The sequence below is a fragment of the Camelus bactrianus genome, chromosome 29 (assembly GCF_048773025.1).
Source record: "Camelus bactrianus isolate YW-2024 breed Bactrian camel chromosome 29, ASM4877302v1, whole genome shotgun sequence".
Lineage (NCBI taxonomy): Eukaryota > Metazoa > Chordata > Mammalia > Artiodactyla > Camelidae > Camelus > Camelus bactrianus.
Genome location: NC_133567.1, coordinates 2676329 through 2820137, shown reverse-complemented (window position 1 = coordinate 2820137; position 143809 = coordinate 2676329). Strand labels below are relative to the sequence as shown.

The 143809-nt window shown below is 47.4% G+C and overlaps 1 protein-coding gene and 1 long non-coding RNA gene across 2 annotated transcripts; one reads left to right on the top strand and one right to left on the bottom strand.

Annotated features, from left to right (window-relative positions):
• The first annotated feature begins 32782 nt into the window (after nucleotides 1-32782).
• Nucleotides 32783-118425, top strand: ST18 (ST18 C2H2C-type zinc finger transcription factor). Its single transcript, XM_010970701.3, has 22 exons — nucleotides 32783-32810; nucleotides 33487-33589; nucleotides 39771-39825; nucleotides 41920-41950; nucleotides 61697-61896; nucleotides 68473-69264; nucleotides 74808-74942; nucleotides 76398-76488; nucleotides 77458-77562; nucleotides 78462-78655; nucleotides 80836-81044; nucleotides 89230-89475; nucleotides 95637-95752; nucleotides 100496-100558; nucleotides 101280-101348; nucleotides 103869-103931; nucleotides 104035-104115; nucleotides 104974-105195; nucleotides 110567-110655; nucleotides 111754-111857; nucleotides 113677-113820; nucleotides 116009-118425. The coding sequence occupies exons 3-22, from the start codon at nucleotides 39771-39773 to the stop codon at nucleotides 116147-116149; spliced, it is 3150 nt and encodes a 1049-aa protein (XP_010969003.2). The 5' UTR covers nucleotides 32783-32810; nucleotides 33487-33589; the 3' UTR covers nucleotides 116150-118425.
• LOC123613038 (uncharacterized) lies at nucleotides 101935-104966 on the bottom strand. The gene is made up of 2 exons (XR_006720367.2): nucleotides 104604-104966; nucleotides 101935-104081 (listed from the first exon to the last, which is right to left on the bottom strand). It is a non-coding gene; the product is annotated as an uncharacterized LOC123613038 (long non-coding RNA).
• Nucleotides 118426-143809: the final 25384 nt, after the last annotated feature.

Genomic DNA, 143809 nt, shown 5'->3' with positions numbered 1-143809 from the left:
AATATCCCAGAAGGGCGAGTTCCCAGCGGCAGAAAGCAGGCCAGCGGCTACCTGGGCTTGGAGGAGGGGGCTGGCTGAGCGAGGAGGGGTCGGAATGGGGAGTGGCTGCCAACGGTTATGGCGTGTCTTTGGGGGCTGATGAAAACGCCCTAAAATTGTGGTAATGATTGCACGACTATGAATGCTCTAAACATCATTAAATTGTATACTTCAAAAGGGTAACGAATTTGGTGTATCATTTATATTTCAACAAAGCTGTTCTTTTAAAAATTTTTGATAATAGGGGATTGTTTATTTCAGTGCTCATCGTACCTGTTAAAGTCCTGAGATTGGTCAGGAGCCTGGTCTGTCAGCCAGGAATTCACGTTATCACTGCACTGTACAGACGACATCCCGGATGGTTCACTCAGGGACAGGCTGGTAACTCAGGAAGGCGTTCTCAAGAGTGGGTGTAAGTCCCATGCACTCCCAGCGTGGGGGTTTTCAGGTGGAACTTTCGCTGCTCCTCATGCATCCTTACGCTGGAGTATTCCCTTTAAACTGCACAATGAAATTTTGCACTAGGCCGTCAGATTCTTTACAATGTCAAATGTCCTGCAAAACATCGATGGACTGATAGCCTGCATGCTAGGCAGGACTGTACGTCTGAGTGAACACACCCCGTCGTCACATGGGAAGTGGAACGATTCTTAGAGTCAAGCTGTGAAGAGTCTCATGTTGTAAGGGCGAGGAGGGATAAACTAGGGGTTGGGGATTAACAGACACACATCATCGTATACGGAATAGACAAGCAACAAAGACCTAGCGTACAGCACAAGAAACTACATTCAATTTCTCGTAACAACCCATAATGGAAAAGAATCTGAAAAGAAAATGTATGTATGTATGTGTAAGTATAAGTGAAACTGACACCTGAAACTGACACTGGAAATCAAGTACATGTCAATAAAAAAATTAAAACCCTATATTGTACGCAATTCTAGCGAGCGGTAGACTGCTTTGTTTTGGTTCACAGAGACTTGGAGGACAGGACCGCAGCAGACCGGGGGACGCTGTCTGGTGCTTGTGCTGAAGGTCCCTTGGAGGGCGTGTGCTCGGAGGGAGGCTGGGGCCAGGGAAGGGGTGGGGGGCCCTCTCAGGAAACCGGGATGCAGAGAACGCTGGGGAAAGGGCCTCCAGCAGTCCCTGTCGGTCCTGCGGGAGGAGAACGCTCAGGGCCTTTCTCTCACTCCTCATCTGCGCAGAGAGCCTGGCACAGAGCCTGTGAGGTTTGTTGAGCGTCGAATGGATGGGAGGTTTTAATTCCTTTTTAAATTTTTTAGTAGCTTTTCTCTTCTACGGCAATACATTCTTATTACTGTCTTTCTCTTTTTCTGTGCTGGACACAGAGTGTAGCCTGCTCTTGTAAGAGGCTACTGCCATGGTGGTTTTCCTTTGAAAAACAGACAAACTTTCTCAGATGTTGCCACGGGGTTCAGCCCTACACACAAACCAACAAAAAGCTCAGCCTTCACTAAGTAGTTGCTTAAGAGGAAACTACGGCAAAGAGGGTTTGAAAAATCGTTTCCAGGCACATATTTGGAGGCAAGATGTTCCCCCTTGATTTTGCGTCCTTCCGTGCTCCCTAAAAGCACCCGCTTGTTTTTGGCAGTTTGGCAGTGGGCGGCTGCTCGTTCTGAAGGCCTGACTGGGTTTTCCGTCGTCATTTAGTTACCGAATGCCGGTAGGAGGGGAGGCAGAGCCCTGGGAGTCAGGGAGGAAAGTGGCAGCAATTCCCTGGTGAGCTCGGCGGCACAGCCTGCGGAGGGGAGTGCGGCCCGCGGCCAGCGTGACAGGGAAGGGACGGAAACGCCCGGGGATGCGGACTGGAGACCATTCTGTGCGGGAGCCCAGGGCCAAGAAAGCTCCGCGAAGCTCCACCCAGAAGTGTGGTCGCCTTTGTCATTTTAATTGGTCTGTGTTTGTGAAGTGGGGCCTCTATTTACTTATAGCTCCGGGCTCGTGTTTACCAAGCCTGGTGGAGGCCAAGTGACAGGGCTCTCGCAAGCTCCCCTGCTGTATCTTGAGGCACTTTTCTTTTTAGTATCTGTGCCGGGGTAATTCGCGAGCTTCTGTGAAGCCAGCGCAGGAGGGTACAAGGCCTACAGGGAGGAATTACACCTAATTACTCAAATAATTGCTAGGCTGTTGCCTTCTTAGTCACTGAAAATAATTTCCAGGTCCCTGGCTTTTATAGATAGTCTTCCAGAGGCAGGAGGACACGGCCCCCTTTTTAACTCAGCCCATTCAGTCACAAAATCAGAACACTCGAGCCTGCAAAATTAATAAGCACCGCTTCCATTACATATATTTTAGGTTGTTGTTGCCGTGGCGATAAAGTCAGGGACATTGAATCTCCTCTGTCGGGCCATTGTTATCATCCCTGGCCATCTGCTGCCGAGGAGTGATATTCCATCTCATTTGCATGATGACTGATATATGGGAGGTTTGGAAGGACATATGCCACAGCAATCATGTGATGAAAATTAAAGTGAAAGTTTTGGGCCCAGCGCCGAAAAAAATCTGGGTATGCGCACGAGGCTGTTGATGTGCAAATGCGAGTCCTGTCGAGGAGGTCTGAATAGGGAGGTGTGACGTAAGGAGGGGGCGCAGACGCAGGTGCTTATCTCTCTGCAGTCAAAGGCGCTGGATGGCATATCATGGGAACTACCTTTCAAAGAAACAGCTTTAGTGCGTCCGCGCAGCACACCCGGGAGGGGAGAGAGCGAAGTTTGGGAAACAAACAACAAAGTAAGTCGAAAACTTTGGAAGCGCCCAGTGCTTGCACCGCGCTGGGTGCTGCTCAGAATTTTAGTAAGTTTCCGTGTCTGAAGTCGCAATGTGTAGTTTCGTTTCTGGGAGGGGAAGGAAACTGGGAGCGCTGAAGGGTGAAGTTTGGAAGCATGTAGCTGGCTTTTCTGATGTTTATTTGAACTTCTGTGTCTGGTTTCTGCTGCGATATATCCTTGGTCCTATTTTACATGCTGTTTCTGTCTGTCTCTCTCTTTTTTTCTTTTTTTTGGTAAAAAAAGATTGTATCTTCGTTGATAAGGATTTCAGAACAAAATGTCTTGGTGCAACTGCATTTACACTGCATCAGTAACGCCTTTGTTCATATACATTTTTGAAACGAGCAAATTTGCAACGGAGAATATTTGATGTGCAATGATACTCAGTACACTTTTTTCCTCTGAGACAAAGTCAAGTGGAAATGATTTCTGAGATTACAAAATTTACCAGCGAGATCTCAAATCTGACATCTCACTGGGAGAGAAGAGATCTTTTTTTTTGGGGGGGGGGAGGGTGTGCTGTCAACATGACAATATCGGTTATTTTTAGAAATGAACAACCAATGTCAAAAAGATGTTTCATATATTCTTTTTGGAAAGTCAAAATTCTGGTCGTGGCTGCTACACATGAGGGAAAGAGTTTGTGGAAAGTCCCAAAGAAATTTAAAATGATAAGTGTGGTATTTATAATCTTGTCTTTTAAATATTTAGAGTTGACTAAGAGTGATTGCCTTAAAAACAATGCAGTTCAATTTTTGATAAATGCAGGTGCCACGAGACTCTTCAGAAAGTTAGAGTGATATTTTAAAAGGTGGAAGAATGAGAAAGACTTAATACTAGCCTTGAACAAAATTTTGCTGAAGGATAAGTGCAATGAAATATTACTAAAGATACAGAAAATTTCAAATATCTTGATGCACAGTCCTTTGCCTCATACTCCTTCATCCCAGCGAGGCATTTATTAAACATGTGGAGATGATGGACGTCTCCTAAAGGCGTGTAGTGGGCTTTTTTTTTTCAGTTTCAAAGAACAAAGCAGCTAATAGGCAAAGTGTGCAAAATAACTTACTCAGTTTTTTTTTTTTTTTTTTTTTTTTTACAGAGAGTGGCTTATTGTCAGAAAAGTTAAACCAACTCTTGTCTTATACCCTAATCAGCACCGCAAAATCCCCTAAACTCAAGGGGAAAAAATTGATGAAGAAATCTTGACTGTAACTGTGTAATCTATCTTTATGTTAGAGGGGAAAAAAAGTTCCCGGGAATGATCAGATTCACAGTCTAAAATAAAACTGATGTTAGACTTTCCCTAACTTTTTTTTCTCGCAAATATCATCTGCATATGATCCTACTTTGATGCGTGTAACCTAAGATCACCAGTGATCTCTCTTCTCCTTATTCTAAATATTCAGTTACTCAGTGGTGATTATTGTGGCCTTCTTGGCTTACTCTAATATTAGATTAATATGGATTTCTTGTACCAAATTAGCGGAAATCACTGTTGCACACAAGAGTGATTCACTGTTTTTTAGTTATATTTGTGTTATGGGAACAGCATCATTTTAAGCTTAAAAGCTTTTACATTTTAAATTTGGATATACTGTACCTTGGAGAGCATAAGGGAGTTGTATTTAAAACCTTTCAAAGTACATTGGAACTTTTATGGAGATTCTAATTTAGTTATGTTTAAAGGAGACTTTTTTTTTTTTTAAGAGTGGCCATTACTATTCTGCTACAACATCAGACAGTAGGATTTAAAGTTTCCTGGTTCTTCTTAAATTAGATGTTTTAAGTGCAAATTAACTAATAGAAATGCTAGGAGCTGTCCATGGTAGCATGCTCTTTAAAAAGTTAAGTGTTATAAAATGCAGATCTACATACTCTGTGTAATTGGCTTTATTACCATTTTTAAAGGTCAGGATTAAATTCTTATTAGATAAATTAACTTAGTGTATACAGCAGTTATTTGCAGATAATGTAACAATCTTAATCTTATAACTCAATTGCAAGACTTTAAACTTCCATAATGTTAATGAATGTTTCTGGTTGCAGCTTTAAAGTATTTATGAACACATTTTGATTTATGAAACAAAAATCACAAGCTATTAACTATGTAATTCTTTAGGTTGACATTAATATAAAAGCACAGTGCAAATAGTTTCCATGGTAGTCGGGCAATGCGAACAAACATCAAAAAACGTAACGTGTATGACTTTATTGCTCTTGAAATTAATTCCTGTCCTTATGTGACCTGCCGTGTCTGCTACAGAAATCCAAAAGATCATAATTGTTCGATATGAAATGCAAAAAGAATAGTTAAATTGAAAGTTTAACATCATGAGATTCAAAATCCCAAGCGGTATATAAACATTAAAAGAAACTTTGGACTGCTAATCCTAGGAAATGAGTTGTATGGATTGAATTCAACAAGGCTTCAGAAATGGTTCCATCTGCTGCCTAGCAGCTGGTGAAAGGATAAATTTAATTCATTAATTCATTTGGAAAAAAGGATCCAAGTAGTAAAGACTTCATCGCTCATAATGCATATAGGTGAAAACACAAACTGAAATCTGGTCCAATTGATCATCCTGGATAATGAGCTACATTTTGTCTTCTCTTTTTTGGTAAAGGTCTTAGTGATTGAGTCAATATGGTGTTGATTTTTATGACAATAACCAATCATTTCCAATCATTTCAGTGATTAAAAAAAAAAAACTCAGGGAAATGTAAAATAAGTCACGGTTTTTAATCGAGGGAACTTTAAGCATTAGAAATCATACACTTTTCTATTCTGTGTATGTGTTTATGGGTAGCTGTGTACCCAAGCACACAATGCATACACACCCAGCTCAGATATGTCTTGTCTGGGCTACTTATATTAAGTAGCAGCCTCCCATTTGTTGAAATAGCCGGACTTATTTAGCGCTCAAGATTAATATCAGCAAAGCGTATTTCAGACTCAAAATTCATGTTTGCTCAAAAGTTGCCAAGTTCCAAAGAACACTTGTTTTGTTTCCTCTTTCTGAGCTTCAAGCTAGTTTTTTCAGCCTCTGTTTTCACTCGTACGCTGCAGAGTTCTTCGAAAGGTAAAAAGTTGTCCTTGAGAAGTTGTCTTTTCACAAACGCTCTTCTGTGTGAGTCACTTGGAGGTAAAGCAAGGAAAAAAGATTCAGTTGGCTGGACTTAGTATCTTTATATAAAAATAAGAGATTTGATGCCCAGTTTCTCAAATTGTTTCACTTGAACCAACATGAGGAGGTCTCGGAAAAGTTAATGTTGTTGAACTCCCTTTAGCTTATGATTGTACTGGTGGATTTCATCATTTTTTTTTTTTTAATCTGCTGGCATTTCAATTTCAGCAAGGTTTCCCTGAGAAGTGGATAGTTCACCTTCTCGGGTGAGGTAAACGGGTCCTGGTTGCCAGTGAATTGATCGTGATGGAGATAACGTCCCTGACCTGCCCCAGTGGTCAGCGTACGTTGTAGCCGCTTTTTTGGATGGCGAGTTCATGAATGGTTTTGGACGTGTCTCTCTCTGTGGCCACAGCTCACCGTGGTGGGCTGGTTGGATTTGCTGGGAAGGCTCTGTCTGCGCCCTGTGGATGGGTTAAGAATCAGGGTTTATGCATTTACTTGTCCTCTTGCATTGTTTATACAGCTTTGGTTTAGTTTTGATCTTTTTTTTTCTTTTTTCTTTTTTTTTTTTTTTTTTTGCCTCTGAGGCTCTTCCACAGTGTCAGCTGCTGACTGATAGTAGGAAAAACGGCCTCGTGGTGTGAATGAAAGGGACCTAGCGGTTGGTAAACAGAGATAAGGAATAAATAGAGCACAGGCAAGAGGAGATAGTTCTGTGGGGGCCAGATTGCTGCCAGTCTGTTCAAGGGAGATGCAGAGTCTGTCCTTTTCCCAGATTAAATTAGTGTGCGAAATCTCCAGTGACCTCCTCCCCTTCTCCCCACACTCTTTAGCCAAGCCGAGCAGCCTCTGCTGTAAAGTATTCATTTTATCCAGGGACAAGCTGGACAATAGAACGCTCCCTGATACTTATGGACAGCTGTCGTCATTCATAGGGCTGTCAGCATTTCATTTTTCATAGGAGTTAAAAGGGTTTTTACCTTGTAACTGAAAGAGGGCATAAATGCAACTTTGCCAGTTCCGAGGAGGCCGCCTGGGCGGCGGGCGGGGGGAGGGTCGATGGTGGGGGGCGGGACTGGGGAGGGGGTGACTTGGGAGGAAGCAGAAACTGCAAAAGGAAGCAATTCTTTTTTGTTTGGCTAATATGATTAAACTAGGACAGACCTTCCATTTCAAACCTGGGTTCCTTGCAAAGGGAAAATATCTTTGGTTCCAAAAAGTTGCTTTTAAAAATTAAGGTCACTGGTGCAAACTTGCTCCTTCATGCCTGCCTGGTCTACCCTTGTTTGGGCTAAACATGCATGCATTTTATTACCTGCCAGGAACCACCCTTAAACAGCAAGCCTGTAAGATACCTCGGTAGTCTCATATTTTTTTCCCCCTTTTTTTTTTTTAGTGATTTACTGCAAATATATTCAGCATTTGACTGATTAAATAGACCTTCGGCAACCTTGAGGGTCACTGTGTAGAGTTTGTACATAGAAAATGCATCAGCCCACTGCACCCTGGCAGCTAATGAGATTGGTCGTTAAGTAAATGACACAAAGCCTACAAAAAAAGCTTAGCAGCTCACTAGAGTATCACAGGGTGTCCCTGCACACCACACCACGCCACAAACACTGGACTGCCCCAGCCCACCCTGCTTCATTCTACATCACTGCTTCCCTGATGTCAGCGTGAGAGGCAGAACAAAGACTGGGAGGCACGGTAAGTCAGCCCGGCAATTAAGCCCCAGGGAGAAAGTAGAACCAGTCTTCGCCTAACCGTGGCGATGCAAGCAAGTCCGATTCCCGACAAGTAGGTCAGGATGAAGCGGTTTTGCTGCCACTGGAAAGACTGCCTCAGGGATGCAGGCTCTCCTGTCGCTGCTACTGGTGTGCTGTTTGGCCATTTCATAAAAGTTTTTCCATTTCAAAGTAAAGTGTCCTCCAGAAGGCAGGTGAACTTGAGCTGGAGAGGTAGGCTATTTGCTGGAGGGATGGTGCTTTTGCAAGGGACTGCCATCCAGGTGTGTGTTCAGGTGGGAAAACTTTCAAATGCATGAGGCAACTCTGATGCTAGTGAACCCGACTGCCTTTGAGAGAGAATGGGTGACTGGGGCGTGCACGTGTGGAGGGAAGTTCACTCTGGTCAATATGAAATTGTCCCATCTGCTAGTGTGTATTTAATATTTGTGGGATAGCCATTTCCTGGGTCAGTGTCTTAGAAATCAATCCATCAAACACATCAAAACAAGGAGGTACGATCTCTCCCTCTTTTTCTTTTTTGGTGGGTTCCATTTCTCTTGAATCTGCAAATAAAATCATTGCTGTGAATCTGTAATGTTGAATCGGATTAGTGGTTATTTGCTGGCTGTACTTGGGGAAAAAATCAAAGCTATCAGACGCTGAGCAGTGCTGGCTTACTGTGTCCCTTGAAAAAAAAATGCATTTAGTATCGAAGTATAGCATTGCAGGATCCGTTAGAGAAATATGGCAACAGGAAGTTGCCAGAAAGTCTTCTTTGCTTTGCTGGAACGTCTGTCTGCTTTAGCCCGGCGCACTCAGAGAATGCTTAGTGCAGGAGAGAATGATATTGTTATAAGACTGTCAGGGAAATTAAATATTTTATTGTAAGAACTGTCAGCTACGTGGATTCTCAACGGTTTAACAAACTCTGACAATCTCACTGAAGACATTTTTAAAAGTACTGTTAAGTGTGGTGTTTTATAATAGACAGATTCATAATATCCGTGTCAGGATTCAATTTTTGAAGACACTGTCACTTAAGAAGAGAATGGCATGTCAACTGTTCATGAATGGAAATTCTCCATATTCCATAGAAGCCAGTTTGCAAACTTGCATTACTCGCCCTGAAACATTTTTATTTATAGAATAATGTGAAAATATTATGATACAGAATAAATTGCTTACTATTAGTATTCATGAGAGATTCGTACTAGAGGTCCATAAGATGGTCTGGGTGAGCAGAGGTCACAGACTTCTTTTTTTTTTTTTTTTTTGTCCTCAGAGTACTTTTCTCCTTCCAAATGTGTCCCCGACATTCATTTTATTTTTAGGAGTCATCTAAGACTATATGTGTATAGCAGAGAACACATATTACATATTACAAACTCTAAGTATTATTTTTACAGTAAACAGAATTTAGAAGGGAATAGATTTTGTGAAGAAAGTGGTAAAATTGTGTCTTGTCATTTCAAGTAAACTCTAGGTAGGGAAGAGAGACTTTCATTTTACTAAGCTCAGATTTTTCTGTTAAATAATCTCATCGCCAGGTCTTGGCAGTGGGAGAATTTGGCGGAAAGCAAGCTATCTGAACATGGCTGCACTGCTCCCTACCCATCTTAATTTAAGGCAGAGTTAGACAACTGGTTTACTCTTCCTGGCCTTCTGAACAACATGTGGCTCCCTTTCTGTACTGAACATTTTACATTTGAATCTCGTGGAGTATAATTTATTTTTCTGTGGTTGCTAGTGTTCATCGTGTTACTACGGGAGTGAGATAGATGTTTGATGACACGCAGTGCTTTTGGCTGGCTCTCCGCACTTTGCCCCGGTCCTCACCGGTGCAGCAGAGGGTGGGCACGCTTGGCCCAAATCGGTCAGGTGCCTCTCTCTGGATAAAACTGAGTGAGGTTACCTTCACAGAAACACACTTGTCAGTCTCCAAAACAAAATCGGGCTGTGTTGTAATTAAGAGAAAAGGGCACAGATCATTACTCTTGGTTGATATGAACTTGCTTTCATCATGACTGGTCTTGAATTTGAAATTAAAAAAAATTTTTTTAACTATGAAAAACCACGAAGAGAAGAGTTTTAACTTTCTTCTTCAAAGAAATTTGAGGAACTTGATTCCAGTTGACAGAAAGAAACTTTGTGTGACTGAACTTTTATTCAGGTTTGCTGATTTGAGAACTTAAGTATGACAAGGTCAAAGGATGGTGGCATTTGCTGTGGGTGATACGGGGAACTGACCCCAGCCCTAAAAACCCATCATCGAAGAAGACCTATAAAACGTTCCCTAGAGACAAGGCCATCGCTGTGAGGGCCACACGAGTGACACAAAGTGACAAGAGAATCTGCCACGTTCCCTGTTCGGGTTTGCATGTCGGAAGCCTGGTGCTTCCACTCCCCAGGCTTACCTGTGAGCTTGGATAGTTATTTACCTTTTCTGGGCCTCGGTGTCCTCGGTCTGTGAGATAGGGGCCAGGGTTGGTCAGTCTCGCCTCCTGACTGCTGTGGAAATTAAAGAAGATAACGTACCTGAAGTCTCTGGTTGGCGTTCAGTATTGAAAAAGCAGTCGAGTGTTGAACTTTCGCTTGGAGCTTGAGGCAGTGACCGCTTCCTGTCTGCCAGCTTCACTTGGGGACCCCGCCACACCTGCTTTCCCCGGTGCAGAGCTCTTTCTCGTGTTTTCACTTTCAGAGCCCTAAATTTTGTGAGATTCCTTGAAAGATTGTGAAAAGTCCATAGTACGTGGCTGTGTGCTTGTATCCAGTCCGAGGTAACAAGGTAAAAATACCGAATGTGTGTTGATGTATGTGATTCAACTGGCTGGTTGTGCACGGTTCTATTAACAGCGGTGAAAAGTGTATACTAGGGTTCTACTACAGTTCAATTTAAACTTTCTATAAGCACAAATACTCAATTTCATTTAATTTCAGAGTGGAATCTCCATAGCTTAAGTATTTAAATAAAGCAAAGGTCTTCATCTGCTGTTGTTTACTCCTCATCTTTTAAAATTGGTATCTTTATTTTTTGTCCCTTTGGGATTTATTTCATAAGGTTTTGGCTCAGATTATATTTTTTAATTGATACTTTGATTTGGTAACAAATGTTTTCTTCTTCAAGGACAGTCTGATTGGAAAATATTTTATTCTATTAACTATTTAAAGAAACTTGAACCTCGCTTATGGCTACATGCTTTATAATTCCACCCTAGTGAGCCCTAGGAGGTACCTGAATTTTTCTATAAGTATTTGAATATTATTTTGTCAAGTATAGAATCAAACTGATAAGCTTTTAAGTATGAATTTGTTACTTTTTTGCTTTAACTCTTTAGAGTCTGATGATAGCAATATTTGTGCCAAATAGGGTTTGACCTGTACATTTAATTTGCAACTTTGGGAGAATTTTGTTGCTAAGAAGAATTTCTGATCTTGTGTATCTTGTATCCACAGGTAAATTGCATTGACCCTCAAAAATGTGAACGCATTCAAAGACTTATTTCTACTGCTAAGTAGTATTAAGTATGACAGTGTAACACTTTTTGATCACAACATTTTAATTTCTTAGACTTCTATAGTGTAAATATAAAGATGTAGATATACGTACAGTATATGTTCTCCAAATACTCCTAAATGCTACATTGGCTGGTTCGGAAGAGTAAAATGTATCTTAATTGGTGTGCCGTTATGATGGAGAGTTGCACCTGGTGTTTCCATGAAAAAATATGTACATCATGATTTCATTAAAAATAAGTATACAAATATTTATGGTACATTTTCTCCACCTTTTCCAAAATTTTAAAATAACATAGATAGCTTAATTTCCTAAATTTTGTGTTTTTCTTCATGAAGAAAACATGGCTCAAGGCCAATGTCAATGTGTGTATAAATCTCACCCCATTGTATTTTTTCAGATGTATCATATATGTGTCCAATTCCTGTTTGAGTGAATTCATGCTTAGCATGAGACCAACTTCCTTACCTCTCCTTGCAGTGCTGTGCAGAACCAGACCGAAATGAAATGGTTAATTATTTAAATAGAATAAACAGTATTTTCCTTCCTGGCATGTAGATTAAGGAGAATAAGAAAACAAAAAATGAAAAATTTTGTTATTGAAAACCTAATTTTGCAAAGAATGGCCTCAGCCAGGAAGACGCGGCCACTGTTTGCTCTTTTGTTTCTGGAGTGTGTTTGTTGCGAATTGGCATGAAGGTATTTACCTCTTTTAAATTTTCTTCTTTCAAATATCAAACAATGGCAGGGAATTAGTCTTAACATTTCTATTCTGAAGGGTGAAAATGGGGTGAGGATGAGATCTGCTCATGAAGAAAATGAAATCAAGAAAAGAGTGAGGCTGACAATCTGACTACTCCAGAAAGGGGGCAAAAATGAGAGGCTACACGCCATTATGTACACAGCCCTGGTCTTTTTTGTGTGTGAAATATACCAGTGTCTACCAAAAGGGTTAAAGAAAATGCATTCTGTTGCATCTGCTGACTAAATCCCTTACTTTAGTAGAAATTCAAATTTTGTAAAGATTATTCGTTTTATTGATGCATATAATTATAATCACAAGCCATCTGCTGATTTGGCAGGCATGGTTAAAATTCTCCAACTCTCATAACCTTTCAAGTACAGTGCCCCTGGGACTCTATTTCACTTTTATATTTTGGAAAACATGTAGGGACAAATAAGGACGGTCATCTGCAGAATGTCAGGCCCGGGGAAGAGGGAGAATGGAGATGGGGTGCCGGGTGGTTATTTTTTAATAATAGAGGAAGTTCTGTTTTCCTTTCTTTTTTTTTTTTTTTTTCCGCTTCTGACTTCATGAAGGATTATCCTAGTTTCCATGATGTGTTTGGGAATTTTTTCCCCTAGGGATTAAAGCTCTAACATTTTACTCCTGAAAGGCAGGTTCTAGGTCTCAGCAAAACAAGCAAATAAAAAAAACCTTCCAAATATTGCTTACAGTGGTTTTCGCAGGTACATTGAATATATTTCAGCCAGACTTTTTGAACTAATAGGATATTCCGCTGATTTTACTTTTCTGAAATGCTCCCATTTGCTTGAATAGCCTCCCAGGCATGGAGTTCAGATTCTAGAACAGTGTGTGCACTTCGGTGTGGACCTTTGGTTTGAAGGAACCGTTGCCGAGTATTTTCGCAGGAAGCCACTTGCTGACCAGCCTTCCCGAGGCAGGAATCTTCTGGTGACCCTGCTTTGCTCCATGAACTTCTGGAGTTTGGTGATGTCCCTTGCCTGCATCACTTACCTCCTTGGGAGTGTTTCACACTCGGTCAACCAGGGAGCCCCAGGGGTCAGGATTTGTGGATCAGGGTCAGTATATAGGCCGCATCAGAGCAGACTGCGGGGGGGCTGAGGGGGACGGGCAGGAACACAGGCTGCCAGGCTTTGTCAAATAACGGAAGTGCACGCCCCTCCCCGCTCCTCTCCCTCCCTCCCCCACACTCGCACTCTCTCACACACACCTGTTTAATCATCAACCCGAAAACTATTTCTTAGGCTCGGCAAATAAGGAAAAAGATTTCGGGTACCAACATGGTGCATGTGAACGTTTTCACGACCATGATGGTGCATGTGACAATAATAATAAAATAATACTCCCTGACACCCCCCCAGTGCTCCCACTGCGCCCTGCCTGAAGCCCCTCCATGTGCCGTATGATTTAATAGTCGTGACATTTCCATCCAAACCCCTTTTTGTGGATAAAGCAACTGAAAATGAGAGGCGTGAAGGTGTTTTTCCTTAGGTCTCCAGCAGGATCGAGGCTTGAGCCCAAATCAGACGTTCTCTAAATCCATGCTCTTAATTTCTTTCTACGCTGTGTTGTCTCTGGGCACAGAGATCAGGAGGGGGAAACAATGTCAGCCACCAAGTGTCCAGTGACACTGGGTCCCCAGGACTCTGGGTTCTGCTGGTAGTCAAGGATCGGCAGGTGGTGGAATGAACCCGACTTGACAACTTGCTAACTTGCTGTGTCTTGATAACACTTGTCACCGTCGGGGTGGGCAAGGTGGCCACTGGAGTCCTTTTCATCCCCAGATTCTACGACTCTATGTACTTTTTATAATGAAAACATCCCCAGATTTGAGAAGGAGTTCACAGACAGCACAGGTCTTCAATATACCCCTCGCCAATAACCGTGGCACGGGAAGTAGCCTGTTGCAAGAACTGCGGGAGCCTCGGCGCCGATGATACACATCACTTCCAGGCTGGACATTCAGCCAAACAGCCGGGAGTCTTAGGCCTGCGCGCACCAGCACAGACACTTGGAAATGCCCGGTCACTGGACTCCTCCTCTGAGACTTTTGGTGTCAAGCAGAAGACTATTTTGTTTTCTACCATGATAATAATACGGCACTGACCTCGTGCCAGCCGCTATTCTGAGATCTCTGCAGCTATGAATTCTTTTAATTCTGACAACAGCCCCAATCAGAACAAAAGCCGGTCGGTGAGGTCTGCCAGGATCCTCTTTCCTAGATGAGGGGACTGTGCCCCGGGGGGACCTGCATCCACCTGCCCGGAATGGGGCTGTGGGTTGGAGCCTGGCTGACCCCATGGCTTCCGGGAGGCTGGGCTACACACCCTCTTTCTGTGGACTTGTGAAGATTTCACTATGCTGAAAAAAAATGTTTGAAACCATCGATGACGGCTTAAGACATGTTTAGACTCATTGTAGTCTCTTTTTTTTTTTCATTTTAGACCTTAATTAGGCAGTTGCTATGATAATACATAGTTTCCTTTAATTATTATAGAAGATTAACCCGAAAACGTTAAATCTTTTGCAAATACCATGCTGAAAATATACATACAGAGCAACAAGAGTCAGGTTAATGAGACTTGACAAAAATCATTTGGAATAGAGACTGTATTTAAAATAATTTTATTCTTCTCAGCAGCCAGCACAGAAACTCTGAACATGGTGAGAAATGCAAAAGTGTTAAGTTGCAGAAAGAATTGAAGAATGAAGAATTTCAGTCACAGTGGACCTCTTCCTAGGCAGATACCACACCAAGTTCACAAGAGATGAAAACATTTTATTCCAACTGGATATGATTTAAGATATTGTTTGTATTTTATCGTCTCCAAGAGAGGGAAGCAAAGAAATGTAAATATGAGTGCTAGAAGCTGCGAGCTGGTTGTGCAGGCTCCCAGCTGGCTGAGGAACAGTGACGTGTCTAAAAGGCACCGGAAGGAGAGAGAATGAATGTGAACCATGGGCTGCCCTCAACGGCTTTCTGAGCCGGCTGGAGGACGGGGGGCAGGCCGGTCCCTGCTCGTGCGCGGGCAGGCTGGTGCAGATCCACTAGGTCATGGCCACAGGCCGTCCCACTTGGCCCTGATGTGCATGGGGCCAGAGCACCTCCCCGGGACAGTCAGTTCTGCTTCCCTCTAAAAGATAAGGTGTGGCCTAAAGAATGGAATGACCCTCAGGGAAGCTTTCTTAGAAGAGACACTTGAACAGTCTTGAGTCCATCCACCCAACAAGCTTATGGACGCTCTCCCACGCTCCGGCAACGATGTCACGCGTGGAGAGCACAGACTTGACTGTTGTAGGGTATCACACCTTAGCAGGTGCCACAAGCAGTCACACAGCCACAGTAGAGGGGCCTGGGCTGTTCGCGGGGCAGACCCGGGGCACTGATCTGAAAGCTGGTCAAGCGTCCCACATGGGAGTCGTGTGCTGTGATGGCAGGGTGGGTGGTTAACCAGGGTAGGACACTCAGAGGGAAAGATGATGGAGGTACTGAATGTAGGACAGCCAGGTGGTGACGGTGAGCACACAGTGGATCCGTGGATCTGAGACCCAGGAGAAAGATCCAATACAGAGAGATGGACATTTGGGTGTGGCTCCCAAGGAGAATATGGGGGGGGGGAGGATCAAAATTAGGAACTCCGGGGCATCTCCGTGCTCAGTGGGAAGGTGGAAAGGGAAGCCAGCAAAGAAGGGATTCAGGGAAGGCTGAAGAAAGCCAGGATTTAGAGGAATCAAAGACATAAACGGCTCGCTCGGGAAATAACTGAAAATGCACCATGAGATGCACGGAATAGGGGGTCACTGGTGATCTTAGCCGGGAAAACTTGAGTAGACTCGGGGGCTGGGAGTCAGGTGGCCATGGGTTGTGCAGGAAAGGGATGGTGAGGAAAAAAAGGGAAACGGGGATTTCAAAGTGTTTGACCCTGAAGAATAGAGGTGGCCGTATATAGAGGAGAAATATGTTCACATACTGAAGAGAAGGAACCAGAGGGCATAAGAAGGCTGGGAAGTTTGAAGATATGGACGAAAAACAAACTAGACCACGCAGAAGCAGGTGTCATGGGGCCTGAGAGCCTGCGGTTAGAAAGGGGTGGGACCGCTTCCCCCACCAGAGCAAGGGGGAGGAGCGGAGGCAGGTGGGAGTATGCCTGTGCGTGTGAGGGTGACAGGGGCGGCGCGCCGGGACCATTCAGAGCAGAGAGCCCCAGAGTTTTCTGTAAAATTAGGCCGTGGATTCTACATCCACACTGTGTAGAATGGCTTCAAACTCCAAGTGCCCTTTAACGTGCTAGTCTCTTATTACTCACTACACTTACATCACTAGAAACAAGAAGTTCTACCTCCCTCCTGAACGCCGTGTGTAGTGGAGGCTGGTGTGGAGGCTCCGCAGGCTGACGAGGACCAGCTGGGCGCTGGGCCGTCCTGGGGGTGCAGACGGCGAGGCGGGTGGGGGCTGGTGGGGCGGGCGCGCGGAGCGGGCGAGGCGGGACAGGACTCGTGTCGCACGGCTGGGGCGATGGCTTTGGAGCCGAGCGCCTCTGCTCTTTCTCTCTCCTCTTTTGGTGCCTTCCCTTGATTTAGACCAGACACAGAACTTCAGCGGCCAGCCTTCTCCATCCTGACCGCCTTCGCCCCCGCCGAGGTCCACCTCCCCATCCCCGGGCGACCGCCACGGCCTGAAGCCCAGTTTCCCTGCCTTCCCTGCTCTGCCCACAGCTGCCATGGGCATCCCGTCACACTTCACGCAAAATACAAACTCCTCACTGCGGTCTCTGGGGCTCCGCCTGCCCTTTTTAAAAAAAAAAAAAAAAAAAACCAGCTCTATTGAGCTATAACTCACAGGCCGTACAATTCACCCATTTAGTGTTACAGCTCAGCAGCCTTTCTCATGTTCAGTTACGCGTCAGGTTTAGAACAGTTTCTGACTCCCCAGGGTTCGCCCTCCAGCGTTGGCTCCGCCCTGAGCTGTAGGCAACCACTGCCCCGCTCTAGGTTCCCATGGACGGGCCACTCCTGGACAGTTCGCACAGATGGGTTAGCATCCCACGTGGCTTTCTGCAACTTTTCTTTCACTTGGGCTAATATTTCCGGTTTTTTTAGTGGAAATACTGGGGACTGAACCCAGGACCTCATGCATGCTAAGCACGCGCTCTGCCACTGAGCTGTGCCCCCTGCCCGCCTAGAGTAGTATTTTCAAGGCTCATCCATGTTGTGTCATGTGTCAGGACTTCACTCCTTTTTATTGCTGAGCGACAGTCCATTGATTAGATAGACCACATTTTAATAATACGTTCATTAGTTTACGAACATCTGGGTTGTTTCCACTTCTCTGCTGTTACAAAACACAATGCTGTGAGCGTTCATGTACGTTTTTTGTGTGTAGACATATGTTCTTATTTCTCTTGAGTGATACTCAAGGGCTGGATTGCTGGAGTATATAGTAACTCTGTCTTAACCATCTGAGGCCCTGCCAGACTGGTTTCCAGCACAGCCGCACCATTTCGCAGGCCCACCAGCAGTGCAGGAGGGACCGAGCTCTTCGCGTCCTCGCCGACACTTGTTGCCATCTGTCTTTCTATTCCGGCCGTCCTGGTGGCTGCAAAGCGGTGTCTCACCATGGTTCTGATGTGTTTCCCCAGTGACTGAGCATGTTCAGACTCCTGTCAGGGGCTTATTGTCCACGTGTGTCTTCTTTGGGAAAATGTCCGTTCAAGTCCTTGGCCCATTTTACTTGATAACTTGTCTATTACTGAGTTGTGACCTTTTTGGTACGTTCTGGATGGAGGGCTCTGGCTGTCTTCACCCCAGACACACGGCTCTCGTGCTCTTCCTTAAATGAACAAGGATTGTCGTTACTTCAGTTTAAAACACCCCACTTCTTTTCACTGCCAGTATTTTTCCTTAGCACTTGTCACTGCTTGAAATTGCCTTGTACACGCGTCGTCTCCTTGGCTCCCACACTGGAATATAATATCCATGCTGTCCGTCACTGCCTCCCCGTCACCTGTCTTACGATGATGCGAGACTGTTGTCATTAAGCACATGGGCCTTGGAGCGAGAGCTCAGTTCCCAGTCCTGCCCCTCAAGGGCTCGGTGACTCTGGGCAAGTCCTTAACTTCTCTGTGCTTTTACCTCCTCATTCACAAGATGGGGAAAATCAGTAATCTCTGATTCTCACGGTGGTTGTGCAAGTTGAGTTAATACAGAACACATGTAAAGCCTTTACAACAGTGTCTATCACCAAGAAATTACAGAATGTATAAAGTCGGCACATATTTTTGAATGAATACTTACTGAATTTTCCTACTGGCTAGGCGTTCTCGTGAAGAAAACGGACGGTTAGATTTCCAAGGATGTGATCAGTCTCACCAGCACACGTCCTCACCGCGACCAGACGGGGTTGTTAACTGGGTGCCACCCACCTGCGGGCTTTGCTCGGGGCTGACCTCTTTGGGGACCGTGGGGTTTTACAGAGTTTCTGGTGTGCCCTGCCTTTGTCAGTGGCAGCCATCCATCGTCACAGCGCTAGAGGGAAGCTCTCTTATCCGACCTCGTTAACAGACGAAGACCTTGAAAACCAGGCAGGTTAAGCACAGTCCTGAGATCACACACCCGGCCAGTGTTGGCGTTAGGATCTAAATTCAGCTTGCTGCCGGCTCAGAGATAACGTGTGTCCTGTCACCAGTCTGCACCTGCTGCCCTGGCCCGGGGCTCGGGGTCTCCTGTCTGCACAAGCATTTCAGACCACGTGTCAGTGTCTTTCCCCACATACCGGTTTTATGGTTTTTTTGTTTTTTTTGTTTTTTTACCACATTTCAGCATCTCTGTTGTGTTAGCGCTCGTCGTGGACTTTCTAGACATCCTGTCTCATCTGTTTCCAGTCCAAGTGCAGCACAGAAGCCCCGTTCCTCGAGTGCCCGTCCATCGTGGGCCTTTCCAGGGTTTGCTCAGAGAAGACACAAGGCGTGTGTCTCCAGCTGCCGGGTCAGCCAGTGACACACGGCGGGCGAAGTGCTGGCATACCTCCTGGTCGTGAAGGCTGGCTCGCCTTCAGTCAGGAGTGAGAACTCCAGCTCCTTGGTAGTCGTGAGACTCGAATGAGAAAATGCTGCTGTGAAGTGCCCAGTCCGGGGCACGAGTCAGCACCGACCGAGGGACAGCGCAGGACTCCTGCCGGAAGCCTCCCCTAATTCCGCTGCCCCCGCCCGCCAGGGCGCTCAGAGCCCCCGCCTGCCGCCTCCTCCTCCCGCCACCTCCTCTGTCTGCTTGAGATCCGCCTGCCTCTCAGCGCATTCATTTATATTTTCGTGATATATCACACTAGGTTTCCTCCAGTACCTTTTAACTTTATGTCATGACATTTTCAGAACGGCCCCGTTTAGTTCCTTTAGGCACTTGCGACACGCGGGTCACTCTTCTATTTTTAACGCTTGATTGAATTGGCAGTGACAGGCTGTAGTTTGAATCCCCTCACCTTGAGTTAAAGTCTATAGTTTTATGTATTAAGGGTGTAGTAAGATTACATAAGCTTTTTGTCCATTTTAAATTTGTAAAGTTATCTTTAATTTGCAAAATTAATCTCAATTCACCAGTACACTGCTGCTAAGAGTGTTACTTTGCACACCTCCAGTTTTCAGACAGAGCGTTGATAATACAAGGATCTCCCTTAAGCGTTACGTTTGCTAGTCTTACAAGCTGACCTGGCTGTGCGTCTTCACCAGCATAACTTTCTACTACATGCGATGGATGCTTTCATGTTTAATCTCTAGATATTTGTTCCATTGTTTCCCTAAAATTCATATCCCGGAGGTAGTGCCTTGGTCACAGGTCCCTATGTTCTTAATCATTGGTCAATGGCCCTCATGCAGTCAACCCTGCCGCTGAGTTTCTGGACCACGCAGGAAGCGGAGAGGAGATTGTCCTGGCCCGGCAGGAGCTTCACCAAGAGGCGTGAGAGCACTATGCAGGGTGATGCGCAATGGGGGGTGGGGGTGTGATCAGAGCAGGCACAGCTTCCTCCGGGGAACACGGAACCGGACTGGGGAGGAAACTCATCCAGGTTCCTCGCAGCCAAAGTCTTGTTCTTCACACTGAAAACACGTGGTTCTTTTTCAGATTCCACACATGAGGGATCTCATACGGTATTTTTCTTTCTCTTTCTGGCTTACTTCACTTAGAATGATGATCTCCAGTACCGTCTGACTACTCTTACGTGGAATCTAAAATAAGAGGGGGAAAAAAAGAAAAAAGAAGATGCTAATGAACTTTCTGTTCACAAAACAGAAAGAAACAGACATAGAAAACAAACTTAATTTACCAGGGGGACAGGGGTGGGAAGGGATGAATTGGGAATTAGAGATTTGCAAATACTAACAACTATATATAAAATAGAGAAAAACAAGTTTCTTCTGTCACGCACAGGGAACTATATTCAAGATCTTGTAGTAAAATTATAATGAAAAAGAATATGAAAATGGATACATGCATGTATGTGTATGACTGAAACATGATGCTGTGCACCAGAAACTGACACATTGTAACTGACTATACCTCAATAAAAATAGATAAATAAAAAAATAAAATCTTTCAGAGTTAAGTTAAAAAAAAAAAAAGAAGGCACATTGTATAAATTACATCTTTAAAGGCAGAGATTTCATAGTTCTCCCAACACTTTCTAGAAAAATTTAATGTACCCCCCAAAATAGGTAGTCTGTTACCTCCGACAGAAAACTAAGGTCAAACTCCCTCAGTCACCTGCCACAGCTAATGAAACACTGGGATCTAGAGGGAACCCAACTGGCCGACAAAAACCGGTTAAGGTGACGGCCTGGAGCTGGATGAGCACAGGACAGAGGCTGATGCGAACTGTCCTGACCTCTGATGAGCCACAGGGCACGACTGTGAAGCCAGGTGCTCACGTGACCACAGGCTCTTGGCTAGTCTGATTCATTGTGGCTCTTACAAAGTGCCAAGGAGACAGACCATTTAGGGTCCTGAGACACAAAACAGTCTCAGCCCATGACAGCGACGTCCAGACTGACCAGACTTGCGGGATTTTGAGTTCTCCCCTGCCCACACTGGACACCCTGATGCTTGTGCTTCTGCGGAAGAGACTCATTAAGCCACCAGACTGTTCTCCCAAGGTCTCTCTCATACCGAGGAGTGAACTCGGGCACCTGCCTCCCCTCAAAGATCTGCACTTCACTGCCTCTTTGCTCTGTGTGACAGAGGAGCGCCCGCCCTCTCTCCAGGGCCCCACCTGTTTATAGAAACAGCTTCTCCCTTTCTCCGGGAGGATGGGTGCTTAATGAAGACTTGCGTGCTTAAGTGAATGAGTTCAGTAAATAATACTGTTCTATACAGAGAAGGCTGGTTACACTGGCATCAATGGCATTAATCAACCTCCTTATTTGTGACATTGTCTTCTTGTATTTAGATGAGATTGGTACTTTTAAATTGGCTTGGTTAAGTAAAACTCAGTGGGGTAGGACCAGGTAAGAGGCAGCAAGAAGATTCCTCAGAAATTGCTCCCATTTGGTCACCGCTGCCTCTTACACGCACGTTCGCCCAGCTTTGCTGGAGTGCTGTTTAAGGAGTTCGTGTTTCAGGGCTCTGCACAGCTTCTCCCGGCCTGAACAGGTCGCTGAGAAACCTCCTAACTTCTGCTCACGGGGTCGCTGTCAGTTGGAAGAACCATCCTCCGTCTCTTCACTAAAACACACTCCAGGGATGTTTCATTCTGTAATTTCTCTTACTACGAAGGGTTTGCACTCTCCTAGTCCTAAAATATGTATTTCAATGAACAATACTGCAAAATGCCCTTGGAAGAGCTTTGTCACTGAAGTATTTACTGGGACAGCAATGCCAGTATATTTTTAGCATTAGAATAAAAGGTGTTTTCATCCTTCAAGAAGTTTTCAGGATAATGTGTTCTGCAAAATAGCAGCGATGGCGAAAGAACACTGCCCATAGTGCGTGTGAGAAACTCGCTGTATCATTTAGAAATAAGTCAGAATTTACTAGGGCTGGAAAACATTGAACGTCTCAAGGAAATGTGCAGCCTCGCTTGACTTTGGAATTTGTTCTTATGATTTAATTTTTAATTAATTCGTTCTCTTATTTAAATGCCAGTTAAAATGCAGTGCAGTCTTAGATTTGTGATTTGTGAGCTTGCATTTGATAGTGGTACCTGTGTGAGGGAGAACATAATTGCTGTTTCTTTCTTGACATGAATGGCCTCATCTGAACGGAAGATCAAGTTCAATAAGCTATAAAGCGGTTCCCAGAATGTACTCCAGTGCTGAGCCAGAACATTCACTTTTTATTTGTTCCTTTCTATCGTGAAGTATTCAAAACAGAGCAAATAAATAGCTCTGGAATAGAGGGGACGTGCTTCTGTTCCATGGGGACGTGGAGGACTTCCACCTTTGGGACTGGAGTTCCTTAAAGCTTGTATTAGTCAATGTCTAAGGTGTGGGTCTCAAAGTGTGGCCCCCGGACTTCCGGTGCCTGCATCCCCTGGGAGCGTGTGGGAAAGGTCCTCTCGGGCCCCGCTCCAGACTCCCCTGCAGGTGGTTCTGGCTGGTGGGTGAGAACTGCTGCTCTGACACTTGGCTGTTCAAAGTGGTCCATGGAGCAGCCGGGGCCCCCGGACCCTCATTAGCAATGTGGGACCTCCGGGCGTGGGACTCGGCACCTGCATTTTAACACGGTACCCAGGTGACCCCGATGCATGTCAGCGTCCGAGAGCCACGAGCCACGGCTCAGTGCAGGGGCACACGGGGAGGGCGTCTGCTGCGCAGAAGTGTTTTGAAGGTTGTCAAAGTGGGATCTGAGGGTGCTGTACTGTTTGTGTGTCCCTCTCCATTCCTTCTGGAATGAAAAGGGGGGAGAGGTGCACAGACCTCTTGGCCATGATGTTCAAAAATACGTAAAGGCCCGTATTGTGAGATGGAGAGCTGAACCACTGTTTGGGTAGCAGAGCAATTAACTGGATGATAAATCACATGTGTGTACACATACATGTATGTATAGCCATATATGCACACCCCCACACACAGACATGTATACACACACGTATGTGCACACACACGTATATACACATATACGTATATACACACCACACATACATACACATGTATTTATATATACACACATATAAACATACATATATACATATATGTATATATACGTGTCACAATACACATGTATATACACATACAGATGTATACACACATATATGTATACATATATCACACATGCATACACATGTATGGACACATACACGCATGTACACGCATGTATATATACTGCACACACATATACACACATGCAATACACATCACACATACATGCACATGTATGTACATATATACACATGCACACACATATATACACATGCATATATGCATACATACATATCACACACATACATATGTACATACACACATACAGATACACACTATATTTACACATACATACATGTAAGCATTTATACATGCACAGACACTTATATCTACATACCCCATGATGACCTAGACATTTTAGGCGAAAGCATAGTTTTCAAGACTAATTTTTTTCGAAAACTCAACTTTCTGATTCACTTTTCATGTACAAATAAATCTAAGATACATTTTATGTCTTTCTAGCTTAGATTATTTTCTGTCCTTGAATTTAATTTTCTGGAAGGCAATTTTTTAGACAAACATTTTACCAGGAGAGGAGTTTGCAAACTCTGGAGCCTCCTCCCAGCCCGATGGAGTCGCCGTCACGCTGCTGACGGGTCAGCCAGACAAAGCTTTCCGCTGAGGCCGTCAAGTTTGTCTCTTTCAAGGACTTGGCATTTTACACCTTCAAGTGAAATCTGATTTGTAAGAGTATTTTTTAGGGTGGAAACACACAAAAATGAAGGGATTTTGAGAAAAAATCCTTTTGAAGCCTTTGCACAACAAACACCCCCGTATGTAAATAGGACTGTCACTCGCTGTTTGTCCACAGCGAGGGCCCAGATGAACCAGCGCAGTGCGCGCCGACAGGAACAGCTGACTCATTAGCGGAGAGCAGTGAAAGGTAATTAACCCTGGGAAAAGTGCAGCTGCCGTGCGGGCTGTGCCTTTCTGTAGGATCTGATTAGAAATTAGTGTTCAACCACTGATTCTTTTTTTTTTTTTTTTTTTTTTTCAAAAAGACTGTCATTGATAATTCACTTTCACTCTCAGGTGTGTCCCCAGAAAAGGTTCTCAAATGCACTTGTGTACAAAGGGACTCAAATCTAAACAGCGTTTTCTGCCGAGCAGACACCTGTTTTTCTCGTTGAGAGGGAGTTCTTTCAAATGAATCTTGTTTGGCTATTGAAGACGGATAGCGCCCAGCCCATACTCTGTCTGTCTGCAGATGACTTGAGAAGATTGTTTTATATGGTTAATAAGCTGTAGATAATTACCATTTAATTAAGTTTCTCTTTTTCTCTCCATTTTTCCCTCCAATGACGTTCCTTGTCAGTAGCAATGGAAATTCTCCAGTTCAAATCCAGTGGACGTTAGGGAAGGTGAGTGACGATTCTTTCAAAATAAACTTTCCTCCCTAGAGAGAAGGGTCCCTAACTTTCCAACGGCCTTCAGAAACGAGCATGTAAGGAACCTGGTTTTAGGGAACAACCAAAGAGGCCTGATTTTGTTCATGTCGCATCATCGTGGTAATCTGAACTAAAACGGCCTGTTCTTTTGAGAAGTTTGTGCACCTGTTCATCCTGATCTATGACTTCACACTCAGAGGAAGCGCATTAATAACCTAGCACAGGATTCACATACGTAACTAAAGAAAGTGGTAGACAGCGTAAATCGCCAGCCCGCAAGCTAAGTCCTAATTCCTGAAGCCTGCGTTACCTTATATGTGAAAGGAGTGTGACTGAATTAAGAATCTGGTGATGGGAGGTTAACCTGGATGAGCCAAGTAGGCTCAACCAGTCGTTCCCGTGGGCCGGAAGAGACAGGCAGAAAATGCGCTGGGGGACGTCCGCGGAGGAGCACTCGTCTCCACCGCTGGCTTTGAAGGGGAAGGAAGGAGGCCTGGGCCACGGAATGCAGCAGCCCCTCCATGCGGAGCACAGCTTCCACCCACAGCCACCAGGAGGACGGGGACCTCAGTCCTACGACGGTAAGGACCTGGAGTCTGTCAGCAGCCCAAACGAATTCCCCTCTGCAGCCTCCGGAAAGAGGCCCGGCTGGGCTTGGCTTCAGCCTGCTGGGACGGCCCCGACTTCATACCTCCGGGGCTGCGCGATGACGTATGCGTGTTGTTTTAAGCCACGGAAGCGTGTGGCATTTTGTTACAGCAGCAATAGGAAGCGAATATAGTAAATAAGCCAGCTGCCAGACGGGACGTATTTGACAGCTGACAGTATAAATCCTCTGCAGAATTCCCTGTGTTTGAGTCACGCCACAGACAAAGATTTCGGAGAGGCCCAGACTGATACATAGACTTTCGGAACTGGAGTGTGTTGATCCTGATGACAGCGATCACCGGCTCTGAGAGTTCTACCTTCTCCCTTCCCACACCAAAGACAAATGTCCACGTGACAGTTCCGTCAGCCTGGTGCGTGTGTCATTTGCGGTACCAACAAGCACACGCTGTGTTGGAGAGGTTAGTAAGTCTGGGTTTCCCTGAGCTTGGGGTGTCCATGGTGAGGTCCTTTTTGCAGAAAGAAAACTGCCCTGACCATTGCAGGTAGGTGGAGCCTGGCGCTCAGAACCAGAGGGCCGGCACCCAGAACCGGGGTCAGCGGCTAGGTACCGCGGGCAGGCTGACGTTCTCCCCGTCTTCGCTGCGAGGTGGGTAACGTCCCCCCAGAGGCACGTGGCGATGACTGAGGAAAGGGTGTGTGAGGGCACTCCCCAGGGCGTCTGTCACGAGAGAAGAGTTCAGTAAAGGTGAGCTACACTTACTTAGAAAATGCCTTTTACCATCTCGATAAAAAACAGTGGACTACTTGTGTCTTCCCTCATGGTTCCATTTTTATCTCCAATACAAAAGTCATCAGTGTGGAGCATGCAGACACACGTCATTTAAACTGAAACGTACGTGATTAATGCTGTCAAATTTGGGGTAGGAAACGTGAGGTCTAGAAACTGGAAACTGGACATCACTTAAATGAGTTAGAGGTCTTCATAAATTGTTTTCTTGCCAAATTTGGAAAAATAAGACTATCTCTGTTTTTACTTTACCTTTGGCCCTGATTCCCACAGAAGGACAGGTCTGAATCACACACTATAATTTTTCATATAAATTAGATAAAAGTAGGCATGGGGGAAGAATCTGACCGTAAAATCTGTTACACTCTCTGCTTGTTCTTCTTTGGATTTTGGGGGCTGACGTTTTTAACATAAAGGAAGACAAAACTGTAAATTCTCCTTAACTGGCAAAGCGATCAGACAGACAAAATCTAGAGTTTCCTGATGCTGTGCTGGGATGTCTTGTATTGAATATGCTTAATAAGATAATACCGCAGGCATCCTAGGAGGACTATTTTGGGCTTATTTTAATTCAATTCAGCAGTAACGTCCTGAGCTCCCCTCTGGCCCGACATTAGCTTGCAGGGACGGCCCAGGCTTCCGTGCACTTATCCCGGAGCAGGGGAGATCAGTGGGCTGAGCGTGACGTCAGGCAGGATGGAGGAGGGGTCGGGATACAGGATTCTGTGAGGTGCACGGGCGACAGATTGCGTTTCAGCAGACTTTGCAGTTCTGATGCCAAAGGGAGACATTCCTTTGAAAGTCACAAGAAAGATCAACACATTCTAAACATTTCACTTTAGCTAGCTAGTTTGACTCATCTGGTCTTCTTTGACCCTTGTGTGGCTATACCAAAATATGGCTTTAATGCATTGTTGAACCAAGCCAAGTAGAGTTTTGACTGTGTCTTTCCCTCTGGTCATTGGGGGCATTTATTTACATTATCCAAGGATCCTGGACCTCTCGGGACGAATTCCTCAGGATCCGTCATTTCCAGGAGTTTTTGCAGGCTCGTCTCGGCCTGCAGTGCCACGGGTCGCCCTGCCTCCTCCTTTCCACATCACATTGGGATCCACAGTTTGCTGTTTTGTGCCCATGAGGACCAGAGCTCGCTGGGTCTTTTAACGCCCACAGTCTAGCAGGGAGTTCCACAGACCAGTGCGCAATGAATGTGTATGGAGCCAGTAATAAGTAAAGTCTTTAGGAGAAAGGAACTCGTATTAAAAGAATTCATGTGAAACACCATCGTGAGAACAAACTCGTTCTGCAAAGACCCAGCGCCCTTTGGCCTCAGTGCTTAAGAGTCTTGTCATTTTGTCTGTAAGTTCCATTAGCTTCTCCCATTCCGTATTTACTAGTCGGACCATAAGGATAAACAACTTTATTCTTTTACCTTAATTCAATTTTACAGAATATGGTAAAGATTTTCATGAAAAACAAACAGTTCCTGTTGGGAAAAACAGCACACTTGTTGAAAATAATTCTAAAAAAAATCCTCTTTAAAATGGGAAAGGAAAACAGAAAATGTCTCAGGATAGCAACCATATTGTGTCACAATCTGTATAATCAAAAAGCTTAAACAGAGAAATTCCCTTTACATAATAAAAAGCCTCATTTTTAAATCAAGTGCTCTTTGAGCTTTATTAAACATGTTTTGACATTGTAAGGTTTAGTATAGATTTACGCAAAATAGCACCTTTAGTTGCAGCACAAGCCGTGAAGATAAGTGGTTAGTTTAATAAAACAGAGTTTCCATAGTTACCACGAGAGAACAGAGGATAACTTTTATTTCTTTGGAAGCCAGGAAGGGGCTTTAGAAAAAAGATGAAGCAAACAGACCCAAGCAGGTTCATTATACGGGGCTTTTGCCCCCGATTGGCTTTTTTAAAAGAGGAAGCTCTTGATATTACAGGAAATTTAAGCTTTCCCACTAAAATCAACAGCAGTGCACGCAGAAGCCTGCACACGCCCTTTCCCTGGGCGTTCCAGCTTAGGTGCTGGGTCGGAGGGAAAGCTGGCTCAATAAAGTTGCCTCTGTGAGACGCGTTTTTGCTCCTAGTGTTTTGTTAAGAAAGCGTGTCATAAACAAGTGGTTAAAGCCAGGCTGGAGGCAGCCACGGCTTGAGATGCTGCCCCCTCAGGTCTGACTGGGTCATTCCCGACCAGCGTCCTGTCAGGAGACCTAACTGGGCTGGGGGGTTGGGGATGGAGGCCCACGATGGTGAAGCCGTCCTTGCGCCAGCTTTGCGTTCTCCCAGCTTCATGCCGAGATGCGCCCTGGGTGGCCAAGGAGGTCACTGTCCTCCCACATCCTTGGCTGTGTCCGACCCAAGGAGCTCCTCCCAGTTGACCGTTGAGAAGTCAGATGACGTGCTTCCTGCCAGCTCACCTTCAGCCCGTGAGTCCCCAAAGCAGCCGTGATTAACAGGACTTTTACAAAGTTTCTGTGTAGTGACAAGGACAGTTTCAATCTTCTGTCATTTTTTTTTTTTGCATTAGCTATGATTACGCCTTTACCAGAAAAATGCATTTGTTTTAAAGGTAACAATACAGACTCGGAGAACAGCTTATGGTTCATCTATATTTATCAGCACTCACTGTACATTTGTGTCTTCATTACCAGGAAATATTAAGGGACATTGTGCCATCGATTCCTGTTTACAGTTTATTATGCAGAGATAGGAAACACTTAGCATGTAAAGTGAATGTAGAAATTACTCCTGGATGGAAACACGGACGTTTCCCACTCGTTGGCTCTTTCTCCTCCATCACCGGATCAGAGTGTAATTGTCAGTAATCAGGCCTGCTTGCTGCTGATAAAACCGCTCTGAATGCTAGCAGCCTTCTTTGTGTGATGACTCAATTATTCCAGAAGTGCCTCATCAAATCTGCCCCATCAGCTGGGCTAATAAATAAGGAGAAGAAACTGGCCCCCCAAAGCAAATTATAAATCCATTTGCGTTAACCATTTCGCTGGTCCATGATCTAGGCAGAAGTAAGCGCGGCCGATTCTGTTAAGCTTATTTGAGTATGTTTATAATGTTTACAGCACGCAACTTCTTCCCCCACAAGGTGTGGGAACGACCCGTCACAAATGGTATCTGAATGCAGTTATGTTAATTGCAGCGAGGCTGTAAGTATCTTTGAGGGCTGTTTTGTTCCTTAAATCAGGTGGAAGTTAAGTCCTCTTGCAGGAGAAATATGGGCCTTGCACAAGTCATTGGCATGGCTTCAGAGTTCCAAGAGAAGAGGCCTGGGTTTTATTTTCACAGGTAACAGAAGGATACACACAAATGCTAACACAAATACGAACGCCTGCCAGCACGAGCACAATTACTTCGTATCAATCACAGCAGAAACCAGAAGTTATTTGGATGCTCTGTAGGACTGCCGCAATTTGCAAAGCAAAAAACTGCATTTTCTAGAGAAGATCTGAGTTGCCATAGCACGTCCTGCACTGAGAGTTCCTTGAAAGGCTCTACAGGGCAGAGATTATTGCAGAAAGCCAGGCAAACCAGTAAAAGTCAATTAGACTCAGCGATGGAGGTTTTGTACGTTGACAAGTCTTGTTTTTATTCTTCTTTTGAAATGACAAACTCTGCTGCATAACAGGACATTTTGTTCAGATTCGACTTTCAGTGATTGCTCAGGAAGCACGAAGTACTCAAAATGGATCATGAAAAGCAACGTGGTTGCTAATATCAAAGAATTAGTCTTGTTGAATATGCAACGATTTACAATCCACCCCCACCCCACCCCAAGTAAGCAATATGGCTGCCCAACTTTGCAGTTGGGGCTGTTTTTTTTTCCCATCAGAATACTTCCAGTTTGGGTGCAGTCCCTTTTTCTGATCCCCCGTGATCAGGAGCCTAATTATGGGCTGATGGTAAAAGTACGGCTTGTGGCCAATAAACAGTATTTTTCTTCACCCGAAACAACTTAAAAGAAAGTCACGACTTCTCTTCATTTGTTCCAGCCAATAACGCGTATCCAGGAATATCAACGCGGAAAGCTGAGAACAAGAAAGTCATCTTCGATGGCCTAAATACAAAGTGGCAGTTGGCTAACGTAATTTTTATACATCGGTTTCTAAATATAGAATCTCTTGCTCTGATGGGAAAGCCTGTTCTGTAGCTCATTGACTAGAAATGTCAAAATAAGGGGTTTCAATTTTCATTGGAAATTTAATGGAGCAACATGGTAAATGGAAAACCAAACAATTCAACTGTCCGGGCAAAGGTATCATTAAGGTTTACACGAAATTTTGCTCCCACTTAAATTATGCTGATTAATATAAAAGTAAATCTGGAAACTTGGAACTGTAAAGGACTTGCCTTCCCATTAAAACAAAACAAAACAAAACAAAACAAAACAAAACAAAACAAAACCTCCCTTCATCATCGTTCCAACCAAGGAGCGACTGGGGGAGACGCTGCGGTCAGGAGAGGGGCTGAGAGGTTAAGTGGAGACCAGGCCCAGGGCCGCAGGGCGGGGTCGATGCGTGCCCCTCTCCCGCTTTCGCTGTCCTTGGCGGGAAACTAAACGCAGGAGCGGGGTTCAGAACTTGCGTTAACGTCCAGACTTCTGAGAGGAGCCCGCCCCGCGTTCGCGCCCCGACGGGGCCCATCGGGAAGCAGAGTCCAAAGCCAGCAGCGCCCCCGCAGGGCGGCAGGCGCTCTGATGCTTCGTGCTCAATTTACTTGCTCTCTCAGTGAATTTTTCACTTTGAGTTTAGTTTGGAGAATTTTTTTTTTACATTTTTATTGAGGTGTAGTTGACTTACAATGCTCATTTCAGGTGTACAGCAAAGTGACTCAGTCATACATGTACCTACATGTACATTCTTTCCTTTTCAGATTCCTTTCCATTATACGTTATCACTGAAATTGAATACAGTTCCCTGTCCTCTACAGTCGGTCCTCGTTTATTTTAGATATAGTAACGTGTGTCTGTTAATCCCCACCCTTTCCCCTTCGGTATTTTTTTAAAAAATTTGTTGGGGAGGGAGATTAGATTTATTTATTTATTTTTAGTGGAGGGACTGGGGATTGAACCCAGGACCTCGTGCATGCTAGGCATGCTGTCTACCACTGAGCTGTACCCTCCCTGGTTTGAAGAAACGTTTTCGAGAGTTTTTTGTTTTGAACCGCAAGTAACTCTAGAGTTCTCTGCTCTAGGGACACAATTGGCAGGTGCATGTTGTCACTTTAGGACCCCCCCCCAGTAAAATATAATCTTATATCCCCTCTTTTAAATCACATGGCGGGTTCATTACATTATTTCGTAGGTTTGAAGAACTCTCTTTTTCAGAAGCAAGTGCTCCCCGAGTAGGTGACTTGGCCCTCACTCCGGGCGTGCGGCGGAGCAGACAGGGCGCTCCGTGATAACCCTGTTTAACAAGTAAGACCGGGCCTGGCTTTGTGCACAGGCGTAAGGACCGCGTGTCCCGTCAGGTTTCCGACACTTGGCTGTCTCATAGTTTCACCTTTGAAGGTTGCTGTCGCACAAGAACGTGAGCTTTGACGGAAGAGCGTTCATCCTGGTGGGCTGGGGGTGGAGTTTGGTCAAGACCCCAAGTCTTAGGTTAACTGTCTTCCAGAAGGTGTATTTCCTCTGAATACTTTAGTAAGTACTTCAGTCTCAGAACGCGGCTTAGGATCAGCAAAGAGAGTGGAGCATGGCAATTAACAAGAAATGGGTTTGAGAAGGTGTCTCTTTGACACCATAAAAGGGACACACACAGAGCAGAGACGGAGCCGACTTCAGTGGAAGCTCCCTCTTGGCATCAGCAGAGAGCCTGCTTCCAAGGAGAGGGCGGGGAAGTTAGGCGTGATGGACGCAGGGGTGCGGAGCGTCTGGGGGTCCCTCCCCACCCCCGTTCGTGTTTTGGTGGGCTCGGGCTGCCCAGCACTTTGGTGTCAAATCAGATTTCTGAAGTTACATTTCGTCGGCGCCCTCTGTGGATCTCAGCTGCACTGCCTCAGCCCTGGTCCCCGGGGAGGGGGAGACAGCAGATGGGTCAGGGCAGAGGGCTGATGCCTGACAGCAAACGGCGGGGCTGTTGAGTGAAGCCGCCGCGTCGGGAAGCTACTTCTCCCCTGAGAACCAACTAACCACTGAAGAAAGTTGAAAATGAGCCCTTTGAGAAACGCTATTAAAAGTAGTAAAAAATTGCAGTTGTGCAGATGATGTGCCGCTGTGTGGTTATCCGGATGCTAATGAGTTTGACATTAGGGAACTCAGAGGGTTTACAGCTACTCCCTTATGCGATTCGGGTCTTTACTGGCAATCTTTGAGAAAATAAATGGAAAATGTATTGCTAATAAACACACAACACGATTGGGTGTAGACAAAAAGCCATTACTTTCAGGATTTAGAAAGAGCTCTGCCCACCAGTGTTTTCCGGGATCTTTTGTTTTAGGTTAGAGTGTGGCAGACAAAGGGGACAGGCAGGTGGACCGAGGGGGAAGGAGGGTAAGCCAAACGCATTTGCAGAGAAAGCCTTTTTCTTTCTCGCTGCCGTCAAAGGCAGACTCAGAACCCCCGAGTCCTGCACCACACTCCAGCCCTGACCTCACGGGCAGTAATCTGCTTTCTCCTCGAGAGTGTTATCCCCATTTTCTTTCCCCAGGAACTCCAGTGGCTGACTTGGGTTGGAGAAGCATCTGCTTAATGTCTGGTCAGAGCTTTCAAGGAACCCAGAAATTCATGCTGAGAAATCTGGGCACCCCAATCTACTGCAAAGGGTGAAAGACGGACGCGAGAACTCTCCTGCCAGGAAGGTTGGCGCCGCGTGTCCTACAGCACCGGAACTGCTGGCCAGAGCGCTCTGCGGGTGTGTTGACAGCGACGGTATATGCACAGTGCTTGTCTAACTGTCTGTCTGAGACTGAGTGTGTCGCACTGAATTTCAGAGTTTTCCCTCCAGGGCCAAATGGCCAGAGGACAGACTCCGTCCCACACCTGGGACAAAATAGAGGTGGTGCAGGCCTGTGTATTGTGTCTGAAAGCGAGGAGGTGACGTGCACGTGGTTTCCACGGAAAGCAGGTTAAAACATTGGCAAAGAACACTGGTAGCGTTTAAGGACAGCCTCACGCAGGAGATAATGACGCCCTCAGTCACCCGAAATAAGGACGCCTTTGGACGCTGTCCTCTGTGACTCCTTGAGTGCAGCTCATGCCAAACCTCGTCTGAGCTTTTTCTTCTGGTGGTTAAAGCAAAAAATGACAATCATGACCACTGAGAGTCCCTATTATCCAATTTTCCAGGTCAACTGAAGGCATGATATATATATAGTTTGGTAATACAGATAAAAATTAATTTGGCTCACCTTAAAAGATGTAAACATCTTTCTGCCATTAAGACGTTAGTATAAAATGTCTACTCAGCTCACACTGTAGCCCACCGGGTCACGGGTGACGGTTTAAGCTCATGTCTGTGCTTGTCACTGACCTTCCGTGTATTTGTCCTTTCTTACATGCTTTTGTTCTCTTATTTTTTATCTTCATAGAATGAATTGCAGGATTCCTCACTAAAGCGAGCAAAGACATTTCGTCATTCTGGCGGAGGAGGGAAAACCTCAGTGCACAAGTCACCTAGAGAAAGAGTGGGAGGTAAGGCAGCGTTTTTATTAAAAAGTAGAATATATTGAAATAAAAGACATCGGCCGCGGCGTCCGTGTACAAGTTCTCCTCCACAACAGTGCTGGCTTTCTGTGGATTCGCTTTGAAAGAAATGTACTGTCGATGCTCAGTGTAGAGCGGTGACTTGGCGGGAAGCACCATCGCTTTGATATTTTAAAATATTCAGCAGGCGAAGTCCTCTGGGCCCACAGCGCCTTTCACATGCTGATTGTGCGTGTACCATTTGTTCACACGTTTGCCCTCAAAGAAAGGTTCAGCATTTAAAATAGTTTTAAACATCCAATTTGAGTTCATTTGTATTAGAAATTAGTTAACGTAAGGATGAAGAGTGAATGAGTGAGGTTGTTTTTTAAGCATGTTTTTAAAAGCGCCGTAGATGGCGTCCAGAGTTAACGCCTACAAACAGAGTTGCGGTGCGTTGGGTTGTCCTTGGGAAAAATCCATCTAAAATAGCCTATCCCTGCACGAAGGAGCTTTTTTCTAACATTTATGTGTTTTGCAACACGTACACCTCAAAATAACAGCAAGAAAGAAAATTGTTAAGGCCCTTTTAGGGTGTCACTTACAATGAGTTGTCCTTAAGCAGGGCATATTAAAAAGGGTTTTAAAGCCTTCTAAAATGTGAAGCTGGCGATTGCCCCCTTAGGTTACAGAGCTGTGACTCAGAGCCGTGGCGCGGCGGTGGCTAATGGAAATCCCTGGCACGCGCTGTCTTCCTCAGGGAATAACTGACTATCTGCTGGAGTCGTTTGGCAAAAGGACACAGACATATGGCTTTGGTTCACGGTCACACTGCCAGTTGTGCAAAGTTAGAGGGTGAGGCTTTGGGAGCAGGGACAACCCAGCGATGAGAAACATCGAAACAGACCTGCCTCCTCCTAAGGCCACCCAGGCTCGTCGAGGTCCAAGATTTCTTCCATCGCCAGGCATTTCCACGCGACTCTAGAAACCCCCTTTGAAGATCACCTGCTCCGGGGGGGTGTGCATGCACCTGGGCCTTAGGAGTGGCCCTTTCCAGACAGCAGTGCCTGATCTGAAGTCACACTGGACCTGCTTCTCCCCTCAGGCGCGGTGTTCGCCAGGGCGGGAGGGGCTGGGGAAGAAGAGAGGGGGCCCAGACGTCAAGGGCACAGTCGTCCCACCCCTCAGCTCTCTGTGCAGAACCCAGAGCACCACGAACAGGAACAGAGAGTCAGAATCAGTGCCTGTGCCCTCCATAGAGGGTTCGGAGACTTTTCATTTCTCTTGGGATAAGGGACTCAGAAGGGGCTCGGCAAGTGCCTTCACACGTCATCAAGGACGCTGTGAAAACCCCGGGCTTTCTTTGCGGAGATGCTAGTTTGTGTTCTGACTTACTCTCCCTGTGTAATGAACAAACGTGTGATAGGAAGACCAGGAAGATGGCAGAGAGAGCTAAGCGCAGAGAGACATGGGCTCGAATGGCTCGTCTTCGCAGTCTTCCTGGCGAGTCGGCGAGTCGGCGAGTCGCGCGGCACCGCAGCTCGTCCGCCCGCCTTTCCCCCGGGTAACGGGGAGAGGTCTTCTGCTGCCGTTGTGGGCGGGTCCGAAAATGCGCTTCGGCAAAATGGTGCCACAGCCACGAGAAGAGAGGGCGCTGGGTGTGGGCCCTTTGCTCTCTGTCCGGCCGGGCTGCATCCCGAGGTGCTGGCGTCCTCTAGCTGTTCCATTTTCTCGGTTCAGCTTTTTCTAACTTCCTGGGTTTCTCACTGTCATTAAAAAAACAAAAACAAAAACCTTGATTTTTATAAAGGAAGCATCCACGAGGTTGGGGGGCTCCTCGTGGGGAGGACCCCGGGACCTCCTCTTGGCAGGCAGAGCTGAATTCCTCCCCCCAGGGCGGCGGGCATCCTAGGAGTGAAAGGACGGCTTGCGAGAGTCCTGTGGCACAGCAAACAAAACTCTCAGGAGAGCAACACGTGAGATCTTGTGAAAAGTGGGGGTCGCTGCGGTTGAAGGCACGTGGCGGGCCTCTCAAATTCAAAGTGGCCGCCGGCGTGAAACTGTGTGTATCTAGACAGCACTCAGATTAACTGGGTAAGGATTTTGAGGAAGTGTCCTCAGGACGTCATGATCACCATGGCTTTTTCGATTAATATTAAGAAACTCAAGGCTACTTACAAACATATATTGAGTACATCTGTGTTTAGAATTCGGCTGAAAGGAGAAATAAAACTTACACGTTACCAGGAGATTTGTTTTTTTCCCCAGTTCTTAAGAAATGATGACTATTTCCTTGGAGGTCATTTGGTTTTGTTTGTTTATTTGTTGGTTTAATTTAACCATTAGCTTAAAACAGGATTTTGAGTGAAAAGTAAAATCTCAGGGAATGAAATCTCCTCACGTACCAGTAATTTGCCTCCATGAATGAAAGCCAAACGGAGGTTATAAAATTGGTGTCCTGCTCCTTGAATCTCTCCTGCCCACGAGTTCGCAATCCCAGGCATCCGTCTTCAGCCCCAAAGAAGGGGCAGATCTGCGCATGGCGAGCACGCGGGAGCGAGCTCTGCTGATTGCCCCGATGTAAGCGCCTGGAGGAAAGGCGGGCACGCCCACGTGACTAGGGAGTCACTGTGCACACCCATGTGTAGGTGTGCAAATCCATGAAGATGCTAAATGGAAGCTTTCCACATTCGGCAAGTGCCAATGTGCCTTGTGGTCATTTCCCCTGCATTACCTGTCTGCTCACCTCCAGGGTGGGTTCTTGCATCTCCGGCCTCCAAGTTTTGTTTCTTTTCTTCTTTATTTTATGTTTCTTTTCCTCTTGCCATTTCTCCCTGTGTTCACGCCTCTCCCTGGAGAACTGCGGAAGAAAGTTTTTTCAAATTTTCCTTCGTGGCTTTATTGTGAAGTAGATACCAAAAAACCCCACTTTCCTTCCTTTCTGTACAAATATGATGCATAATATACCTATACTTACAGGCTAAGGGAACTTTTCTTAAAGTAGTTTCGGGAGAAATAAGAGCAGCGAACCTTGCCTTTAATATTTTGTCTCTATTGAGTAGGTTGTCAAGGCTGGGAGGCCCCCATTGTAGAATCTCAGAGAATCTCTTGTCTTGTTCCCATCCATAAGCGGTGGGACGCAGAGAAAGGCCCAGAGGCATCGGGACAAGGACAGATTTTTAGAAAATCCAAGCTCTGTTTTGAGAAAACAGATGATTCATCAAGTTTTACAAAATTAATTGCAGGCTTGTCGATAGCATTTAGGACGGAGACAGGAAAGATGACCAGTTCTCCTTCTCCAACAATAATAATAATAAAAACCTCGCAATGTTCCCAACAAGAAGTGACATTTTCAGGACTGCAGCCCTGTTAGGTCCGTGTCCGAGTGGCCCCAGAGTCGCGCGCCTCGTCTGTCACTGGGGGAGCTTGGACGTGCGGTCATCCCCTCCCACTGCACGTCTTGAATGAACCGTTACTGGAACGTGGCGCCACTGAATCTGAGTTTTGATTTTACAAAAACTGAGTCCACCTATACGCAGTTTATTAAAGTCCAGGAGAATAATCCATATAAAGAAAACTTAGAAATTTCTGCTCCACGTGTTAGGTTTTTGAGAACAAAGGCTTGTTCTCCAGTGAGATCTACCCGGAGAGAGCTTTCTCCTGAGCACTAAACTTCCGCCTCGCCCCCCTCCCCAATCCCCAGTCGGAAGCTCTTATGCTCTAGGTCTCTGGTGTTTTTCTTCCCAGAGGGTTGCAAGACAGGACCAGACACCGAACTTGGTCCCTTTTATTGTCCTTTGCGTGTGAACAGGAGGCAGGAGGTGAAACAGATGGGAGACACGTTAAGGCCTTGATGGCTCTCACTCCTACAACTTGGCCCACAAGTTAAATTTGGGCACAGAGCCTCGTGAGTGAGTTGCTGCTGCTTACAGGGATGAGGTAGGACGTTGACCCTATGCCAGCAAGAGGACGGGAGCCCCCCCCCAGATACAGTCATGAGGCCAGCGCTCCAAGCACAGTCTTGCAAGGGTCCATGAATATTTATGCATTCCTTCCAATGGCTTCAGTGGCATGGGGTGGTGGCAGAGCTGGTCCCGTCCTGGGACAGCAGAATTGCAAGACAGAATTAGCCCTGAAACTGCTTTAAAGGAGGTTATGTTTAAGCAGCTTTCTGAAACTTTTCTCCGTGCCTCCTGGCACTCTGCAGGCTGTGTTTCAGTTTTGGTAAAGAAACTCATGAGGGTTTAAGCCTCACCTGCATTTTGGTGGGCAGAGGGGCGTGATTTCAGAGCAGGTGGGAGGGCTGACATCGCCCACGTGCAGGATGACTGTACAGTCGTGTTGAGGTGAGGTTCCCCCCCAAACCCATGAGAGCGTCTCCTTCAGGAACAGCTGATGGTTTTCACCATGTGAACTCTCCAGTTCAGCTCTGTCCTAATTGCGTTACTCATTCCGCACACGGAGGGGAGTTTGCATGAGTTGAGGCAGTTTATATGCAGCAGAGACCCTCCCGGAAGAGGATTTCACAACCCAGGGCTCACTGTCCTGTGTAAACCAAGCCACTTTAATCCCAGGCGGTGTCGTGTGTCATAAATCCACGTGGTTTTAAAAGAAGGGAAATCTACAGAGGAAAAGAAGCAACATCTGTTTTATTGTTGTTTCCTCTTGTTGTGTAGTTTTAAAGTATTCATATCAATGAACCGTTTTATTTAGACTAAAGCAACTGCTGCTCGAGAAGGCAGCGGACACTTTTTGTTTGCTAATTTGAAAAACAGTTCAGTGATTGGTGTGTGGTGTTTATTATGAAATGATGACAAAAGAGTGCTGGTGGTTTTAATAGTTTTAGCTCACGAGAGCCGCCGTTAATTTCGTCTGTAGTGTTGCAGGTGAAAAAATGCACAATGGATAAATAGTCCGCACTGGTTTAACTGAACATAATATATAGTGTCTCCCGGAGTTGTTTGTCTCAATAGACTACAGTAATCAAAAGTAATGAACCTATTATGTGCAGGACCTTGGAGAGCGTCGGATGGCAGTAAAAGTGTGGCACATAAAAGGTTTATTAAAGGAAATTAAAGTCCATCATTGCCACACCTGCTCCCCTATTATAAGTCTATGGCAGGTCAGTGCCTTTCATCACAGCGCAGCCTCGCAGAGCAGAGCTGCGTCTCCCATCCCCGTCACAGCCGCATCCTGCATCCCGCCAGCCTCGGGGTTTAAGGACCGCAGCCCCGGAGAGCACCTTCTGCCTGCCTCTGATTTCCAACAGGCAAAACCACTTCTTTCCATTTAAGGATTCCTTCGGATAATGTGCAAAAGTGAATTAAACTCGGAGAGGATGAGACATTGCTAGTGAAATGGCTGGGTGTAGACAGGTCAGAATCTGTCGCCATGTGGACAAAAACAGCAGGCTTGTTAAGTCTTTGCATCCCTTTGATATTTACCTGACTATTGAAAATCATTAGTAACGATGTTTTGGGGAATTTGATACTGACACACACAGCACTCAAGTTTCACTTTCCTTATAGATTTGGAAGATTATAACTCCTATTTATTCTAGAATTGCATTAGTAAATGTATGCATTGTTTCAGGGGAGGGTTTGTTTCGGTTTTTTGTTTTTAATGGAGTCCTGGGGATCGAACCCAGGACCTCCCTGGCACACGCTAAGCACACGCTCCACCGCAGAGCCACACCCACCCCCCGCGTATGGCACTGCTGAGCAGCATTTCCAGCGGCATTTTGCAATGGGGGCATTTCAGGATTTTGCCCTCATGTTGCTTTTTCATACCAGAAATAATTTTTCCTGACTTAGAAAGAGGCATATATCAGAAAGCGTTAGAAATGCAAAGGAACCCGGCTTAGTCTGAAACTTTTGGGTTTGGCATTTGAGGTTCTGTCTCCTTCACAACCACCGTGGATCTGATGATCCTTCCTTCTAGCTTTGTAATGCCAGAAGGGTTTGACTCACTAGCAGACGCTTGCGGGCAAGGACACCTGCCCTTTTGTGCCCTTCTGCCTGGTTCCAGCCTCTGGAGGGCAGTCACAGCTCTCCCCACGGGGTCAGATGCTGCTCCAGAGCGTGGAACGCTGTTCCACTTTTCATCATGACCTTCAGAAGTTTAATGACATGCTTTCCCGTTTTGGTCAATGTCGAAGCAATGACCTCAGGACTTTGTGTTCACGTTACAGATGGATGCAGAAGCAGAAGATAAAACGCTACGCACCCGCTCTAAAGGAACCAAGGGTGAGTTAGCCAGCGGGTTCCACGACACCATGCCCACCACACCATGAAATGTGGGAGTTCCAATGCTCAGTCTCTGATGTGTCGTCAGAAAGATTACAACTTCCGCCTCAGGGCTTCCGTTTTTTAAATCAAGCCAGGACGCTGGATCAGGGCTTTGAGAGGCAGAGTGCCCTGAACCAGGAGTTAGAGGACGCGGAAAAGCCCAAACAGTGTAGGATGCTGACTATTACAGACTGCAGTCATGAGTGGATTTAAACATCCCGCAAAACAGCACACGGGGTCAGCAAGGAAAGAAGGCTTCCTGGAGACCTCAGATTACTGAAGTGACCTTTAATGGCCAAGGGAAAAGATCAAATTGTTAGCTTATTGCCAACGCAGGTTTTGATTTTTATGTGGTCTGGTTTAGTGGCTCCCAGTTTAAACTTAGTTCAAGTAAAATGATGATGTTTGTCTTTGGACTGTCCCTGCTGGGAATTCCCGGCAGCCCTGCGAAGTCATGTTCGAAAGGTTTAACTTGCCGGTTAGCCCTCTCTTTCTGTAACCAACAGATGGTGATGTAATATTGAAATATAAACAGGCCCTTGATGATCCAAACATCTGGAAAACAGGATTGACTGGCAATAATACCCCTTAAGGAAAATAACTTTTATTATAATTAGCTATATTTTTGTGACCCTTCATTCTAAACGGAAGACTGTGGGTTCGCCACGGCCTCTGGAAACAGGCTGCAGAGCTGCTCCCCACCCAGCCCTCCCCCGGGTCGGCCCTGCTGACCACGGGTCGGGGTCGGGCTGGGCAGCCGTCACGCAGTCATCTGGAAGCGCTCTGAGACTCACAGTTGAAAATGGCTAATCAAATGCCACGCTTTAGCTAGCTGTGTTTGTGGACGTAGTCAAGGTAAATAATTCCTGTTTCAGTGAAGTCCTCCCTCTTTTTTTTAAATGTCAGGATGCTTTTTGTTTTCAGTTAGAATACGACCATGTTATTATCCGTAGCCGTGATAACCAAAGCGCAGACTAGGGCTGCCCAAGGCGTAGGACTCCCCTCTGCCCAGACTGAAGTTTCACTGCGCGCGCTTTTCCAGGCCTGGTTTAAGTTACTTTAGAAGGAATTGCATCAGACATCCTAATATCTGGAATGCAGTATTTGTAAGCATAGAATTCTATTGCAGCAGACTTCTTCATGGAATATGAGTTTAAAAAAACCAGTTTTATCATTGTTTGGGAGAAGCTCATGTTTACTATAAACGTCGGCACTTTAGGGACCATATTTGGATTATTTAAATCTTTTGTTCTGGCTTCTGAAAGCACGTGACTCTGCCATACTTTCAACATGTGAATCTTTTAATTTGCTATTCTTTTGCGCTTTGAATCCTTTTGATACACACACACATACACCCTTAAGTAGAGCCCAAACATTTCAAGAAAGGAAGCAGCTGTTCCTCGTGCAGCATGAGTAATCCTAAAGCCACCTTATCCCGGTGCCATCATGTACTTGTAAACACGAACTTCCTTAGATCCTGTCATTTCCCTAAGAAAAATCAAAGCTCTTTTTTTCTATAAAGTTCTCATTTTTATTTAAAAAATTTTTAAAGTAAAGTTCTCATTTTTAAAAGCATGTTGAGATGGACATGGCTGAACGTTACCCTCCTCTTTCCATCGGAGTGAAATACATGGAACAGAATCTTTGGGCGTGTTTATTAAGAACACGTTGCCAGTTTTGTTTAAATACTTGTTTAATGTCAATTAAAACATAAACAGGATTCTTTTGAAAATTTTCCTAGAAACAAAATTTTCGATTTAAAAAATATTCCGAGTCCTTCGTGCTCCTGTAGTTTTTCAATAATCTCTAAAGACAGGTGTTTGGAAGCCCAGCCCATGACCGTAAGGCTGCAGGGTCAGCCAAGGTACCAACCCGGGATCCGTCCTCTTGTCTCCAGAACCAGAACCAGAGAAGATGAGCTGACCCCGAGGGCAGTTGGGCGGGGCCTTCGCTAGCCACGCACTGGCATTACCTCTAGGTGGGCAAAAGGCTTCTGTCATGCAGGTTTCAACACTGTAAACTGATTCTCCTTTTCTTTCTTTTTGCCAATAGTGCCAATGGAGTCTCTAATCCAGGAGCTGAGGTAAGGGTTTGCCCTGTGTTACCTTTTCTGATGTTGATTGGCTTTCATTATTAGAATGTTTTGTACTTTTCAAGCCCCGGAACCCTCATTTTACTACAGGGAATAATCCAACGGTCTTACTTCACGTAGCCTCTGTCTCTCCACCAAAGGAACAGGGGACGGGAGGAACTACTGATTATCGGCCCAAAACAATTCAGGCTAGTCTAGTATTTTGATAATAAGACGCAACAACATTTTCCTATAATGTGAGTCATTTCCCACCTCCTCCTGTGGGGGAAAACCAGTGCATGGATTGTCTCTGTGCTGGTGGAGGTCCAGGACTGGGCCTGATGAAGGAATAACCCAAGTCCTGAATTCTCCACTTTTCTTTTTAACAATCAGATAATTCTCTCGGATAGTCATGTGAATCTTTGAACGTAGACCTTTGAAGATGACGTGACTGATGGGATGTTGGGCGAATTCGGGCTTTTCCGCCTTAGATATTGTGACACGTGCCTCAGGCAATGCTCTGGAGATCCCACCTTCCTGGGTTTTGTGTAATAAAGTCCAAGTAGGTTTTCTCTCACAGAGTCTTTGCAAAGTATAGTTGCTGTTGTTGTTTTTAAGTACATGTTTATAAAGAAGCACATGCTGCCAACACGCTTTCTGTCCTGGCGCTAGTCTCTAGTGAAATTTGTCAGGAACAAGACGAGCCCTTTGTGTCTTTGGGACCCAGAAAGTCCCCAACTGGTGGTCTGCTCCACCTTCGGGGAAACAGTGTGGTCTCTGTGTGTTCCTCCGGGAAATGTCTGGTTCTCCTTGAAACTTACAACGCATGCACTGACGACGGACGTGGTTGCTCTTCCAGGCACCTGTGCTCTGTGGTTTCCCGGAGGAGGGCTGTCCTAGTACCTTCATTCTGCAGCTTTATGTTCACCACCTGGGTGGGACGGGGCCTGCCAGAACTGGGTGCAAGCTTTCCTGCGGACGCGCTCCTCCGTGGGAACGTGTCTGTAGAACATCCGTGGCCCCGCCCACGGCGTCGATCTTGTCATTGAGAATTTTGCACTTTGAACTACTTTTGTAAGAGTAGGACACACAGACGCTGAAACATCAGGATGGGGTTAAAAGGCCGAAGGGTCTGGCTCTCTTCAATTCTTGCTTATTAAACCTGCCCCGGCTAACATTGCTAGTCGTCTGGAGACTTGAGGTCCCTGCAGCATGATGGAGCTCGAGGCTCCGAGCGCCTGGGCGTGCGCCCTCCCGGGGGTGGGTTCCTGGGGCCCCTCACAGCAGAAGGACTGCCTGTGCTTTCAGTCGGAGGCTTTTCAGGGAGGCGGGGAAAGGCCTTTGGAGCGATGTGTCTTCAAGAATAACTTGAAAAACAAAAGAGAATTTTGAAGAAATGAGTTACGTTGTGTGCTTTGGCCTACGGAGAAATTTCCAACTCACAGGAGAAAAGGAATTAGCACAAAGAACTTTGTGAGGAAAAAATGTTGACTATAACCTTTCTGGAGAAATTGAAATGACTGTTTAAGCTCTTGATTAGCATCGATAATGACAATAAAACTGATATTTATTGAGAGCCAGGCACTCCGGAGCATCCTGGAGCAGCCTGTCTCACCAGCCCTTCAGGGGCGTTGCAGGGCAGGAGCTATGATATTCCAGCCCTCAGATGAAGAACGTGGGAATAAACAGTTGGTGTGAGCGGCCCAAGACTAAGCAACCTGCAAGAAAGCAGACTTCGGACCGCTCAGGCCAGCTCCTCAACCCCCGGGCTCGGCTTTCTCTCCTGCACGGTTAATGCTAAATCATCTAGAATATAAATCAAAAGGAAATGGTCCGTTGTCAATGTCCTCAGAGCTGGATTTTTAAAATTCTACATTTTAACCCTCTTTCAAGGGTTTATTTTTCAAGGCTTGATTTTCTGAAATTAAAAAAACTTTTTTTAAATTAAAAATAACATTTCCCATCTCTTAGTCTGTAAAAATTATCTTTTGTCAGATTTTCAGTTTCACCTAATTTGTCATTAGACCAACTCAGAAAGCTGGAGATAATTGCTGAGAACATACCGAAGCAAAACTAATTCACCGATTTTTCTTTAATAAGAACAAGTTTATTAAAAAAAAAAAGACTGATTATTGTTAATTTCATAATTGCTTATTTTCAACAGCGTGATCATGTGTAGGCTAAGTAGGTCCCAAGCTGGTTCTTACGCGGTTTAAGCTGACCCAGATATAGACCCTACTCACCATTCTATGTAAATCTTGGGGGAAAAGTTCTGATTCATAAGGAAGGTTGTATTTTTAGTATCTTTCTAATTTTGTCCAACTTTATCCATTTGCTACCATTGTGCCTCCAATTTATTCTGCAGCTTCTTGTGATCCAGATTCCAGGCTTTGTTGCGCGCCTCAATTCTGAGTCGCAAGAAATGTGGTGTATTTTCCCTAGTGTGAAAGTTATGGCTATTTTGTGGCGAACACTGGCAACTTTATTTAGTTCTTCTTTTTAGAATGCATTGGACATGTTATTGCTTCCAGAGCTGCTCCTTATAAAAATACTAATACAAATGAAGCTAATTTAAAAATACTGCATATTGTTCCTGACACTAATAAAAATTGATACTGACATTCTCATCTTCTTATTATACTTGATGTCAGCTCCCATCACCACCATTAAAAAAGCAATTTATAACCCCAGACCCACCTTTAATCACATGCCTTATTAGCATTTCCAGTCTTTCCTCCAGCACAGCTCAGGTTACAGGTGGTGCTGAGAAGGCTCTCGTGCGTCCGGCTGAATCATGGCCGCTGTATTGTCTCTGCTCTTGTCCTTTATCACTATTGTCCTTAATCTGGTGCTTCCGCCATTGCGCCTTACTGGTATCGGTAATCCCGTCTGGCTCTGGCAAAGGGCTTTACATCAGTCCAGCCCATTTCCTCTAATTAAGAAAATATTTTCTAGCCTCCGAAATGGCTTTCCTTTGTGATGACTTAGAGGCGCCAGTGAATTCAAGGCTCTTAAGTACATTAGCGTCAAGTCCTACTGTCCTTTGATGGTCTTATTGCTGCCTATTACTTGGCTTAAGTTTTGTAATAAAATTTTAATTTAGCTGTCTTATTTTATTTTATTTTATATACTTTGTTCCTTCATTCAAAACCTCTCATTTGGTGTTTCCTTGTAAGTTTTTAAGGTGTTAAGTATTTCATGAATTCTATAATCAATAAGCTATAGATTTAATAACAACATTCAATCGACATGTGAAAAAATTTTATGATTTACAGATTAGATGGCTTTCTCTTTTTTCTTTTGTCTTATTCCTTGCACTACAGTCTTTGTGTCAGTTAAGTACTTCACATTTAGTAGCTTTCTTTTTAATTTCTTTTCTGTTTTTCTTGAGATTAAAGTTTCCTTTCACTGTCATGACTTTGGGGGAACAAAGTATCTGTTGCACAGAGACTTCTGGAGGTGACAACTAAAGGAAAGAAAATGAACAGAAACTGATTTCTAGAATGAAGTGTCTCGTAAATCCATCACCCAGGTTAAAGGAAGTAAGTCGTTTTAATCACAAGGTTGGAGAAGAGAAGGAAGAAACCGTCTTCTTTCCTTTCATCGCTGTGATTTCCAAACGCAGGGCTCAGCCATGTTTGGATATTTAGTAACAGATCTACTATATTCACATTAGCAGCGTGTCCTTGTTAACGTGGCCAGACCTACAAATTAGAATCCAAGGATGTGACAGCTTAAAGAAAATCGTTTTCCTAAAACCACGTAGAGGGGAAGCGAGACTGATGAGCAAAGAAGGAGATGGTGAGAACTCAATTTAGAAGAGACGTTTCCAGCAAGGGGCTGCCTGAGGCATCGCTTTCGACCCGCCCCCATCCCCGTCCTCCTCACCGCCTCCGGGCAGAGGTTGAACCTTGACTCTGAGGACTGAGCAGTCCTTCCGGAGGGTTAGTTTGTTTACTGTATCGAACTTCCTGGGGTAAGAACGTGTCTTAAAATATCTCAAGGACGCTTTCAGCAAGAATGAAAATTTGAGAAGCCTGTGTCCCCTGAGAAGACCCCATTAACTGTGCCCATCAGTGTCTCGTTCTTGGAGTTAGCTGAGCCTGCTGCTGGGAGGGTCTTCAGTAGGTGTGTGAGGTGTGGAAACGGTGCCCAGGGTCCAACTGGATCCTTCAGCCCCACCCACAGGGCCCTCGGGGCAGGCGACGTTGTCCACATTCAGCTTGGGAGCCGGATCAGGGGCGTTAGTGCCTCACACATGCCCAGCCTTTGGCCACCGAGTGCCGTCTGTGGTCCGGTGCGCTCCCCGCGCCTGCCTCCCGGGCCCACAGCAGCCACTGCCTTGTCCTCCGTCACTGCAGGCCCCCGGGGTCCTTTTTTCCCAACAGACTCTCCTCTTCGGAGCAGTTTCAGGTTCATAACAAAACTGAGCAGAAAGGATAGAACTTCCCGTAGACCCGCAGCCCCACCCACGCCCAGCTGCCCCCACCAGCAACGTCCCCGCCAGACGGTGCGTCCGCCACAGCAATGACCCCGCGCAGCACCCCGCCTTGTCGTCCACAGTTTGGGGGGAATGTTTACGTAAACGCCATCAATAAATGTAGTAAGACACGACGGGGTACGTCAGACCTCTATCCATGGCCCTGCGGGGCGGGAAGAGACCCCTGTCCTTTCCTGGTGGGTTTTCTGTTCCCTGAATCGTGCGATTGTATCACCTGGAGGTGATACACATATCTGTGTGCCTGTTTTAAAGCACTTACGACTGAATTATAGCTGTTTTATTATTCCTCCATCCATCTGTCCACCCATTCAAAAGAAAGCAGACCCCTGCCTTTAAGTTTAGAGTTTGGTTGGGGAGACATTGAAAAAAGAACAAAAAACTTTAATGAATCATATACAATTCTTTCTGATACACTGTAAACTTTTTAAGGACCAGAAATTTATTTTACTCATCGTTGCATTACAAGTACGTGATATTACTTGAGAAATCTTTTATTTTACGTTGTCGACTAATACTTGTTTTGAGGCTAATTAATGCTGTTAGCAGCTCATAGCAGAGGAATTCCTGTTTGATGTATTGATTCTCTGCATCTTTACATAGTGCCTGTAACTTCTTTGCTTCCAGATTCTTAGATTCTTTCCCTATGTCTGTTCTTTAAAGTCAAGACTGTTTAGTTGGCAAAGCTTCCACTGGCCCCTTGACTCCAATCCAGGCTACTTGAGCTATAATAATCATCTCTGATTTATTTTTCTACCATCAGTACATGTCTTCCTCTACAAATATATTTTGTCAAAGTATCAAACATCAAAATGAGGTGCTCTTACTCTGTGAACGTCTCCCTTCGTCTCACTTGGTCATTTGCAGTGAGAAAATAAATCACAACTGGGATAGAAACGCCCACTGCCCATTTCTGAGTGACTTGCTTGAAGGGAGGAGCCAGTGAGTCTGGGGACAGGGGTCCCCGAGGTCACAGGCAGGACAGTGATGCGGCTGCTTCTGGACACATGAACATTGGAAGAAACCGGGGTGGGGGTGGGGCGGCCAGGCACAGAGCATCTGACCCTTGAACCTGCTCGGTGCTCCCAGCCTGAGGCTGGGGGCACACCCACGCCTGTGGATATGCTTCTCCTGGGGCGGGGACGTATCTCCAGGGCCAGGACAGTGAGACCTGTAGGGGAGTTTGCACGCGCCGGGGGCACACTGTCCTCCCCGACCCTGCCCCGTGCAGACTCTGTTCTCCCGGGTGCCCAGACTCCTCTGCCCTCGAAGGGCTCTTGGGAATTGCTCCCGAGCCGCTGAGGGCCCCGAGTCCTCTAGGTGGAGGCTGGCACAAAGCCCGCGGTCTGGCCTGCGGGACCACGCGTCTCTGCGCTCCTCGAAGGGAGCGCCTCCCCCACTCCTCCCGCCCCTGACTCTACCTTAGTTCTCATTGCTGGTTCCCCCTGACACCCAGTCTCTAAACTGGACCCCAGGTATGTCCTTCATCCTCTTTCATGGCCCTTTCTTCACAAGATGGTCCCGAGGTTTTAACAGCAATGGAAGTCATGCATCAGGAGAGAGCCTGGGCCATAAGACCCCAGTGTCTTCGGTTCTGTGCTTCAGCGAACTAGGCTCTGATGTTCTGTTTGTTTCTATCTCTGAAAGAGACGAGGGCGATTTCTTGACAACCCTGTGGACCAAGCTGCAAACAGCTTTCTAACCTCCCGGTCCCTGCTAACCATGGAAACATCTTACAAGAAACAACTGATGGGGTAGCTCCCAGAAGTCCATCCAGCCGGCGTCTGGGTCAAGGGGTGAAGCGGGTGCCCTGAGCCCTTCCGAGCCCTCGGGCCTCGGGTGCTACGTCCACGTCGTCTAGATGAGTGAGCTCTGGCCCGGAACTGGTTTTCCTATCGTCTCTGTGTTCTCAGGGAAGCACGGTCCTATAATATTCTGAATGAGAGTATGAATTTTTTAAAAAGGCCACGTGATGGGCTATTAAACTAGGATGCAGGTGCTGGCAAAGGAGTCACTCCCCCAGCCCCACTGGCAAGGGGAAGGACAGGGCGTCCTGAGAGTGGTCCCGGGTGGTGGCCGCCTGTGGGGCTGGGCGACGGCAGAGCCGTGTTGGGGCCAAGCCTGCCTGACTTGGTGGGGTCTGCGGACAGAGGTGGGCAGGGGGAGGGGGGTCCTCAGAAGCCCTGGAGGTGGATGGGAAGGGAGGCACTAGTATGGTTAAGGGGTGGCTTACAGGAGCTGACGTGTGGCTGACAGCCTTGAGTTTTAGTTGAGTGCTTCTAAGTCAGGGGCAGCCTTTAAAAGCAAGTTATTTCTGGTTCAGTAGGATACTCGGCTGCCAAAACTCCACAGATTTGTGTGTGGACACATACAAACTTACGGATCCCCTAGACGGCGAGATGACACATACATTTACACACACATAGTTGCAAGCCTGTATCAAAGGTGGTGATCCCTACCAACTCAGGACTCACTTGGCTATTTAACAAATCGCTTTAAAAAAGTAACTCAGCACGGCGGCGGGTCCTGGGAAATGATTCATAGTGAAGCTGAGCAGGGTGAACGAAAGCCTTCCGAATACGGACAGTTCTCTTTCTTGCCCCAGACCCTGTGGGTGTCTGTAGGTTCCTAGTGTTTCAGTTCAGGGAACTAAGAAAGGAAGCGGGGTTTACGGACCAAATATCTGCATTCCGGTAAATGTCAAGGAATAAAGTCAGCATTTACGACAGGAGTCGTGTGAAACAGCCACGTGGTCTTCAAGAGGCTTTGGTCCGCGTGGGGGTAAGAGCCCCGGCTGCCGCGGTCCAGGCGGACGTCTGTGTGTGTGTCTGCGCTGGGCGTGCTCTGTTTCCCTCAGTGGGCGTGTCTTTCCCTTGTGTCGGTGTGTCTGTCTCCTGGGCTTCCTCCCCTCGGGTTGCTCTCAGCGCCTGCTTCTGCTGGTCTTCCCCCGGCACACACACACGTGCACGCAGATGTGCACACGCGCGCACACACACACACACACACACGTGCGCTCAGTCCCCCCCCTTTCCAGCCTCCCTGCCTCCCTTCCCTCTGACCCTCCCATCTCACCCTCTCTCTCCCCACTTCCTTCTTTTCCCATAGTCACTCCCTCTGCACATTTTCTACTCCAAGTGTTCCTGCTAGACCCTCCCTACTTGGAAGTGAGAAAACCATTCTTTTGAACGTTGAGAAGGAACTGTAGTAGAAGCCACACAGGCATTGCTAGAGAAAGAAATCGGTGAATTATGAGCAAGGTCAGCGGTGATCAGTTCTGCTCTCAATGGCAACAATAATGTGGCTCAGCTTCTTACTGCAAAAGCACCAAACACAGAGGCTGCCTGACCAACGCACTCACTCGTGTCATCTGAAGCAGTGACTCACTTATATTTTGAAGAGAAGAAGTTGCCGTGTTCGTTTCCAGTAGGCAAGATGTGGTTGTAATTATCGACTGCATGTAGAAATATTTCATTCTTACAGCAAATTCTTAAACATATTAAGCCTTACTCTCCGTCATTCTCAATAACCATTCAGAGCCTGTTCCTTAGAGAGAGTTCATGTCTGCCCATCTTGGGAAAAAGAAAAGTAAATAAATGTTCACACAAGAGATCAGAGGGACACCAATACTGTATTCATCATGGCACTAAATAGACCACACTTTCTGTTCCCTGCTCTTCATTAAAAGTCCTGCCAAACTTACTCAGTGTTGCTCCCTGCGGCCCTGGTGTGAGTGTTTCTGGGGGTGAGGGACCCACAGTAACAAAGAAGCTGCAGACTTCACCAGTAGTTCACAGTTCTTACTTCGTGAGTGAATGAGAGCATTTTCATTTACTAAGGGCATGTCTGCACCGCAAACATAGAAAGGAACTTGGCATACGACAGATTTGGACCTGGTGCATAAAATAGTTCCCTTCATAAGTTGCTTACAGTAAACTTTTCCCCCTGGAGTGGTCTGGCTAATTCACGTGATCTTGAGTTTGTTCACATGATTGTGAATTAAATATTAATCGCCGTGGCAACCTGGGTTCAAGAGTAACTTTAGAGCAGACCTTTTCTATGTGACTTTTATAATCGCTGTCAGTAACTCCATCTGATGTTCCCAAAGATGAGAGATGAATTGGGCTTTTTGAAATGGGATTTCGCCCCTGCCTGCATCCTGGGCCAGCATTCTATTCAACAACCTCTATAAAAACTTCATGTGCTCATTCTGATTATGAAGTAGTCAGGTCATTCAAATACACTTTGAATTCCAAGTTTTATGATGAAGTTAACTGAGTCTTCTTTCCTCAGAAGTGTGTGTGGAAGGGCCTGATCCTCCCCAAAGTGCTCGCACAGTGTCTACATGGTCATAAAAAATACCGTGTGACCTCTAGGAGGCCCCAGGCCCGGTGCTGCACACCCATGCATAAAGTATAAATAAACACAAATAAAGTATAAAGTCAGGGAGGGTACATGCAGGATGTCAGTCCTCCTGAGACTAACACAGATGTTTGCCAAACAAAATAAAGTAGGATGTTGATGAAATGGCAGGATGACTATAGCTTCTCTGTGTCATTCATGGGGGTCATTTGAAAATAACATGAAGATACTGGCATTTAAGATTTCTCTTTCTTTCAAGTTTGAGGTTTGGGACTTAAAACCCTTTCCCCCAGGGACCATCTGAGCAGCATGGCTGGTTCCTCCACAGGAAGCCAGGAGAACCCTGGCAGCCGGCAGCCTGCAGCCTGGAGACCCAGCCTAGGGAGCAAAGGCACCTCCCACCTTCTGATGACATAGCACCCAAGCTTTTTGCTTTGTTCATTTAACCATTTTTGTAAGCATACTCCACTAACAAAATTTCTGCTGGTAGCTCAATTGCTACATAAAATTATGTAAAATACTGTGCTAGGGAAATTAAATGGGACTTGCTTTATTTTCTTATAAAACTAGGCATTTGTGAATACACACAAAAATGAATAGATAACGGCTTTATCGCATACTAACATAATATACAAAGATAATGCGCAGTGTTTTTATCCCCATTTTCACAGAATGTCGCTGCTCTCATTTTATTTTATCTTATTTTTTGGTTAGGAATACAAACTCCAAGTCAAAAAAAAAAAAAAAAAGGAATCAAGAGTATTGCCTAATTCATTAAAGTGAAGAGAGCAACTTTGAAACCAGCTCTACAAATGCATTTAAGTTAAATTGTCAAGATGCTATAATTACTCAGCTGCATTTGATTTTTTTAGCGGACATGATCTATAGTAAAATACTTATCATAGAGCCACTAAGATGATGCAATAATCTTTTGAAGTTTGTTTTTTTTTTTTAAGTAAGTCTATTTTAAACATCTTCTCCTGAAATATAATTATATTGGCAAGGCAAATATTTGTGAACTATGTGAATTTCATTTCTACATTTCTTCATGATCAAAATAAGATCATTTGTTTAGTTTTTCTTAATACTTTTAGTTTTATACCGCTTTTTGACAAAATTAGTATAAAACCATGTAGAGTTTAGTGCTTTATACACTTAAGAAAAAGTATTTTGAAGTATTACTCAATAAATTAAAAAAAAACAAACTGTGGCTTTAATGAAGCCAAATTACCAGCAAACAACAACAGATCTCCCTTTGCACGTAAATTCTTTCTGAACTCTTCTGGTGCCCTCACTCTAAAATTTACATAATAACCAGCTCTCGCTGTCTTTACTTTTCTAATTTCGCCTTAGTATATCCAGTTTCTATCTTTTGCGGCAGTTCCTATGAATGACCCATCCCACTATGCTTCTGAAGAGGCCAGTGAACGTCATGTTTATGTATTGCACAGCTGTGTGGCTACACATGAGCGGAACTGACCCGTCAGTCTGTAAGCAATTCAAAGGAGCTTGGCTGGACCACATTATTTACCTGAGATCCATCACTTTTCTTTGAGTGTAAATTAGAGGACATCCCAATTTTATGTTGGACTGTATTCCAAGTTTTGGTGTATTTGTGTTTTAAATAAGATTAAACAGTTGTTTCCTTTAAATTTTTGGTTCATGTGAGGGTTGAATCATCTTTAAAACTGCCTGATTGTTCCGCCGTCTTGGGGAGCAGAGTTTGGAAATAACCAGTTGCTCATTTGGCCAATCCTCGTGTGGACCACCTGGGATTTCCTCACTCACCTGCTGCTGTTAACTTAGCCCCGCCTCTTTCCTGGCTGTCTTGCCAAAGCAGCCCCTCGGTGGTGAAGAAACCAGGAGCCAAAGCTCGCTGGATCTTCTGTTCCAAAGAGGGTGGGCGGCCACGTCATTCGAATGTTGGATGGGCAGCTTTCTGATGTCTCTCCTGGGGAAGCGCAATTCCCTGGGGTCCTGTTTGCACCGAGGTCGTCTTTGTACACTGACACCTGGGAGGCGTTCAAGTTCAGTGAACGTTTACCAAGCATGACCCAGGCCTTACGGATGCACAGGAGGGAAAAAAAGAACAAGAAACAGTCTCCGTCCCCTCGTAGCAGTTTCCGGGTTACCGGGAGAGACAATTACAATTCAGAGGGTCAAGTTTTATAATCACGGTAAATGCAAGCCCACTTTGCCACAGAAGCAGTGTGTTCTGACAGCGTTGCCGGATTCCACCCCAGGGGAGGGCGTGTCCGGCCAGCACGCGGGGCAGCGGGGGGCTTGGGGAGTCCCCCAGCTCTGCTCCACTGTTACCTCGCAGTGCACAGCAAGCTTTTGTTATTGTTGTTGTTGTTGTTGTTGTTGTTGCTGCAATGTGGCTATTTTGTGAAAAAACTGTTATGGATGTTACACAATGAATTTATCCTTCATAAAACTTAATCCCAATTAAATGAGGAACAAGCATCTGCTAGCTCTGGCCTTATGGGAAACAAACCTCTCCCCTCTTACAAACCTGATACTATGGAATAACCTTGCCAGCGGAGTCAGTGCTCCGTGACAGCAAACCAACCAGCAATAAATAGCAACAACTTCGACGCTGAGTTTATGACGCAAGTCACAGGAGAAGCTTACGTGATGGGCTTACCACGGCACACTGTCGCTCAACACAGCTCTGTAAACACGGGTGTGGTCACGAGTTTCCACGACAGAGCCGAGAGAGCCGGCCGTGGGTTTCAGGGACTGTCCTCCAAGAGACGGCCACCTCCCCACCGTCCCGTCTGTGTAAAAGCAAGCGTGACGTTGACGATGGCCTGTAACTGTCTCAGGAGTCAGGGGGCCCATTTCTTTTTTCCTTTTTCCTTTATTTAGTTTCGTTGACGTAGAATTGATTTACAAAGTTGTGCTGGTCTCAGGTGCACAGCAAAGCGATTCAGTTATATGTATCCATATATATTCTTTTTCAAATTCCTTTCCACCGTAAGCTATGACAAGGTATTGAATGCAGTGCCCTGTGCTACACAGTAGGACCTCAGGAAGCCCATTTCAAACAAACAAAGGACTTAGCTTTTCCACAGGAGCCTGTCTCCTGGTTTTGTGGGAGCTGGGCAGGTACCCGGGAGAGGAGCGGGCCGGTGGGGATGCCAGCTGTGATGTGCTTGCCACAGAGGCCTCGGCCAGCCCCCCGCAGGACTCCGGGGTGGGGATAGCTCTTCAGGGCTCGTCCTGTTCACCGTCCACCCCCTTCCTCCTTGCTGAGCACCTCCGCTCACCGAGCGGGCTCACCTGGCGGCGTGAGTCAGCCCTTCACCCCTGAGGGATCCGAGCCCTGGTCTCCATGACCTGCAGACACTCTGGCTGTTGCGCGTGTTGCTTTGCTGGCAAGTGGGGGCAGAAAGAACCAGGAGACACTCAGGGGGTCACTTAAGGGCCAGACGTGTGCCACTCTGTCCCCAGCAGCCTTGCCACTCCCCGTGGTCTGGGTCAGCGAGTCCTGCCAGGAGGGTGGCCCTTGCCCTTGCCTGCTGGTCTCCCAGGACGAGGAGCCCAAGAGACCGGGAGGCAGTCAGAGCTTAAAGTTTGCGAGGACCCTCACACGCCCCCGGGTGGAAGCGCTCTCCCTTCAGGGGCCAGGATCTTCAGACCCACTGAGCCTAGATTTGGGTGAGGGATTTGCAAGGCTGTTCACTGGGAGGCCTGGCAAACCAGGCCGCTCCTAATCCCACCTCCTGGTTCTTGGACTCACGTATTCGAGCTGTGTGATGCCCATCGAGAGTGCGTGCTGCCCCTCGCAGGGCACCACCTCCAAGCCGGCGTCTCAGCTGCACGCTCCGGGGTGGCTCTGCCGTTCCGTCAGGCCTGCGGTTTCCAGGATGTGTGGTAAGTGATGCTAACCGCCTCTCCAGGGACTTTCTTCCCGTGGTCATCTTCCTGACTGGGTCTCCTGGTCCGTGATACGTACTCTGGTGGGTAGGACACTCAGGCAGTGGTCCTGTCTGTGGCTCTGAAGATGGTCACGCAATCCTTGCCCAGAGCGTGTGTCGGTTCCAGCCAAGCTGATCTGCTGCTCCTTCCAGTAAAGGGTCCGGGGGCTGGCTGGCCTGCTCAGGGGATGGCATCATCCTGGGTGTCATCGCTGGCATTTCTCTCTCTGGCTGGCGGACTGGATGCTGGGCTGGGGGAGCGTCTACACCCACCTTCGTGGGAGCCAGGCTGTCAGGCCCGCCTGACTCCTCGACCCCTGTCTGGAATTCCCAGTCCACCGGCAGCTCCACTGGGCCAGCCTAGCACAGGGCTGACCGCGCCTGGCCGGGCCGCTCTGCCTGGAGGGCTGGTGAACGCTCTTTCCTTGGTAAATGCGCTCTGGTGGGTGTTGTCCAGCTGGAGAGAGGCCTTCACATTTCACCCCAACTCTCACAGGTGCCCCCACACGTCTCTTCCCCAGACCTCCTGACCCAGATCACCTGCTTAAACCGCTCGGGTCCGACACTCTGATTCGGTAGATTGACAGAAGCCGGTTCGTGAGGGTCAGGGACTCTGTCTACTAGCATGTACCTCTTTGCTGCAAAGGCCATGGCCTGGCTCCAGAAACCCGCGGCTCTGTGGGGTGGTTCTTCCATTGGACCTTGCCACGAACTCCACTAGTGTCCTTCCTTGTGCCCCAGACACCCACAGACTTGCCACAGGCTCCACCAGGTCTGTGTCCAGCCAGCCAGGCTGTCCTCAGGGCTGCCTGGAGCCGCTTGGAGGCCCTTTCAAAGCTGGCCACCGCCCGGGTCACTCAGCACCGGGATGGAAGCACTGTGCCCAGGTGCACTGGGCCGTTCCCGCAGCCTCGGGGGGCAGTCTGGCGTCAGGCTTTCTTCTCGGCGGTGGGAAGACTAGATGCGGTCATTTGTCCTTTATCATAAGTGGGGGCATCTGGAAGGCCCTGAAAACTTCCCTGATATGGTGTGCCCCTGAATCTTGGCCAGCTCGTCTGTCTCGCCAACGCTTCTGTAACACTTGCCACTTCTTGCTTCTCTGTTCGCATTAATGTGGGGTCATCAGCAGCGTTCACCCACGTGATGCTCTGCAGGATGTCCGGGGCACCCGGTCCCTCCAGCCTGTGCGAGGGCCGTGGGCAGCAGGTTTGCACAGGCCTCGGCAAGCCTGGGGTCTTGCTACCAGGACGCTAGCTGCTCCTGGTGCTGCTCTCCGATGGAGACAGGAGAGAATCTACCTGGCACGTCTGAGACAGAAACACGCAGCTGAGTCTGTGTTCATCCGCCAAAGCAAAGACCCCGTATCTTGGTCCAGCGGCTGCAGTTAGAAATCACTGGTCTGAGTCTGTGGCCGCCCGCTGGTAACCACGGGGTCAGCCTTGCTAGAGTCTGTGCTGGCAGGTTTAGTGGAGAAATCGCAGGACCGCCGGCCGTGCGCCTTCGGAGCTGTACGGGGAGCGCGCATCACTGTCACGTCTGCTAGATGGAAATGTTTTGGACATGCTGTTTTGCTGATGGAAAGGAGAAGGTTTAGAGGATTCCACTTACAATTCTCACTTTCCTCGCCAAGAAGCCTGTTACGTTTTGCATCCACCTGGAGCCGGAAGGGCCTCGGGGCTCCTCATTTGTGTGTCAGATCTTTGGGGATGTGCCTGGCATGTGTTTGCCGGTTTTTTCTTTTCCTTTTTCAGTGGAGGGACTGGGGATGGAGCCCGGGACCTCGTGCCTGCTAAGCACGCGCTCCACCACTGAGCTGCACCGTCCCCTCCCCACCCTCCACTGTTTAAATTGATCATCATTTTCTTATTTATTTGGAAGAATTCCCTTATTGGCCATTGAAAACCTGTCTGAAGAGTATAACGTACACCTGGGAGCAGGTACTCAGCACGAGGGCCGAGCTCGGCGCATCTTCCTGACGCGGCCAGGCTCGTCGAGGCAGATCAAGAGACAGAGCGTGGAAAAGAAGCCCCCCTGCCTGGTTGGCGTCTTCTGATGAACAATAATTCCTAAGTCTAAGGCGCTCTCGTTCATCCGGCTTCTCCTTTAAATCAGTGCTCTCTGTAAAGCACTTACGAAGTCTTTGCCAAGGTCACAAAGGTGTGTTCTCACGTTTTTCTCCAGAAGCTTTAGTGTTTTGCAGTGTGGGGTTTAAATGCATCAGCCTTCGGGAACTGTTTGTCGTATGCGCCGTAAGGTAGAATCAGACTTTTTTCCAGATAAATATCCAGTTGACCCAATGCCAGTCATCGAAGAAACCACCCTTTTCCCAATGACACCTTTGTCCTAAGCTGACCGCACATGCGTGAGTCTCCTTCTGGACCCAATGGTGGAGCGTCCACTCCGTGCCATTGCTCTGCTGGTCTGTGTTTGTACCAGTCACACCGCATCCCAAGTGCTGTCGGTTTGGGATCAGCGTTGACCTCCAAGGCTGGGAGTCTCTCAACTTCATGATTGTTCTTTCTCAAGACAGTTTTTGCTGTTCTTGGTTCTTTTCGTTTCCATACAAATTTTAGAGTTAATGTGTTCATTGCTTAAAAAAATTTCTTCTTGGGGTTTGTTTAGGATTGTATTAAACCTGATAGATCAATCTGGGGAGGACTGAAATCTTGCAGTGCTGAGTCTTTTAGTCCACGAACACTTTCTGTTTCTCTGTTTATTAAGATCTTCCTTCGTTTTCTCAAAATGCTACTTGTTTTGTATAAAGCCTTTTGTTCGATTTAGGCCCCAGTGTCTCAGACTTCCTTGCATCATAAATGCTTTTATTTTAATTATTTTTTTTATTTTTTTATTGCTGGTTTATAGAAGTTCAAATAATTTTTAACAGTGACCACTAAGTTTACTTTCTTGTTCTAATATTTTATCTGCAGATTCTTTTGGATTTTCTCAAACACAGTCACATCTCTGAAACTAATAATAGTTTTTTTTTTTTCAATCATCATAGTTTTGGCTTTTCTGCCAATCTTTTTAATTCAAATTCATGCTCTTGGTCCCTTTGCCCGAGCCTGTGGTGTTCTGCCTAAGCGGAGGAAATCGGTAGGAATACTCACTGTGAATTTTCCATGGAAATGTTGGCGCATGGAAATGGTTTCCTTGGACTCAGGGGTTCATGACTCCCGGTTACTTTTCTGTTTTATTCCTTTAGGGGGATGTGCTCAGCATATATCTCTTGCAGAACCTAGATTTCAAGATGTGTTGCGTATCTTCTGGTAACTGGCACTGAGGATTTATTACTGTGTGGAAAGTAAGCTGGAAAACCGTTCTGAAGCCCTGCGCTCACGGGGCAGGTGTGGGGGAGCCACAGTTCCCTGCTCTACCGGGCTCCCTTCGGAAGCCTGGCAGGTCAGCGACCTCCACGCTCAGCGTCCCTCCAGCACCAGGTCCACCCTTGGTGCCGTCTGTTTGTTGTCTTCCGCCACCGTGTTTTGAGTCAAATTTCAGCCATATGCTGTCATCAAAGGAAATAGAATTCGAGTTTCTAAATGGAAGCACTTTTCAAACCTGTAGCCAAAAGTTTCAGGTAAAAATACAGATCTTTTCAAGATATTTTAATAAAATCCAAACCGCAGATCTGAAACACGGTGCGGAAAGGTGTCTGACGCGTTGATAAAGTTCCCCCGAGGACTCTGGGTGTTTAAAGCAACAGTTCAATTGAATAGAACAATAAATGCAGGGCTGAGTGTATTTTTTCTCTTTCTTTCTCATCTACTAGAAAAATATAGAGAATAGAGCTCATTTATTTCCTTAACATTTCAGAGCTCCACAGATGGGGAAACACAACCCAGTGGAAATTATTTCTGGCAGCCTTGAGAAGCTATGTTAGCATTTTGTGGCATTTCTTTCAGTGGCACATAAAGCCTGGCTTGCCCTCATCACAGTGTCACAGTGAAGTGTCACAATAAAGCCAAAATAGTGTGCCCTCAGGGAAAACGAGGGAAAGGGGCCATTTTCCATGCACACACAGAGGGTAATATTTATTATAAAGCCTCTGATTTTAGCTCCAAATGCAGCCTGGGCCATGGCTACTTTGCAGCGGAGAAATTCACAGAACGTGAGATTTAAAGCAAACGTTACATATGAATCCAGTGTAACCGGTGTAAATGCAGAGACCTGGCACAGAAGCAGCGCGCATTCGCGGACACACGAGCTCGCGTCCGTCCGGGGAGGGTTCCCGGGCCCGCCCCGGGGGCGGCGGCCTCAGCCTGGTGCCGGCGGGGTCCCGGGAGCACAGTCAGAACTGGGAGTCAGAAGAGCCCCATCCTGACCGAACTTTGTCATCAGCAGCGCAGCTGTCACCTTCTTTGTGGGGACAACCTGGGGTATGGAGGTTATTATCCCTCGGTTGGATGAGGAATTTAGGGGTCCAAAGACTCAGTCAGTCGTTGCCGATTACACAGCTAATATTACTAACTTCAGACGCAGTCAGTGTCAAATAGCCACTTATTTTAAGCGAAATGTGTACCTTTGGTAAAACTTTACATACCCTCGTCGTCCTCCCATGGTTACTATTTGGACCCAAATACTGAAATTGCTTTTTATTATCACGAAATGTCTTCTCAGTGGGTTCACTCCACTGCCCCAGGCTGTGGACACATTGCGGGGTGACGGGGTGGGAAGAGGGGCCTTAGCTCGGTTTTTCATCATGTTTTTCTTCCCTGCAACTCAGTGTCATCTCCCGATCTAACGGGTGTCCTGAATCACTGGGGAAAGACTGCGGTAGGCACTCGCCCAGTCTGGACAGTGGCTGGTTTATCCAGGCCCCACTCCACCCAGTGGTCGAAGGCAGGCGAACATTACCCAAGCGTATTTTGACTTGGCAACACATCAGAGGAGAGAGCGTGAGCTTTGGGGACCAGCAGACCGGATTCAACGTCAGCCCCGCCGATTATGAGCCACGGGACTTGGGGAACGTTCCTGGTCTTTCTGAGTAAACTTGGGTGATAGGATTAACGAGACGAAATCTGCAAGGCTCTTGCTGGTGGTAGAGGTCCGGCCCACTCGTCACCCCAGCCATCGGAGGGGCAAACGACATTCGTCTGGCTGACCCTTGCTTTGCTAATCCCCCCGCCAGCCCACGTCTCTCTGGTCAGTGCTCCTGGCACTGACAAACCTTTATTTTAATAGCCCTTCTTGGCTTCTTCCTCATACCAGCGTGGCACTTAAACTGGTTTTTAGAATCCACTTTCTTTTCCCGCTTGACTACCTGAATAACATTTGCCAAGAGCCTCCTCATTTTCTGTCCATCTTGGTTCCAGGTAACGGTTAAGCGGTCTTGTTTGTGTATTTTCTAAGCATCTTTGATGGAAATTCACTTGATGTCGGAAACTTTGGTTCAGGGAACTTCTTGAACTCGCTTCGCATACCCGGGAACTTTGTCCCTCCTGCCTTCAAGGTCGGCCTCCGTGATGGAGAAGGTGCTGTTTCATGGTGGAGGAAGGGGCGCCCTGCTCCCCTGGACTTGCTGCCGTGACATCGTAGCCTCGCGTTGTAGACGGTTCTCCGTGACAGGCCGCAGGCTCAGACGGTGTGGGTCTGCCCCTGGTCTCCTCACAGAGGCACGTGTTTGCTCTCATGGTCCTCTCGTTAGATTCTCGTTTGCGCCATCTTCTGTACGCGGTCACTATACATTTGGGCTCCTCAGGGAAATTTTGCAAAAGCATCTTAGTTAATTTAGGAAACTCACTGTCCTCCTTCTCATCAAGATCATTTGCAATTCTCAATTTAGTCTTTTGTGAGAGATTTCTAACCCTCTTGAATTATCTCTCTCCAGAATCCTTTTTCCCCTGGAAGGAATACCACTTTTTTCTTCTGAAATTTTAACATCTCCCCTTCTAAATTCAAGAATTTATGCACGATGATAATCAAATAATTTTCATGAACAGGCCACCATTGGTGTCTCTGCATCGATGTTTCCAAGAGAACAATTTAAGGCCTCATCCGAGGAATGTTACTGACGCTTTGATCGTCTTTTACAGATGTAATGAGCACTGTTTCATTACTCGGAGTCCAGGGTTCTCTCCTCTGGAATTTTTCATCTCAAGCTCTTGCATTTTTCTTCAAAGAGCATTTAATAGTATATGTCATAGACTCACTGTTGGCTAAACCCTCTGGTCTTCCCAGATCTTGCCAAGAGAATGTTTGTCTTAACTTCAACACGTGGAGTGATCTGCGTTAATTCCAAGTGAGCTGAACGTGGGAAATCTATTTTGAAAGGGCCACCTCAGGAGCATGTCCAAAAAAAAAAAAAAAAATCATATGAGAACAGGAGGAAGGATAAACTGTTGTCCGTTTTTGTGAAATCCAATCTTATTTCCCCTCCTTTTATTTGTTTGTTCTGCGTGCCAAATGGAGGGAAAATCAAAGGCAGCGTGCCACCCGCATCTTTCCACTTTTTTCCAAGGGTGGGGATGAGCTGATCAAATGTTCACAGCTTGTCCTCTCCCTTAATGCCCCCGTCTTTCAAGTCAAAGCCCAGGATGTGGCATCTCAAGTCGGACGTGCAGCTGCGGCAGAGATAAGCAGTTCCCGCAGCAGGCCGCCGTGGGAAGACCTTGTGACTTACCCGCGCTGGACACGTTTCTCGTATCTGCTGGTGTACTTTTCACATTAGGTCCTCCTCAGGATTAGCAAACCAGTGCGAATCTTGTTTCATCCCTCCCTGGTATTGAGCGCAGTGCCAAGCAAAGCGCAGATTAGCATATGCTCACTCAGGATTAAGGATGATTTTTTCAAACTCTTCTGATAGGCAGTAACATGGAGTCTGCACAGTTCAGTGCATTCCATGGACGGGCTGTTGCTGTTCGTGCCGACCGCTGACCCCAACCCCTGGGTCCCAGGTGTCTGGGTTGCGCTTGGTGATGGTCAAGGGCAGGCGGCAGTGAACCCTTTCACCACGCTCTTCCTCTGTCCCCTCCACTGCAGCGCTGCCTACGATGGCTCCCCAGCCAAGAAGAGGAGGGCTGGAGAGCCGGCGCTGGGGGTCCCGGTCAACAAGAGGAAGTCCCTGCTCATGAAGCCCCGACACTACTGCCCCAGCGTGGACCGCGAGGAGGGTCGCGCCAAGCGGCCGGAGGCGGAGGGGCAGGACGGCCCCCAGGAGACCAAGCACCCCCCCAGCGCAGGTACCAAGGGCGAGTGGGCCCAACTTCACGCACCCCGGGCACCGCCTTACCTTGCAGAAAACCCGCCGTTTGTGTGGTGGGAAAAGCACGTTGCAATTAGATTTGGTGTTGGCTTTGGTTTTGGGTTTTTTTGGGGGGGGGGGTAGTTTGAGCTGTACCCTCCCTCCAGCACATTGCAATTAGGAAGCAAAACCAAACATTCATGTCCCTCAGCATCCACCCAGGGAGGACCGGTTGTCCCTCCGTCACTGGAGAGTGTAGATGTAAGCTGCAGAGCATCCTCACCCTGAAGCCCTTTTCAGGGGCACAGGATTGGGCTGTGCCTCTTTCTGAAGGAAATACAAGCGACCAGGCCTCAGAGTCAGGTGGCCTCGACCCCCTGGTGGGCCGGCGTCTCGGCCCTGAGAACAACCCGCAAAACACGCTTCGAGACATTTACGACAGGACCCGTGAGACACTATTTCGAAATTTTATTTTATTTTGTTTACTTTTTAACTGCCGTATATTTACAAGATTATGTTAGTTTCGGGTGTACAGCGTAGTGATTCAGTGTTCCTGCAGACAAAACTCCATTAAAGCCATTACAGTGTAGTGGCCGTAACTCCCTGTGCTGCACAGCACATCCTGGGTGCTCACCTACTTTACGCATAGTCGTATGTGTCTCTGAATCCTACACTCCTGATTCTGCTTTGAGATTTGGGGATCAGTCCCTGGTAGCCACAAGGGCCCCACACTGGGCACGAGGCCGGACTCGAAGGGCATATGAGAAGTACCTTAAAAGTTTATTTAAAAGAATACATGGAAGTCTAAGTGTGACTTACTAGAAAATGAAAGGAGATGCATGTATGTTCTGTTACATTCCCATTTTTTCTGAATGTGAGTTTTTAAGAAGTCAAAAGAGACAAAATAAGTTGTTATTTGAAAAGAAGCATAAACTATACAAAGGCAGCAAGATTCCCAGATCACACATGTCTATTGCGTATGGAATTGTACTGACCGCAGGAGGTGTTAAAGAAAAGAGGTGAAGGCTGCTGCCTGAGTGAGCACAGATCTCTGATCACAATCACCAGATTGCCAGCAATCTCGACTTGCAAGTAGCCTGAAATTCTGTGGTTAAAACACAGTTACGTGCCGATTTGCTAGCGTTTGAGTAAATTTTCTGACTTTTCTGCATTTAACATATGGCTTAAGACCTCCTCGCTTACCTGTAAATTATAATCATCCTTGACTTTTTTGTCTGTTTCCTTGAGCTGGTCCGTTTCTTGTTGGTGGTGATTCAGGAAAATTGCAGGTTGAATCTAGCATTAAGGGAAAGTCTTTGAATCAGTGTGAGACGTGAGGCGTAACTCTTCTTAGGGTTAATTCACCAAGCATTTCAGAAAATGAGTGTTTTTGTTTGTTTAGGGGTTTTTTGAGGGGGGAGACTTAAGGATTTTTAAAATTTTTTTAATGGAGGTCCTGGGGACTGAACCCACTGAGCTCTGCCCTCCCCACCAGAAAATGGGCATCTTTAAACCAGCACCCGCTTTGCAAATGCCGTGAGGACGAGGGCTGTATCTGCAACCACCCACTGGCTCCCCACCTTCTGTTGTAGCCGGACGGTCAGTGTAGATGTAGCCAGGAAAGTACACTGCCAAGGGTTCCCAGTCAAATATTCGCTTAGAAGCACTGATGGGCGTCTCTGTGCGGCTTCACGAATGTTGACTCCTTTTATATCTGATGTTAGAACCACTATTGCTAATAACAAATGTGCTCAAATTACAGAATCATGGCCATTATTTCCGAATTCTTAATATATTCCAAGCACATGGACTATATCACTGAATCTGCCCCACAGTGACGTGGGGTGTGTAATTACGGTCACAGTTGTACAGATGAGACCACCGAGGGCGAAAGGATTCAGTGCTGAAGCCGATGCAGCTTGTAGGTGTGGGAAGAAGACATTTAAGAAGCAATCGATGGACGAGCAAAATTAATGCTTGCCCAGCTCTCGGGCTCCACAATCCAGTCCTCCCCACGCTCTGACTACCTGCAGGAGGCAGGCCAGGCAGAGTTCCCACGAGATCAGGTCACAAAGTCCCATTTCCAGAAACGACAGGTCACAGATGCTCCTACCCCTGGTCGAAATAGCAAACTCTGAGTTGTCTTCGGCCCTCTGAGCGAGTTATCCACCCCTCTCCCCGAAGGAAAGAGAGCTGAGTTTGCGCCCAAGCCCAGCATAAGGGTTTGCATCTGCCATCGCATTTCCTCCGGGCACCCAGGGCCTTCACCTGCCCAGGTGTGTGTGCCCGACTGGGCCCTCAATGAGCAGTTCAGGTGAGGGGAGAGGGCGTAGCTTGAGAAGGCTAAAGGCGTGACCTTAGAACCCTTCAGTGGGAAACTCCGCCCCTTACCCCCCGCTGGCTCCTTCCAAGACATCCAAGTGGGCAGGAAGGATGGTTGATAGAAGAGAACGTGGCAAAACCACGCGGTGCCCCTTCCTCCCTGGGGCCAGCAGGAGGTGGGCCTGCCAGGTGGAGTCAGGAGGCGGGATGAGCCCGCATTTCTCAGCGCAGACGAGGGGGCGGGGGCCAGCGCCACATGGGGGCCTTCCCAGGCTGTGAGCCCGTGACTCCGGAAACCTGCCCCATCGCGGGACCTCCAGTGGCTGGGACGGCACTCCTAACGTATCACCTCTCAGCAAACAGCAGAGAAGCGCTAAGCCACTCCAACTGGGAAATTCTGAGAGATGAGCTCATGTTTTTAGAGCTTTTATTCCCAGCAAAATGTACACACCCAGGGGTCTGGAAAGCTACTTTACCCTAAAAGCAGCTAGAATAGTTACCAAAAAAGAACTAAAATCCAAGTATAGTAAAATCTAGTTGTACTGAAGGAATCAAGCTCAAAACATGTTGTGAGTTTCAGAGGATCTCTCTTGTCTGAGTTGTTTCGCTGCAGAACAGCTAACACACGGAGAGAATCACTAACACGCACCTTCAGGTGACCAGACACCGCACAGGAGGGACTTTGGTTTAAAGCAAATTAACAAGTGTGAACTTTTACATATCAGGCGAAAAACGTTGCCCCAGAGCCAGCCCCTTCCTCCTCCCCGCACTGTGAGCTGCACTCAGGGAGGAGAAGGGCCATCTCGGTGCCGGTCCGGCCCTGCAACGCCCCAGGTGCACCCGGGAGTTTTCCAACCTGTGTTGTGTTGCTGAGAAAGCTGATGCATCGATTTGTTAGTTTTGGTTTTGTTGTGGTATTTGTTTTTACGTATGTTCATCTATAACTTAGGGATCATTGTTTTTTTTGTTAGAAGTTAGCTGACAAGTGTATTCTAGTGTTTTCCTACAAATTCGCTTTTTTAATCAGGTCCTGATTGATTGAACCCAGGGCTCGCACATGCTAAGCACAGGCCCTACCGCTGACCTGTAACCCGCCACCTGCCCTGTAAATCCCCTCTTGAAAGTATCTGAACCTGAGGAAGTTCTAGGCACCCCTCCTGGGTCTGGATCTCAGCGCCACCCCCCTCCACTGGCTGCTTGTGTGACCTTGAACAAGGCCTTGGCTCTGTAGAAGCAGGGTTTCCCTTCCGTAAAACGGAGGAGAAAGTACCTTTCTTGTGGTTATCGAGAGGATGAAGTGAAATAAACAACTGAACACCATGCCAGGAACGTACTAGTTTATTGTCTTGAGATGTCATTGGCTCATCCTGGTTTGGGAGATGAGGACCTGGGGCTCAGGAGGCAGGTGGTGCTGGGCTGGCTGCAGGACCCCCGTCTCTGGACCTCACACCTAGGACCACACTGTGCGCTGACCCTCCGCTCCCTAGGCGGTTGGTAGCATGTGTCGCGTGTGTGGTGAGCTGGGCTGGGCCTTCTCCACACCCTGGCCTGAGAGCTTCCTCCATGTGGGGGGTGTCACCTCTTACTCTGAATAAAAGCCAGGCCCCACCTCACTCATATGGAAGGTCGCAGGTCTCCTCTGCCATCGCTAAGGTCCCAGTAGTATCTGGGGAGGGTATCACCCACTCTCCAGAGAGGGTGAGGGTGCTGGGCCCAGAGAAGGGTAAAGCCCCCGATGGGACACACCGAGACACGTGCCAGGCCCATAGCCAGCCCGAGACCCCTAAGGCAGGGCTCCACGGGTTATTTCGGTGGCTAAAGCACATCGATCACCCTGGAAGATAAAAACCCGCAGCTGAGGGAGCCGAGCCCCCCTCCCCGCCCGGCCACAGATCTGTCAGCCTCAGGAGCTGGCCCACTGCTCCTTCCGGCATGACTGCAGTGGAAGCGGAGGGGGCAGCACTCGGGCGGGCGGCCCGCAGGCTTGCGGGACATCCCTGGAAGCCCACTGGCGAAGCACGCGGGCACCTCTCCCTGCCGGGCTCCTCTCTTGCTGAAGAATAATGAATAAATGTTTTCTTTCAGCATATAACCAACAGTTGAATCAAACAATTCTGTAAACTGGGAGTGACCCGCAGGGCTCATGTTGGCAGCGGCACAGGGACGGGCGTTGCCGGGCACACGTGCGTCCCTGTCGCTCCCGCCTCTCTGGAGATCTGCACTTAATAGGAATATTTTAAACTATGTAGCTAAGCAACAGAGGTAATTGTTGCTTTCAGAGCTTTTGTTAGCACTCCCGCACAGCCCAAATATGCATAATTAGGTATAATGTCTATAAATCATTATTGTACACATGCGGGTAGTTAAGTGCAGTGAGAGAATAGTTCAATGAATTGAGCATATTCACTGAAAATGCTTTTTATTTGTTTTCTCTAGTTCATAATACTTTAAAATTATCATAACCTTTTACACTTTCTCTTAATAGCCAACCGCGACATTGAGAAAAACTTCATTTGCATTTTAGACACTGTTTAATATATTATTTAAACCTGGAGTCGCTCTGATATGAATTCAGGAGAGGATAGCCTGTCCTATCAAACATTATGTGCTTGGTGCGCCAGCCTCTTTTCTAGAAAGTAAAATGTTAAATTTTTCAGTTTATGTTGAATAGATCCCAACAAAAGACTTCACCCTATAATCAGCATTATTTAAAGGGGCTAGTGTTGTGACTAAATTCTTCCCTTCATCCAAAAATGCTTTTAGTTACTATGGCAATATTTACTTGATCCTGGCCGTCCAGTGTTGATTTAGGGAGATAATTACCAGAAAGGAAGATGATGGAGATGTATTTTTGAGTGTCCTTGTCAGAGACAATGTTTGTAAAAAATTAAATGAGACCAAAAAAAAAAAAAAGAAAAAGAGGCAGATTGTCTTCTGCACAGACAACCCCTCCCGCAGCCCTTCTGTGGGACGGCCGTGCTGCCTTCCCTCCCGAGATGTTTACGAATGCAGGGTGCTCTGCACTTGGGGTCTGCAACAGTCTTTCAGGGGCTCATTATTTTGTGTTTCCCATCCCCCACCCTGCCTTTAGAGACACAGAAATGGTCCTGCTTTTTTTTTTTTTTTTCTTTCTTTCTTTCTTTTTTTTTTTTTTTTTTTGGTCTTAGTGAATGTCAGGGACCACTGCCGGCTTGTCTGGTGCATTTCATAGCCAGGCGTGTGCTGGGCGCTGGCTCCCTGGACCACCCCACGTGCTGAGTGGGGGGCGAGGGCGCCAGTGAATCTGCTCCTCTGTTTGCTGGTGTGTTTGCACTGAGACGGGCTTGGGGAGGCTGACTACACACACACACACACACACACACACACACACACACAGTCTGTCACCCCTCCTGAGCCCCTGCCGAGAGGGGAAGGGGCAAGTCTGGGACAGTGGACATCCAGTGGACAGACTGGCACTTGGGGCCCTGTTCTCAGTCTCTCAGTCATAGACCTTCTTGGACCATCAAGACACAATCGGCCCTGACCTAAGAACAACGAGCTAACATTCGACATCCTCCAACCACCCCCCCGCCCGCCTCATTTCCTCTTCACACAAATGTTCGCAGGTACCAGAGAGGTGCTGATTTGAGACACTGTGGATCATGTCGACTCTCCCACTTACCTGTGCTTCCCTTGGCGTGCAGCTCTCCTGCGACAGTTATGCAAGTGCTCAGGAAGCCTTGAAAACTCCAGGCTTCTTTTAGTTACCATTTCTATGTAGACATGTTCTGTGTTTTAGCTAACGGTCCATAAAATCTGAAAGTGTATTTGAGACACTATGGAGGCAGAGAAAATAAACCAAAGACGCTTGGACAATGTATCTGCGGTGCTGGGAGAAGTCCCGTGAATACTTCCTTCATCACGTACAGCATGATGCGTATTGGCTGAGATGTGCAAATGTGAGAGAGACAGGAGCATTCACTTCGTATTCAGAACCTGTTACAGTTGAGTATTCATTTCAGCAGCCAGAAGCACTTAGCTTTTACATAATTCGAACAGCTCGTTGCTGTATAAAGGCAATTCTTAGAACATTAAGGGCCTAAGTTTTGTTTTAAGAGGGTATGTGTTTTTCTACCCAATGTTTATGAAATTGATGGAGCCCCCATACTCACATATTACACATGTATGTGTGTGTACGTATATTTACCTATCAGTGTAATTTCCTTCAAGTAGTTTTTTTCGTTTTTCAAATATTGGCTTTCTTTTTCTACAGAAGAGATCGTGATAAAACCTGGGGGTGAGACACTTCACTTGGCTGCACAGGAAAACTCCGAGGGGAAGGAAGACACGTATGGCTGTTACCGAGAGCTCGTGGTCAAATCTTTAATGCACTTGGGGAAATTTGAGAAAAATGCATCCGTGCAGATGGCAAGTGAAAACTTAAATGACAGCGGCATCCAGTCTCTACGAGCCGAGGGGGACGAAGCCGACGAGTGCTTTATGATTCATTCCGACGACGGAGGAGACAAAACCGAGGACTCCCGGCTGCGGTTCTGCTCCTCCTCCGACAACGAAAGTAACTGTGAAAGTGCGGAGAATGGCTGGGACAGTGGCTCCAACTTCTCAGATGAAACCAAACCTCAGAGAGTCCCAAAGTATGCATTAGAGGATGATCGGAAAGACCTCTTGGAAGCCCCCGAAATAAAGATGGAAGGCGACGAGTTTCTCTCTTGTGAAAACGCGTGTGATTCTGCGGCAGAAAGGAGAGACCCGGAGGATGCTCAGGTGGACCCGACGGAGGGCAGAGCCCAGCCCTCGTTCCCCAGGAGGAAGGGCGAGGACCTCGGGTGCCCGGCAGCGGGGCCAGGGGAGGCTGTGGACCTGGAGAAAGCGAAGGGGAACTTGAGTTTGCTGGAACACGCCATTGCCCTGCAGGCCGAGCGAGGCTGCGTTTTCCATCACACCTACAAGGAGCTGGACAGGTTTCTCCTGGAGCACCTCTCCGGGGAAAGGAGGCAAACCAAAGTCATCGACGTGGGCGGAAGACAAGTCTTTAACAATAAACGTAAGACACGGTTTTGCTTTTACTTTATTTTAGGGATAAAATTGCTTTAGAGTTGGAAAAATAATTGGTGAGATTTGATTGCTTCTTCCAGATAGCTTTTTGACAATTGCACACAGGTTAAAAACCTAATTTATATTATAAAATGAACAACTTTTTCCCTACTCTCTAGATTGTTCTCAGATCAAGCTTGGCCAGTTCTGCAGGGTTTTTTGCACGCACACACACACACACACACGCATAAGTCATTGCCTCTACTTCTTTTAATATAACTGCTTTTTGAAAATATATAGTACTTTTTAAAAAGTACTCTATTGGATATGTTAGATGGACATTGGTGCTTGACTGGATTTTAAGTCATTTAATTAATCAGATCAATTCTGCAATTTAATTCTTCTTTCCCGCCCTCTTTCTGGATACTCTGACTGTTTTTGAGCTTAAAAGTAACGTCAAGACAGGACACTCTGACTCTTCTTAGGACCAGAGGGATGTTAATGCTTTTACAAGCCTACACTGTTCCAAGCTCTCTAACTCGGGGTCCACAAACATCTGGACCAAACTTGAATGTGAGGGCAAATGTGCTTGGAGGAGACCTTAAGAGCAATCCTCAGACTTTGGGGAACCACGTCCCCTGTGCCCCTAAAGATGCCCCCGCCCGTCTTGCACCAGCTGGGCCTGGAGGTGATTCCTGCCGTTCGGTGGAGTTTCCCAAATGGTGGTCCTCAGGTGCCTAGAAGGCTTGTTGAGATAGGTATTTCCAGGATCCAGCATACTCACTGCTTCAGAACTTGCTTTTTTTTTTTTTTCCAACCAGGTTCCTCTGGTGATTCTTGGTCACCCTAAAATCTGAGAACCACAGAATTAAGGGAGAGTACCTTCGAGAAAATCAGGGTCATGAACCTAAAGAGCTTACAAGAATAATGCATTCATATAGTTTAGATACTCTTATTGCTGAAGTTTATCCAGAAATAATTTGTACATTTCAAGTCCGTTTTAATACTCACCCACAATATTAGCTCAGGGCTGAGAGGGAAAATAAGAATAAAATAATGTCATGTCATGAGGAGCAACATAATAATCTTATGCAAGCATATTACAAGGGTAGGGATGAGGACAGAACATTAATGAGTGTGTGGTCTGGGACAGGACGCTGCCTGAGCTCTGAGCACTCCACAAGTCTGCAAACTGTTGAACTTACCTTTTTTAAAAAAAAAATGAAATGATTTTGTAAAATCAGAAAAAAAGAGAGGGAGGGTATAGCTCAGTGGTAGAGCACGTGCCTGGCATGCACAAGGTCTTGGGTTCAATCCCCAGCACCTCCATTAAAATAAATAAACAAAACTAACCCCCCCAAAAAAGGTTAAAAAAGAAAAAAAGATGAACTTCTTTTCAAATTTCCAAACCCTGTAGTTTCCAATATACTATGTTTCATTCATTCTAAGACACACAGTGTTCCCATGTTAACATCTCTGTTAAATTAGAAGGGTCTGCCATTATTTATTTGTTTATTTTAGGCTTTATTTTTTTAACCTTTTTTGTTGTTTTGTTTTGTGTGGGCTTTTTTGGAGGGGAGCTAATCAGCTTTATTTATCTACTTGTTAAGGGGGGGACTGGGGATTGAACCCAGGACCTCGTGCATGCTAAGCACGCACTCTACCACTGAGTGAGACCCACCCCCGGCATTATTTAATTTTCAGTCATTCTTCCTTCCTTACTAGCACACACAATGAGGCTTCATCTTACAACTGACTGTATCTTCCAGCCAATGAAATCCAGTCTTTGGAGAACCTTTACTTGTGCCATAGCTTAAAACACTGGAAGATACTTTGGTCATTTTCATAGAACTTTTAAAACTTTATTTTTTTCTCTACAAAAATTAACAAGACAATAGAAAGTGTGTTTGTGAACACAGGTCATGCTGGAGACTGAGAACCACTAAATGAGGCTGGATGCGTCAACAGCGTATCCCACTGGGGAGGCGAGGTCCTGCCTTGGAGGGTTACAGTCCATGCAGGGAGCTCTAGACCACAGGAGACCAGGAGGAAGCAGGCAAAAATGTGAAGCCAACTGCAGGGGACTCTGGGCTTCACCCAGAAGATGCTCTAGTCAAGTGTCCGCTCCTTGCTCCCTGTCCCGGGCGTGGGAGCCAGGGCATTAGAGGAGATTTTTCCCTCCAGTGCGTATTCCATGTTTCTAAGTAAGCACTCATCGTGGACGATGGCTGTGCTGTTTGAATTTCCAGGCACGTTGGGCACAGGACTTCACTGTTAGAGAGAGAACACTGGGGTTTTGAAACACTGTTTCACCCAAGCAATGCTACTGTGACAAATTCTGGCTGTGCTGTTGCCACCAAGCACTTAAGGAGACTTTGGGCCGCAGTATAAGGAGCATCGCCATGTGATTTATTGCACAGCCTAGACACTTTCGGGGGAAGGGGAGCGATGTGAACAATGCCACAAGTCCATCGGGTGTGACTAGGACAGTCCCAGGCAAAGCGGGACGTGAGGTCACCGGAGTTTAAAGTCACCTTCACGAGGCAGCATCCAACAAAGAAAATAAAAGGAGAGCCAGGCCTGAGAGCCGCGCAGAGCCCCAGCGCCAGCTCGCGTCAGGCACGGGGACGGCGCTGGAGAGCATCGCGTGGGCATCTTTGTTCCTCGGCTGGGGAGGGGCTTGTCGACTCAGTGCAGGACGGACTGTCAATGGCTCACACCTGGTCAGGGGCCAGCCTGCCTTATCTCCCACACCCTCTCTGGCTCTCCTTATACAAAGAGTGGGGCCAGGAGGGAAATACTCGACGCCAGCCCTTCCAGCGTGGTGTAGCGATGCGGTCTCACCTGGACGAGATCCGAGGCCGGAAGGCCCTCGAAACAGATGTCGCTTCTCTATCTCTCTAGTTCACTCTCACGGGGCGGTCCCCCCCCCCCCCATTTCATATTCAGCAAACAGCCAGGATTCTGACTAGCGTTCTACCGATGTTACGCGCCTAAATGAACCTGACGTTTGGCAACAGTTTTGGATTAGGTAAAAAAATATTCCCTGCAAAATCACACGTCAAAACTCCGAACACATCCCCTTGTCTCGTACAGAAAACAGTGTCGTCTGCACGTCGCGGCATGAAATCCTGCCTCCCAGGAAACACACATGCCAGCTGCTCCCACTCTCTCACGACCCGCGGCGGCTCCCTGCCGACCCCGCCCTCCCTGCAGGGCACGGGAGGGGTCCTTGGCTCCGCCCCCTTTTGAAGCCACGCCCCTCGTAATTGCATTACGTCCGGCCTGCCGGGCCCATCCGCGCGGGGCGGCGCGTGTCACGCCTGCTGCTTGCAGCTTTCTGCCCTGGAGACGCCTGTCGCGCCCGGCGGCGACGCCCGGCTCCCGGTGCCCCGCGCGGGGCCGGAGCACGCGGGCCGGGCAGCCTCGCAGCCAGGACCGGTGCCGGCGCCCGCAGCCCTCTTGCCGCGGGCGTGTGCGGATGAGCTACGTTCGCTCTCGGCGTCCTGGTTCCTGATGCTGCGCGTCCTGGGCCGCCGGCAGCCTCCTCCGCCCCACGCCGGTCCTTCCTCGGACGCCCTGCCCGTCTGGCTCTGGGTCCTCTGGACGCCCCGGGAGGGAGGGACAGGCTGGCCCCAGTGACTGGCGTTGGCGTTTGATGCACGAGTTCGGGGGGCAGCTTTGGCTCTAAGACTGCATTTCTGTTTTATCTACCAACTCAGTCACCAGTGTGAAGTATGTTCATCTTCACTTATTTTGCATATTTATGTAACATTTATCTAACCCTCCGCCATGTGTGTGCCAGCAATTAAAACCCGGGCTTGTCTCAGTCTTCCCCCTCTAGGCTGCCGTCCCGGGCAGCCCGGCAGAATGTGTGACAAGGTGTCCCTTTCCTCCGCGGGGCTGCCCCGGGGACGCAGCGCCCTCCCGACCCCTCAAGGCGGCCTCCAGTCCGTGTCCTTCCAGTCCCTGGGAGTCCCCGCCAGGATGTGTCCCCGCCAAGCCTCTGCCTCTGCCTTCAGTTTCTGCTTCCAGAGTGAAATTGGTAGCTTCTCCGTCGTTACTGCTGACTGAGCCAAAGCAGGAAGCCACTGGGGTCTCGGCGCCTCGGGCCCCTGCACCGCTGCGCACTGGTCGGGCCTGGCGAGAGATGGCATTCTTTTTTTTCTCTTTATTGAGGTGTAGTCAGTTACAGTGTGTCCGTTTCTGGTGCACAGCGTCATGTTTCAGTCACACATGGACATGCATATATTCCTGTTCATATTCTTTTTCATTATGGGTTACAAGATATTGAATATCGTTCCCTGTGCTCTACAGAAGAAACTTGTTGTGTATCTATTTTATATAGAGTAATTAGTATCTGCAAATTTCGGACTCCTAATTTATCCCTCACCACCCCCTTCCCCGCTGGTAACCATAAGCTTGTTCTCTATGTCTGTGAGTCTGTTTCTGTTTCGTAAACAAGTTCATTTGCATCTTTTTCTTTTTTTAGATTCCACATATGCGTGACATCATATGGCATTTTTCTTTCTCTTTCTGACTTGCTTCACTTAGAATGACAATCTCCGGGTCCATCCATGTTGCTGCAGATGGCATTATTTCATTCTTTTTAATGGCTGAGTAGTAGTCTGTTGTATAAATATACCACAGCGTCTTTATCCAGTCATCCTTTGATGGACACTTAGGTTGCTTCCATGTCTTGGCTGTTGTAAATAGTGCTGCTATGAAAATTGGGGTGCGTGTCTTTTTGAATTAGAGTTCCCTCCAGATACGTGCCCAGGAGGGGGATTGCTGGATCATAGGTTAGGTCTATTTTTAGTCTTTTGGGGAATCTCCATACTGTTTTCTATAGCAGCTGCACCAAACTGCATTCCCACCAGCAGTCTAGGAGGGTACCTCTTCCACACCCTCTCCAGCATTTATTGTTCGTGGACTTTTTGATGATGGCCATTCTGGCTGGTGTGAGGTGACACCTCATGTTGTGATTTGCATTAAGAGGTGGCATTCTTGACTCGCATCCTAAGTCTTGTCCCCACATGGCCAGGAGCAGCCACTTGAACCCAGAACCAGGACCCCCTGCAGCCAGGACCCCTGGACAGGCCAGCTGGCCCGCCTCAAATACAGTGGCTTCTTCACTGTGTGATTGTGAATCTGGCTTTTTCCAGATTCCTCCTCTAGGAGACAGTTTTGGTTTAAACAAATTGTTTCTTTTTCACTGTATTTTTTTCTTTTCCGGACCCTACTCGTCCTCTGGTACAGGGCTGACTTTTCATCACGAGGCTCTGACTACACCTTGTGACATGACAGCTTGAACCCTCTCTGTGTCCCCCTTCGCCTGCCCTGGGTCAGCCTTGGCTGAGGAGACCAAGAGGATGCAACACAGTTTCTATGCTTCCACAGGCCTTCATTGAGGGTCTTGTTCAAGGCAACATGGGGAGAATGTTTATGATGAGAAAGCTGAGCAGAGCAAGGAGATCGCCTGCAGGGCCGCTCCGCGGGGTGGGAGGGAAAGCGCAGTGACCAGATGATTCTCGTGATTTAATTCCTCCATAGATTCACCGAGGCCTGAAAAGAGGGAGACCAGGTGCCCCATCCCCGGGTGCGACGGCACGGGGCACGTGACGGGGCTGTACCCCCACCACCGCAGCCTTTCGGGGTGCCCCCACAAAGTGCGGGTCCCCCTGGAGAGTGAGTACCGCCCACCCCCTAGAGGAGGGGGCTGCTTGTACATCCACGGTGTGACCCATGGACGTCCAGAGTGTTTGCTCTGTGTGTCAAGACCATTTCTGTTGAGCCGGGTTTTTAAAACATGCTGTGTTAATAGAAAACTTGGGGCACAGTCAGGCGGTAGATCAGGAGACGGCTGACATTGAGAAGATCGTTTGCTACTTACTCACGGGCCCCAAGATGGGGAGGCACCTCAGGCCGGGAGGGGGCACTGGGGGCAAGAGCCTTCGCTGTGGCTCCCTGGAAGGGAACAGAGTAACAGGCCCCGGACTGGCTAGCGGGAGGTCCTTCAGGGGGCCCTGGGGCGTGGGGCTGTCTGTGGCTGGCTGGGACCTGGCCCCAGGGGTTAGGGCAGCTGCAGAGTGTCCTGAAGGGTGACACCCTGCAGAGGAGGCAGGCAGGTATGGGCTCCACATTGGATGGCTTGCATTCGCAAAGTGTTCACTACCTCTAGGAATTAGCAAGCCCTGGGGCGGGGGGGGGCGTGTCTCCAGGAGGCCCGATATCAAAGCATTAGAATCCAGGAGATACCAGGTCCTGTCTCATCCGAGGCCTCAGTGCCTCCTCTGACACAGGACGTGAGTCACGTCCCCACCGTCCTCCTGCCTCCCCTCTGCGCACAGGGACACGTGGTGTCTGTGATGTCTCCCGAGGGCCCTGAGTGAGGACCAGTCTGGGTTGGTCTCTTCACGGCAGCCCTGCTGGGGGCTGAGAGACTGGAGGAAAAAGAGACGGCAGAGCTGCTCCTGCGTTTTGAAATACCCGCATGTCACATCCTCTACTTACTGGACCCAGTTATTTAAAGTCCTATTGAGTCACACCAGCCACAGGGAGAGAGGTGTCTCAGCATCACCCTTCTCAAAAGCACGGTTCTGCAAATCACTGAAACCAGCCCTTTCAGAACCGCCCAGATCAAAGGGATTACCTGAGTGTCCACCCAGCTCTTTCACGGACACAGAAGGCAGCGGGGTGGGGACTGGCGAGTTGTGATCAAAGAATCAAAATAAAATCTCCTAGGAGATGTAGGAGACTCCATGCAGACTCCGCGCAGTGGGGAACAGACAGAGCTGTTTGACAAATAGTGGCCTCTATCCACCCCCAGGGAGAAGGAAGTAAATACACAAGGAATGTTAGGAGTTTTTCAGTTTAAGTTAAATAAAAGCAGAAAAAGTCTCGTTTAAGTCCAGGGTTAACCATCCATGAGGTTTAGAGAAATTAAAACTGAAACGAGCTTGGTGAATTTAATTTCTGAACTTCTTAAGTGTTTGTTAATTTCCACCCGAGTATCTCTGGGGCGGGGGCACGGTGGATTGTGTAACTAAATTCATTTGAACGCCAAGTGAGAAATCAGTTTGTTGGTATGTGATGTATTTCTGGTAAACGGCTCTTTTCTTTTATGTGATATTTTGTGCTTAGTTCTTGCCATGCATGAAAATGTGCTCAAGTGCCCCACCCCGGGATGCACAGGACGAGGGCATGTCAACAGCAACCGCAACACGCACAGGAGGTAATTGGGGTGAGACTTGTCCACCACAAAAACGCGGAACTCACCATGTGTTATCAAAATTGTTGGATCACTGTCAAATATGGCAGCACCTGACACAGATAAGAAATAGTCTCAGTGTGTGCAGAGTGGGAAAAAAACCTTATTATTTACTTCCGTAGAAATTTTCACCTAGCAGCCAAGTATGCCAACAAAAAAACGATATATTTGAAGACTGGGGTAGATGCTCATATAGTGATACACAGAGAGCTTGTTCTCGGCTCTGAACCTCCCCAGGGCTGTTTGCCGTGAAAAGAGTTGCTTAGGGGTTATCTTGAATCTCATCCAATAAGCATTAAAAAGGAACCAAAGAGCTTCCCGATTGCTGAGGGTAAACACCATCCCATTTCGCTGGGATTCATTTCATTGAGACGGCAACTAACTTAGAGCACATATGTGCATTTATACATAAATGTATTGTGTACATGTAAATATTTCCATGAACATGCGTATTGTTTTATGTGTGTTATGTATAGATTATGTGGTCATGAGAGACTCAAGCTCACTCATAAACATATTACCTGAAAACCTCATATTCTGTAATCTCCATTTAAACCAAGATGTAAAATTAAGTCCCTAACATTTTGCAAAAGATCCTAAGATCTCGTGGAATTATCGTGCTACATCTAAAGTTGGACAATTGCGGTTGGGTGAACGTATTCTACTTAAATTAGTATAAAGTTTCCAAGTAATTTAGTCATATTTTGATTTTAAATTAGTTTTTTGTTTATCACCTCTGAGACGAGTTTGGGGGACAAATGTTGACGCAGTAGTTTGCAAAACCCTTTGGGATCTTTTCATACGAGAACGGTGCTAAGCGAACTATTAATACGACCTAACATTCGGTGCGTGCCAAGTATGCCGTGAGGTATGTGCCAAAGCAAATTACGTTCTCTTTGTAACTCAAATTCTCCCACTTTTTTTTAAAAACAGTCTTTCTGGTTGTCCAATTGCTGCAGCTGAAAAATTGGCGATGTCCCAGGACAAGAGTCAGCTAGATTCTCCGCAAACCGGGCAGTGTCCTGAGCAGACTCACAGGTAGGGTGTCCCAGGGCGCGTCCAATTCCTGCAGGCGGTGCTCCTACGCAGAGGGTCCCTCACCCACCACATGCCACTCGCCATGGGCTCCCTTGTCCCAGTGCACAGCCGCCAATGTCCACTGGGGAGGCTGGACCCCTTCATCATGCTGTCAGTGAACTACTAGACCCTCCGGAAGTTTACCTTAAAATTCACCTGCAATGCAGAGGTAACATCATGCAGGCGAACATAAAAGATACAAAAGATGCGATGAGATATATTAATCAAAACTCTGGCAATTTAATAGGTAAAATATTGAAATGCTGTTTAAAATAGGACTTAAAGCAGTAAAAAAAAAAAAAAAAAAGATGCAGTCTGGAGGTGGGGGAAAAGGTGAAAAGCCTGGGAAGAAATTCACATTCTGGAATCGAGCTCCTGGTGCCGTCAGGGCCCCGCCAGCACTGCTGAACAGAACATAATGACGTTTCCCCCGTTCGTTACCCCTGTGGCCTCGCCCTGCTGCTCGGATTCACAGTCCCAGCCAGCAGAACGTGCACCCCTTATCGGTGCCCTGAAGACAGTCCAGGACTCTTTCCTCCAAGGCGCTCAGAGAGCTAACAGCGCTGAGCGCCCGCTCCCTGCGGCCCCCGCGGGGGATGCACGGAGGCCCGCACTTCCTCCTTCGCTGACAGGACGCTCAGACACACGCCACGCGGCCTCGCCGCAGCCGCCAGGCCCCCGCGTGTCCCCGGCCCTCCCCCCGCCCCACCCTGCAGTGACCACAACTCCTTCCCACGTGAGAGCGCGTGTCTCTGTGGGCACCGCCGGGCGCGACTGTCCCACCTGCCTTAGCTGCTGCTGCCGGTACGCTCGCCAACACTTCATCCTGTGTCTTTTCAACTCTGCCCCTCCCTCTCCAGGACAAGCTTGGTCAAGCAAATCGAATTCAATTTCCGATCACAAGCCATCACCTCTCCCAGAGCCACCGGGTCAAAAGAGCAAGAGAAGTTTGGAAAAGTACCTTTCGATTATGCCAGTTTCGATGCCCAGGTTTTTGGTAAACGGCCCCTGGTACAAACAGGTCAAGGACGAAAAACACCACCGTTTTCCGAATGTAAGCTTCGAGGGCTAACACGTATTCCCCCCAAAACGCGTCCTGTGTGTGTGTGGGGGGAGGGGGAGGCGCATACTTCACTGTGTGATGTACCCCTTACTGAGAGGAGGGAGCGTGTCGCACAGTGAAATAAAATAGGAGTAACTGTAATGAGTAAATCAGCATTACTGAGTTTACCTGAAGTTACCCCGAACATGGTGAAGAGTCAGTGGATTAATTATTCTACAAATATGGTGCCCTTGTTGAGTTTAAATACGGTAATTCTAAAGAACTTTTAATTCCCATTTAGCCAGAACTGGGATTAATACACCGAAAACTGCAATTGCTACTATAATACAGTGATTTGGATTCATGTTAAAATTACAGAAATTTAATTGGTGAAATATTAGAATACTGCTTAAAATATTACTTACCTCTGCCAAGGAGTTCAGACTGAAGGTGTTAGAAAAAGTGAAAGGCTGGAAAGAAACTCACAATCAAGAATCAAGATTTTACTGGGAAAGAAGAACGTGCGTGGCTGTGTGAACTGTCAGCCCGAGTTTAAGGACCAATACAGAGACGTCCACAACATGGCGCCCTCAGAGCTAGCACGTCCGCACCGACGGCTGTGGTGCCGACGCCGTAGCCCACAAACCCCGGTGTTCTCACTGACACCTTTCCTCGGGCTGTCCAGTCTGTGAATATTCTAACGGAAAGGTGAGAAAGTGAATGCTGGGAACAAACCCAGACATGATGCTGCGTTATCGTGACCTAACTGTACGGATCTCCCAGTTTGAATCCTCCGTAGATTGTGAATTTTTTACCACATTGTACGAACCCGTGGAACGTCTTTGTTCCCAGGTGTGGTTACCTAGACTCAGTGCCCTTAGGAACACCGGGTACTTGCCTCCTCCTGTGATGAGAATCACCTTTTTCAAAGAACTGGAATGCCACATGAAACCTCACGGTGGAGAAGCAGACTTGAAAGGAGCGTGTCCGACAACCAGAAGCACATTATACTCCAAAAGATGTTTCACCTCTTCTTACTAAAAATAGGGGCTAGCCGACACAAATAGCCTCCGACAACCTGTTAGATTCAAGAAGAAAAAATGTTTGCACACAATATTTTGTATCTATCTGCACAAATACAGATGTGTACCTGTATATACACACACATATGGTTTTATTGTGTATACACAAGATAAACATACATCCCTTTTGGTTTAATTCAGGTGAAGCTAGTTAACACGGACATTCTGCACACTCACAGAACGTGGGTATTGATTTAAAAGCAGAAAACGTTCAGTGACATTTTCATATTTTTACAACTACAGGAATAACATCTGGTAATGTTTTAAACTATTTTAAGAAAATAATGATTAAATATTTAAACTAAATGCTATTTACAGTCAAATAGCTAAACGCTTTTCTGTTAGCCCACATTAAATCTTGGGTGTGTCTCCTGGGCCCTGAGTGATGTTTACAAACACCCGGAGTGAAGAATGCACGTTCAATTCCCTCTCTCAGCAATGCCTTGGCGCCCACAACAGGCGCGGAAAGCAGGACTCAGCCTTGACAGCTCAGTTGCCTTTGGGTTCACCTTGAGAACACGTGCTCCGCCCTGTACCTGAGCATGAAAATGCCAGCTTGCTAAAGATGTTCCAGCTACTTAGATCCACCGAATTGGGTGAAGAACAACACCCAGGGATTTAAGCACAAAACAAACTTGTGTACCAAATAGCAAAAATGTATAAATTGCTACTGTGAAAACAAATATTGAAAGGATGCTTTTCTGCTGGAACTGCTGGTCCTCGCACACCGTTTGCAGATGTACAAGCCTCAAGCCTCTCTAGCCCCTGATCGGTTTTGCCAGCGTGTTTTTGTAATCTACAGTTTTTGCTACCAATACTGCCAGTGCACCTGTCTGGTAACATTAGTTACGGAGGTTTTGTCATAAGAAGTGTAAATACAAAAAAATATTAAGAGAATAGGCATTCTTTCCCAGCAATCACATCATTTGATCTATGACCTTCTGTGAAAACCAGTCTGAATAACCTTCATTTAATGTACTCATGGATAATGGAGCGGGTTTTAATTTATTCTTCACATATTTTAATGCAAGAAGTTATATCTTTAAAACAAATCTGTTTAATGACTACATCCATGTCCATGCAATTGCTAATCAAATCTCTCTTCAACAGTGAAGCATTTTTCCAATGCAGGGAAATTTCCTAATCGACTGCCTAGTGCAGGCGCCCACACACAGAGTCCACGGCATGCCAGCTCATATAACTACGGTCAGCGCGGGGAAGACACCCACGTGGCAGCAGCTGCCATCCTGAACCTCTCCACCCGCTGCAGGGAGGCCGCAGACATCCTCTCCAGCAAACCACAGGGTCTGCATGCCAAGGTAGGCTGGTCCAAGAGCCCGGAGGGTGGGCCAGAGACTGAACTGGGAGAGTAAACTGCCTTTCATGATCCTAGCCATGCGTGCCACCCCCCCACACGCCCCCCACCCCCCTTATCTTGGGAAGAGACTCAGAAAAAGGCAGACAGGGATGAGTGTGGTGGATTTGGGGAGAGGGGGAGAGTGGCTGTGCTGCAGGCTGTGTGTGCACCCAGGCTGGGGGAGAGGTGGTGATGGAGGCTGGCTGGGAACGTTGATAGAGCCCAGACCTCTTTCTGTGTTGGGGACGTAGGCGCAGGAGGACAGAGGGTTGTCACTGGAATCAATCTGAACAACGGAAGCCGTTCACTGTCTTTGAGTCTAAGATGGTAGGACACGTCCAAGTCAACAGCAGTGTGTAAAATGTTGGCAAAATCCATGAAATGTCATTATTGTGCACATTGCTACTGTATCCCGTAAGGTGGTCCGTGTTGCTGTAGCCTTCTCGAAGGATGCATTGTAAAACCAGGTATGTTCAATCAACAAGAGATGACTCATGGGGGGGTCTTGAGAACTCAAGGCCCAAATTGAAATCCAGAAATCTGTTCTGTGAAGTGTATGAAGACCCCCCACTTTCGGGAGCTCATGAAATTCATCACGTTTCTCTAATAACCTCTCCTTCCCGACTAACACTGAGAAGGTGACATCGTGTTGACGACACCTTGATGGAAATAAAACCAAAGATCCTTTGTCCTTGCTGGTTGAGGAGGGGGCTGTCATGTTTCCGAGTAACTCTGACCCTCAGGGGGAGTGTGAGAGCCTCCTGCAGTCAGCTGGCGCTGGGAACGCAGGGCTACACGGAGGGCTGTTAAAAGCAATTGTTTTCCTACCTAGATGGCTGGAGCCAGCTGAAATAGAGAGCCAGGCTTATTTGGAGAAGAAATTTTCCCCTCCCTTTCGGGGACGAGCCTCTGGGTGAAACTCTAACCTGAAACTCAGCGAGCACAGGCTCCTGCCCCCACCGTCTAAGCACAGCCCGTTCCTGGGGTGGTCAGCTGCTCACCTGTGCTGTGCCAGGCCTTCGGGACAGCAGGGACCGCAGGGGCATCGAGCATTTGACAGAAGAATCAGAATTAGCTTCTGGACAAATCTGAGCCAAGTAAACCCCAGGAAGAGTTGGTGGCCAAAAACCACTCAAAAACAATTTTTAAACCAATGAGGTTCTTAAAACAAAGAAAAACACATTGCCTAAAAAATATAAAGAAACTGCCAAGCTGGCCAAAATCACAGGAATTCAATCACAGAAATTACTTGCATAAACGAATGTTGTAGGGTCCTTTAATATGGAACTTTGGTGATTTTCAAATTCATTTTTAAAAACCTGAGTGAATTTCTCTTTTCTAAAGGGATGTTCTAATATGCAGTGAGTTGAAGAAATACTGAGCTATCTTCTTTCTTGGTGCTTTATTGTTTGTTTGTTTAGGCTGTTCCCCTAAGAATAAAAGTGCCAGTGTGATGATGATTAATGCCACTTAAATTACTTGAGGAAATGGTTGTGAAATGGAGGCTTTCCGTCTGCATGGGTAGATACTTTTTAGTGTCTCAGAATTCTGCCTCTAATCTTTACCTTCTCCACGTCCTATTAATCGCTGAAGCCAAACAGAGACTCAAATGAAGAAAAGATGTTCTTCTCTTTTTAAAATGCATTTCTGTTCGGAAAAGCGACTTAAACCAGCACATTTCAAAAATTCAAACAGCGGACTTGCTGTGTGTACTTCAGCTCCTCTTGGGAGCGCCCCAGGTGAAGGGGTTGCTCTGTGGAGCAGACACGCCCACCCTCGGGGACAGGAACCCCTCTGCTCATCTCAGCCTCCAAAGAGCCAACAGGTTGCCCCGGCAGGAGCCACACCGCTGACGTGGCGGCGAGCGTGGAGGAGACAGCACACCTGCGACCGGCTTTTAGGAGAAGTCGGCGATGCCAGCAGTTTCAAAAATCGTTTTCCCGCAAGAATTGTGTCCTTGGACATGGTGGTTGTTGAAATAGGCTCCCTCTGGCAGCCAGGAAAGCCACTTTGTATGGAGCCCTCTTCCAGACGCACATTTGCACACAACTGCCACAATTTGTGAAATTCTCGCCCGGTTGGATCCTATTTTCTGAATTTAAAAAAGAAACTCATAAATTCCTGAAACCACAAAAAAAGTAATTATTGTGCAGGAAAAAAAAAGAGAGAGAGAAAGCCAAAGTAATTAACCCCGGAAAGCGGGCTCTGATCAAACAGTGCCCGGTGACAGCCAGGCCTGTCGCCCCGTTGGCCTCTGCTCTGTGGCCTTTCCTCAATGTGGGAGTAGGTGTACACACGCTTCCTGTCCACGCAGAATCCTAGCCTGATCCTCTCTCCACCAGGATTTGGTGGTTCCCCGTGGCCGGCTGTTAATGTGTTTATTTCGGCTACCCAAACCCATAGGTCTCTCAGGTTCCCTGTTTAGAAAGAAAGATGCAGAGATAACTGACGTTCCCCTACTCTTGTCTTCTAGAGCTGAGCGTAGAAGCATTTTTGATGGGCTAGGTGGCAGGTGCACTCAGCTGTCCCAGCCCTAGCGCTGCAGGTGCTTGGCTGCCCAAGCCACAGGTTAGAGCCCATCAGAGACCCTGCCTTCAGGGAGCTTGCAGACACGGCGGATGAAGGAAGGGCCATTCTGGGTGGAGAGCTGGGTCTCCAGAGGTGACCGGCCTCGGGAGGTGCGTGGGGGGCTTTGCAGGGACCTTGGTCAGGTCTCGGACGGGGAGGGCTTCTTGCTTTCCTTCCCTCCATCCGGTCCCTTCTTTTACTCAATGAGCTTCTCTGAAGCTGCTTCAAGAGCCCAGTGAGAGAACAAATAACAGACCATGCTGTCATGCGTGGGCATGATACTGTTAAAGTCAAGCTGGAGGACGCTTGCCTTGAAATTACCTTTATACTCACTTGTCAGGACAAATGCAGATTTTTTTTCATGCTGTGGGCAAGCTCACATCTGACTCCACGTTTAGGGGGAGACCTGAATTCATGATTTGCAAAATTCTGCTCTTATGGAAGGTAAGGGGGCAGAGGCTGACCTTAGAGAGGCAAGAGAACTTCTTCTAAAAACAATGAAGGATGGCACAGATGTTCCAAAGTCTCTTCTTCTGAAGTTTCTCAGCCTGAGCATCTGTCTGCCCAACACTCAGACTTTCCTCCGTCGCCCGTCCCCAACGCTGTGCTGAGATCCCAGAGCTAACATCACCCATCACTGCCCAGACTCCAGTCCACTAGGTCCTGAAAGCAGAGCTTAGGAGGAATTCTTTGTTAAACTCCAATCCAGCACGTACACAACGCTCCTATACCATCTAAATTGCCTGTGTGTGTTCTAAGTATCTCCCCGAGGAACCGAGTCAGGAGGAGAAGTTAGCAATAGCAGTGCTCGGCAGAGGTCGTCGTGGTTAAGGGAACGCTCGCGTGAAGGAGTCCTCCATGATACTGGCACTGTCCTTGGTCCTGAGATTTGTATAATGTCCTTCATCCCCATTTGGAATTACTAGGAGTTTACAAAACATACGTGGACCACAGCTTCAAACCTTCTCCCTTTAGTCCAGCTCCTGAGGTGAGCTCAGGGCTGTGCAGAAACGGGCAGCCCAGAGGAGTGAGCTCTGGGCTTCGCCGCGGTCTCTGAGCCCCGAGCTCCGTGACTTCCCAGCTTTCCTCCTCCTCCTCTCGTCCCCGGAGGTGGGAACACGCATACAGTCTATCTTTATCCTGATCGCTGCTGCTTGCCAAGCGTTCTGTTGTTTGTTTTGGTGTTTTCCCCACCTGTTTAGACAAAGTGGCATATGCGCAGTGTGCCTTAAAAGAAAACAAAAAATTGACACTTGCTTGAAATGTTTAAAGTTCAAAGTCTGTTTTGTGCTTGAACAAGGCCTAGAAACAACAGGGTATCACGTTGCCAGTCCCGCTGCCTGATGGCAATAGCCTGGCGGCTGGGTGCGGGGGTGGGGTCAGGACCCAGAAGAAGCCTTTTTCAGTAACCTGTGCGTGAAGTCAGAGTATGCTATAGACTCAGAATGAAATGTTCCGAGAGCCTCGAGTCAGGGTCTCAGGGAACCGGCTGGCCTGTGTGTGGGGGAAGCTGCCTCTTGACCTCCACGTGGAACAGCGCGGGGAGGCCTCCCTCTTGGTGTTGAAAAGCCCAGTTAAACGATTATTATTACGATCATCATCCTTATTATTTATTAGTTGTAGTTTATCCAACAGCTACTATGTGCCAGACACTGTAAGTCAGGACTTTGTCCATCTTAATCCTTTCTAATCCTTCTAGGAACTCTGTAAAGCAGGTATTGTTGTCCCATTTGGCGGGTGAAGAAACAGTAGTGTGGAGAGATTCCATAATTGGCTCTTGGAGCTGTCAAAGCTCAAATTTGAATTCACGCCTGTCCAACTTCTGATCTTCTTGAAGGTTTTATCCCTGCGTGGTAGACAGACTGCAAGCTTCCCTAAGCGTTGTCACTGACTATGATTCCAAGCCCCAGGCAGAAGTTTTGGGGAAACGGTTGTCAATTGAATAGCATACCTTGTATCCGTCACTTCCTTCTCTGAGTTCCATCACTGGCTTTGTATTGAGTACGTCTCACGAGTTTATACTGTTAATGGTTTTCATATTCAATTAGTAAGAATAAGATGTTTTCAGTTCATTTGCTCATTATTTAATACCCTGCCTCCTGGAAAACATATTTCAGAGGGCTTCCGATACCAAAGAGATACCCCCTCACCCCCAACAAAGCCCCCTGAAGTAGGAACAGAGGAGCAGGAGCGGAGAGACAGAAGCCGGGGGCTGGCCCCAGCAGACGACAGAAGCCGGGGGCTGGCCCCAGCAGACGCCGGGCTGAGGGGCCGTGCTCCTGCACCCGTCTCAGCCGGGTCGCAAGGCGAGGTGCAGGCGGCCGTATTAACAGAAAACTTATCAAATGAGGAAAACAAGGCTACCAATGTTCCATCAATGTCTTGAGAGTTAATACTTTTCATAATCAGACTATTTACAGTAAAATTATAATTTTGCTGCTTTTTTTTTTACTTGATCACCATCTTTGAATGTAAGATAATTTCAATCGTTGTAACAAGATAATGTTATCATTTGATGGCAAAATATGGGCAGAAAACAGCCGACGGCCTGTCCTCTGAATACAAATCCAAGAATTTCTGTTTTCCCTTTTGCTTCTCTTCAGAAAGCAAATTTCTACCCATAAGCGTAGCTAGGATGCCAGGCCGTCTCCTGCTTCCAGTGGTAAAAGGCTTTTCCCTGTGGCAGCAAAGTCCTCTTAATCATCCTTTTTATCCTTTTACTGGTCACATAATGTGCCTTTACATAGACGCAGTGTGATTTCATTAATCCTTTCTCTGTTAGCAGACATCCGAGTTGCTTCTTCTCTTACAGATAAGGATGATAACGAATAATCATCTCAACTCCAGTTCAGTAATAATTTATAATTACATCATCTATAGTGGTGTCATTTATAGTCATAATTTACATAATAATAATGAAAATTCAGTCTATTTCACTAAAAATCTCCGACAGGCATGAAACAAGCTCCTTGAAGGCAGGAACATGATAGTTTTCGATTTTCTTTTCCCCAAAACATAGTGGCTTGAAAGTATTCCGTGCTTTCTTGATGACTCGCAGATAAACGCACCACAGGCAGCGTCAGTGACTCAACCGGTGGTTGCTGATGTCGCTCCCAGGCTGGAAAGTACGTGAACAGTGCTGAACCCGAGCCCAGCCTCAAAGCCCCGAACACGTGACTGATGGACGTAAGGGCCTGAAGCAGTGCTTTGAAAACGAGCTTATTAGGGGTCAGGGTAGGGGGGCCCCGCCCCCCTGCAGCCCCTCCCACCCCCTCTGCATCCTGATTGTCCTGCCATTTGGAGTTCCAGGCACAGAGAGGAAGGGTGTCTGTTGATACTGCGCTGAGTAAAATCCGTGCAGTAAACGTGCGATCCATCCTTGACGGGCAGAGAGGGGCTCTTCTCTGGTGCCGTGCGTAATTGTCAGTTGCATCTGCGAGCTCACTTAAAGCCCATCTGTGCCCGCCCGGCCGCCTGGCCCCCCCAGTCCAGTCAGGTGCTCAGAGCAGCCGGCTGGCTGGGGCGCGGGGCACAGGAAAGCTCCTCTTTAAACATTAGGAGTGATTTTTCCCCCAATTAGCCCGTGATTGCTCAAGATGTGCAACCATCACAGCTCTGAGAATCCCTAATTTTTTAATTGAGTCATCGGAAGATCTTTTTCCTGTAAAAACTAAAATATATATTCGTGTTGTCTTGGAATAGTGGGGTTGTTTTTTTTTTTTTTTTTCAGTGAGCTCGAATCTGCACTATTTATGGGTTTTGCACTATAAAACGCTGCAACCCAGTCACGTGGTTGCTTTTTCCTAAGCCATCTGTCACAGAGGTCTGGAATTTTATGTGAATGTTGGTTGTGCAGTCTTAACCCAAGTTTTTAATTTTTTTTATGAAAAATGTCAGCAACTACAATATTTAGCATTTTACTATACATTGGCCATTAAACTTGATTGCGCTAGTCTGTTTCATGGCGATAGTTACATACCAGCTCTGAAGCCAAAAGTTGTTTTGATGTGCTTGTGGCCGACTTCATTGTCGTATCCTGGGGAGCGCGCAGCACCGACAGGGTTAATATCTTGGATTTTTGTAACTAAGGTTTGTTAAAGCTGGTATAAAAATGTATTTGATATTATACAGATGGCCTAAGATGCTGTGGTTACTGAGTTATTATCCCGGATCAGCTGTACTGTGAAATTCAGGGCTTAAAACTATCACAGGAGATTAAACTACTTACTAAAAAGGACACAAAGACGTGGCCAAAGCACCTTAGCACAAATGTATTAGGAGTGTATTTGCCTCCCACAAATAAAATAAAGCCTGCCTGCCTCGTGGGCCGGGAGACTGAGAACGGGGACTTTGCAGGCAAAACAAGCAAACTGAAGGGATGGGTTTTTTGTTGTTGTTCTTAAATTCAGGCACCAGCTACCTGGGTCACGCTCGGTGGGAACTGTTAAAGACAGGATGGGGGCAGAGTGTAGATGGGTGTTAAACTGAACCCCTGGGAAGTAATGGTTAAGGGGTCTCACTAACCTTCAGAGGAGACTCTTGCTTTGTGGCCAAAAGGGAAAAAGAGTAGAGACGTTGTCCAGAAGTTAACTGTGAATTGACGGATGATGGTGAAAATTCCAGAAAGGTATTCATTTGACCCACTTAGGAGAGTGACAAGCTGGTTCTCCCCGCGTCCCGGGAGTTACTGCCTGGCAGCGTCCCCGACTCGGGCCAGCGGAAGCCATCCTCCAGCATGTGACCTGTGGAAGGTCCAGGGCACATGGGGACTTTGTTGGCACTTGGACCTTAAAAACCAAATGAAGCTTAGCCAAAGGTCTCTCTCCCGAGGAGAACTGTGTTGAGGTGGAATTAGAGTCTCATACGAAGTAGCCGGAAAATAATCACTTTTATTCAGAAGTTTTCGCTGTAGAACCCCCACCCACCCCCCACAGTCACACTGGCAGCTGCTCCCTTACGGCCCCGGGGGAACCACGGTTTGCACTGTCTGCTTCCCTCAACCCACCCCCCGCAAGTCAAGCTTTTCTGGTTCAAGTCACCCAGGCAGGGTCAAATGTCCCTGTCGCAGGAACCTACCTTTCCAATAAAAACTCTCTTCCAGCTGGTTATTTTTGTGTGTTTTTCACGTCAGAATCACATTGTGATGGAGGGGGAGGAGCATTGTGCCTCTTTGTAAACTCAAGTGTTGAAGCTTTAAAGGACAGATTGAGAGCGACAATTCTGCAAACTAGAAAGACTGAAAGCTAAACTTGAAACACACACACACACACACACACACACACACACACAAAATCAACAGAGATAAAACAGGTTTAACCAGTACGTTCAGTATTTGGACCATCTTATTTACATCAGGCTTACCTTTGTTTAAACCCAGAAACACGAAGCTCACTAATGGGGCTGCTTTTAAAAGTCTGCCTAAGAATTGAACATTAACCAAAGCAAATCAGAAAGCTAGATTTAAAATCAGATATACTTACATAAAAGCTTGCGTCTAAAATTATCCCTTAAAAGCCCCACATGGCCAGGCTACCACTGCAAACTGCTTAAATGTTTTTCTGTTTCCTGTTGCGTACCAGGGAGCCGAGATAGAAGTGGACGAAAATGGCACGTTGGACTTGAGCATGAAAAAAAGCCGAATCCTGGACAAGGCTGTGCCCCTAACTGCCACCAACACTTCTGTTCCAACCCCTTCCTCCTCCCCGTTCAAAACAAGCAGCATTTTGGTCAATGCCGCCTTCTACCAGGCCCTCTGTGACCAGGAGGGCTGGGACATGCCTGTCAACTACAGCAAGGCGCATGGGAAGACAGAGGAGGAAAAAGAGGTATTGTTGCAACACGTCTGTCCCTGAGTGTAGGACCGCGCGTGGGGGGCGAGGAGGTCATCTCTTCCTCCTGCACGGTTCCTCGCATCCCGTTTAGAGAACACGTAGTTCTGGGCCTTGTTTCCAGATGTGGTAAGGTGACAATTTTAAATTTCAGGAGAAATTCATAACTGACTCCAGCTCCCCCATCACTTGCCCAAAACCCCGTGTCACTCCAGTGCGTTTTATCCCCATCGTGGCTGCAGCTGTGTGCCCTGTGTGAGCGTGGGGTCCCCGTCCCCCCAGACGCCGCAGCCTGTGTGTCACTCAGCACCGAGACACCAGCCTGCTTGTTCTCTCTGCACCAGGGGCTAGAAGACAAGACAAACCAGGGACAAGGCAGAATCTCATCAGAGTCCCTCCCTTGGTTTCTTGGAGGGACGTGTTTGGCACCCCCCGTGCAGAGCCACGGTCTGGGGACGGGCTGTGGGCGTCGGGCGTCTCGGCGGCATCAACCCGAGGGCCAGAGAGGCGCATTTGCCGACTGGGTTTTCTTTGGAGATGGTTTCACCCCGCTGAAAGCCAGGCTTGGTGGCCGTGCAGAAATCCGTCAGCCTCCATCTCCTAGTTTGAGCCCCCTGGCTGGGTCTGATCGGCGGAACTTAACGTCACGCCAAAGAATTCATGGCCAGACCTTTCACTGTTTAGACTCTGTTTTGCAGATGTGACCCCAAGTATTACAGGATTGCTGTTTTGCTGTTTGTCAGGAGAGTGGTTTGTACGTGCCATTGACACGTTGAAGAGCTGAAATGGACATTTGGAAGTGTGCGTTGTCGCCCTTTTCAGCTTCGGGAAGTTCAGAGACTTTGAGGGGAGACTGACTGGGTTTCAGCAAACACTTTCACATCTCAGGGCAGGAGTCAATGTAAGCAGCAGTGACCACAAGCCTGGGTTGTTTCTGGTTCCCCTTCCTTCCTTCCCTCCTCCCCTCCCTCCCTGGCTCCCTCCTGCCCCGCATCCTCCCGGCATCGCTGCCTCCAGGCCTTCAGTCGGTCCGGAGGTGCTGCGCCACCCGGGACACGCGTGCGCAGTCGGCTAGGACGACTGACGTGTAACCATGCGACAGACAGGAGCCCAGCAGGAGCACAGAGGAGACGGGCAGGGTTGCTCTGGGACGAGCCCCTGGAGGAGCCCCAGGACCCCAGGCAGTCACCGCGTCACCACCAGCCACGCCCTCACGGGGAAGGGCCGGGGACTCCCCCACGGCAGTTCCCGGTTGGATTCTGCCATGCTGGTCTCAGTCGTTTTCATCCTGCTTGGCTTTTTTAATTCACCCAAAGTGCTTGGGGATGGCCTTAGTAATCCTAACACTGTTTTAGGAGAACTGTTTCTCAAAGTCATATATGTTGACTCTAGAAAATTTAAAACTGACTCCTGCAAAGTGTAAGAAGCCAGTTCACCTTAGGTGGTGATGGTGAGTGGTCAAATGTGGGTCCCTTCCCTCTGCCACCTCCCCTACCGTTTCTGGTTTGTGCAAAGCTGCGGAGTTTACCCGGAACTTCTGTCACTGCAGAACCCAGAAATCCCACTCTGCTCACTGGTCTAGGTGGAGCGAAGGAGGCGGAGGGGCTGTCGGGGGGACACAGCCCAGGGTGAGACCCAGATGGTTGATCCCGTCCACCCCATGCAAGTCAGCTCTCGAGACGGGGGACACCCCTGGTCCACCAGACCCTCGGTCGCTGACCAGATCGCAGCCTCTTCCACTCCCCACGGGGGGGCCTAATCCCAGTTACGAGACCTGGAGGTGGGGGTTCAGTCTCAGTCACGCCGCACAGAGGACAGCGCCTTGTAGCGACCGTGTCCCTGTTCTTGGGTGCATCCTGCTGGGATGACACCGCCGTGGGGTGCGGTCTCAGCACCACATGCAGGGGCTGAGGCTTTCTGTCCTCGGCCTTGTGACCTTGCTGTACACAGACCAAGGTCCACATTCACCAGAAACCTCCCTCCTGCTCATACAGTAGGTGTCCGGGCCAGTCCTGAGCAGTAGCCAAGCACAGCGGGTCCTCCTTCCCCTGCGGGGCCTCTTGTGTCCTTTGACGCGGGTTGTCACTTTGGGCAGCAGCGTCAGTGGGGTGTCCCTCACATTCCCGGAGGCTCCTGCTGTTGGGGGTCTCGTAAGTACGCCAGGGAGCTCCTCGGCTGCCCTCCTGATCGCTCAGACGGCCGGAAAATGAGGTCCCGCAGCAGGCACTCTGCTTGTTCCCAATCTCCTGTTTGGCATAATTCCAAAGAGTCTGGATGCACTGTGGCAGCTTTCGGGATCCCACTGGAGTACGTCTGCATCTGAAGCTCCCGTCCCTGGGACAGTGTCTGCTCTCCCAGCAAATCCACGGGAAGGCTGGGTTTGTTTAGATCAGAGTTCTGCTCTTTTCCAAGCGACTCACTCACTTCCAGCTGACAGGGCAGGCTCTCCCCGTGACCATCTGCCCCCGAAGTCTCCTGGCAGCTGGAACTGAGACGTGACGCGGAGATTCAGTGTCACTGGGAGTAACAGAGAGGACTTCGGAGACACCGAGTGAGCTCCTAGGGCACGCTGCTGCCCTGGGTCTGAGCCGACAGAACACTTCCGAGCTGAGTGCCTGTTGTCACGGTCTGGACGCGGGTGGGTCACTGCTGGGGAGGCCGTGCTGACCGGGACGCACTGTGCTGCTGCCGAGTCTCTCAGCCCCCGACGGCTTCTCACCCGCGTCCTCTGTTGCCGCGTCCGTGCAGGGTGACTTCCCCGTAGAGAGTATTTTCACATTCTGTTCTGAGTCTTGAAATGAGAAATGTGATACCTGATAGTGGATCTTTTGAAAAAGCAGGTTATATCCAGTGTTCTCGCTGGGAAGGCAGCAGGGGGCTGCGCGCCCAGCAGGAGTAAAGCTTACGGATCCCTTTCTGCGGGGACTCCTCACCTAACAGTTCGGAAGAGCAAGGCTGTTATCAAAGATCTTGGGGGGGCGCCTGAAGTTCGGCGAGGCGCGGTGGCTGTTCTGGGCCACACGGAAGCTAGGCGGTGGGAAGACGCAGAGCCAGGGGAGAGCAGCACGCGAAGCGCAGGGACAGCTGCAGGTGTCGAGGAGAAGCAGGAAGGAGGGACGGAAGAGAGTGATGGAGAAACAGGGCATGGCCATCTGTGTGTGTGAGGCCACCATGGGCTCCGTGCTGCCCAGGACAGCAGGACCAGAGTCCCCAGAGCGCAGTTACAGGACGTGACCACAGGCTGGGGACCAGGAGGGCCCTTGTTGTCATTCCTGGTGGGCTCTGTGGAGACACTGTGCGTGTCCTGGGCAGCGCTGTGAGCGTGGTCGGCTCCTAGTCCCCGCCAACCCATCCTTCCTGCCCCGACCCCCACCCCACCCCCACTCCCCACCCCCCACTCCCTACCCCACTCCACCCCCACTCCCCATCCCCCATGCCCCCTACCCCCGTCTCCCCACCCCACCTCCCAACCCCCAACTCCCTACCCCACCCCCCAACTCCACCCCACCCCCAGTTCCCCACCCCCCCCCCACAGGACACACGCCTGTACCCACAACCAGAAACTGGGCAAGTATTTCTAATTCATCGTTATCTATTTCATATGCACAACAGTTGCTTAATTTGGGTGGTAATTTTCAGAAAATATTGTCTGTCTCTCTCAGTGAAATAGCCTGTCCAGATGCCCCCTAAAAAAAAGTCCTGAATCTGGAAAAATCTCAAAATTCTCTAAAGGAAAGTGCTGAGAAATAACTGGGCCTGTCGGCTTCGTTCAGGTGTCAGTTCTGCGAAGATTCCAGGGCTTGAGATGCTGAAGGTGCCCGACGCTGCTGTCTGTTACTCTTGTTACCATTACGTTCTGGTCTTCGCTGAAGTCCATACAAAATTCCATCTGTACATTAGAGGAATTTCATTCTCTAAACACACACATAGGCGCCACATTTTCTCTTATGTAGAATAAAATTATTATTTCCAAAATGATACTTCCAATTTTGAAAAAATTCAGACAAATGAGGTTGACGTGTTTTTTCACGTTGTGCTATTTAGGAGTTTATCCAATATAAAATGCTTTTGTAACAAAATTAAGCTTTCTTTTAATAATAGTCACCTATTTTAATCTCTGCAAGTTCCCAGAGTTAATATACCAGCCCCCTCCCCCAAAAAAAGGAAAGAGACAATTATTTCATAATGCAATTGCATGTACTAGAGTCCATCGGTTTTGAAAGAAGTTACAAAACATTTAAAAGGTGGTACCCAATAACATCCTTCTAGTTAAACATCACCACGTCTTACCACGCTGAGTTTAATACCACATATTCTGCAAGCGTTAATTTTGAATGCATTTTAGTCAAACAACTTAAACTTTCATAATTGATCATTTCTTTCAAAATCCCTTATTCCCTTGTCTTCCAATATGTGCAGATTCAGTCAAACAACAGCTGATGATCTTTATGTTTATCTGTAAAGGCACATGCCTCCTTAGAGACACTTTGTTCTTACATTTATCACAAAGAAAATAATAAAATACCTCTCTTTTACTTTATGTCATTTTTGTGAAAAATTCAGCCACTAAACAGAAAAACAAAGGCTGTTCCACGTTGAGACCACATTGGCCAAGACATTTATAAATTACAGCAGAAAACACTACCCAGGCCGAACCCAGGGAGCTCCAAATGGAATGACGGTGGTGTGTCAGGTTCAAGGGCACGAGGCATTTTCACGGTACCACTTGGAAAGGAATAACCTCGTTTGCTGATTTCCTGTAGACTCCATGGAGGCAGCGTTAAAACAGCCCCTCTCTCTGTACCTTCATGGGCAACGGTCATCAAGCACTCATTTGCTATCTACCACTATTTTCAAACATTTGTTGATAACATAAAACGGAACACTCAGTATTGAAAGTAACATGAAGGAAGGCATTGCACCAAACCAGGTTTTACTCTCTTGGTCTGAAGATAATGTTACTTGAGGTACTTTTACCAAAATATTTACCACTGTGCGATCTTGTGTGAAATAAATGATTGAACTGTTGTCTAAGCAACCAGTGAAGGAAACTGCATCTGCCTCTGTGGCGGAGATCGAGGTTTAGAATTCTCCTCTGGTTGGGAAAGTCCAGGGGTGCTGCTTTTCCATTGAGCGTGAGTGTGGTTGTACATTCAGCATGATTTAAAATTGTGTTTGCCTTTGCAATCTTATATCCACCTGATTTAAAGGAGATGTACCTTGAATAACTCAAAACTGTTTTCTCACCTTAAATAGATCAGGACTTTTGAGATTCTGGAGACTTTTTTATATTAGTTAATCTGATTTTTAATATTAAATCCAGGAAGTATTATATTTGCTGGGTATAAGCTTAATGATGAAAAAAATCAGCTAATTACACGATTGAGTAAAGCCATCATTAGTTTTCTGTAAGGTAACGTATCAGATGGTAAATAAGTGGTTTGAAAGGATCGATGAGCCTTCCTTACAAGATCAGGAGCAGGGCTAAGCTTAAAAGCAGGCCGTGAAGATTGGAGATGATCCAAGAAACTCGACGCAAGGAGCAAAAGCACGGCAGAATACCAGCTTAGCCAGGGGTCGTGTGAGGAAAACAGTTAGTGATGTGAGAACGAGAGCAATTACCCAGGAAAAACAAGCTGAGAAAGCTGCCTAGACACTGTGGGCTCGGTTGCTCTGTATTCAAATAAATCACTTAAATCTTAATTATTTGTACATCAGAAAGGACACTCTATTCACCTGAATATACTTCTTCTTTCTCTGCTTAAAAAATCTGTGTGATTCGTTTTTGCAGTATTTGTTTTAACAAGGACTGCTGTATACAGGAAGAACTATTTCTATGTTCTCTAGGAAACTGGAGACACATTAAAATATCACCTTATTGACATGGCCTGAGAAATACCTCTGTGGTTGTTTGCCAAAGTGTGAACTTTTTAAAGGTGTCCCCATGAATTATAATTTCTCATTCTCCACCAGGAATAAACACTGTCCATAACAGTCTGGATAGAACCCTTATATTCATTATCTTATTTATTTTGTGTAAAAATCCTATGAGGAATTTCAGCTGGGTCTTTAAGTCAAAACTCAAATTTGCCCCAATGGCTTCAAATACAGTTGTCTTTCCAGGGTTCCCCAGCACCTTGTGTTTTTTATTTTTCCAGAAGGACCCAGTGAGCTCTCTAGAAAGTTTGGAGGAAAAGAAGTTCCCCGGAGAGGCCGCCATACCAAGCCCTAAAGCCAAGCTCCACGCAAGAGATCCCAAAAAAGAACTAATCACGTAAGTGGCCTGGAGCAGCTTGCCCTGCGGCTCTGGAACTCAGAGACTCCCGTTCGTGACTTTGAGTGACAACACCTGGGCCTACAGAGTTGCCTTTAGGAACATTTCAGGGCAATTTCAACCAGTCAGTAGTTAAACATTCTATATGTACCTAAACCTATGTCAGAAGTAAAAGGATTATGGGGAAAATGTAAGGACAGGATCTCAAGCTAAGAGGATTGGAAGTCTAATGTATTGAAAAACAAAACATAGAAAACAGTTAGAAATGTTTATGTGCTGATCAGAAGGTCTTAGTCTGGCATCCACTGGCCCGGAGAAGCCAAGCCAGGGCTTCAGGGAGCCTGCAGGCTTACAGACTTACTGCAAAGGGGCACGTGGGAAGGGAGTTCGTGGCGTTCACCATGTTTCTCAAAGGATTCTGTGACTGAAAGGCCGAGAGACCGGGGCCCGTGAAGGCGGGTGGGTCACCCGGAGCAGAAGTGTTGCCTGTGGCTCTGTGACTAGGTTCTTGTCCCGTCCAGAAGGAATTCAGAGACAAGACACAGAGGCTGAGAAAGTAAAGCGAGGATTTATTAAGGGATGGACGGCACGCGCTCAAGGGGAGAGCGGGCAGGCTCAGGGCAGCAGCCGCCCGAGTTTCTTTGGCAAGTTGGTTACATAGGGTGTGAAAATGAGTGGGCGGAATATTCACCGGGGAGGGAAGGGTTTGGGGTCTTATTCCCTAATTTCCATCCCAGCCCCACCTTCCCGAGGGGAGGAGGGGTTTTGTCCTTGTTTCGTCTGTGTGGGAAGTGTCGTGGTGTCCCTGCACGAGGGTGCTGCTCATCTGCAAGGATAATTGCATTGAAACGAGGGCATAAAACTTTACATTCGGATGCTGGAGACTCCTGTCTTTTCCCACCTTTCTTTGTTGGCCTCCAGGCCACATGTCGCCCCAAAGTGTGTGAGCTCTCGTCAGCCCAGAGGTTCCTGCTTTTCTCTCTCTGCCCAGGGACCCCTGGTGCTCACGTGATGCAAGGTTTCCTGCATTTGGCCTGTGTCCCTCCTTTCTGCCCAGCTCCTGCCACTTGGCCTGCGTCCCCTTCCTCTGCTCGTATCTAGCTGCCCGCCTGCTCTGACGGAAGGACCAGGCAGTCTGGGGAGAGAGAGCAGGACGAGGGCCCTGGGAAGACGGCCTGACTGCCGGTTTTACGTGAACGAGCCCCAGGTGTTCGAGCAGACACGTGAACTACTGTCGTGGAGGAACAGCCTGCAGGCTCTCCTGAGGCTGGATGTGCGAGGGGGCCGCCTGCAGTCAGGAAGACCACCCAAATGATGATGCAGAGACTCAGACGTGAGGTCGTGGGGGTGCAGCTGGGGGATGGCGTGTCAAGGGCGGCTGTAAAGAAAACAGGGGACGGAGTGCTCGCCCCAGAATTCCAGGACACGCATCCCGTGGGACCCGGGAGGGAAAAGACGCTCACAGAGGAGACAGTAGTGGGGCCAAGGAGGAGGGCGGGGCGGAGGAGGGGGGAAAGTGATGGTCGTGGCAGCTGAGAGCTTAGAAAATTCCAGACGGGGCCTTTGATCATTTCAAACGCCACAGGAAGTTCAAGGAGGTCCAATCAGAAAAGGCTGGGCAAGTCCTGGGAAAGCAGGTCTTTGGAGCAAGGAGGCCGGGCAGCAAGTGCAGGCGGGGGAGGGGGGGCAGGAGTGGGGATGCAGGGGTGTCTGGCAGGGAGACGTGGCCACCGGTTCCTTCAGGGACAGGACTCTGACTGGGGCCGAAGCCCAGCTCACACACCCCTTGTTTCTTACCCGGGGCTGTCAGAGTTTGGAGTGTGGTCCCCATGACCTGCTGGTGGATGTGAGTCTGTGGGGCTGTCCTGACTTGCCCTCACCTTCCAGTTCCAGCGAGGGGAGGTCGGGACACCCAGGTGGACACTGAGTGAGGGGGCAGGGGGAGGAGGGAGAGGAGGGGCTTTCAAGTGAAGACAGAGCAGGAGCCAGGGCCCTGTGGCATTTACGTCCCCAGCAGGGAGCAGTTTCCCGGCTGAGCGGTGTTCCCCTCGAGTGAGGGAGCAAAATGCAAGAAAATGTTTTCTATGTGAAAATGATGCGGCGTTCGAGCACACGCAGGCATGAATACATTTAAAGCTGCGGAGAGTTTCTAGCAGGGAGTAACCCTTCCGCACAGGCACCGGGTCTGTACCGTCTCTTCCTAATTCCCCGGCTTAAGAGCGTGGTTATGTTTTTCTAATAAAAAAATTAAGACCCCTCTCCTGACCGGCTCCCACCTCCACCCTGGTACCGCCTTCCTTCTACGGCTGATCTTTCAAGAACTGGGCATTCTCTACTGCACCAGGCTGTTGTTTCTCTCCCAAATTTTTCACAGATAGACTTTCACGCTCACCGTTCCTAAGTCCTCTAGGGACCCCAAAGGGATGTTGGTCCCTGGTCCCCTTGGAACTACTGGACGGACCGCAGGAGCTGGCTGAGCTGGCCTCTCTCTTCCCAAGTCTGTTTCCCGCACGTGGCTTCCCGGACCCCAGACCTGGGCCTTTTCCCCACCTCCCCTGCAGCCGTCCAAAGGTGGGGCTGCCCGCCCTCAGGCCTGCTTTGGTTTATGTTTCTAACGTATAAAGTTACCTTGACTGCTTACCAAAACTGTCTGGCTGGAGTAGGACTTTCTGATGTCACTGATGAACATAAATTTGCTTAGAGTCTGAGCGCCACTTCCTGAGGGAACTAACTAGTTCCCGTTCTCTAAACAGTGATACTTCCACTTGCAAATCTTCCCAGAATGTACCACCCCACTGCACCGCATGTTGCTGTGTGGGATCATCGAAGAGCTGTGATTTGAGCCGCTACCAGAATCCGAAACAGAAACATGTCCCACCGCACCGCCCCTTCGATCTTTTCTTTGCTGCTGGACCTGTTTATACCGCGAAGCTTCAACCAGATAATTAGCAGCTATTTAAATGCTTGCTTTATTATTGCATATCTTCAGTAATTTATAACTGTCTGGTTTAAAAATCGTTGGCACTTCTATTGCCTCTCCTGGCAGTATTAATAAGAGTAACTAAAAAGTGGAAATAAAATTTACAATAAAATCAACGCAATGCTGTTTTGGCACACCAGGTGGCGATGTATTCCAAAGTGGGAATTCCCACTCAATGACGACCGGCTCCCAGGCTCTAAATATTCCAGCCGTGCAACAGTCAGAACAGACTGTGTCTCCACTTAGTGGGTGAATGGCACCTGCAGGATAACTCGGCTCAGGTGTTAATCACTGTTCTTTTTTTCTTTCCGTGTTTACCTGTATTTGTAGCTTGCGCGTTTTCCTTTCGGATGTCCTGTCCAGGAAGTGCAGGGTGGTGGCCGGGCTGGTGGGAGGGAGCGGGGTGCTAGCTGGTTGCCCTGAGATCAAGTCCTGACAATCAGGCATCTCTCTGAGATGGAGATGTTCTAACTCTTACAGCTTCTCTCGAGTGCCTGAGAATGACTGAAAAGTAGCTCACAGGGAAAAGGCGCTTCGAAGGTGACATTTCTGAAAACCTTGAACGTCTCCAATCCGCGCCAATGTCCCTTTGTGAGGGCAGATTCTGTTCTGCGCGTGGGAAAGCCTTCACTTTAGGCCCGGTGCCTAAAACATCAGGAAGCACCGGTGACGGAGCTGACTTTCCTGGGATTACTGGCACCGCCACGGGAGCACTGAGTGGGCTGGGGTGGCCCGCTTGCTCCAGCCAGCGACTTCCCAGCAGTCAGCAGCAAATAGGTGACTCAGGTCAAGGAATCTATTAACTATGGAAGCAAAACTGCTCAAGATACATTGCTTTAATTTAATTCAATTAAAAGCAATTTTTTTTGTATTTAGGGGAAGATAATTAGGTTTAATTTTAGGTTTATTTATTTATTATTTAACAGAGGTACTGGGGATTGCTGCAGGACCTCGTGCACGCTAAGCAGGCTCTCTACCACTGAGCTACGCCCTCCCCCTTTAGTGTTATTTTAAAAACACACCTAAGAGGCACAGAATGGGACCGGTTTCTGAGATAAACAAAGTGCACGGGACAGACTCTGGTCTTGGGCAGACAGCCTGGGGGGCTCCCTGCTGAGGTGCTTAATTGGCGAGCGTCTTTGCTGGGTTCAAACCTTTGGATGGAACTGGTCACGAGCTTTATAAACTGAATTTCCCGACTGCTTCTGTGCCCCCAGCGACTTTCCATCTAGCGTGTCCGTTCACATTTCAGTCGCATGAAGCACTTTCAAGGGTCGTCTTTCTTAGACGTTTTCTGACATGTTTATGACGTTACTACGTAGTCCTTATCTTTCAAAAACAATCACAAGAATTTCTATTCGAAATCTGCAGTAAAATTGGTGCCAGGATTCCTAAGAGCTGCTGTCATGACAAAGCGCAGGTTTATAATATTTGTTTTTATGACTCGTATCTTCAAAGGAGTAAAAGTCCTTGACTGCAGACTCACAGGCATCACCAGGACACAGGTTTAGCATCACTCCCCTGCATCACCTGAATCAGACACCTGGATGTGATGCTGGAAACCAGTACCTCCCGGTCAGGCCAGTTTCCCCTGAGCCCGTGCCCGGTGCTCATGGACCCGACATCCTCAGCTCGCCGGCTCCTGCGTGTCCTAGACTCTGTTAGCTGACCTTGAAGACAGAAGCTACCCTGTAGCCCATCAGACAGAGCAGGAGAACCTGTGCAGTGCACTTGACCCTAATTCCGTGTTTCTGCTGACCCAGCTGCCCGACGCCGGGATGCGACGGGAGCGGCCACGTCACTGGAAACTACGCGTCCCATCGCAGGTACCGCGCCTCCGTGGTCGGGCTTTCCTCGCCCTGCCCCGGCTGAAGTCCTTGCTCTCTCCCGTTCCAGAAAGAGATTGTCTGGATCAGAAATCGGAGACCGAGTTAGTTGGGTTTTCGGTTAGTTTTGTTTTGTAGAAACAAGGCAAAGTTAAACATTCCATCTGTGTACTTACGTAGAACAGAAATCAGACTGTTTTTGTCAAAAATGGTTTTCTGATCCTGCAGGCCAGGCGGCAGCCCGGAGGCAGTTTACGTCAGGCTTTGGCCCTGTCTGGCTTTAGGACTCAAGCGAGAGCAAAGACAGGCAGCAGTGACCCAGGTCCGGGCGGGCGGCCACTGGTGGGTTCGAAGCTGTGCGGTGCAGAGAGGCTGCGTCCAGCCCTTCCACCCACCTGAGTCACCCCTGGGCGCCATCCCTCAGTGCTGCGGGTGGGGGGGGCCAGCGTCAGTCATCACTGCCTCACTGAGTTCCGGAGCTGGGGGGTCTCCCTGGGCTGAAACCCCTCATTTGGTACATAGCAACCCTGAGTCCACGAGAAGTAATTAAGGTGCCCAGAGCCCCGACCTGCTAGAGCAGCAGAGCCAGGTTCAGACCTGGTTCCGTCCCTCAACCCCGTCAGCGGACTCAGCGTGTTGTTCACAAGCTCCGGCTGCCGGTGGGTCGGGCTGGGGGGTCAGCCTGTGTGTTTCTGTCTTTGCCTTTCTCCTCCCTCCGTAGCGTGTCCGGATGTCCTCTGGCGGATAAGACTCTGAAATCCCTCATGGCCGCAAACTCTCAGGAGCTGAAGTGAGTGCGGGAGCCCAGCCTCCGGGTCCTCGTCCAACCAGCGGGGCCCCAACCAGTGGCAGATGGCGCCCAACTCAGTGACCACCCACGAGCTTTTGTATCAAAAAGTTCAAATGACTAAACCCAAATCAGTGCCATTTAATTTGGTTACTCTGCTGGCTTCCAGGGTTTTATATTTTTTTTTAAAGCAGTGATGCTCACCACAACGTCATTATTCTGTTCATCTCAGAGCTCACGTCCTAAATGAGACCCAGGAGGGTGCGGGAAGCCCCGTCATTCTCTGACTTCAAGACAACTACACGACATTTTGCCTTCCGGGCATTTTGAGTCGCGGGACTGCCTTTCACTTTTGGGTGCTGGACACGATTTGGGCTCACTCCCACCTGGTCTCCAGGACCTCAAAGTCACATGGCTATTAGCTTTTATTGATTGATTTTATTTTTCCTACTCTTATCTTCTTTTACCCCAAGTTTCTCACCTACTTATTTTCGGGTGTTATTATTATATATATAGACTAATAAAAAGTTACAATCTACTCTCTGCCCTTTAAAAATACAATAAGGCATACATTTAGAAAAGCTAGAGAATAACCTTAAACAAAGTGGATAAAATTTATTTGCACATAATAATATTTTAGGAAAAATGAGTGTTACTAAGTCTAGTGATAAAATAATGTTTGTGTAAATCGTAGAATCAACATTTGGTATCGAATTGACACATAAAATTTCAGTTATTATGTTTTCTCAATATTTTCTTCATATTTTCATTTTTTAATTTGTTTAAAATTTATCTAAAAATTACCCCAAAAAGTTTATGAAAGAAGATGTGACATTTACTAAACAGGTATAAAAATGCTGAATTTTAGCGCCATCAATAGAAAAGACAACTATAAAATATGCAACTGTTCCCATTTTCAAAGTGAACGCACAATTAATTGTCAGTGTAGATTCTAGAAATCGTCTGGCTGACAACCGTTTTTCTAGACTGAAATGTAGGAATGTGACGTGGAGACTAATGAGTGGGTTGAGAAAAGGGCCAGACATTCTTCCTCAATCTTACTTAAACTCAATTACTCAGCACTTATATACTCAGTCTTAGTCAATTGCTTTAAGCTTCTGCATTGCCAGATCTTAAAAATAGCTATCGGTTCTAAGTATTTTCTCTAAACATTATTTCTAGAAAAGAAACGTTGCTAGTACATTGAAAGCATGTAGACTGCAAGGTTCTCTAGCGACGTTCGGTGTTGGCATGTTTCATGCAGCCATCCGATAAGCAGCACCTCTGGCTTTCTTCTGTACAAAGAAGAAAAAGCGACATTTCATTGACCTCAGGCTTAGATAGTCAGGGAGGACTGCAAAACAAGGCTTTGGGCACAGATTTCTCCAGGATAGCAATGTGTTAGTAAATGACTAACCATTTTACTAAAAATATTAATAGAAAAAGACGAGCGTCTGCGCCTCGCCCACAACATAGAATACATGTTAAATCTCTAAGCGGTTGATTCAAGAACCAGAGCAGGGTCCTCCGGTGACCTTGACGAGATGTGTGCTGGTTTCACATTTCCTTTGAAAAAAGCATTCGCTCCCTGTATTTTGCCTCCAGATTGAACATAAAGGCATTTCCATGGAGGTTCAGTGGGTTAGAATTGACAAAAAGGAATGTTGTTTACATTCTTCTTTGGGTTATTATTTTCCTCAAACTCTTGTTTGGGGAGAAAGCTGAACCAGGGTGGACGTACAAGTGAAGTAATCACAATCACGTTGTCCACAGGGCCTTCAGGGAAGCAAACGTTTTATGACAGACTCTGTGTTTTTATTTCTATTTGGCATTTTTTTAAAGGCAACAGAAATGTGAGAATCTCTATATATTTTTGTCTTCAAGTGTATTTTAAAACTTGTTCCTAATTAGCATTCCTAGTAGGATTGGATTCTCTTTCCTTCTTCACTCTCCTGAGTCCGAATTCAAATGTTGATTGTCGGTCAGAGTTAATGGTAGATTTTCCAAAAGGCCGTCTAAGCAGGGCCGAGCAGGTGCAAAATGTCCTCAGTCCTTTGGCATCGACAGGAATCTGCCAGGTCTCTGGGGTACCCAGACACTACCGTTGTCCATCTGAACTGGCAGGACCCTCTAAGGGTGGAGCAAATCAAAGAAAATAAATGATGCACAAAAACAATTTGGCAACTCTTTTTCTTAAGCAAGAGATAAGAACTTTGCAGGATGTAGACAGAGGCCCAGCAGTCAGCTGTGGGTAGAATTTCAGGTTCCTTCCAAAATAAGGGTTAAAAAGAAGAAAAAAAAAATGCAGGGTAACACCTAAGACGTTGTCTGCCAAGCATGGGGCAGTAGTTACACACCTCAACGTCGCCTTTAAAACAGAACCTTAGCTAAAACCCGGTTACAGTTGAGCAAAAAGAGCGCCACGGCATCAGCTCGTTCTACGCAAACGCTGGCTGGCTGTGATGCGGCGCCCCGCCCTCCGCGACAGCCCCTCGGCCCGAGCTCCACCCTCCTGTTTTCCAGGTGTCCGACCCCAGGCTGTGACGGTTCGGGACACGTGACGGGAAACTACGCCTCCCACAGAAGGTAGGACTGACCCCCCCCCCCCACAGAGGGTGGAAATCCGAGTGTCCAGCCGCCCGTGAGGTCACGTGGTTCTGCTTTGCTCTTTGCCCGGTCCGTTTTTCAGCCTGTCCGGCTGTCCTCGCGCCAGGAAAGGTGGTGTCAAGGTGACTCCTGCAAAGGAAGAGAAAGAGGACCCTGAACTCAAGTAAGTTCAGGCGCCGAGGCCCCGGCGCAGGGCAGGGGGTGCTCGGGGGTTGAGCCGGAGGGTCCTTGGCCAGGAGGCCCCGGAGCAGCGGCAGAGGCCTGGAGGCTGGAGGGACCCTCCCCGTTCCAGCAGGGCTCCCCCAGGAGGGGAGGGGGTCCGTATCTTCCCAGCTGTTTCAAAGGAAAGCAGCGTTGTGGCCGTGCGCCAGGGTGACAAACCCGCCAGCGTGTTCCCTGACCCTTTAATTTTGTTTAAGGTGAAATTTTATCTAAAGTGAATTCCTTCCTCTGCGAAATAGGGGGGCCTCGGGGGGTAAGTGCAGACACACGCAGACCCGCAAATCGCCCGCTCTGCAGTCTAAACACAGTCCTGAGACACTGGGAAACCAGCCGCTCTACGAGCAGGGGGCTCTGTGACGGAGGGCGAGGAAGCGTCTGTTTTCCCCTCGGCCTCGGCCTGGACACGGCGTGACACCAGACGGCCCTTACCTGGCTGTCTCTAGAGCTGCAAAGTGTGGCCAGCACTTGACTCCATTCTTGTAAAGTGGGAGGCAAGTTCCCCGAGCTCTTGGAAGCTCCTTCTCCCCGCCGACAAGATGGGATAATAGCATCTCTGCCCGCCAGGTGTGCAGAGAAGGTTACCTGAGCTCACGCATGCAAACTGCTCAGCTCCGAGCCCGGGGACCACTGCTGCTAACACCGGCTGTTCCCGGGTGGAAGGGGCATCTGTTAGACACTGCCGTCGCCCCGCTCCCCTCCCGGGTGGTTTGGACTCGCCACCACCTCCTTCCTCGCTCAGGGCTGCACCTGCCTCGTCTGGTCTCTCCCGGCAAGTGACGTCTCTGCTCTGTCTCCCTAGGTGCCCTGTGGTCGGGTGTGACGGCCAAGGTCACGTGTCGGGTAAATACACCTCCCACCGCACGGCTTCCGGCTGTCCCCTGGCCGCCAAGAGACAGAAGGAGAGCCCGCTCAATGGGGCACCCCTCTCCTGGAGGCTGAACAAGCAGGAGCTTCCGCACTGCCCCCTGCCTGGCTGCAACGGCCTGGGCCACGTCAACAACGTCTTTGTCACCCACCGGAGGTAACCCTGCTCTCCGTCTTTCTGTTGCATCGTTGTGGTTGTTTTTGTCCCCTCCCAGGTCGTTAACCAGAGCCCCTTAGATGTCACTCCAGCCGAGTCTTGCCAGCTGGGTATTTGCCTAGTCTGAAGGACGGGCAATGTCATTTTCTCTCTTTCTGAAAACTCACTGCACACTCTCCAAGGGTTCTGATAGCTGCATGTGGGTTTTGTTCTAAAATATTCTTCTTGCTGCCCCTTCGTGATGGACCCGCCTCCAGACGGTTCGCTCCAGTTCCGCGGGTGATACTGACTCTCCGACACGTGTGGCCGTGAACGTTCACTTTACACACTCCTGCCGATCCTTTCCCCTTGGGGACTGGCTCGAGCTCAGACCAAACTGTAGTTCTTTTGTGGCTGGGAGCAGCGGCCAGAAAGAGCACGTCGCAGTGAAGGCCAAGGACACAGAACGGGAGGCCCGGGGCTGTCTAGTCTCACGGTGACGCGATGCCTTCATCCCCGGGCGGCCTGCAGGCATTGCTGACCTTCGTCCAGGGCTTTGGCCCACGTTCTGCGTCAAGGAGAGGAGCTGGGAGACTCACGGCCCGTGTCTTCAGTCCCCGCGCCCTGCAGGTGGGGCCCCCGTGCGTGGTGCAGAGTTCAGGTCTAAGGAAGCTCTGCTGATGCGCAGGTGCAGACGGGCCGCGCTGGGCATTTCGACGCCTGTCCCGCCCTCAAGGTACCTGTCATCAATGGCGTCAGGAAATGAAGCTTTCCAAGAGCCACACCCGCTTCTGGAGAGAAGCTGCGCTTTTTAAGTAGTTTGTTTTCTGATGGTTGTCGGACGCCCGGTCGGGTTCACAGCAGCACACGCTGAGTCCACCTGCGTCTGCGCCATCATCCTGTGATCCGGAACGGCAGTCCTGGTCAAGCCGCCTGACGGCACACCGGCCACAGTGCCTCATCGCGGACCCTGTAAGATCTGTGTTGACCCTGATCGTGAAATACTAATGCCGGACGGGGGTGAGCACAGCCCTCAGTGAGAACAAGACAATCTCTGTGAAAATTGTGGCGTCGTAAATGATGCCGCCGAGGCCTGGGGAGGGTGCGGAGCGGCGGGGACCCCCAGGTGCTGCAGGGGGAGGAGGAGTCGGCAGAACCCTGTCAGGATGCCGACTACCTTCAGAGTCAGACGTAAGGAAGCAGGTGCAGGTGCCCGGCCGTCCAGCCGCCCCGCAGCCTCGCCTGCTCCCTGGAGCCCGGAGACCAGCCATGTCCCAGGGTGCAGCGCTGCTCCCCCCGCCCCATGCCGGGACCGCCCACCACGCCCGCCTGCAGTGCCGGGAGCAGCATTGGTTCCATGTGCGGGGCCCCCAGCATGGTGTGGGCATAAAGGCACCGGCAGGCGGGTCTCGAGCAAGTGCTGAGTGGGAAGCAGTGCAGAGGCATCTGTGTGGTGTGATTCTGTTTCCAAACAGCGAAAAAACATGCGACAGAATTGCATTTTAAAAAGCGGGGCTCAGACGCTGGCTTGGGAAAGCTCTCCGGTGTTCTTAGCTTGCTTCCAGTAAAATAAATCCTTCCTTCTTCCGAAAAAAAAGATAAAAAGGAAAAGAAATAAAAGGCAAAATAATTATTCATCTCGAATTCTAGTTACCGGCTGTCTCGGGGGGACAGGCAGCCGCTGTCACTCGGGGCACGGGGGTCTCAAAGTGTGTTCTGTGCCCGGCAGTGAATTCAGGGTGTTCTCCTCAAGGGTGTTCTTTAAACCGCAAACACACATTGTGTGTGTCTGCGTACATACTGTTTATTTCACAATAAGCAGGAGTTAGAAAACGTAGGCTGCAGTGCAATGCAGAGACTCTTTTCCACGAGAAGAAAAATAATTAAAGTTTAGACAAATGAGTGATTCAGATTCCACTGTTTTTCACTCATTATTCACAGGATGGAAGAGACCACATTTAATATGGGGTATTCCCTTTGGGGTAGAATGCTTTTGTTTAAAACTCTACACAGGATTTAAACAAATAGCATAATAAAATGTCTACCTTGTTGCCGGGCACATACCAGATGTTCAGCACAGATAACTCCTTTCCCTTTTGCACAGTCACATGGCTGTGTGTGCAGGTGTGCGGTCATCCACTGAGGCAGGAACAGCACACTGGACAAGCACGTTCTGACCTACAGCACATCTTTGTTTGTTCTGTACCTCGGCCCTGACACCCTGAGGGTGGTCACCTGTCTTTCTGATGCCCAACAGCAGCTAACCTCTGTTCAGGACACTTCGTCCCAGCAGAGAGCCCTGCTCTAAGCTCCTCACGAGGTTTAACCCCTTAAACCTTTACAAACCCTGAATAAATAAATAAATAAATAAATAAATAAATAAATAAATAAATATATAAATATTCAATGAAGTATTACTCAGCCATAAAAAAGAAGAAAATAATGCCATTTGCAGCAACAGGGATGGACCTGGAGATCATCATTCTAAGTGAAATAAGTCAGAAAGAGAAAGAAAAATATCATATGATATCACTTATATGTGGAATCTTTAAAAACGACAGTAGTAAACTTACTTACAAAACAGAAACAGACTCACGGACATAGAAAACAAACTATGGTTACCAGAGGGGAAAGGGGGGAGGGATAGATTGGGAGTTCAAAATTTGTAGGTACAAACTACGATATATAAAATGATAAACAACGAGGTCTTACAGCGTAGCACAGGGAACTGTACCCAATACCTTGCAATACGTATGTGTAACTGACTCACTGTGCTGCACCCCAGGAGCTAACACAACGTTGTAAATTGACTCTACTTTAATCAAAAAAGCTTCAGCAAAATGGGGATAATTCAAAACTTACCTTGGAGGACAGTTGAAAACAATTACCTGTGCATTATATAAGCATTACATTTACATACTAATTACTTTAAAACCTTTCATTAAGTGTTACACACTTCCACTCTGGAAAAAAAATAACAGCTGAGAAGACAAGCGATACTATGTTAAGTGCACAGACACACACACTTCATCACGGAGGTTTGCAGCTTTAAAACCGTAAGTTCTGTGACTAACGGAATTCGTTTAGTGCCACCCATAGCTCTGTACTTTCACTGAGGTTTATTAATACATTACAGACAGTGATGTCCACCGCACAGATTTGTCGTTGGCCATTCTGCTGTAACAGGGCAAGTGCAGATACAGTCTAAAATTGCCTTCACGTGCCTGAATAGAATTGCGAATTTGGTCCAAGCCGTGTAGACACATTTTTCCTGCCTTTTCAGTGTGGAGCCCAGACCCTCAAGGTGATGCTTGGCCAGCCTTCCTTTTTCCCTGCACAGTGAGATTGAGACTTGCAGAGGACGTGGCCATCCTCCAGAGGAAACGGGACTTTTAAAATATTTTCCTGCCTCAGTTTTCTTACATTTAGGATTTATTTTATATCCTGAAAGATATAACTACATTGGGAGACATAAAACACCCAGTTGCATTTTTTTAAATTTTTTTAAGGATTTAATTTTCTTTTAATTGAAGTCAGTTGATCTACAATGTTGGGTCAGTTTCTGGTGTACAGTGATTCATATATATATACACATATATATATAGATATATACACACACATACGTACATACGTAATTTTTCAGGTTCTTTTCCATTATAGGTGATTACAAAGTATGGCATACAGTTCCCTGTGCTGCACAGCAGGTCCTTGTTGTTTATCTATTTTATATGTAGTAATTGTATCTGCAACCCCCAAACCCCTGATTTATCTCTTCCCCCGACCCCTCTCCCCTTTGGTAACCATAGTTTGTTTTCTACACCTGTGAGTACATTTCCGGTTTGTAAATAAGCTCATTATATCTTTTTTTTTTAGAGTGACATTTTTTTCCAGTGGCATTTTTTAAAACAAAGCCTCATTTCCATCACTTCACTGTAGTCGGTTCTAAGTCTCCTGGTTTTTGGGGGGTGGGGGTTCATGACCTTTCCACACCCCTGTTACACCTGGACACGTCAGCACCCTGTCGTCTGGACACAGCAGATCCTGAGGGCAGAGTCAGAGACGTTATGAGGAGGTATTACAAACGGATTTCCTGCAGGTCACTTTTAAAATCCAGCTTACCAACTAAACATGAGAACACAGTGTGTGACATAAAACAAGACAGACTTGGGCAGACTTTCCAGAAAAAAAGGTAAACTTATACAGGCCACTCTTTACAACGAGAAGCTTCCAAAATAGAAAAATCAGGTTCACAGTTCAGCTTCTGCTTTTTCATTATGCTCTTCTCCTGTGTAAAATAGTTCATAATTTATCAAATCTTGGCAAACCACATAGCCGTCCTTTTATGTGTAATATTACTTATCTCTTATTGTTTTATTCCATATAATCTTAATATGGAATCATTTAAAATTCTTAAAAATGACACTCATTCTGCAAACATTTATTAAGGACTCTGCTTCAGAAAAATTTTCTTTCACTTTGCCGAGTGTTCTAATCTTTGGATTGAAAATGATGATTTCATGCGTGAATTGTAACCAAATTTCTTTGGGGAAAAGACATTTTAAATGGCTGATTATGATAATTTTTAATTGTATTTAAAAATTGTGTCTCCAAAAATATAACCAAATTGCAAGAGAATGAATGGCTGTGCAGAACAACAAAACCATCTTATCATGAACTACAGGAAATTAGCTTGGTTCGATGTTGTCAGTACCATTTTGGTGCACTTTAAGTAAAACAGATGATATTATAGGAAAGAAACACATGGTGAAGGGTGCAGCTCGCCAGGAAAAGCGTACAGACCCCGCCGGGGCCCTGCGCTGCCCGGCACCGAGTGCACCTGAAGGTGCTTACAGCCGTTCTTTTATTTCCCTTTCACGGAGAGATTTTTCTACTGACAAATAATGTTCTAAAAGTTAAAGAAAACATTAGAGCCTTTCCCCTGCTCAGACTGAATTTGCCTTGGAGGGGGTGTTGTTTTGGGTCTGTATGGCCAGCACGAGGTCAGGAGAAACTGCATTCTACTTTACTATGCGTGGAGTTTTGACTCATTTGGAGCAATTCTTATAGAAACTGTACAGGTACCATCTTCCCTTTACAGAGAATCACCGCTGCTAAAGGAAGGTGCCCGTGTCAACGCACAATGGCAGCGTTTTAGCAAAAGTGATTAAGTGAAGTATCGCCTGTAGCTATTTGTATTTTGATTTAAGGGAAAAGACACACAACGTTTTACAGTGTTTGAGGGTCCTTCGCTCTTGTTTTCACAGGTAGCGTTATTTCCTGCAAAGAGACTTCAGATTACAGTCAGCAGGCAGAGGCTGAAACAGGAAGTGGGGGACACAGAATTCTAGTTTTTGTAGGTGTTTACACATCAGTGTAACTTCTCTTTTCACAGCTTGTCTGGATGTCCTCTCAACGCGCAGGCCATCAAGAAGGGCAAGGTCTCAGAAGAACTAATGACCGTCAAGCTCAAAGCAAGTGGAGGTAGGTGCGCTCGGCGGGCCGGCGCCCGCCCGCCCGGACACGGCCACGGCGAGGCCCCGCCGCGCGGCTCCGGGCGCCGCGTTCTCCCCCGGCGGCCGCCTGCGCGGAGAGGGAGCGCGAACGCGGACGCCCGCGTGCGCAGGTGTGACCGAAGCGCGATGCGCCGCGCCGGGCGTGGACGCCCCGTCGGAAACTGACTGCGCCTCCATCTTTTAAATTTTTTAAAATAAAATAGAATGGAGATTTAAAAAAGTAATAAAATAAAACAGACAATAAGGACCTACTGTTGAGCACAGGGAGCTGTACTCAATGTCTTGTAGAAACCTGCAATTATAAAGAACAAGAAAATGAATACACGTATAGATACGCACGACTGGGTCGCTAAGCTGCACGCCGGCGGCTAACAGCGCTGTAAACCAACGGTACTTCAATCAAAAAACCTGGGACAAGAACTCCGGTCACTGAGGACCCGCTGTGTGTGCAGCGCTTCGTGTTGCATGTCGTCGGTTCTCACAGCGAGGACTTCACACCGGTTTCACGGAGGAGGGCGCGGAAGCACAGGGAGGGGCAGGGCGAGGGTCCGGCGGCGGCCCCGCCCCGGGTCCACGGGGAGCCCCCCCGACAGCGGCCCGCAGGCAGCGGCCCCGCGCGCGGCGCGGTCTCGCGCGCGCCCGTCCCGACACCCCGGGGCCCCGCGCTGGGGGCTCGGCCGCCCCGCCCCGGGCGGGCACGCGGTGCCCGGGGCCGGCGTGCCTCCTGCGGGCCCCGCGAGGCTCCGTGCGGCCGAGGGGGGGACGGCGGCTGCCCCGCAGGGTCCGGCCCGGGCGGAACGGGAGGTGGCCGGGCCCCTCCCGCCGCAGAGCTGGCGCAGAGCGGAGCTGCGGGGACGCTGGGGCCCCCGTTCAAAGGGCGGGGCTCCTGCAACGCTTCTCACCCACTTTTTTAGAATCCTGGGTATGGATTCGGGTAAAAATATAACGTTTCCAATTAAAGTCTCATTTTCACTGAACAAACGCCAGCTAAACGTAAAATGACTCAGATTTGTCACAGTCTCGTATTTTTGGTGTGAACTAAAACAGTCTTGACTTTTTTTCATAGGTATAGAGAGTGATGAAGAAATCAGGCACTTGGATGAAGAAATAAAGGAGCTGAACGAGTCCAATCTTAAAATTGAAGCGGATATGATGAAACTCCAGACTCAGGTAAAAGGGAAAAAAAGAAAGAGAGGAAGCAGTGGCTTTAGGTAATCATAATCCTAAGTGGAGACAGAATATCGAACTGTTGGGTCTTAAACCTCGCGATAAAGCACACCCTGACCTCCTGCAGTGAATACAGAGAAGGTCCCGCTGCACCATCATGGCGCAGACCTGACCAGGTGAACCCCGGGCCATTGCGACTTGGCAGCTGTGGGCAGGACCGCTCCCATGGCCTCGGGCGCACCAGAGGTTTTATCAGCAAATAAAACAGATCCTCCTGTAATTGCAGACACTTGTCGAGCACGTGGTGCTTTAGAAAAACTGTCACGAGGAGATTTGAAAATACTTACCTTCACCCGTAGTTCAAGGTAAACAGAGCAACTTTTTAATTTAATTTTCCTAGAACACCCCTGAATGAGTCAGTTTGACAGAAACAGATCTTTTCCAAGACTTTCGTGAGAGATTGTTTCCTGAAAAGCCAAGCAATCTCTCAGTTCTGCATTCCCCTGTATAATGTCTGCCCCCACCCCCGACTACATTTACCCACACGGAAATTAAAGGTTCAGTCCCGGACCTTTAAAAACACTAATAATGAGTCTATTGCAACAAACCCAAAGGGAAAGAATAGTGAGATGAAGTTAGGGTGCGGTGCCTTCCTCCCCCTCTCCTGAACCGTGGGCGTGTAGACCACCTGTTACTGGCTCTCAGACACCCTCCCTCACAGCAGCTGTGAGTCCGTCTGAAAAACAGGCCTCAATGTGACCAGCATCGTGACCTCCCACTTACAGCGGCCAGGACTCCGAAAAGGCTTCATGCCTTGGTTTGCAAATCATTGAAACGCGTCCTGCAAACCATTAGTGGAGAAAGCAAAGATCTCTGCCCTCCTGGAGCTTAAAGTCTAGAAGGGGAGGCAGACAATAACCAAAAAAAAAAAAAAAAAAAAATCATAAATGATGAATTGCATCGTCTGGGAGAAAGGGCCGGGAGAAGCAGTCAGGTTTCCCCAGGAGACAGGACAGCCCAGCTCAGCCTTGGGAGAAGGAGGCATTTTGGCGGAGACTTGAGGAACTGAGGGGGTGAGCAAACAGGTTGGGGGAAGAGTGTTGTGAACAATAACACCGGCCACTGCCAGACCCCTCGACCCCGAGAAGGCCCAGGGTTGGCAGGTGTGTAGTTGGGGGGGATGAGCCCCAGGTAACCCGTGGGGCCCCCCAGGCCACTTTTCAGATGTCGGGTTTTGTACTGAATGAACGCAAAGCCATTGTGGGGTTTAGAGCCGCGGGTGAACAGGATCCTATATGACCCACAATCTGCCTGACGTTTTAAGAGACTTGTGTTGGTAAGTGTGTTGAAGCCGGGGAGGGAGACTGGGGGACACAGCCGGATGCAGGGACGCCCCTGAGAAGGGGGCACAGTCCAAGTGGGGACAGTCCCCACTCTGGGCCTTTGGAAGGAGGAGCCGGTGGCTGTGAGTGTGAGAGAAAGAGCGTCAGGCCGCCTCCCAGGCCTGGACAGCAGGCAGGTCGCCATCAGCTGGAAAGGAGAGGACCACGTAGGGAGTGGGTGCAGGAAACAGCGGGGGTTTGCCCTTGAACGGGCAGAGCTCGAGATGTCCATCTCCAGCCTCATGGAGACATGGACCTGTCATCCCGGGGGACATCTGGGCTCCAGACACACTCGGGGATGCTCCGTATCCCCAGAGCGATGGGGCTGGGGAGGCAGGGAGAGGCTGCAACCTGGTTGGGGGGGAGGGGCTGCCGTCTGCAGCTGATGCCTCGGGCTTCCCAGCTCCGCCGCTTGTACTCCCAAGTTATTTCCGTTTCAGATCACGTCGATGGAGAGCAACTTGAAGACGATAGAGGAGGAGAACAGACTGATAGAGCAGAGCAACGAGAGCCTGCTGCAGGAGCTGGCGGGGCTGAGCCGGGCCCTCATCTCCAGCCTCGCTGACATCCAGCTCCCGCAGATGGTGAGTCCCACCCCCGGCTTCCCGGTCCTCCCAGTGTCGGCGAGCTGTCACCCATGGGCCAGGGCGGGAGTGTCGGCTCTGGGGGCGCCATCCACCGTCCCAGCCGCCGCCCCCCACTTCGTCACGTCGATTTGCAGTCACTTCCCTGGGAACGTGACAGATACGTGCGTTTACACTGCATGACGCCCAAGCGCTTTTGATGCCGCGGGAGTCATTTAAAGATGAAGGTTTATTTGAAACTTGTTTCATAATGTAATATGAAAGTTGGAAGCCAAAGTTCCCACTCTAAAGATTGGTTTCCAAAGAGAAAACTTGCTGACATGGCTTACAAAATCTGAGACCCAGCCACTCACCTCATCCACCCAACTCAAGAACTGTGAGAACACCATTCAACTTAGTGGTTCCTTCATCCTAAGTGTGAAGAACTTACCAAAGGTCTCTTCACATGGAGTAAAAAGCATAAAAGTGAGCAAGGTATCCTGTTTCCAAAAGCTGAACACATATGTGAGGCACTGAGATTATTTAAAATTCATAGAAAATTAGTTTCCTTTCCATTTTCACAAATATAATAAACATTTGGAAGATGGGCTGCCTGCTGAATGCTTTTAATTTCCTCAGTGCATATGTTTTTAGAACAAGTTTTCTAAAGCTGCAAATTTGATATACAGGATGGTTTAAACAAGCAGCAATTTAATAGAGAAATGTGGCTGGTTTTCCTGAAAGCAGTAAATCTCAATTTACCCAACTTGCCAGCATGGAGCGCCCACCTTGACATATTCCAAATATGTCTCTTGACAAGTAAAAAACATCAATAATTTTTTAAAAATAATGTAATAAAAAAACAAAAGGAAAATAAGCTGTCACTTTATGGCCAATAGTAAGGTAATTATTGGATGTTACTGTAATGTTATTCCTTAACGTTTGTCTAACTCTTACTTGACATTTGGATTCTGTAACACTTTTCTCGACGGTGCTGTGAGAACCATTAACCGTAGGAGATAAGCCGTACCTTGCATAGTTCTGTACACGGCACGCTCGTGGTGATCTGGGGGCTGACCACACTGACCGTTCACAGTTCATCCGAGCACCAGTCTCCTATCCTATGGGTGACAAACTCGAGGCTCAGAGACCTACGTAATTTAACCGAGGTTCCAAAGCCAGCGCGAGCGAAGTGACCTGGCTTTGCAGCGTGGCGCCTTTCTCTCTGCCACGTGCGTCCTCGGCGAGCTAGAAACTCACGAAACTACAGCAGAAACGACACAGGGACAGAAGTCAGGGTCAGACAGCGCTGAGAGATCAGTGCCTCGCTGAGCACCACACAGTCAGCTTCACGCTGGGAAAGCCAGTGGTGACAGTGGTGTTACTGCTCCTTAGTGTTCAGACCTCTCACAAGTCCTGTCTTCCAACCTCTTGAGAGGTCAGGGTGGCACGGCTGCAAAAAGCTGGGGAACGCACCCAAAAGTGGCTGAGCGGCGCTCCCTCCCCGCCCCTCAGTCCCTCATACTCTCTTGTGCAGTTTCCACATCTGCCCCACATCTGGGGCTGTTCTCTGAAGTCCCACATTAGGCAAAGGAGATACCAGCACACACACACAAAGAATCAGAGGCGAACAGACCCTGATGTTGTGAATCCAACATTCCACCCAGAAAGACAGAGAGGTTTTAAAATAAATAAATGAATAAGCCTATGACTGTGACCCTCAGGGGAAGACGGACAAAAGGAGGAGATGAGGACACACTCCCACTAGGCAGCTGGTGACTGAGCAACTTGTCCCACCGTAAATTCCTTAAATTCCAGCCCAGAGCTGTCAGTGGGAACTTCTGGTGCCGGCAAAGCCTTCCTCCCCACCCCGTCCACACTCACCTCCCGCAAACAGTGTCTCTGTGCTGCGCACCGCACATCGGGCTGAGCCTCCCTGTCGGGATTCACGGTGCAGCTGTGAGTGGCCCAGCCCAGCAGCCAGACGTCCACCTGCTGTGGCTGCAAACTGACCACAGAACGGGAGCATTTGGGCACACTAACCCCATTAACCGAGTGAAGAGGGAGCAGCACCCACTTAGTCTCTGCGTCTCCCCAGATGCCTGCATTCCTCCCAGATGCCAGGGTCACACGCTTTCCCATGCCCGTGGTCCCCGTTCCCCACAGCCTGGATCATGTGTATGGTGCAATGTGTCTTGTCCCCATTTAGGGGCCCATCAGTGAGCAGAATTTCGAGGCCTACGTCAACACGCTCACAGACATGTACAGCAATCTGGAGCGGGACCATTCCCCGGAGTGCAAGGCTCTGCTGGAGAGCATCAAACAGGCGGTCAGAGGCATCCACGTGTAGGAAGGACCACGCACTGAGGGTGGGGGCTCGCCCCCGCAGCCACACCGCCGGATGTGACCGGGGCTCGCCGCTGAGGCGGGCAGGTGCCGCCCTGCGTTTACAACTGCACCATTGCACTAATTCTCCCCCAGCTGACGTGAAAAGGAAAAAAAATCTATGATAAACTCTTTGGATTAAACGCAATGCAGTCAAATATTAGATCTTATTTATTTTCGTATGTTTTTCTTTTTTTTCTTCATTGCACTCTCTCTGGGTTTTTCTTTTTGTAAAGTATATGTAAAATAAATGTGACATTTTTATATTTTATTTATTTCTAATCAAAGAGTTTTTTTTATCTTTAACTGCATTTTGAAGTCTGCCATATTTTTACAAGTGTGTTTATTAATTTATTTTCCAATAGAATTTAAATAGAAATACTATTGTCAAATCACATATCTTGCTGGGTTTAAATGAAAGACGGAAAAGTATGAAGGAAATCCTTGTCTAAGGACTGCACTAGGGTCCAGTTTGATTTTTATTGCACACTTCTGCCCCCTCCCCCCTCACTGGCTTCGTATTTATAAATGCGCTTGGGCAAGGTGCACACAAGGTAAAGGACGCCCACTGGTGGGGTGTGCGCCCTCACAGAAGCACAGGAGACTGGAAATCAGCCGGTTCTGAATTTGTCAGCAATAATTAAGTAGAGCAATCAGCAAAGGATTCGACTTGGCTATGGAGTTTCAGTTAAAATGAATTATTTGTTTGGAATGTTTTAAAGGAGCAAGGTTTTTAGTGACGCAGATTTGTCTATTTGTTTTTCAAGTTAAATCAGATAGTTGGCAACTCTTACCCCAAGACAAGAAGGAAGACTTGATGTGACCGGCCAGGCTTTCCTTCCCCACGTTGGTACAACGCACAAGGGGTGATGACGTAGGTTTGTACTTGGCAAATGCAAACGCATCCAAATGGAAAACCGTGTAGATACCAAATCCCCTGAAATAGCATTTATCTTACTGGGTTGACTGGAAAGGAATGGAAAAAATAGTCACACTTGCAAAAATGTTACCCGGATCTCAGTCGTTGCTTTGAGCGCTGGCGACGCTGTCTCAGCCTCCCTCGACAACCAGACAGCATCCAAGTTGGTAGAAGTCTTTCTGCGGGGCTACACGTGCTGCACAGTACACACACGCACGCCCACAGGCACACACCCACACACACTCACCGACACGACGTTGAGCCCGCGACCTTGAATTTCCGGATGGATCAGAGTTTAGTAGTTGCTATCGTAAAGGCAATGTCTATTTCAGGGATTGTAAAGTAGTTAAGCATTGTTTCAAAAGTTTTTTTATATTTATTTTTTTTAAGAAGAAGGTATAGACAACCAGCTCAACTGCCTTTCTGCTGTGCACACACGCCTGGTGTGCGACGTGCCTCCGTGTAAATGGGCTTGATTTCTGTGCTGTGACAAAGTGCTTATTTTTCCTAGCCTCATGGACGTGTGCACTGAATGCAATGGCACTCACAGGCTTGCTGTGTTCCGCTGTAGTTGCCGCTACGGCACAGACTGAAGTACCGCGGACAGCGACCGCACCCCGTGACACTGCGGTCGGTGCTCTGTGCTACGTGGGGCTGAACTTCGGTTTGGGGTTCATTTGAATCCTCGACTCCTAGTCTAGTGAAAATGAGATGTCTGTTCTTAGGTAGGAACGGTGTTTATTTAAAAATCAACTTAAAAAAAAAAGAGCTACCATATGTGCTGTCTATTATAAATGAGACACCAAACGAAATTTTCTATTAAAGTTATGTACTTGCAGACATTTTACTATACGATACTTGATAGTTGCATACAAATGAGTTCACTTATTACAAAGACAAAAGTTTAATTTGCTAAATATTTTAACAAGTTTGTTATATATTTTATTTAATTTAAAAGAAATCTCTTACCAACCTATGTATTTATTGCCATAATTTACTATGACTTCAGGTTAATTGGTTTGTGTTTGCCTAGTTCGGACAGGATGTTTTGTGACGTACGTTTGTATTTATTTGCCTCCTTTGTACTTGATGTATTTTGTAATGTGCACTGAAACTTTTTTTCCTTTCAACTATGTTAATGATCGATACTGTAAATCGGGTCTTTTGTAAACAACAAAAAGGCAATGATGTATGCATTTTTTTTAATTTGAAGTAGTTTGTATACTGTTTCTTCAAACAATTAATATTTCTTACATCAAAGCAACCAATTGTGTTCAGTGCTGTACATTTGGTGTATGGTAGGAAATAAAAATTGATAATGAGTTTCTCTGTGGTCTTTCTCAAGCTCTGAGAATCACAATCCCGGAGGAGCTCAGTGCAGGGAGGGCACACCTGGGCCTCTGAGGGACTCTGATGCTTTCGAGTCTATCAACCAGTCTGCTTGGCTTACTTTTTCACTCCAAGTGGACAGGATTTTTTTTCTTTTGCCAGTTGGTGAGCCATCCCAGCCGTGGGTCAGGAAGGGAATACACATCCAGGACCGCAGGAGCTTTCGATGTCCGGAAGCCCCTGCCGGCAGCAGCAGGAAACACCTGCATCTAGCGAGCGGTGGGCAGAGGCCCCACGCCCCCGATTCCAGCTCTGCTCTGAGTGCTGAGGGTGCCTGTCTGTTCAGACAAGCCAGCGGAACTCCAATTACAGGAAAATAGTAATAATTCTTGACAGCAACTCCTTTGTTTGCATGTTTTTCCTATCTCATGTCCAACCATCAGCTTAGTCTCATTTTCCAGTTTCTGCTCACTTTTACACCTCTCTGGGACTGATCTCCATTTATACTCAATGTGGGAAAAACCTACATAACCATTGTGATAAAGCAAACTTACCTGAAGGGAGGTCTGGGGCCCCAGAGGAAAGCTGCGGTCCCCGGGTAGACCTTCGTGCCACAGGGGGTGGCACACAGCGGTTAACGCACAGGAAGGGCAGCTTGCTCTCAGTCCCCGCGTTTGTGTGCACAGGACGCGCGCGTGGGCTGTCCTGCGTAAGTGGATCACAATGCAGCCCGCTCCCCGTTCCTTGCTCCCCTTGCAGAGTACGTGCCCCTTCTCTGCCTGGGATCTTACCTCAGTGAGCAGTGTCTGCATCCCTGTCACCGAACGCATCAGAGAAGGAGCCAGTCCTACTGGAAATAAGAAGAGAATGGGGAGTGAGACCGACCCACACGACACACGTGCTGTCGGAGGCGTGTGCGCCCGCCCACCTCCACGTGCGTTCAGCCTGGGGCGATGAAATGAGTGACGGTGTTACGACTGGGGACACGGGCTCCTGTGGGAACAGTGGGAAGGGGACCTCCTTGCCTCTGATTTCCCGGGAAAAGTGCTGGTCCCAGGTGAGCCGGGCAAACCCGAGGACAGGCATTGCAGGCAGCGTGGGCAGCACGTGCAAAGGGCGGTGGTGAGGCAGGTACCCACCAAACAACGGAAGGGGATTAAAACATCCGAAAGCTGGTGAGATGGGAGAAGAGGCGAGAAGCCCGGGTCAGTGGGAGAGAGAGTCATGGACGTCCAAGCTGAGGAGCTGAACTTCTACCCGCAGACCTCAGAGTGCCAGAGAAAGATCCAAAACCGCAGAATGACAAGACCAGACATCCACTAGAGACAACTTATTCCACCAGTTCAAACAACGAGCATTTCTCACACGAAGGCAACACACTTGTGTTCGGGGCTGCACCTGTGAGGCACGGTAGGAAATAAAAATTGCAGGCGTGTTGTTGGGACGGTTTTCAGGCTACTGTGTGGAGACCCTTGTCCTCATCTCATGAAAGGCCCTGGACCCTTCAGAGACAGACTCAAATGCTTCTACTCAAACCACATTCTGAGCAGAAAATTGACTTGACTCCTTAGAAACAGTTCTTTAAATTCACTTGTCGTGGTGCATACACATTTTACAAGTGTTCTTAAAAGGAATGCTTTCTACATCTCTTTCTGCACATTATGTCCATCTTACTGTGGTCTGGGCGTAGTATCCTGCTGTTGCCTCTCATTGTTGAGCAGATAATTATAAAGCAAGCAGACTTAATCGGCTAATAACTGCCTACACTGTCAGTCACCATCAGTGGTGCCTGTGCACTCATCCCCTGAAATCTTCAAACCCATTTATGGAGTAAGGATCACCGTGCCCAGCTGCACTGGTGAGGAAACTGGGACACAGAAAAGCTGGCAACTGGCCCAAGACCCTAAAACTGGGAAAAGGTACCACCTGGTTGGACCACCCTCCATCATTTTTAATATCTAACCCACAGGGGTCTCTCTACTCACCTGTCAGATGCTGTCTCACCTGGAAGCAGGAAACAAGAATCAGTCAAGGTAAAGACATCTCCTGGGCCCAGACACGCGGCATGGCCCTAAATCTGGATGTGATAACAATGTCTCCCGGCAACCTGAGCCCCTGCACCTGCTCTTGTAACTTCAGAGCCACAGCCCGACGGAAACCCACCAGCACTGTGAGCCTCGGAGAGTCAAGAATTTGCCTGGCGCTCCAGAAATAGGTACAGGGCAGGTACCCAAAGAGAAGCTCTTATCCTTTCTGCAGGCCACCAGCCCCGTCCAGCCAACCCCTGACTGGCTGGCCGGCACCCCGACCTGCCTCAATCACAGCCCACGGGCAGGAGGGGCCACTTTAATCACCAGTCAGGATAAAGTTGCTCAAAGAAACTTCATGTTCACATTGCAGCCACGCTGCTGTGATGTGTTCTCCTTGTAAAGTCACATCAGGAAAATGTGACACCCCAATAATTCATGTGACAAATTAGGGTTGAAAATTTTGATATGGGTTATAATATCAGCCCCCAAGTAAGGAAAATGCAAATAACTCATTTTGTTGCTGTTGTTTTTAGAGCAAAGCAATGTAATTACTCTGTTGGGTCATTAGCTGCTTGGTGTTGACAGTTTCGTCTTGGGCCCTGACAAATAAAAGAACACTTTGTACTGACCTTTACCAGCAACTGAATATTTAAAACCATAAAGAGGGTGTACATTTCCCTGCCCTTAAGAAACAGCTATTGATAATACTCAAATGCGTGTTATCACACAGAAATGCAGTCATTTTCCTTCTGCGACCAATTACCTTACTCATTTTGGGAGGAAATCCAGGATTGGACGCACGGGCTAGATATTTCAGATGTTTTGATGTAGGAATGGTACTCTGGGGGAAAGACGCTACTGATGCTTTTAAAGAACCAAACTTTCAGCCACTGGAACTCTCTGTAAACATTTCTCCCCAAGACTAGTGTTCTTGAATTTCAAAACTAAGGCGCAAGGACCAGAAGCGTCCACACCCCACCCGTGGGAGCAGCCACGAGTTAACGCCTCTCGCCTCTGCTTTTTGGTCAGTGGAAACATCAAAGGCTCGATCTGACTCATCAGAAGTCTAGCAGCTTAGCTCTAAACACATCCACAAATTTCTCAGATACTTCTGTGGACGGAAAGGAAAACTGAGTGTTTCACTCTCTCCGCCTTTGTCTGCAGAGAATCATCTAGACCAGAAGCCAAGATGGAAATAATCAACAGAATCGGGGGGGAGGAGGAAAGGAATGGGGCTGGGGCAGAAATAGAGAAGAAACAAGAACAGGAACATTACCCATCCTGGTATCATATGACTTTTTAAAGGTAAATGGAAAGTGATTGCAAATTCCTTACGAACAACAGCAGAAGCTGGTTCTCGGGATCGGACCTGTCCCCACAGGTACTGCCAAGAGCCGCGAGTATTTAAAAAGCAATGCGTGGGTGTGCGAATGTGTGTGCACACAAGTCCGTTTTAACATTTATTCAATGCTTAACGTTCACCACGAATTTCCCAAGTGTTTTCACACGCGATCTAGTTCTCCCTACAATCCTGAGAGCCATGAACTGTTATAACCAGTGCGCACCTTGAAAGGGATTCGCCAAGTGGCCGAGTCCCGCGCACACAGCTGAGGACAGCTGTCCGCCTCCCCGCTTCCCAGCTCCCCTGAGGACGGGCCAGTCCACACCCGGTCCTTCCCGCCCACCTGCCTCTCCCAGCTCGCCTCCGGCACCTCCTGCGCCACCCGGAGCAGGAGCAGCTGGGCACGAGCTGGGGACGTGTTGGATGTGGTTGAATAACACAGAATTTTAAAATTAATTTTTCTTTTTGTCTTATTGATTTTCCATGTAACTGCTAGAAAATGCAAAGTTCGTGTGTGACTCTCACTAAATTTCTGTGAAACAGTGTTATCTGACCATTCCTTCTGCAAGAAGCCAGAAAAAATGTCCAAAAGGGAAAAGCCAAGAGTGTATTTTGGCCGCTTAGAAATCACAAGGCTTTTTTTTTCTTCTTCTTTTGCTTTTTGAGGGAGAAATTGCCAAATTCTGGAAACATCTGAGATCTATTATAATTTTTATGTGTGCAGGCTGAAAAACAAAGTGGCTATCAGCACCATTACATCTATAACTACATCGAATATGCTCACACAACCTGAAAAGCTACTCACTTTAGCTTTTTTTTTTTTACAATCACCAATCTGCAGAACCAGATTCTGTCTTACAAGATCACTGTACTAGTTGGAGTAATTTCTGCAGCGCACGCCTGCATACAGTGCTGAATCAGAGCCTTACGGAACCTGTCTGGAATGAGCGAGCCAACGAAACAGCAAATGGGTTTCTCCTCCTTTAAGCAGGAGTGATCACTCAGGAGGACCGTCTGTCCCTGAAGGGGAAGGCAAGCTGGTTACTCATGGTTTGGGGGCGCTGGTCTAGGGCAGATCTTTCCCTGGAAGCCCTAACTGGGTCAGGTTTATGCTGTAATCACTTCCAGTGGACCCTGGCTAAGAGGGGAGAGTTCTGAAGGGAGTCTTAGAAAGTAAACAGATATTGGAAGTTGATTGCTCCAGTGTTCACGTAAGTGGATTTGGGAGAAGTTCCTGAAATGAACGATATAGTTAACTGCTCTATCTTCCTGGGCAGAATTTCCTGGGATTGTAGTCATTTAAATACACACACTGCAGTAGTAAGGCCGTGTGGACGTGTCTGGTAAGACGTGTGGGCGAGTTTCTGCTCTCCAAGGTAAATTTGCAGAGGTTTTTCCGAGGAGGTAAGGAATCTGGAGGCCCTGGAGCTGATGGCCTCAGGGAAGGTGTGGAGCCCAGGCAGCCAGAGGCACCAGGAGTCCTGGGCGTGGGGACACTGCATGTTCTCAAAATGTGGCAGGAGCCAGTCAGCTATCTACCAAGGCCAACAGCATCAGCCTGGACTCCGTGAAAAGAGCCAATTAGAAGGCACACACCTGCCCTCGCCCTCAGCAGACAGACCCGGATGTCTCGAGTGGGTGAAACCAATGAGCGGAGCCCGCGGGAGGGGTGTCTAAGGGAGAGCTGCCAAACACGGACGTGTGCGGTCTCGGGGTGGCCCCCACCACAAGGCAGACCATCGTGGTCTTATTATACAGAAGCCTCCAAAAAGTTAAGTAACTTGTCCCTGATCACCCAGCTGGAGAATGGAGCAGCTGGAATTTACAGCCAGGTCTGTCTGACCCCAGACACCATGACCATATCCCACGACCAGATACCATGGTTCTCCCACCACATTGCCCTGAACCTGACTCTTGATTGAGAAGAATCTTGGCTCTGGGTTAGAGGGTGAAGTAGACAATGGGGGAAAATGTGGGAAGACTGCCGAGGCTCCTGCAAAGCTGAGAATCTGAGCAAAGGCAACCACGTTGGAAATCTGGAGGAGACCAAGTTCAAGGAGCCATTTCAAAAAAGTGGAATTATTATAACTTAGAATTGCAAACGAGCTGCAGGATGCTCTGGGCTGGTTCATTCAGGGGGACATGCAGCCAGTGGGGCTGGCCCTCTCGGCCAGTATGTTTTCACATCAGTCCTGCTACCCGTTTATGCTGATTACATTTTCATTGTCCGTTTTGCTGAAGTGAAAAGAAGAGGCAGCCAGAAGGGAGTGGAGGGGGCGCGACCAAACAGAGCCCCATCCCTTCACTGTCCTGTGGGTGACCGATCCCTTAATATGGGGATGTCAGGAGGGCCAGGCACCTGCAGGCAGCCCAGTGGAAGGACTGTCACCCCCTACACTCCACCTCGAGAAATCCTACTTACCATGCAAACTATTGGGTTTTTTTTTTCCGCCCAAAATGTGTAAAACTGTGAGTTACAACAGCAAACACTGTAGGTGAGATATTTGGTATAGAGCTAAAATCATCTGCGTCTGTATGAGTACGGTTTTTGGTTGTTTTTTTTTTACTTTTCACCTAAGGGTTTTGGCACTAAGTGGGCAGAGCCTGAAAAAATATCACTGCCTGACTCACGTTCACTGATGCTCCACAGATTTAGAAAAACAAATTGGCCAAGACACAGTTTTTCAAAACTGCTCTGTGATAATCAGATGCTAATTTCTCCACTGCAATTACACTTGGATCTGGCCCCAACAATGAGTGGATCAACTTTGCAATGGCCTTTTTTAGCCTGTTCCTGTGACTGAATTATGCGCATTTCCCACGATGCTCTCAATTTCCAAACTCATTTCCTTCCACAGTGCACAACATTTTCCTGAATGTTCCCTCAGGATTTTGAGGCTGTTTCTGCACTTGATTCCTCCAACACCTGATGTGGTTAGGGCACGGCACGCGAGGGCAGAGAGATGCCCCACTCGTCCGTGGAAGGTTTGGTTTGTGTCATCTACATGGGGGGGGGGGGGACTTACGTGGATTTCACAGACCGTGACAACGTCCAACAACTCATTTTGGGTTTTTTTCCCATCTCTTTTGCACTCATGATTCTTTTCCAGTCCAGCCTACACAATATTCTTTTTTTTTTTAATTTTTTGAACATTTTTTATTGAGTTATAGTCATTTTACAAGTCAAATTCCAGTGTAGAGCACAATTTTTCAGTTATACATGAACATGCATATATTCATTGTCACATTTTTTTCTCTGTGAGCTACCACAAGATCTTGTGTGTATTTCCCTGTGCTGTACGGTATAATCTTGTTTGTCTACTCTACATTTTGAAATCCCAGTCTGTCCCTTCCCACGACCCCACCCCTCTTGGCAACCACAAGTTTGTATTCTATGTTTATGAGTCTGTTTCTGTTTTGTATTTATGGTTTTGTTTTTTTTTTTTTTTTTAGATTCCACATATGAGCGAACTCATATGGTATTTTTCTTTCTCTTTCTGGCTTACTTAGAATGACATTCTCCAGGAGCATCCATGTTGCTGCAAATGGCATTATGTTGTCAGTTTTTATGGCTGAATAGTATTCCATTGTGTAAATATGCCACATCTTCTTTATCCAGTCATCTGTTAATGGACATTTAGGCTGTTGCCATGTCTTGGCTATTGTAAATAGTGCTGCTATGAACATCGGGGTACAGGTGTCTTTTTGAAGTAGGGTTCCTTCTGGGAGCGGGATTCCTGGGTCATATGGTAAATCTTTTCCTAGTCTTTTGAGGAATTTCCACACTGTTTTCCACAGTGGGTGCACCAACTGCATTCCCACCAGCAGTGTAGGAGGGCTCCTGGTGAGTTTCTTAACCTTCCTGGACTCAGCTTCTCCCACGGTCTCAGGCCTGGGTTTAATGCAGTTCAGCATTTGCTGCATTCCCACCTGGAAGTAAGAGACCCCTCTCCCTTATACATCCTCTGGGCAGCTCAGAGCTGTTCTGTCATGAGCAGGAGACCCAGACGGGACTCCTTTTGATGCTGGGCTTGGACACAGGGTGGGCTCAGAGCCCTGCTCCATCCGTCCATTCAGCAGGCACAATCTGGGTCCTTTTCCTGCGGACACGTGCCAGGTGCTGCCAACCACATCCAGCGAGGAAGATGTGAGATCCCAGGAGGGACACACGGGGGTGGAAATTTGCCCAGAGGAAATTTAGTGGGACGTGCCCCGGCATCAGGTCCCGTGGGAGTGGGACTGGCGGTGGAGGGGCTGGACGGTCGCTGCAGAGCCCTCGGCCGTGCCCAGGGGGCGCTCTGGAGCTGGGATGACCCTGCAGAGCCGGTCAACCCCGCAGCCAGGGGGCTGAGCCTGTAAAACCTGCCACCCCCCACAGAGGGGTCCTGGGGTCCTGGCAGCCTGTGGAGGGCGTGCCCCTTCGGGGGGTGGGGACCCCGCTGTGGGCTGCTGGTCATCCACCTCCCAGAAGCTGGGAAGGGGGCGCTTCGCCCGGGAGAGAGGGGCTGGGGTGCCCCAGCACGGCTCCAGCAAATCCTGTGCAACAGGAGGCCCCCACCTAAAACACAGCATCGCAAGGCAGGTGGGCCACGCGCAGGCGGAGGACACAGAGGACAAAGCAGCCCGGCCAGGAGACCGGGGGGCGGGGGTGGGGTGGGGGGGAGCAGTCTGCACCGAGGGACCTCGGACAGTGTGCGGAAGCCGTCGCGTCTGGGCGGGACCTGAAGGGTGGACGGAGCTGCGGAGAAGAGCCGGGAGGTGGCCGCCCGCGGGGAGGAAGCGGCCTGCAAAGAGGAATAAAGGGGCGAAGTGCGGGGCGGGGTCTGGGGGCGAGTGTCCGCAGGTCAGATTAGCCGGGGCAGGAGGCGCCGCGGGCAAGGGCCCGGAGGCAGGGTCCGTGAGCCGGGGCGGGGGGGAGGGGGCGGGGGGACGGGAGCAGGGCCTGCGGTCTCAGCGCGCGGCCGGAGGGCGGGAAGGCAGCTGTGAGGGCTGTGCGCCTTGACCGCCTTTCCTAAGATGCAACTGTAGCCCCGGGCAGCGTTACCTGTGAGTGTCACAGACGTCCTCAGGTTCTGGCCTCCGAGTTGTTTGCACGGTAGAGAAAAGCGTGCTTTAACTCAAGTCTCTGTCCCCTTTGCTGCGGGCATTCCTGCGCCTCCTCCAGTACATACTAGGATTCCCAGAGGGGCTGTGTTCTGCTGGTGGCCTCTCGCACTAAGAATCTCTGCACCCGCAAGTCCCCGTCACCCTTCAGAGCACCTACAGCTGCCTTGGTCCGTGTGGCTGCCTCCTCTCCCTCCTCCCCCCCACCCCGTGAAGCCGGCCGCCCCCCGGAGAAGTTACTGAGCTCACCCGAGTTCACCCACCTTCCAAAGGCGGGTCTTCCCGGCCCCAAGCCATCCACTCCATCTTTAGATTTAAAAGATCCAGGGCTAGGAGGTGGCTGCGGCGGGGCGGGGGGGGGGGGGGCACTCCGGGTACATGCGGAGACTTTTACTGGGCTTTAATGCTTAACACACCTTTTGAAGAAGAAATATACTGTATAAAACACCTTCATTACTAAGGTGTATGGCAGGCTAGTTATTACGACAGAATCTCTAGCAAACCCCTTTCTCTGATTCACATTGTGTGTCTTTTAAAAATATATGAAACTTTATCTTCATAAAAGTCGCTTGAGCAACAATTGGATAAAGAATATAACTGTAAATGCTAACCATTTCGTTACTAATTCATAAACTATTCATTTCGTTTAAAACATCAGAGTAATAAACGGATACAATTTCGACTATATAATTTACAGTCATAGACATCCTTTTTTTTGCCTCCGTGGAAAAGCTAGAGAGATGCAGACCACGTGACTGTGTTTAATGTGCACAGGAAATAGCCTGGCTTTCTGGTATTTTGTGAAGGACACAGGGAAAGTCTCTGCCGTGTTTGTTTTGTCTGACCTCTAGTGGCAATGACAACGATGATGTTTGTTATTGTTTAATACCCGGTTGTAGTTTTTCTTGCAAATTATTGTCACACAAATACATTAGCCTGTAAACAGAAAAACCTGCGCTGAAAATTAGGAAATACAAAGAAATATTAAAAATAAATTTTATAAAACGTTAATCTTTAAATGGACATGTTCATTGAGGCCATTTCCTATTGTAGCAAATTCCTTCTCCTCACCTCCCCCCAGTGTTTCTCCAATAATTTTCATAACATATATCAACACATACATGTTTATTAGAATTTTATCACTGGAGAGATGAGAGGAAAAGTTTTAGCAGTTAAAGCTTTTCTGGTAAACCACTCTAAGGAAAAAGCCAAACCAAAACAAAACCAAACCTGTAATGTTACCCAGAAAGCATCACTAAGTACTTTGTGCTTCTGGCTGTTCTCAGAAAACGTGCCAGTTGGAGGTGAATCTCATATGTGATTATAGATGGGGTCTCACTGCTCAGAGCAGAAGGAAGGGATGGTGAGTTAAAGCGGGAGGGCCGCGGTGCCTCGAAACATTTCCATCCTCCCTCAGTCTTTCAAACTGCGTTTCCTGGAGCAGTGAGAACCGGCAAGGAGCAAAGCAGCATCGTGAGCAGAAGGCTGCCAGGTGGGGGGCAGCCCCGTGAGGCGAAGCAGGTGCCCGCGGGCGGGCAGTGCACGAGGATGCAGACTCCCGGGAACCATGTGCTGGGCGGGCGGCTGTACCACCGAAGGGAGGGCTGCCTTTCCCTAGTTCATCCCCTTACCATAGGCTCTCTCATTCTTAATTTAATTAATCACATAATTAAAACAGCGCTTGGCACACTGCCTATTATTTTACTATTACTATATTATAATTATTGTCATTAGGAAATGAGAAGTAAATTCTTCATTTACAACATCTACAGTAACACAGATTCGTAAAATTCACTTGGGTCAGAGAGAAATGCACAGAGAGGCCGAACAGAGATTTATCCGTCCCCCGTTAGCGTGTCACAAGCCTCACACTTTTCGGCACCTCATTTCAGAAGTGCTTCCTCTTGGGTGGCTTACTAGGATAACCTTTGACACCGTAACCTCACTTCTTTAGCAAGTTAGGTTATTTTGCAACAAAATATTCAATTACTCGGAGATTATTTATGGCTTGCACAGGTGAGAAAACATGTTAATGTGGGCAATAGGTAATTTAAATCCCCCACTCAGAATAACTGAATTTAATTCTTCAGGATGTCATTTGTGTATTATTTCAAATTCTAAGTTTATTTGAAGACTCTAGGCCACATCGCCTGGGGAAACCTGTTCTAAACTCTCTTTCAAAGTTAAATATTCTCAGAGGACAAGATTACACACACACGCGCACATAGAGAGCCATGATTATGTAGATATAGGTGTAGATGAAGAGAGATGGATATTTGACAGACAGGCAGACAGACAGATGGAATTGATACCAACCTAGGTAGAAGGAACACTGGATTAAACTCAACTGGGACGTATTCTTCTTGGATCTGTAACTAACGCTGGATAAGCCGCTTGGTTTCCCTGACTTCCTACAGCAATAAAACAAGAGGCTGGATTAGATCATGTCTTGGGCATCTTCTTCTAAAGACGTATTGAAATTCTTCCAGCGAAACAATTTCAGCCCCTGCAGTCATCTTATTGCTACTTTATCGTTTCCTGTATCCCTTCCTAAGCCACTTCTTTTTTTTAAATAATTCTTTTTATTTTATTTTATGTTACTGTGCTAAAATAAACATAACATAAAGTGTACTATTTAAACCATTTTAAGTGTGCAATTCAGTGGTGCTAAGTACATTCTCATTGTTGTGTGACTGTCACCACTGCCTGTCTTCAAAACTTTCTCGTTATCCCAAGCTAACTCCGTGCTTAGCAAAGAGCAAATTCCCATTCCTCTTCTTCCCAGTCCGTAGTAACCACTGTTTTAATTCCCATCCTATGAATTTGACTACCCTAGGCATTTCATGTAAACAGAATAATAGCATTTGCCCTTTTGTTTCCGGTTTATTTCTCTAAGCATAACATCTTCAAGGTTCATTACTCATTTTTAGCATAGAAAATAAAAGAAAAATAAGATGCGGGAATCTTTCCAAGATTATTTTTTTTTAGCTTGTAACACACAGAACTTAAATTTACTGTTGTATCAAGGCCAATTGAACATAGTTACTCTGAAAACCTATAATAGTTTTGACACAGAAGTAAGAGCTACTATTTCAGATGAATCTGCTTCACATCGTCCCCAAATTAAATATATTTAATGGAAGTTTCAGGTAGGCTAGGCCACTTCTTTTGAACTCCAGCACTAGTGACCAAAGGTGACACTCCTGGCAGAAGGCATCTGGTGCAGGCACAGTTCATGAGGAACGCGTCAGATCAAAGTGAAACTGAGACGGTTAAGAGTTTGCTTTAAAAAACATACTGGAACAAACAAAAGAAATCCTACCTCCATCAAGAAAATTGTTCTGGAACCAGTAAACTCACTTGATCTAATAATTCCACATTAATATCATTTTCTCTTTGGGGCTGAGCCACATGAAAGCTTGTTTACGCAAGAGCAGATCAAATCGACTTCTTCACTCTAGATTTTCAGCCTCTTCTCTCAGATGACCTGAGGGAAGTCATTCTAGTAATGACCAATTATGTTAGAATATTAAATTCACAGTAGAAAAAATTTGCAACATGTGTTGAAATCCCTAAAAGGTGAGCTTTTTCTAATGTTAGGATGGATAAACTTTAACAAATGGTAGATTTCTTCTGATTTTATACCATGAATAAGAAATTTGGTTTTGTGACAGTATTTGTGGAGAGAAAAGTAACATTTGTATTTTAATTCAACTACCCTAAGTGTGGTTTTTAAAAGTGCTGTGGAGAGATGCCTTCGGTGTTGGTCAAAATCAACGGTGTCTCAAGCCTCTCAGCTGAGGGAAATTCTGATTTTCGGAAACAAACAAGGAGACGGACTTCCTGGGACAAGAAGAGGCTGAGGCAAGTCAGGGATCGTCTATTACCAGTCTGTCTTCTCCCCAAAACATGATTCAACACTTAGATGTTACCTACCTGAGTTTCAGCCTTCTGCTGGGTTCATTTAAGCCATCTGCCAGAGAGATTCCTCTTCCTTTGTTTTTCTTTTTCAAAAGTCCAGACTGGCTCTGAGCCTCACCCTCTTTGGGAGGGTGTAACCTGTGACCATTCAGGAGCCCTGAGCACCCCCGTATCACCTCTCCTGGGACAGAACCGATGAGCCGCTGTGCAACTAATCCTTCCATATTTGCAGGTCTCTCCCGCTGATCTAGTAACCGCATTTAAAAGGAAATAAAAGAAAATACAAATTTCACTTTTGCAGTAGGCACCATGAAATGCTTCAGAGAAAGATGTTAACGGATGTTGATGTGATTAATTTAAGGACAACAGGCAGCAGTCCCGGGTTCCCAACCCCCACAGGACTCCTCCCCCTGAGAAAGGAAAAGATCGCGCCTGTAAAGGGTCTCCGTGGCACTTGGTGACGCACCTTCTACCAGCTGTTGTTACCAGTGGACTGAAAGGAAGAAGGGGGTGTGGAGAGGTTCCTTCCCTCTTGGTCGTGTTTTCTTGTGTTTTCCCGCCTGCAGATCCGTCAGCAAGCATGATCGCCTCTGTGTGGAAGTCGCTTTGTTGGTTGGGTTAGCAGCAAGAGGTCTCCCGAAAGAGGAGGATGGAGGATGGAGGCTGACTCGAGACTAGTGGGCGGCCCCACCTGTCACCTGGACTGAACTCCTCCCCCTGGCTGCTCTGGATGCCGAGCGTGGACCTAGCAGGTGTTCATTTAATGCCAGAGTTTGTCCTTGGATGAAAACGCACCCTTCTGCACCCTCACTGGTCAGCTTTGTTGCTTTCCTGTGCCAGAGGGACGGCCCGCTCATCTTAGGTACCTCGGACGTGGACTGAAACTGCATGAATAGTACGTGAAGATGCTTGTACAGTAGCCGGCTTGAAACAAGCAAACAGCAACAAGCTGTGCGCGAGTCCTCCCCTGCCAGACCTCCGCGGGTCTCGGGGGAGGGAGCACAGTGGTCAGAGCTGTGAGAGGCCTGAAGGCCCAGGCTCCGGCCATTCTGCTCTCAACTGCTCAACGTTGGGATCACAACATGCTGATGCGTCTCCTGTAATGATTTCCTGTGGGTTCTGCCCCGTGTTTCTGCCCCTCACTTCCAGTCCCCTTGCCCAGCCATCTCTGGACAACTCAGACTAGGGTTGGCCAGAAACTCGTTTATCCCCTGGGATTCCTTGTTCAGCGGTCCCAGGGCCAGTGACCGAGGCCGAAGGTCCCTCCCCTGCCTCCGCTCAACCTTGGCGACCTTGACCCTTAGTTCCTCTCACCTGGTCTCTGGTATGAGGTCAGGAAAAGCTTTCCTTCACGTCATCAATTAAATCCACGCAGGCTCAGTATTTACAGTGTATGTTTAACCTCCCCTATTTTGGGCTCATCTGCATAAAACTTAAAAAAATCAAAACGTTAGAGCTTAAAATAAAACATACTCATTTTTAACATATTTTAAATTGAAAACAATGAGTTACACTGATTCATCAAAGTGGTAAAGATGAAAGAAGAGACAAAGCTGGTCTTGACCAAGGTCTTTGGAATTCCTCTGTAACACTGGTGTCAGAAGCATGAACTGCTACATTTCTGGAGGGAAATTTGCAAAATGTGTCAAAAACTTTAAAAGTGTTACCATTGTGGACCCAGCAATTTTATTTTTAAAAATTAGACCTTAGATAAACAAGTTTCTACTCTATACAGCACAGGGAACTATATTCAATATTTTATAGTAACTTATAATGGAAAAGAATATGAAAAGGAATATGTGTGTGTACATGTATGTCTGAAATATTATGCTGTGCACCAGGAATTGATACAACATTATAAACTGACTATACTTCAATAAAAAAAATTAGTAAGTAAGTAAATAAATAAACAAAAAAATTTTAAATGAGGCCTACCTAATAAAGATGTGTGCAAAGGTGTTAATTGCAGCATTGTTTATGGTGAAAATATAAAAATATCTTCATTGTCAAATAAGACGATGGCTTAGCCACATATGGCAAATTCATACAATAGAAGGCTATAATGATTAAAAGGTAATTTGAATTATTTTCATTAATCAGGAAAAAAATTTCCTGATGTATGCTTAAGAAAAAAATTGTAAGCTTTAAAACAATGTAAAAATATAACAAAATATTACCAGTGGTTATCTCTGGTTAATGAAAATTCTGTTGCCATAGATTTATATTTCCTTTTTCAATATAGACTTTTACATTTTACTATCATAATCTTCTATTTTTACATCTTTCAAGTTTAATTTTTAATTTTTTTAATATTATGCCATTTTAAGGTTACTTTCCATTTACAGTTATTACAAAATATTGGCTGTATTCCCCGTGCTGCACACAACACATCCTTGAGCCTGTCTTACACCCAGTGTTGGCACCTCCCACCTCGCCCACCCCTAAGTTGCCCCTCCATCCCCCCACTGGCAGCCACGGCTTGTTCTCTGTGTCTGTGAGCTTCTTTTATGTTATATCCACTAGTTGGTTGTATTTTTTAGATTCCACGTATAAACAATATCATACAGTACTTGTCTTTCTCTGTCTGACGTATTTAACTTGGCACAACGCCCTCCAAGTCCATCCATGTTGCTGCAAAGGGCAGGATTAATTTTTAAAACCCTCAGACTGATTCCATTTTTTAAAAGCCTTTAGGACTGTTAACATACCAACTCCGTAATCCTATTGAGACAAATTATTGGAACGGCAGACAGACCACTTCCGGAAGAGAGAAGCCCACAGAGGCACGAACCGCTGAGATCTACGGACAGGTTAAAACTCCCCTGCGTATCGTCTTTTTCTAAGCAAACCTGCAAGTAAGAAATTTGGTCACAAAGTTTCATCTCAGCAATTCCTCATGTTCCCTGAGAAAACCGGGCGATATAGTGAGTGGCCTGGAACAAGGGAATTATGTCCACCCCCAGACCAACCTGCCAGTGTGCCTGGATCGACCTGCTGGTTCCGTCAGGGTTGGCTACGAGCCTTTGATAATCAACATTCACATTAATAAAGGAGACTGGGAGGGCCCAGGAGTTTTGCTGGGCTCGGGTACTAGAGCGAGGGGTTAAGGAGGGACGTGTTGACACCTCAGTGTTTCTGGTCTCACAGTCACCTCCACGATTATCACCTCCTGTTGGATGGTCAGCTCTTGAGAGAAAGGACACACCGCATGTCCGTGCCCCGCCACGCGCCCGGGAGCCTCGCCGGCAGCACATCCTATGAGTTGAATGAATGAACCAGTGGATCACAGACGCCTTGCTGACGCCCTTCCACCCACAAACCACATCTCAAACCTCCAGCTTCTGCGCTTGGCCCCCGGCCCCTGCAGCCAGCCTGGGTGGGAATCCCCATCACACATGAGGGGAGACGGTGGGCAGCCCCCCTCACCCCCCACATCCCTCTTGCTGGTCCCTGTGTCCACATCCAGAAAGAGCGGTTCTGTCTGTCCGTCTGGGGAACTGCTGGGAGACACTGGGCCATCCTCACCGCTGCCCCCTCCTCCCCAGCTATGAGATCGGCCCAGCTGGCTAGATACGCTCATTTGTAACAGAGAAGAGAAAACAAATTGCTTTACCAGTGTTTTAATTCAATTCCACACATTTCTTAGTCCCTGAATGTCTCAGTTGGAAGAATGGGTCTGAAAGTCTCCTTTCAGCAACTCTCCAAACTGCCGTTTGGTGCCTGGATAATTATTAACACCAATCTAATAACAGGAGAAGGATCTGTCTGTGGAAGTTTTCCTGGCAGTGACTGCGATGGTCGTCGTCCACCTCTGCATCATTAAAAACAAATGTTTCATCCTTTTATGTTATTATCAGGCTGCTAATTTTTTACACTTAAAAAAATCTCAATTTCATATGACAAAGACTTTGGGACATTTTCCTTTATTCCTTCTCACAAGGGAATACAAATTTTTCTCTAAGAATAAAATATTACGTGACTTCCTGTAGAATTTCACACATGCTTTGGTTCCCTTCAATCTTAGGTTGGTTTTTTTTTTCCTTAATACATTTTGAACCTTCTTTTCAGCTAAGTAGCATCAAAATGAAATATTTTTCTGGTTTGAGCATTGATACACTGCACTTTTCTGGTTTCTGAAATTTTGTTTCATGAAATAAATAACGTCCATAAAATTATACACTAGCCATAAATTATAAAAGAGTGAAATAAATCATTCTGAAATCAGAGATCATGGTTCAGGCTCTTGATTAAGCAACATTCCTGACACTGGTTTTCCAGCTTTGTGCCGTCCGTGGGCCGGTTGATCCCAGCTGCGAGGAGACTGTGCACACTCAGAAAGTGACCGTTTCTACTGCTGTTAATTGTGGTCACTGCCCCCCGGCCCCCGCATTGAGGTGGCACCACACTCACCCACCCACAATTGCAGTTACCAACACCTGCTGCGTCTCACTCAGAATCCAAGGGCATGAACGCCACCTTCTGCTGATGACGCCCAGCTGTATGCATCTCATCCTGATGGAACCCTCGGCCCCAGCACCAAACCCAGCTGCACACCTGACTCCTAACTTGGCTAGCTCGTGGGCATTTCAGACTCAACAAACCGCACGCAGGTCTTCCTGGAAGTGCCTGAGCTTATTATCCTCCCAGAATTTCTCAGCTGAGTACCTGTCAGCACCTCCCGCCCAATTCTAAACCCAAAAATCAAGGGATACCATGCCTCCCCCCTCGTCCGATCTCGACAGGTCCACCGCTCCTCCTGGCCGGATGACCAACGACCTTCTGTGCTCGACCTCAGCTTTTCAATTTGCTCTCAGTAGCCAAAGCAATCAAGGTGGTGTGCACCTTCATGGCCCCAGCAAAACTGACCCCAGGAAACCCTCTGGACACCACGGCTCAGGCGAGCTTCCCCTGCTGCCAACATTGTGCACGTGTGGCCACACATTGTCGTGGGAAGATTCAGTGCACGTGTGCGTTCACGGCAGAGGACGCCTGGAGGCCACACCCGCTTCCTCCCGGACGTCACTCCAGGCACCTTTTCCTTTGCTGGTTTTATTCTGTATCCTTTCACTGTAATAAACCATAACCATCAGTGCAACAGCTTCTGATCCCTGCAGGTTCGTCTACTGAAACCCAGGCTGGGCTTGGGAGCCCCCAACACGAGGCTGTGAAAGGTATTTTGCTCCAAACAAAGGCCACTTCTCAGGGAAAAGAACTATGACCCAGAGGGAGGAGCCGAGGGCCCCGGACAGACGTCCCGAGGGCAGGGCTGAGCAGCGTGCGCGGTCGGGATTTCAGCAATGCTCCAGAGCAGCCGCTCCTCTTCCCTTCTTTTCCGGTTCTCCGGCCACTCCCTTGTCAGTGTGTGTCGGGGGCGACAGACCGTGTGAACCTTGAGGTCACAGGTCATTAGATTGGGAGGCCGGCCCTGGAGGGGCCTCACCGGCACCTGGACCTAACTTAGACAAGGCGACCCTGGGCCTCAAGCCTGCGCCCTCTGGTTGATAGGATGAGACATTTGGGAGCCATAATAGGGGTGAGTGTATAACGTGGAACGATTCTGACGCCAACCCCAACGTGTGTGAGTTTTCAACCCACCACTAGGCGATTCTGCAGCACCTGCTGAGTGTCCTCCACTCAGCTCAACTCTGACACCGTCTACCTGGGGACAGCGTCGGACCCCACGGGCTGAGCTCGGTCCTACAAGACTGCCTCTCCCTCTTCAGGTGCCAAACTCGCCCATGTCGTCACCTGTGCTTCTGTCCAGTTGGCTGTAGTTCGAAGGCTCTAGCAACCCCTCCTCGGGGTGTGTAAGAGAGGGGAGAGAGACGGAGACCCTGTGACCCCACAGAGGAGCACAGCCCACCCAGAGACCCCCGTAGAGCAGCGCCCACCAGCCCCCAGACATTGAACCATCTCAGCTGAGGAACCAGAAAAAGTGAAGAGAACACGCTGGGCACTCCTGCCCCAGAAGACCCCGCAGGGGGCGCGAGAGCCTCCCGGCCACAGAGCAGGGGGGACACTGGACGGCTGTGAGGAGCTTCGGGGAGCCTGTTTCGTACCAACAACAGATGTGATTCACCGAACTCTCCCCCAGGATCCCCGTCACTTTCATTTTGCAAACCGGTTCCTCTTCTCCTTCAGAAGTAAAGTCAAATGCTACCCGTTCATGTGATTGGCAGACAGAGCTCGGGGCATCAGTCTCAGGACCTGAGTCAGAGTCCAGGGCTCCCAGACCAGTAACAGTGATGTGTCTTTGAAGCAACTAAGCTCATTCTCTAGTTCTTCTGCCCACAGCGGAGACTACCAGCTTCTACGCGGGGCATTCCCCGGCCCCCTGCCCGTGGGAGGACAGCAGACACGGCGGCCGCACGCACTTGTTCGATGGGCACCCGTCGGTGACTGTGAGGTGTCAGCCAGCCTCAGCCCCAAAGGACACGTCACAGACGCACGTGGATGCTAAAGCAGCTCTTCTGTCCACCGCTGAGACGGCAGGGCCTCAGGCAGCTGCCTTCCCATTTGGTGTGAGCGTGAACTTTGGAATCAGACAAACGTGGGGCGAAACCTGGGCTTTGCTGATTATTCTGTGTGTGATTTGGGGTGATACCAAACCTCTATGCAATCTACTTCCTTTTTCTGTGAAGTGGGAATAAAAATACAATGTATCACTACTGATACTACATTTTGTGTTGGTTGGATATAATATTGTGACATTTATCAAGATCCTATTCAATTTTTCTTTAGTTTCGTCTATGACTTCCATGAAAACAAAATATTCCTAATGAAAATAATTGTGCTTAATTACCGGCACTAAAATTTATATTCATCTATTCATTGCAGGGACAGCGTTGGGAAATTTACATAACTCTACAAAGAATGCACCCTATTTTCTCTTTCATGAATAGAAAGATTCTTCGTGATGATTGTTTTTTAATTAATGCTAGAATAAATTCTTGCTGCATGAATTAGCCCATGGATGGCAGGACTTCAGAGAAAACTGGCGATGCGCGGTCCCTGTGCAAACCCTGTGTGCAGAATCCAGAAGGTAATTAACAGAGATGCAGTAGCTCCAGTGCAGTTTTGAATTCAAGCTTTGCATGTGTATAGTCCAAAGGTTATGCTGCCTTCTTCCAGTCTAATAATCATTTGCGTTTTTGTATAATTTTAATACAAAAACATCCCATTAAGCATGAAAGGACGATGACACGAGAGAGTGCTCAGGGGAAAAAGAACTATTTAAAACACGAGGGAAGATGCGTAACACATTTCCTAATGGAGGGTTCTTAGTCTAGGGGAACGTGTTTTTTAGGGAAAAGTCTCCTGTCTCCCTTTTTCCTGCAGCCGCTTGTGAGCTCGCCTGCAGTGCAGGTCCCGAAGCACCTTGTCCTTTTGAATATCTCCCCTGGGCCTGTGATCTCAGGTGCGTTCACGTGCTCTCAGCCCGGGGCTTCCCTCTGATGCCGATTTGCAAACTGCTGCCAGTGCTCTGCTCCTCTTACAGCATCTGCCCGCAAGTTTAAATCTACAAACAGCAGCTTGGGTCGGGCTCTGTACGCTAAAATAATTCTCAGGCACACTGGGACCTTCCTACCCTGGCACTCTTGGCAAGAGCTCAAAAGTCATTGTACACGACGTTAATGTTCAACAAGCCCTTTTAAAATTTTCCTGAAGGCAGTGATGCAGTTTCAGTAGCTCTCTCCTCCTCCCCCAGGCATTTATAAATACCAAATGGGTTCAGTAAAGAGGTGCCGTCAGAGGGCTTCACTGTGAACGGCGCCTCTTAAAATAACCTTTCCATAAGCCATGTAGAAACCCCCAAACTCTGCTGTTGGAACCGATGGTACAATTGTGTTGTTTAGCATCAAGTCCACCTCTGGACTATTAATTCCAATTATGAAATGTAAGTCGTGAGGAGCAGATCATGTGACGGGTGCCCCTCAGAATTCAGTTCTCCTAAGTGACACCTTTCTCGGTATCACTGCACAGTGGGAAAGAGGGGTCTGGTGACGCTCACCCCAGACCACTGCCAGGGACGCAGAGCCTCGTCTGAGGACAGTCTAGGTTCGTCTCAGGTAGAGTCAAGGCCTCCTAGGGTGGACTCGAGACGCGGGCTGGTGGGACCCCATGTTGCGGCATCTTTGTTTTATTTGAGAGGCTCCTCTGAAGCAAGAGGGCAGAAGGAAACATGAAATCAAGGCAGAATGGAGCCAGAAGGCAACATCTTGTTTTCTGCAACTGAACAAAACAAATGATAACAAAGCTTAAAAGCCATGTGAACGACACAGGAGCTGTCCCACAAGGGGAGGGGTGTGACTTCACACAATCTATGATCTTTGGAAAGAGAATGATAGAGAAGAAAGACAGAGGATGCTAAGGCTTTCTGAGGGGCTCACAGTCCTGCTTCTCAGCCCACAGGAGCAGGGTGTGGTACTGCAGGGAGAGGGTGAGTCACAGACCCTCCAAAATCGTGTCGTACCAGAAAAGTGCATTCATGGCGCCTAGTTCTTTTGGGAGTTCGCTCAAAAGTGTGCAGAAAACCATTCAAAAGTGGAAATGTCTCTCACCACTTCCATCTCAGGCTGGGGAAAAAAAAGCCAGAATTTGTCTTATTTTGTTTGGATATTTTAGTGGCAATTGGAGGGGATAGGAAGGTGTTGGCTCAAACTTTTTGGAGAAAAAAAAATTAATGCAGAAGTGAAGTTATCACAGTTATTGTATTAGTCAGCGCAGCTGCCATAACAAAACACCACAGCCTGGTGGGCTTAAACAACAAAAATGTATTTTCCCACGATTCTGGGAGCTGGAAGCCCAGCGGCAAGTGCCGGCAGGGCTGGTTTCTCTGAAGCCTCTCTCCTTGGCTTGTAGATGGCAGCCTTAATCCCAGAGGGTGGTTCAAAGCCGTAGGAGCAAATGAAGATAATCAGCAATAAGCAAAAAAAAAATAAGGGTAATATAACAAAAGTTATAAGTATATACTGACTCTCCTGTCTCAGAGTCTTTAAAAAATGTAAAATTGTGTATTTTATGCCATTTATACCAATGTATTGTTGAGTTTGTAACTTTCATAGTCATTACATGTACAACAATAATAACACAGAAAGCAGGAAAAAGGAACAGAGAAATATAGCAGTAACATTTCTGTATCTCTTTGGAATTAAGTTAGTATAAAGCTGAAGCTGATTCTTGCAAATTAAGATGTATGTTGTAAGCCCTAGAGTAACACTAAGGGAACAACTCAAAAAACAGAAAAAAAATCATTTAAAAGACCAAAATGTTACACTAGAAAATATTCACTTAACACAAAAGAAAGCAGCTGAGTAGCAGTAGCAGAACAGAAATGACATGAGACGTTTAAAATAGTAAAACAGTACACAAATCAACTGTACTAACAGTTACATTAAGTGTAAATGAAATAAATTATCTAATCAAAAGGCAGAGATTGTCAGACTAGGTTTTATAAAAAGATTCAACGACATACTGCCTACAGGGGACACACTGCAAATTCAAAAATAAAGAAATACTGAATCAGAAACGAAAGAGGGGATATTACTTCTAACCTTACAAAAATAAAAGAGAATTATTAAAGAATAGCATGAACAATTTTATCAATAAATTAGATAACTTAGAAAAAATGGAAAAATTTCTAGACAGACAAAAATGATTCAAACTGACTCATAAAGAAATAGAAAATCTGAGTAGACCTGTAAGAGGTAAGGCGACTGAATCAGTCATTTAAAAACTACCATCAAAGAGACAAAGTAATCCAAACACCACCCTCAGAGAAAATCTGAGGTAGCTTCACCAGTGAATTCTACCAAGTGCTCAAAAAACTAATAATAATTCTTCATAAACTCTCACCCCAAACAGAAGAGGAGGGAACATGTTCCTACTCATCCTTTGAGACCAGTTATCACCCCGACACCCCAAAACAGACAAAGACACCAAAAGATGTCTAAGAAAACTATAAATGTCAAAAGAAAACCACAGACAGAATTATCTTAGGAATACAGATGCAAAAATTCCCAACAAAATACCAGCAAGCTGAATCCAGAAACGTAAAAACATCACACACCATGACCAAACGGGATTTATCCCTATATCGCAATGTTGGTTTACCATATGAATATCAACGTATGTAGATACAGATCTCCAAGGTGATACACTTTAAGACTGTTAGAATGAGTTCAGCAAGATTATAAGATACAAGATCAATATACAAAAGTCAATGGCATTTCTATGCACTAGCAATGAACAATCTGAAAATAAAATTCATGACACAGTTTTATTACAATAGCATCAAAAAGAATAAAATACTCGGCAATAAATTTAACAAAAGAACCTCACACCAGTCAGAATGGCCATCATTCAAAAGTCCACAAACGACAAATGCTGGAGAGGCTGTGGAGAAAAGGGAACCCTCCTTCACTGCTGGTGGGAATGCAGTTTGGTGCAGCCACTGTGGAAAACAGTATGGAGATTCCTCAAAAGACTAGGAATAGACTTACCATATGACCCAGGAATCCTGCTCTTGGGCATATATCCAGAAGGAACCCTACTTCAAAAAGACACCTGCTCTCCAATGTTCACAGCAGCACTATTTACAATAGCCAAGACATGGAAACAGCCTAAATGTCCATCAATAGATGACTGGATAAAGAAGATGTGGTATATTTATACAATGGAATACTACTTAGCCATAAAAACTGACAACATAACGCCATTTGCAGCAGCATGGATGCTCCTGGAGAATGTCATTCTAAGTGAAGTAAGCCAGAAAGAGAAAGAAAAATACCATATGAGATCGCTCATGTGTGGAATCTAAAAAAAAAAAAAAAAAGAATATAAATACAAAACAGAAACAGACTCATAGACATAGAACACAAACTTGTGGTTGCCAAGGGGGCGTGGGGTGGGAAGGGACAGACTGTGATTTCAAAATTTGTAGATACTGACAGGCACACACAGAATGGATAAACAAGATTATACCGTATAGCACAAGGAAATATATACAAGATCTGGGCGTAGCTCACAGCAAAAAAAAAAGTGACAGTGAATATATGTATGTTCATGTATAACTGAAAAATTGTGCTCTACACTGGAATTTGACACAACATTGTAGACTGACTACAACTCAATTAAAAAATGTAAAAAAAAATTTAACGAAAGAAGTGAAAAGTTATACCTTACCATAAGTCATTATTAAAAGAAATTAAAGAATATCTAAATAAACAGAAAGACATCGTATCCATGGGAAGTGTTCCCTCTACTTCTTTTGGGGGTGGATAGTTTATGAAGAATTAGCATTAATTTTTTAAACCTTGGGTAGAACTCACCAGTGAACCTCCACCACTCTGCTAATCCACTTCTCAAGCCCCCGCTGGACTAGAGTCAGGGCCCCGACCACCACGAGCTGCGTGTCAGCCAACTTGGGAGATCTTTGGGCTTAAAAGAGAGAGACTCTTACACAGAAAGAATGGGCAACTCAACAGAGACACCGGGTTTTTATTTACGTTCAAGTTCCTCAGTGAAGTTTGAAGTCTCTGGTACGTAACAGATTCTTAGTAATTGTGGAACAATCCATTTTAACTATTTTTGCATAAATAGAGCAGGGCTTTCCATGTAAGGCTTCTCTGCCCAAATGTCTCTCACTCTCTGTATGTATAAGCCGCTATTTCATTTCCCATCCTAACACCCTTTTGTTTCCAACATTCTAAACAGAGTAACCCGCCTTGACCAGCGACGGTGACGGGAGCTTCCTGGTTGAGGCTTTTCTGCTTCTCCCACCCCAGTACCAAAGGATTCGCTCTTCCAAACCTCTAAAACCTCACAAGAGCTTCCTGAGAAATTATGAGATCCCCAACCATCAAAAAACCATTTTGACTCCCTACCCTGAAAGTGTCCAAGTGCATTTTTACATGGCAGCCCGAACAGAAGGAAAGCCATGGGTACCACTGGCCCAGGCTGGTCCTGAGGGATGCAGACCCTCTCAGCCCTTCTAATGGCCCCGAGGACCGGCTCGCAGGCTTCCTTCTGCTTGTCCAGCCACCGGGACCCAGTACACACAGAGGGATGGACTACGGGCCCTCATCCACAAAAGAAGGAAATTTAAAAAAAACAACAAAACACTGAGAGGACATTTCTTTTCATTTTACTTTTGTTATTATGCAATATTTCAGAAAAAAACTTCAAGGATAATTTTATAAGCACTCACATACCCCGAATCCAGCTGAACAAAATAGGCACATTTTGTTCTCAGACGCCTTCACATTCATCTCGTGTGCTCCCTGACCTTTATTTTAATTACACAACAAGGAGTCTGAAAAACACACCTGGGCAAAAACTAGAATCCAAAGTTCAGGTCACGTCCTTGGCTGAGCTGTTCCTTCCTCATTCTCCTGGGCCTCAGACCAGCTGAAGTCTTCACGTCCTGCATGCTGTCAGCTACGACGTGTTTTATTTTCTCTTGTTCAAAAGCAAGCAATAAAAACACTGCCTCCAAAAAAACCTCTCTAAAAACCATCTATGCAGAACCCGTATCTCCGACATTCGCAGGTGAATGTACAGTAAGAGTCGCTTGTAGGGTTTTGCTGTCAATTACCTTTAAAATTTTAGGCATCTTTTGTCACTCATGAGCCATGTAGACAATGAGTGACGGCAGCATCTGGTTGCTTTTACGAATTCACGGGACATTGTAACATGAACATGGGAAGCAGTCACTTCCCGTTGGCCGTTTTCAGGCTTTTCTGAATCCAGAGGTGCCCAGGACACAGTCAGCAGCTGCTGGTGGGGACAGAGCGCTGTTTCAGGACCCGGGGACTTGCACATTCCAGCGGGAAGCCCGAGTCTGAAGCATAGCCAGTCCTGACTGTAATCTGGCCTGAAGCTGAGGTAAGCCTGCACGTGTCTGTTAAAACCGCTTGTCAGTCAGCCTTGTCAGAAACACGGCAGAAGTCTGAGCAAAGCGGATTCACGTGCCCATTTGTG

Coding starts and splice junctions, on each gene's coding strand:
- ST18 (XM_010970701.3), top strand. CDS start 39,771: ATGGATGCAGAAGCAGAAGATAAAACGCTACGCACCCGCTCTAAAGGA. Junction 74,943..76,397: donor AGTGCGGGTCCCCCTGGAGA/GTGAGTACCGCC, acceptor TTTTGTGCTTAG/TTCTTGCCATGCATGAAAAT. Junction 113,821..116,008: donor ACATCCAGCTCCCGCAGATG/GTGAGTCCCACC, acceptor GTCCCCATTTAG/GGGCCCATCAGTGAGCAGAA.